Source organism: Lissotriton vulgaris, unplaced genomic scaffold, assembly GCF_964263255.1.
Source record: "Lissotriton vulgaris unplaced genomic scaffold, aLisVul1.2 SCAFFOLD_904, whole genome shotgun sequence".
Taxonomy (NCBI): domain Eukaryota; kingdom Metazoa; phylum Chordata; class Amphibia; order Caudata; family Salamandridae; genus Lissotriton; species Lissotriton vulgaris.
This window is the reverse complement of record NW_028249865.1, coordinates 358,180-502,358: the sequence shown is the minus strand read 5'-3', so window position 1 is coordinate 502,358 and position 144,179 is coordinate 358,180. Positions and strand designations below refer to the sequence as shown.

At 48.2% G+C, this 144,179-nt stretch overlaps 1 protein-coding gene across 1 annotated transcript; it reads left to right on the top strand.

Moving 5' to 3' along the window:
• The first annotated feature begins 49,053 nt into the window (after positions 1–49,053).
• LOC147663466 (membrane-spanning 4-domains subfamily A member 12-like) lies at positions 49,054–138,068 on the top strand. Its single transcript, XM_086950431.1, has 5 exons — positions 49,054–49,188; positions 101,379–101,498; positions 125,416–125,472; positions 136,439–136,576; positions 137,994–138,068. Exons 1-5 carry the CDS (start codon positions 49,054–49,056, stop codon positions 138,066–138,068), a joined length of 525 nt encoding a protein of 174 aa, XP_086806557.1.
• Positions 138,069–144,179: the final 6,111 nt, after the last annotated feature.

Here is a 144,179-nt window from a genome sequence, read left to right as displayed (position 1 = left end):
CCACCTCGCCTTCAGGAAGCAGCTCAAGACCTGGCTGTTCGAGCAGTAGCGGACCCCCTCCCCTCAGCGCCTTGAGACCCTCCGGGTGAGTAGCGCGCTATATAAATGCTATGATTGATTGATTGGTTGATTCTCCGTTGTCCAGTAGAGTTCGAATGTCGTCTGTTGCTGCGATGAGGGCGGTCTCGGTGCTGTGTTTGGCTCGGAAGCCGGACTGTGAAGGGTCGAGGGATTTGTTGGATTCGAGGAAGGCGGCGAGTTCACTGTTGACGGCTTTCTCAATGACTTTGGCAGGGAAAGGGAGGAGCGAAATCGGGCGGTAGTTTTTAAGTTCGGTGGGGTCTGCTGTAGGTTTCTTCAAGAGGGCGCTGAGTTCGGCATGTTTCCAGCTTTCCGGGAAGGTGGCGGAGTTAAGGGAGCAGTTGATGACGTCTCGGAGATGGGGTGCGATAATGGAGTCTGCTTTGTTGAAAATGTGGTGGGGACATGGGTCGGTTGGCGATCCTGAGTGAATGGTGTTCATCAGGCGGATGGTGTCTTCAGTGGTGATTGGGTTCCAGGCGTAAAGGTTGTTGGAGGGGGTTTTGGTTCAGAGGTTGGTGGGGTGGGCTGGTCTCCAAAGCTGTAATGTATGTAGGCGATTTTGTTGTGGAAGAACGAGGCAAGAGAGTCGCAGAGGTCTTGGGATGGAGTGATGTCGTTGGTGCCGGCGGAGGGGTTGTAAACTCTTTGACGATGTTGAATAGTTCTTTGCTGTTGTGGGCGTTGTTGTCGAGTCGATTCTTGAATGCTGATTTCTTGGTGGATCGGATCAGTTGGTGGTGTTTGCGGGTGGCGTTCTTGAATGTGGTCAGGTTGTCAGTGGTTGGGTTTTTACGCCAGGCTTTCTTGAGGGTGCGACAGATCTTCTTAAGGGCATCATTAAACCAGGGGGCTTTTTTGCTGCCTTGTTTGATTTGATGGTTTTTCAGGGGTGCTAATTCGTCGGCGCTGTGGGTGATCCATTGTGTGAGGTTGGTGGCTGCTTGGTTTGAGTTCGATGATTTTGCAGGAGGGTTTTGGTGAAGCGATGTGAAGAGCTGTTCGGTGGTAATTTTATTCCAGTTTCTCCGGGGAATAGGTTGTGGGTGGTTGTGGGTCGTGGTCTTTTTGTAGTTGAAGTGAACGCAGCTGTGGTCCGTCCAATGGAGAGCTGTGGTGTGATTAAAGCAGATGTGCTTGCTGGAGGTGAAGATTGGGTCGAGCGTGTGCCCGGCAAGGTGGGTGGGGATGTCGACGAGTTGTTTGAGTCCGAGATTGGCGAGGTTGTCTAGAAGGGTGGTGGTGTTGCTGTCGTTGTTCTTTTCCAGGTGGAAGTTGAGGTCTCCCAGTAAGATGTAGTCCTCGGAGGGGGGGGCGTGAGGGCTGATGAAGTCAGTGATGTCATCGCTGAATTGTGTGCGGGGTCCGGGTGGTCTATAGATGAGGGTGCCTCTGAGTGTGGTCTTAGGGTCGGTGTGAATCTGGAAGTGAAGGTGTTCGGCGGTTGTGAGGTTGTCATCGGAACTGGTCGTGATGCAGATGGTGTTCTTATGGACGATGGCGATGCCTCCTCCTGTTTGGTTGATGCGGTCCTTTCGGATGATCTTGTAACCGTCCGGGATGGCTATGGCGATGTCGGGCGCTGAGGAGGTGTTCATCCAGGTTTCTGTAAGAAAGGCGACGTCCGGCGATGTGGTGTCTAGTTGGTTCCAGAGTTCAATGGCGTGTCTGAGGACCGAGCGGGTGTTGAGTAGGATGCACTTCAGGTGGTTAGTGTTGGAGCTCTGTTTGGAGTCTTTGGGTTTGGTGTGGGTCCTGATGCAGTTGAACTTGCAGGAGTGGCAGGTGAAGGGTCCATGGGTGTGTCCTGGGGCGGCATGGTAGCAGTTTGGGAGTCGGCCGGGGTTAAGTGCTGAGAGGGTAGCGGAGTCGTACGTAAGGCGGGTGGAGAGGAGTTTGCGGGGGCCAGGGGGTCTGGCGCTGGGCGCGGTCCAGGCGCGGACGGGCGTAGACGGGCTTACCTTTGGCGCACCTTCGGCACGCATAGGGCGCGAACGCTGCGCGTGAACGCTGCGCGCAAAAGCATCTGTCATATGTGGATAGTGGAGGGGGCGGGGGCGAGGGAGGAGCAGCTGGGAGGCGGGAGCGGGGTGGAGAGGCTGGCTACGAGGCACAACAACAAATATGGCGGCGAAAGCAAAACCGAAACAGGACCAGATTGGGGGCAGAAAGTTGGATGTCGCAGTGGCACCGGCACAATCAGGCAATAATTGGTTAATTTAAAATCAGGCAATGCGAGCGCTCAATAATAATAAAATACTTTGCACAGATTAAAATGCGAGCAGCAGCAGTGAGCACTAGCAGGCAGCAATTCTTCACAAGTAAAGCAAACAAAGTGCTACGATACCCAGATCACAAGTAAAGCCAGCAAAGCGCTTCGATATCCAGGAAGGGAGCGTGGGGAGCGACCGCTTTTCAGATCTCAAAACATGGTATGTTTCCACTACCATTAACCTCTAGGTTGCTAAGACTCCTACCCCTTGTCCTCCAACCCTACCCTCCAGGTTCTACCTCTTTTTTGGATGTTTTGGGTAGTGCACAACTAACCCTTCATAATGTTTTTCCATGAAAGGTATCCATGCCAAATTGCATCCTTTTGTTCAACATCCTGTGGATTCTAAAGGTAGCCAGAGATTGAAGATACCCTTGGAGGGGGCTGAGAAAATAACTATTATATAGTTCATTTTTGTTCGGGAAAAAGTGATGGGCAAGTAGAATATGTTTTTTATTTCTAAAAAGTGCCATCAACAAAAGGTTTGTTGTTTAAGGATCACCATATGCCCAGCTTTCGGAATTTAGCAGAGTTGCAACTCCCAAAATAGTTTTTTTACCACAGACATTGCATTTTATTAAGATGTAATAAATTTTTCCTAATTTTTGTCACTTTAACCTACTGGTCATTTATGCTGGAAACAGTTTCGAAACCCATCGGTAATCCCAAAAAGATACAATTCTGAATTTAGAAAGGGACCTTTTGTGTATATCCCTCAAGGATTTCCCAAATGAACTAACTGTTAAAACAATAAATAATGAAAATGAGTAGGAAAAACAGACATTTGTGACAATGTTTTCATCTGTAGTTTTTTGTCACAATGGCTGGTTTTTACAAGTAATATACCGTTACGTTTGTGTGAGAAATTGAGTTCTTGGTTGAGGGTGTGAAACCCTACTCAAGCAACAGCCTCAAAAAGTGATCTACAAAAAGTCACTAGATTTTTATGTACTTGACCCTCTGTTAGCTTAGCACAAAAGCAGTCAGGCTTAACTTAGAGGCAATATGAAAAGTAGTTATGCAGCAAACATACAGCAATAAGGTGAAGACAGAACACAAGAAAAATACCAAACCAATTTAGGAAAATAGAGTAAAAGTTTATAAATTTGTTTGCCAACAAAACAATAAAAATGCAATCAGTAGAGCTAGAGATATGCAATATCAAAGATTTGAGGCCATTATAGTGCCTAAAATCACAAATTGCTTCTCGTGGTTATCTGGTCATGGAAGATGGGAGAAAATTACAACTTCAGGCTGACCGTGATGGAGCACGGGCCGGATTCAGTGACCGCGTTAGTCCTGCTGAAAAAGTTATCTTTTAAAGTCCAGCACAAAGAGTTCCATTAACAGTGTAGGGGACCTCAGGGCACATGGACAGCATTGTGACGGGTCATAGCTGCAGTGCAAAGAGCAGGCCGGGTGTCACAGAAGGGCATCGCTGTAGTGTGAAGATCCTGTCAGGCTTCGTAGACAGTCATTGCTGGAGCTTCACGTAGGTGGTCACGACTGGCTGTCGATGTAGCGCAAGGTGCAGATCTCGCACTGCAGGTCTTCGCTGGCCGTCACTGTAGCACAAAGAGTCGGATTCATAGGAGTGTTGCATTGGCAGTCAGCGTGGGTGGCAAGATCTTGTTGTGAACAGGCCCGTTCACAGTCACGAAGAGCTGAAAACATCAGGAGTCAGAGGAGTGCACTCTAATACCAGCCTAGGGCCTAAGAACATGGGAGGCATCTCTTGGGAATCAGGGACTCACTTTTGTAGAGGCAAGCAGCGCTCAGGCCGTTCCTGTTGCAGGTTCAGACAGCGGGTCAGATGTGCAGATGTAGTGAGGACTCTGGAGCGTTTTATGTCCCTGTAGCATAGAAACGGAGGTCAGTAGCTGAACCTTGAAGTCACTCAGCCTGGGATGATGAGAGCAGGTCCAGTCTTACTTCTCAGCAAGCAGAACATGCCTCAAGAAGGTGTGCAGCAGGGCAGCCTTCTTCTGCAGGATCCAAGAGTGCTAGAGTGTACTGAACAGAGGGTTAGAGGGTCCCCTTTTTAGGTCTCGCGCCTACGATGCATATGGCGAAGCCATATGCCATCGCGCAGGCGCGATACTATTGCTGCCGGGTCTGCTTCCCAGGAGACAGGAGATGTCACGCGCACGCTCTGGAAAGTGAGCGGCGCCGGCCGCGCGCGCGCGTTTCCCAATCTCCTGTCTCTCTGGGAAGCACACAAGCAAGCCCAGCAAGCCCCGCCAAGGTAACTTTGAAATAATCTGTCCGGCGATATTATGGAGACCAGCATCCGTCGGGGGACGCGCCGACCTCTGCCACCCTCCGGGCTGAATATCCGTGTAAGATTTGATTTGCCCGTGCGTGTAACGTCCCAGTGAGAGTAACGTGTTTGTAACTGCTACACAAACTATTTCCAGAGACAACCCCCGCCCCCATCCGCCATCTAAAGTAATCCAATACTTGAGTGCGATGTCTCGAATGGGCTCTTTCATTGCCTTCCATTGGTACCTTCAGAGGGGGGTCCTTTTGATCCCCGTCAGGCTCCTCCTCCTGTCACATAAACGCACTGACCTCGGCAGGTGGTAAATGATGGGCCCAGCTTTTCCTTCCTGTCCGGGAACCTGGATTTGCCGCCCCCGTTGTTTTAGTGATGCCTCGAAAATTCGAAGGCAGTGGTGTTTACTTGTTCGTCTCGACCCCCCCAGCCCCCCCCCGACCAGGCTTCCTGTGTTAAACAGCGCCTGAAGTGCAAATCTTTCTCCCTGCAGTGTGGCTGTTGACCCACGGGTGTTAATCCAGCTGCCACAGGAGAACTTTAATAAACCCTGGACAGCTGAAGGGATGCAGTTTACTTTTTTTACCCCGTCTTGGTTGACAGATGCGCTGTCTGCAAAACATGTTACCGATCTTTGTATATAATGTAGGGGGTTCCCTATACACGGGGATATTCTAAATCCCACTTCCTGCGCTTTATCGGCTATTGATTTAATTTGTATTCCACCTTCCAGGAAATGCTTATCTTGGATTGGGCAAGGGACAATTACTTTTTACAGTATAACCAATTATCACGTTGTTTGCCAGATTACTTTGTCTCCTACATGCATTTTTTTGCTACTCCCCCGGCCTTGGTAACGCCAATAGAACATATTTATTATGATAACCATGCAGGACTCTGCTTCCCCCTAAATATATACACTGATGGGTTGGGTATAATGAACCCCGTGCAAGAGCATTCAATGGGTACCGCTGCTTCCAGGTTGGGTAGTAAGGCAGTTCTACTTGTTGGGACCCGCCAACCCGTTCCTGCTGCACTAAAAGCTGCACCCAGCCTATAGATTGCTGCTTCTGGAGGGCGCGCTGGCTGCGGTGCGATCATAGGGACCGAGGGCCTGTTATCTGTGAAGCAGCCCGATGCGGTTCGGGGAGGAGAGTCACGCCCGCACATGCCTAGTTCACGCAGAAAGGATGCTGCTGTAACACCTGGGGAGAGCGCTGATAAATAAATAAAGCGTGCGCCTCAACAGCCTACCGGACCCTCGTGTTGGGGCGCTCTCCGTGCGTGCTGCTGACGTTGTGTGCCAACTAAGCCCTCCCTTCCCTTTTATAAAATGCTTCTAAACAGCATGCTCCTTTTTGACATTCCCCAAAGTGATAACCAAATGCCTCGTAGAAACAACGCAGTAATTTTCACCATTAATTATTTGCACATGGCCCAGTCTAGCACTGGTGTGCGGTGTACGGGCACAATATAAATGCATTTAAATTCAGGATGTGGCGTAACCAGAGCTGCCGACTTTGAAACTGAGGAACCGGGTTCGAGTCTCGGCAACGGCTCAACATCCTGTGTTTCTGTGCAAATTACTTAATCTCCCCGTAATGTAACTGGTGCTCATGTAAAGGCACTCCGATACCTTCGGGTCAAGTTTGCACTATATAAAACTGCAATTTTTTTTAAACTGTGAAGCAATATATCCTCCCATCCCCCCACTAACTCTGGAACTGGCTAACCAGGTTAGGGTCTTGGCGTCCTCTGGTTTTGGGCAAATCACTTAAAACTGTGCATTCCCCCCACCCCCAAAAGAAGAAAAGAAAGTGACCTTATTTTATGACCATTGCTCACGGAGAATGCTCCAATACCTTCGGGTCGTGTTCGAGCTATATAAAACTACACAAAACATTGGTTGAATTGGAATGTAGATCAGTTAGTTATGTGAAATCATGGGCTCTTGTGCTCCTTGAAAGGGATGCACGGTTGGCGTTAGTGCACTCCTGTAGTGGCTGCTCCGGTTTCACTCCCTCCCCCCCCCCCCCTCCCTTTTGGCTGCAGACGGTCACACCTCATGCATTCCTCAGCAGCAGGGTTTCGGTGATAGAAGCTAACTCATCACTTGCTGTGCCCACACTGTTCTTTGCCCTGTAATGAGTGCTAAACATGATCTCTTCGGGCACTCGGCGAACTATACTGCAGTTCAAATTGAGTAACATTTATTTGCATTCCAGGCATAGATTATCATTTAAGAGATGGTAACACCGGTTTACACGTTCTCATTATTAACTTACGAATCATTAATTATGAAGATTTGATTCTCGAAATCCATCTGTAACAATGTCTTTTGTGCATGTTGCACAACAGAGTGGCGTGGGATAGACAGACTAGAGTGACGTACAGCAGAATAGAGTGTAGTGGCATTTTGTTCAGTGGCTTGGAGGAGAAGCGAGGACTGAGGCGCCGGAGTGGCATGAGGGTCTGACTCTTTACTACTCACTATACTCACTACTACTCGCTCTAGTACTCTCTAAAACTCTCTACTACTCACTACTACTCACTCTACTACTCACACTCAACTAACACTCTACTTCTCCACTTCTCACTCTTTACTATTCACTCTTTACTACTCACTATTTACTACTCACTCTTTAATACTCACACTATTCACTCTACTACTCACTCTACTACTCTACTACTTACTCTACAACTCTAATACTCCCTACTCACTCTCTACTACTCACTCTACTACTCTACTCACTATAGTCACTACTACTCACTCTAGTACTCTCTACAACTCTCTACTACTCACTACTACTCTATTACTCTCTAGTACTCACTCTAGTACACACTCTCTACTACTCTACTACACACTCACTACTACTCACTCTACTACTCACTCTACTACTCACTCTGCTACTCACTCTGCTACTCTCTCTACTACTCACTTTCTACTACTCTCTCTACTACTCACTTTCTACTACTCTCTACTCTAATAACACTCTGCTAATCACTCTCTACTATCTACTTCTCACTTGCTACAACTCTAATAACTCTAAAATACTTGCTCTACTACTCTACTACTCTACTCACTACTACTCTCTACTACTCTACCACACTCTACTACTTACTCTACTCTCAAATTACTGCACTACTCACTCTCTATCTACTACTAACTCTATAACTCTTTACTACTCACTCTATACTACTCTCTACTACTCACTCATTACTATTCTCTATTACTCACTCTTTACTACTCTCTAGTACACTTTACTAACTCTTTACTACTCACTCACTACTACTACTCTCTGTTACTCACTCTACTCCTCTCTACTCACTCTCTACTCCTCTCGTACTATTCACTCTCTACTACACATTCTAACTACACTCTACTATCTACTACACACTCTACTCACAACTCTATTACTCTCTCCACTATCTACTACTCACTCTCTACTACTATCTACTACACTCTAGTACCCTCTAGTACTCACTAACTACTGCTCTCTAGTCTCTACTCAATCTATACTACTCATTCTCTACTACTCGCTCTACTAAATCTAATCTCTACTACTCATTCTACTAATACTCACTCTCTACTACCCTCTGCTACTATCTAGTACTCTTCATTAATCTCTACTACTCACACTCTGCTACTCGCTATCTTCTACACACGATCTCCTACTCACTGTATAATACTCTCTACTACTCTATACTACTCACTCTCTATTACTGCCTACAACTCACTACTACTCTACTCTCTACTACTCTACTCTCTATTAGTCTACTACTCACTCTCTACTAACTACTACTCACTACTACTATTCTACTGCTCACTCTCTACTACTCACTGTACTAATCACACTACTAACTCTCCAGTACTCATGCTCTAGTACTCTCCACTCAACTCTGTACTACTCACTCTCTACTACTCGCTCTCTAATCACTCTCTACTAATCACTCTACTACTCAATCTGCAAAAGCAGCCTGACCTTACTCCAACCCTTTACTCTTTGCCTAAAGACACTAGTGAACAAAATGCCATAGGTCTCATCTTTATTACACATAAAGCAATTCTATTTATAATCAGGTGGCTTTTTAGCTTTAGCTTTATTGGTGTTTTTCAAACTTTCATGGATATAACATGCATATATATATATATGCGCAGATATATGCGTATATATATATGTATGTTCCAGACGTTTAGGTTTGGCGGAGAAAGGCACTTCCCATCCAGGCGAGCCGGGGCTCGTGAAGCGGACGCCGCTGCTGTTACATTCCACAAAGATTTCGCCTATTTCTGGGCAGAAAAACGAGCCACACCAGGTCTGCAGGTAAGAGTTCCACTGGTTTATTCAGGCAAACAGATTACAACGCGTTGTATATATGTATGTGTATATATATATATATATATATATATATATATATGTATATATATATATATATATATATATATATATATATATATATATATATATAAACATGTAAACATCTGCATATCTATATGAATAACAATATTAATGCATGCTTACATATATATAGATGCACACATATGCATGTTATCTACATGGAACTTTAAAAAACACTAATAAAAGCAAAACTAAAAACCCACCTAATTACAAACAGAATTGCTTAAATTTACTAAAGACGAGACCTATTGTATTTTCAATATGTGTGTTTGTGGCTCTGTGTGTGTGGCTCTGTGTTTGTGTGTGTGGCTCTCTGTGTGTGCGCATTGTTATTCGCAATGTCAATAGCTCAAACTCGCGTAAATAACGCGACCTGTTGCATTGCAATAGGTCTCGCATTTGAGAGAGATTAAGCTATTGGCATTATAAATGACAATGCCATTTATTTATCTGTTTTCAAAACCAACACATAAATACAAATTTTGTTATTTACAATGCCAATAGCTCTAACTTTTGCAAAGGCGAGACCGTTGCATTGTAAATGCTTGTTAGTTTTTGCCTACACCGCGCATGCACTGTCTCTGCATGGGATGTTGTTTATATACAGTGGCCTTACAGCCCCACCATGGCTTACCATTTGTTGGCTTCAGCATTGCTTTCATCCCTGTTCGCCATGGCATGTCCTCTTCTTGTGTTTGACCCTCCCATGGAGCATGGACCAAGTACTTGTGTCCATTCAAAGCTCCAGTTTTTGGAGATACTGTTTTCTTTAAGTTCAAGCACTCCATATGAGTGTTTGTGTTATAGGCCATCTTCCATTTTCCGGTCCATGTAGCTTCTATTCCCTCCACCTATCCCCCTTCCATGTTGCTTCTCTTCCCTCCCACCACCTACTCTGTACTCTACGCCACTGCACTCTACACCACTGCACTCTACTCTATGAACTGTACTCTACACCACTGCACTCTACTCTGCTCCACGATTCTCTACACCATTGCATTCTATGCCACTTTAATCTACGCCACTCCACTTTAGGCCACTGCACTCTTCGCCACTCTGTTTTTCTCTGCGCCACTCTAAGTCACTGTCTCTATGCCATTGCACTCTAATCTGCACAAATCTACACCACTGCACTTTTTGCAACTCTACTCTATGCCACTCTTCTTGATGCCACTGCATTCTATGCCACTTTACTGTACACCACACCACTGCACTTTATGCCACTGCACTTTATGTCCCTGCACTCTAGGACACTCTACTCTGCACCACTCTACCCTACACCAGTGCAATGTACACCACTCCACTCTACTCTGCACCAGTCTACACTGAGCCACTGCATACAATTCAGCTGCACTCTATGCCAACTATACTCCACTTTTCACTACTTTACTCCATGCCACTGCAGTGTACACCACTACACTCTATGCCACTCTACTCTGCATCATTCTACTCTACACACGCTATGGGACTGCACTCTATTCAATGCCACTGCACTCTACGTCACTGCACTCTACACCACTGCACTCTATTCCACCCCACTACACTCTACGCCCCTCCACACTACTTTGCACTACTGCACTTACACCACTTCACTCTATGCCACTCAACTGTACTCTGCACCACTGCACTCTATGCCACTGAGCCTCTATGGCATAACACCCCATGCTCAATGCCACTGCCCTCTATACCACTCTACTCTGCACCACACTGCTCCATGCAAGTCAAGTCAAAAACTTTATTCGGAAACATGTAAATCATGTCCATAAAAGTACATACATACAATACATGTTAAAAGAAAAAAATACACTTAACAATCGCAATCCGCTAAAAATACAGTATGATACATATAACGAATCAGATAACACACTTTTTTAAAAAAAGTTTCCAATAAATAAATTACTTTAAAAGTTATTTGCTTAAAAATTCATGCTTTTCCTAGAGCTGATAGCCCTGAGTATATAACTAGCCGTATAAAAACAGATGTCAGGGTGATGCAAATTAAAAAGTAATTTCATTGCCGCTTTGATGGTTCTTGCTCCAAATTTAATAAATAAAGGTTTTAAAAAGAATTTACGATATTCACTATACAGGTTACATACAAGTAGAAAGTGCTCTGTGCTTTGTTCTGAAATATTGTCGCACCGACATGGACCTATAGGGCGCATCTTAATCTCAGGAAATGCAACCAATAGGTGGACCGTACCCATCCTCATCCTGGTAAGGACAAACCGATGTTGCCCTTTGGTCACCTGGGGGAGGTAGGGGTGTAGGCCCACGAATTCGTTCAGTTGGTTGTAACGTATACAGGTGGAAAGTTTGAGATCATCCGTGGCTCGTCTTTCTGCACAATGATTTAAAAAGATTGATTTCAGACTCTCTTTAGTCTTTAGTCTTTTGCTCCATGCAACTGCACTCTACATCACTGCACTTAACGCCATTGCACTCTATGTAACTGCACTCCACTCTGTACCACTCTACACCAATATCCTCTACGCCACTGCATTCTTATCTGCACCATTGTACGCCACAGCTCTCTACAACACTAATCTACTTTACACCACTGCACTCTGCACTCTACTGTGCACTACTGCACTCGATGCCACTCTCCTCTGTGACACTCTACTCTGCACCACTATACTCTATGACACTGCACTCTTATCTGTACCATTGTACGCCACAGCTCTCTACAACACTAATCTACTTTACACCACTGCACTCTGCACTTCTGCACTCTACTCTGCACTACTGCACTCTATGCCACTCTCCTCTGTGACACTCTACTCTGCACCACTATACTCTATGCCACTGCACTCTTATCTGTACCATTGTACGCCACAGCTCTCTACAACACTAATCTACTTTACACCACTGCACTCTGCACTTCTGCACTCTACTGTGCACTACTGCACTCGATGCCACTCTCCTCTGTGACACTCTACTCTGCACCACTATACTCTATGACACTGCACTCTTATCTGTACCATTGTACGCCACAGCTCTCTACAACACTAATCTACTTTACACCACTGCACTCTGCACTTCTGCACTCTACTCTGCACTACTGCACTCGATGCCACTCTCCTCTGTGACACTCTACTCTACACCAATATCCTCTACGCCACTGCATTCTTATCTGCACCATTGTACGCCACAGCTCTCTACAACACTAATCTACTTTACACCACTGCACTCTGCACTTCTGCACTCTACTGTGCACTACTGCACTCTATGCCACTCTCCTCTGTGACACTCTACTCTGCACCACTATACTCTATGCCACTGCACTCTTATCTGTACCATTGTACGCCACAGCTCTCTACAACACTAATCTACTTTACACCACTGCACTCTGCACTTCTGCACTCTACTCTGCACTACTGCACTCGATGCCACTCTCCTCTGTGACACTCTACTCTGCACCACTATACTCTATGACACTGCACTCTTATCTGTACCATTGTACGCCACAGCTCTCTACAACACTAATCTACTTTACACCACTGCACTCTGCACTTCTGCACTCTACTCTGCACTACTGCACTCTCTGCCACTCTCCTCTGTGACACTCTACTCTGCACCACTATACTCTATGCCACGGCACTCTTATCTGTACCATTGTACGCCACAGCTCTCTACAACACTAATCTACTTTACACCACTGCACTCTGCACTTCTGCACTCTACTCTGCACTACTGCACTCGATGCACTCTCCTCTGTGACACTCTACTCTGCACCACTATACTCTATGACACTGCACTCTTATCTGTACCATTGTACGCCACAGCTCTCTACAACACTAATCTACTTTACACCACTGCACTCTGCACTTCTGCACTCTACTCTGCACTACTGCACTCTCTGCCACTCTCCTCTGTGACACTCTACTCTGCACCACTATACTCTATGCCACGGCACTCTTATCTGTACCATTGTACGCCACAGCTCTCTACAACACTAATCTACTTTACACCACTGCACTCTGCACTTCTGCACTCTACTCTGCACTACTGCACTCAATGCCACTCTCCTCTGTGACACTCTACTCTGCACCACTATACTCTATGCCACTGCACTCTTATCTGTACCATTGTACGCCACAGCTCTCTATAACACTAATCTACTTTACACCACTGCACTCTGCACTTCTGCACTCTACTCTGCACTACTGCACTCGATGCCACTCTCCTCTGTGACACTCTACTCTGCTATGCTATACTCTATGCCACTGCACTCTTCTCTGTACCGTTGTACGCCACAGCTCTCTACAACACTAATCTACTTTACACCACTGCACTCTGCACTTCTGCACTCTACTCTGCACTACTGCACTCTATGCCACTCTCCTCTGTGACACTCTACTCTGCACCACTATACTCTATGCCACGGCACTCTTATCTGTACCATTGTACGCCACAGCTCTCTACAACACTAATCTACTTTACACCACTGCACTCTGCACTTCTGCACTCTACTGTGCACTACTGCACTCGATGCCACTCTCCTCTGTGACACTCTACTCTGCACCACTATACTCTATGACACTGCACTCTTATCTGTACCATTGTACGCCACAGCTCTCTACAACACTAATCTACTTTACACCACTGCACTCTGCACTTCTGCACTCTACTCTGCACTACTGCACTCAATGCCACTCTCCTCTGTGACACTCTACTCTACACCAATATCCTCTACGCCACTGCATTCTTATCTGCACCATTGTACGCCACAGCTCTCTACAACACTAATCTACTTTACACCACTGCACTCTGCACTTCTGCACTCTACTCTGCACTACTGCACTCTATGCCACTCTCCTCTGTGACACTCTACTCTGCACCACTATACTCTATGCCACTGCACTCTTATCTGTACCATTGTACGCCACAGCTCTCTACAACACTAATCTACTTTACACCACTGCACTCTGCACTTCTGCACTCTACTCTGCACTACTGCACTCTATGCCACTCTCCTCTGTGACACTCTACTCTGCACCACTATACTCTATGCCACTGCACTCTTATCTGTACCATTGTACGCCACAGCTCTCTACAACACTAATCTACTTTACACCACTGCACTCTGCACTTCTGCACTCTACTCTGCACTACTGCACTCAATGCCACTCTCCTCTGTGACACTCTACTCTGCACCACTATACTCTATGCCACGGCACTCTTATCTGTACCATTGTACGCCACAGCTCTCTACAACACTAATCTACTTTACACCACTGCACTCTGCACTTCTGCACTCTACTCTGCACTACTGCACTCTATGCCACTCTCCTCTGTGACACTCTACTCTGCACCACTATACTCTATGCCACGGCACTCTTATCTGTACCATTGTACGCCACAGCTCTCTACAACACTAATCTACTTTACACCACTGCACTCTGCACTTCTGCACTCTACTGTGCACTACTGCACTCGATGCCACTCTCCTCTGTGACACTCTACTCTGCACCACTATACTCTATGACACTGCACTCTTATCTGTACCATTGTACGCCACAGCTCTCTACAACACTAATCTACTTTACACCACTGCACTCTGCACTTCTGCACTCTACTCTGCACTACTGCACTCAATTCCACTCTCCTCTGTGACACTCTACTCTGCACCACTATACTCTATGCCACTGCACTCTTATCTGTACCATTGTACGCCACAGCTCTCTACAACACTAATCTACTTTACACCACTGCACTCTGCACTTCTGCACTCTACTCTGCACTACTGCACTCGATGCCACTCTCCTCTGTGACACTCTACTCTGCTATGCTATACTCTATGCCACTGCACTCTTATCTGTACCGTTGTACGCCACAGCTCTCTACAACACTAATCTACTTTACACCACTGCACTCTGCACTTCTGCACTCTACTCTGCACTACTGCACTCTATGCCACTCTCCTCTGTGACACTCTACTCTGCACCACTATACTCTATGCCACGGCACTCTTATCTGTACCATTGTACGCCACAGCTCTCTACAACACTAATCTACTTTACACCACTGCACTCTGCACTTCTGCACTCTACTGTGCACTACTGCACTCGATGCCACTCTCCTCTGTGACACTCTACTCTGCACCACTATACTCTATGACACTGCACTCTTATCTGTACCATTGTACGCCACAGCTCTCTACAACACTAATCTACTTTACACCACTGCACTCTGCACTTCTGCACTCTACTCTGCACTACTGCACTCAATGCCACTCTCCTCTGTGACACTCTACTCTGCACCACTATACTCTATGCCACTGCACTCTTATCTGTACCATTGTACGCCACAGCTCTCTACAACACTAATCTACTTTACACCACTGCACTCTGCACTTCTGCACTCTACTCTGCACTACTGCACTCTATGCCACTCTCCTCTGTGACACTCTACTCTGCACCACTATACTCTATGACACTGCACTCTTATCTGTACCATTGTACGCCACAGCTCTCTACAACACTAATCTACTTTACACCACTGCACTCTGCACTTCTGCACTCTACTCTGCACTACTGCACTCAATGCCACTCTCCTCTGTGACACTCTACTCTGCACCACTATACTCTATGCCACTGCACTCTTATCTGTACCATTGTACGCCACAGCTCTCTACAACACTAATCTACTTTACACCACTGCACTCTGCACTTCTGCACTCTACTCTGCACTACTGCACTCTATGCCACTCTCCTCTGTGACACTCTACTCTGCACCACTATACTCTATGCCACTGCACTCTTATCTGTACCATTGTACGCCACAGCTCTCTACAACACTAATCTACTTTACACCACTGCACTCTGCACTTCTGCACTCTACTCTGCACTACTGCACTCAATGCCACTCTCCTCTGTGACACTCTACTCTGCACCACTATACTCTATGCCACGGCACTCTTATCTGTACCATTGTACGCCACAGCTCTCTACAACACTAATCTACTTTACACCACTGCACTCTGCACTTCTGCACTCTACTCTGCACTACTGCACTCTATGCCACTCTCCTCTGTGACACTCTACTCTGCACCACTATACTCTATGCCACGGCACTCTTATCTGTACCATTGTACGCCACAGCTCTCTACAACACTAATCTACTTTACACCACTGCACTCTGCACTTCTGCACTCTACTGTGCACTACTGCACTCGATGCCACTCTCCTCTGTGACACTCTACTCTGCACCACTATACTCTATGACACTGCACTCTTATCTGTACCATTGTACGCCACAGCTCTCTACAACACTAATCTACTTTACACCACTGCACTCTGCACTTCTGCACTCTACTCTGCACTACTGCACTCAATGCCACTCTCCTCTGTGACACTCTACTCTGCACCACTATACTCTATGCCACTGCACTCTTATCTGTACCATTGTACGCCACAGCTCTCTACAACACTAATCTACTTTACACCACTGCACTCTGCACTTCTGCACTCTACTCTGCACTACTGCACTCTATGCCACTCTCCTCTGTGACACTCTACTCTGCACCACTATACTCTATGCCACTGCACTCTTATCTGTACCATTGTACGCCACAGCTCTCTACAACACTAATCTACTTTACACCACTGCACTCTGCACTTCTGCACTCTACTCTGCACTACTGCACTCAATGCCACTCTCCTCTGTGACACTCTACTCTGCACCACTATACTCTATGCCACGGCACTCTTATCTGTACCATTGTACGCCACAGCTCTCTACAACACTAATCTACTTTACACCACTGCACTCTGCACTTCTGCACTCTACTGTGCACTACTGCACTCGATGCCACTCTCCTCTGTGACACTCTACTCTGCACCACTATACTCTATGACACTGCACTCTTATCTGTACCATTGTACGCCACAGCTCTCTACAACACTAATCTACTTTACACCACTGCACTCTGCACTTCTGCACTCTACTCTGCACTACTGCACTCGATGCCACTCTCCTCTGTGACTCTCTACTCTGCACCACTATACTCTATGCCACTGCACTCTTATCTGTACCATTGTACGCCACAGCTCTCCACAACACTAATCTACTTTACACCACTGCACTCTGCACTTATGCACTCTACTCTGCACTACTGCACTCGTTGCCACTCTCCTCTGTGACACTCTACTCTGCTATGCTATACTCTATGCCACTGCACTCTACTACACTTTACTGTGCACCACTCTATGTAACTGCACTCTAGCCACTCTATGCCATTGCACTCTACTCTACACCACTTCACTCTACACCACTCTACTCTGCACCACTTTACTCTCTGCCACAGCAGTCTATACCACTGCACTCTATGCCACTGCGCTGTACACCACTCTACTCTATGCCATTGCACTCTGCTGTTCTCTCTTCTGGAGAAGTGTGGCTCAGGGTGGAGAAGTGTGGCTCAGGGGTTAGAGGCGGCAGACCTGGAGCTTGAGTTCGGCCCTGGACCAGGGTTCAATCCCCCGCCTCGGCGGATCTTGGGCTCAAAATTCCACGGACTTGTTAATTCTCGCTCCGGTGCCTTCTCGACTCACGGGTTCACACTCTGCGACTCTGGGCAATAGCTTGCTTAATCTCCACAACGGCCCCTCGCGGTGGGATGCCTGGCTTTCACCTTGTGGATTCTCTGCCAGGGTTATCTCACAGGGGAATACCAGGACGGGTTCCCTAAGCAAGCGCGGAGATGCCCCAGGGTAAGTCGTGCGCTATATAAGTTTCATTCATTTCATTTAATTTAATTTCTTCATCACCTTACGCCACTGCACTCTACCCCAGTGCACTAAACACCAATATACTCTATTGTTCACCAATCTACGGCACTTCACTCTACTCTATACCACTTCAAGCCACTCTACTCCACTGCACACCATTCTATGCCATTCCAATTCACTCCACACTACTTTACTTTACTCCACTCCACACTGCTGTACTACATGGCTAAAAGACATTAGCTAATCCAATAACGCTCACATAGGTGAAACCTATTGGCTTTGCCAGAGCATGTTATACCTTTGAAGTGGAAGACACGTCTGGAGTCTTCCCCCTACAGAGTTGTCTGGAATGCTCTGCCTCCCTGTCCTGATCCCAGTCTGTCTGCAGGCACATGAGTCTACTGTGTGAAGTCGTTTGTGCGTGAACTGAGGCAGTCTCTTTGAAGGGCAAGCATGGCAGGTGACAGCCCTGCTCCCCTCATCATGTCAGGATGGCCCATCATGCTAACACCCAGACCCTCTGTGTATTCCTCCCAGACAGCCACACAATAAAGACCAACTGCCAACCACACCTGGTAATGTGATGCAGGATACAAGCTGCAGGCATCAAGTGGTTAGGACAGGAAAATGCCAACTTTCTAAAAGTGACTTTTTCAGAATTGTGCCTTAAAAATCGACTTTCCCATTAGAGAGGGTTTTAAATTACAATGCCTCTGACACCAAACAAGACATTTCTGCCTGCTCCCAAACAAAATGTATCACTTATTAAATGTAATATAGTAATCCAATATCATGCTATGGGACAGGTAGGCCTTGCAATAGTGAAACACTAACTGGAGATATTTTTTACTACCAGGACATGTAAAACCTAAAAGCACATGTCCAACCCTTTAAATACTACACACCCTGCCCTTTGGGGTGATTAGGGCCTACTCTAGGAGTTACTTTTATGTATTTAAAAGGAAGGTTTAGGTCGGGCGAAGGTTTATTTTGCAAGGTCAAAACAGCAGTTTAAAACTGCACATACAGGCTGCAATGGCTGGCCTGACACAGATTTTAAAGGGCTTCTTAAGTAGGTGTGTCAATAATTGCTGCAGACCTACTAGTAGCATTGAATTTACAGGCCTGCGTACCTGTAAAACCACTTTATTAGGGACCTATAAGTAAATTTAAGGTGCCAATTGTGTGTAATCCAATGTTACCATATTTAAAGGAGATAGTACAAGCACTTTAGCACTGGTTAGCAGTGGTAATTTGTACAAAGTCCTAAAAACTGACAAAAATGTGTGCAGAAAACAGGAGGGGTGAAGGCAGAAAGGTTATTTATTTTTTTTATTTTTTTTGAAGGATTTATATAGCGCGAACAAGACTCTTGCGAGTAACAGAGCGCTTTACAAGTCATATGTGGAAAACACAAAATAACATACCACGATCTAAGTGAAAAAGTTATACACAGCTAATAATCGTAGAGACAACGCTAACAGAAGGTCAACTATGGAGCGTAAAAAACATCACACGTAAAACAATACCATAAGCAGTTATAGAGTTCACGTGAATTTAGCCATGAGGATCGCTTTCACTTCTTTTTTGAATGCGGTTCATTCTTGTTTCACTGGGCAAAGCATTTCAGATATCCTTGGAGCATTCCCAGAAAAGGATCTGTTATAGGTTTTTTTCTTGGCAAATCGTTGTGGTTTTAGAAGAAAAGGTTGACGGTATCCATGCATCGAGGGCCATGTCCAACAGCCTGCTAGACCCTTCTAGTCGCAGGGATTTAGAGTGTTTGTAGGTTCTTCAAACATAAGTGCTGCCGAGGGCCAATAACTGACTGCATCTTACACAGATTTTCTCAGTGCACTGACTATACAGCAATTCATCTGGTAAAATATAATGAATGAAAAAAGGGTATGAATGAAACTATGTATTTTTGGAATACAAACAAGCTACAGATGTTTGGAACAGTGGTTATTCTTACACATCTGTATTTGTGGTTACCCACACTATCACGTGTTTCAGAGGGTATTTTGAGAAAACCTTTCTTGCTAACACAATGGCTTACATTTGGAAGCCACAAATTCAGAGAAATCCAATCGGTAATAACAAATGTTCTACTATTCAGTATTCCCACAGGCCGTCTGATAACAACACTGCCTCACTCGTATGCGGGTCCTTTCACCTGTAACACAAAATACCCCAAAATACAAACTAGAGACATCACACTTCACCCAGCAAAATCTGCGCTTTTTAAAAAATATGGCTAGCTGCGGAAGCTGGGCCCTAGCTCGGCTGCCACTCAAAGACACTTACCAAAACTAGACATTTTTGAAAAGTAGACACCACACACAGGGGAACCAGTTTGGATCTCACAAGGTTTTTCTTTTACCCTAAAGCGCTTGCAAACCTCAAACCTTGGCAGAAAACACAAATTGTCATCATATTTTTTAGGGAAAGCTCGACGTTCTGTAGGGGGGGGGGGGCACTAGTTTACTACCACCCAGCATTCCCACATGTCTCTCGATAAAAATTGCACCCCACTTGTGTGGGTATCCTTGGGTCTTCGACAGGAAAAGTCCCAAAACGCATTGGGAAGACATCAGCATTTTCTGTAAAAAAAAATGACCTGATTTGGCAATTGGGGTAGCTGTGGTGTTTGCACCCAGGATGCCAACCATGGGAAACCTTTCAAACCCAGACATTTGTGAAAACTAGACCAGGGAAATGCAGGGTGGTCTGCCTTGCATCAATCCCACAAGGTATTCTTGCCCACAAAGCCATGCAAACCTCACACTTTGCCATTCTCTTGTCTACAGTGTATGTGGAGCATGCTACATCTGTTGCTTGTTCTTTTCCCTTTGCCTTGTCTCCCTTTCCTTTCTCTCCCTGTCCTGCCTTTTGCTTGCTCTGTACCACCCTTTCCTTGCTCTTGTTCCCTCATAACTCTCTTTATCACCCTTTGTCTCTTTCTTGTTTTCTTCAACTCTTACCCTCTTCTCATTCACTCTAATCTTCCTCTCCTATTGCCTTTCTTCTATTTCACATTTCCCCTTTGTGTCCTTTTCCTTACTGTCTATTCCTGTCTCCCCTTCACCCCTTTTTTTATCTCCACTCTTTTATAGCTCTCTTTATCCATCATTCTTTTTCTTCTTCTCTGCATCTTTCCCCATCTCCTACTTTCTCCCTACCCTGCCTGTTCTCTTTGCATTTATTTTCCTTTCCCCATGTTCTTCTTTTATTAGCATACATTTTTTCCAGCCTTGGCCAAATGTTTTCTCATATGTGCATGGCTGTAAGTATTGTATAGGAAGGAAGCGGCAGAATTTCACATGTCTGCCTGTGAGGACGTTCTGCTTCCTTTCCATGTCCCCCTTCCCTACTCGTCTCATTCAGAGTGCAGGAGCTCCAGCTATGGCAGGGTTCTTCTTCCTCAGATAGCGCTTCGATGATCTGAACCCGCGACAGGCTCACATCATGCAGGCCTTTAAATTGTGTGGGCTAAGCATGGTGGGCACAGGCTGATGGAGAACCCACTCCCAAAGGCTTTTCTTCATTAAAATGTTTTTATATTGTAAGAAATTGAGTTAGTAGTTGAGGGGATGAGTACCCCCCTCAAGTAATAATCACAGTTCTAATCAGAGTGAACAAATAAAGTCACCAATTAAACCTAAGCTCACTCCCCTGGCATCTAAGGCACAGAGCAAACAGGTGTTACTTCGAGGCAATGTGTAAAGTATTTATGCCTTAATAAAACAGTTATAAAGCCGAAATTCAAAACAATAAAAGCCCCCTAACGGATTTAGAAACATAGAGGAAAATGGAATAAACAAAATTACACCAAAATACAAAACGCCAATAAGAGGAACTGTAGATATGAATTTAAAATGTTTTAAGAAGCACAAAGTTGTCAATGGTTGCTGTATCCCTGGACCTAGGCACAATTTGGCACTGACCGCAATGGATCGTGGATTGGATATACCAACTAGGTTTGTCCTGGTCAAAGAATTTACCTTCTAAATTTAGTCATTTGGTCCCAGTCCACCACAGGAGTATACTTCTGAAGCCCCCAGAACCTCAGGGAAAGCACTGATTACGACTTTGGGGCTGTGGAAACTCGCCACACTCATAATGCAGCAGTCAAACAGCCAATGAGGCAATTCCTGCCAAGCCACCATGAGTCTTGAGGTCCAATGGACTGCTAAACTTGTAATCAACCCCTTTGGGACACAGTAAATGGCAGACAAGAGTCCAGTCCAGGTCCAGTTGTCACTAATCATCTAGGCAGTTGATGAAAAGGCCTCTTGTAGCTTGTTGTATCTCTGTAGCATGAACAGGAGGCCAGACTTATGTCCCTTGGGTCCACTTCTTTTTCATCGGTACAAGAGAGATTGCAGGTCCAGTCCTGCAGGGCTCTCCTCAGATCTCAGCCAGCAGGTTCACTCTTCTTCTGATCTTCCACAGGGCCAGGAGTGTTCTGAAGTGGATGCCTGGAGTTGTCACATTTTTGCCTGGCACAAGCTAGTGGGTGGGAATGACCCCTGACGATGCACTAACCATTGGGGTAAAAATTCCCAGGGCTAACCCTACACACTTTGGGCATTTTCAAGATGGTTAAATCTTCGACCTCACTTAGGGCCCGATTCACAGAATGAACTTAAGACTCAATCCTAAACTTACTACTATTTTGGTATTCACAGAATGCACTTACTACTTTTGGTATTCACAGAAGTTAGGATTTTGTCTTAAGTCTGTCTTAAGTCTGTTTTAAGACTAACTTAAGACAAAAACCTACCTTCTGTGAATACCAAAAGTAGAAAGTTCATTCTGTGAATGCCAAAAGTAGTAAGCGCATTCTGTGAATACCAAAATAGTAGTAAGTTTAGGATTGAGTCTTAAGTTTATTCTGTGAATCGGGCCGTATATTTGGACTCTGAGAGCTGTGTGTGTGTGTATGTGAGAGAGAGAGAGAGAGAGAGAGAGAGAGAGAGAGAGAGAGCAGTGCACTATGTTAATCCTAGTATTCTCCCAGATCTAACACTAAACTCCAGTTTGAGGCAGGTCCTGTACCCATAACAAATTCAGAGGCAGACACCTGGTAGGATGAAGCTGATCTTTCAGCACCAGACAGTGGTCACACACAAATTCAAGCATTCTTTCCCCCTTCTTTGAAGTCCCCAGTGGCATATGAAAAACCCCAGCAGACCTGTCAAGCATGTCTTGACACTGTAGTAGGATCGGACACAGTGATGTCAACACGAGGCCCACTGTTATGGAAGTCAGTCTGGCTGGGGTGAAAACAGAAGGGTGCTGGCATAGGTGTTAGCCATATCTGCTTGTGAGAGGGTAGGCCTCTTTGAAGTTAATCAAGTTCTTGGGCTCAGCCCACAAGATCCTGAACTAACTGATCAGCCGCACAGCCAAGATGGCAACCGCTGGGCGACCTCGGGCCTGACGGCTCCAGCAAGCTGGAATTGGTCTCCAGGATTTTCCTCCTCCTCTGCTGGGCTTGAAGTGAGCGGCCCACCTCACATCGTTGCTGTCGCTTCCCGGGGACTCACCTTTACGGCCTAATGCTGGCGCTGACCTGTAGCGGCCTCCCTTGGTTTGGCTCAGTTTGTTGCTGGTTATCATGCACCGCCCTCGGGGCTCAGGCCAGTAGAGGACCAGTGCGGGTCCCTGCCTCAGCATCCGGAATTCTGCTCTCCCCCAGGAGGGGCGAATGCCCAGCTGGCCTTAGAGTGGCTGTGCCTGGGCCCATGGGCCGAGAGGTATGTGCCAGACCTCCTGCGTGCTAGTATCTTTTCATTCGGCATTCGAGAGCTTAATAAGCTCTATATCATCATCATCATCATCATCATCATCATCATCATCATCATGTGACCCAATCCACCAGCGACGCATTCAAATTGGGGCATTGCCTGCTTCCCTCTGCTGTGCGTCCCCCTCCTGGGACTCCTGTCTATCCCGGCTGGTTCTCCACAGGAGGCAGGGCCTCCATAGACTTATACTGTAACCTCACTGCTTAGAGTGGAGCCCTGGGGTATGGAGGTGTGACGGATCGCACTGGAGACCATGCTTTAGGCCAAAGTGCCTTTACCAGATTTCCCCCTTCCTACCTGCTTGCCATTGAGGTGGACTGAATTGGAGTACCTGGGAGACCCTGCTGTCTTGCCACTGCCAACAGTGCCCTCTCCGTTGCTCAACAGTAGGTGCATGGACTTTCAGTGTGCTACCTCCCCACGACCCTGCCGGCTTCCCCTTTATTTGTAACCAGGCCTTACAAGGAGGCACAGCAGTTGTTCCTACAGGGCCATTTTACACTGGTGGCCTCCCTCCCTGCTATGGCAACGCCCCCCTCTGACCCACCGCTGCTGGTTTTGAGCCCTGCTCTTTTTAACTTTGGTTTGGACATGAATCCTTGAGCGGCCTGATTGCATGGGACTGGTGGCGGTAGAGTGGATTTTGATGCACACTTCCCTCACTGGACTCATAGCTCACTCACAGCACAGCCATGACCTCACAACATAGCTTCATGGGCTAGTATCTATCCAGATCCGGATTTCCTTCACAAATGTGCAACTTTGCAACCCCCGAAGATTCCAGGACAAAGGTAGGTTTTCAAAAACGAACACTCCAAAATATACCTTACAAATCTGACTTAACCAGTGAATTAGGCTTGTAATAAATATTTCAAAAAGTCTGAACATTTAATTTGTAAGTGTTTCCTAGGCAGAGTTTACAGTTAATAAATTCTATATTGTCTCCAAATGCTTTCCTATGAAACAGCCAACCCTCCTAGAGTGAAGATAGCTTGGAGGTGGTGGTCAACGTAAGGACATATTTTACATTAGTCTTTGCATGTCCTACTTTCAAATACCATGCACCCTATCCCACTGAGCAGTAAGGCTTACATAGGGGTGACTTATAAATATTTTAAAGAAGGGTTTTAGGCCAGTTAAGTTTTGACAGGTCGAATTTGCAGTTTTAACCTGCACAGTCATGCTACCGGTGTGTGCCTGCAGTCATGTTTGCATTGTCACTGCAGCGGGTGGCACAAGGAGTGCTGCAGCCACGGGTGACGTTTAACTTATCAGCCCTGGGTACACTTTGTTTGTAAAGGAACAGGGGGTCCCTTAATATGAATTCACACTGAACAACGATCATTAAAGATAAATAGGTTCTATGGCAAGAACATCTAAATGGAAATCAAATCAAGTCAAATCAGGTGTTTGTTAAGCGCGACTACTCACCCGTAAGGGTCTCAAGGCGCTGGGGGTGTGGGGGGGTGGAGGGGGTTCGCAGGTTCCAGTCCATCAAGGAGGGGGTCTCTTGAAGAGCCAGGTTTTGAGGTTTCTTGCGAAGATGGGGAGCGATGTTGTCTGTCTGAGGTGGAGCGGAAGGTCGTTCCAGGCTCTGGCCACGCGGAAGGAGAAGGAGCGGCCTCCCGATCTGGTCTTTCTGGTGCGGGGGACCATGGCGTAGGAGAGCTGTGCTGATCGTAGGGTCTGCTAGGGTGCGTGGAATTTGAGTCGGCTGTTCAGGTATGCAGGTCCGCTGTCGTGGAGGGCCTTGTGAGAGTGGGTTAGCATCTTGAAGGTGACTCTAGCTTTGATGGGGAGCCAGTGGAGTGTGCGAGGGTGCTGGGCGATGTGGCAGTGGCTTGGCAGGTTGAGGACCAGTCTTGCGGCGGCAATTTGGATGTCCTGTAGCTTGCGGGTAAGGTTTTTGTTTATTCCGTCATAGAGTGCGTTGCCGTAGTCGAGCCAGCGGGTGACCAGGGCGTGAGTGACTGTCTTTCTGTGTTTGAGGGGAATCCATTTGAAGGTCTTACGTAGGAGGTGGAGGGTGTGGAAGCAGGAGGACGAGACGGAGTTGATCTGGTTGTCCATTTTGAGGTCTGAGTCCAGGATGATTCCCAGGTTGCGTGCGTGATCCGCGGGGGTGGGCGGGCTTCCGAGGGCGTGGGGCCAGGCATCTGTGCTTGGGCCCATGATTTTTTTTTTTTAAATATATCTTTATTGTTTTCACAAAAACACGAACTGTGCATCATTCAGTAACTCACATTATAACAGTGTATGGTATCTCCACAGGGTTGTTCATGAAATACAGCGTTACATCACATTTGGTGTATCATCAGGTTCATATCACATGCAATCGGACTGTAATGGTACTCACGTAGTCCCAATATTTGTGCAACGTGTGAGGCATTGTTGTCCCTGCTCCCTGAGTGCGCCACCAGTTCGCGGTTACTGGGGGGGGGACTATCTGGTATCGTATGCCTCGATGTTAGTGTTGCAGTTGGTTCGACATTGCTGTGGCAGTTGCGGGGCCAGGATATGGGACTAACGCGCCATTCTCATGTGTCGGGGCGAGCAGGAGAGCCTGCCGCCACCGCGGCTTGGTCCTAAACCTGGTTGCCAGCTGCGATCAACGCCATGTCAGATGTGATGGTGTGTAACTCCCCCGCTCAGGTGATTCGGTGCATTTCCATCTCCGTGTGGGAGCAGTCTGGAGTGTCAGCCGCCTCATAAACACTTGTAGCCCAAGATAGTCTGTCAGTGCGGTCAGGAGATCGGCTAGGAAATGAGGGGGAAATTCGTGACCGTGGCAGGAGTAGTGGAGAAGGCGGGAGAATCGAGGAGAAGGGTACTTAGGGATGCAGTTGGGAAAGGAAGAGGAAACTGGGGGGGATATGGAGGGGGGGAGGGGGTAGTCAACTAGGAGGTGTGCATCGTGTGTAATGGTGAGAGCGTATCAGGGTGGTAGGAGCTAGGAGGTATCGTCTCATGTTATTCATAACTGCTTGTCCGTTCCTGGGAGGGCAGTATGCCGGTCAGTGGGGGGGCCATGGTGTGGTTGAGGGACGCTTCCTCGCAGGCCAGGCATAATTGCTGCCAATAGGTCAAGGGGTGCCCCAATTTGGAAATTCGTGTATGCTTTCGATGGGGCCATTGGGGCTGTGGCTGGCGGTGTCTACCCTGTCAGTTATGTCGTGTTTGTGTCAGGGGGGTTAGTGTTCGAGGGGATTCCCTGAGTTTGGCATTCTCGATGGAAGGAGCTCAACGTCTCGTCCCGTAGAGTCGCAATGGGGAATTTCCGCAGTCCTGCGGTCTCTTCATTATAAAGGGTTATGCTCTCCGCTCTCGCCCAGTTGTCCAGGGAGGCGCGCCAGTGTTCAGCCAGTGGTGGTTCTGTGCGCTTCCAATGTTTAGTGAGGAGCCTCTTGGCTGTGAGCAGGCCTAGGTCCCAGAAGCGGGAGGGGACTTTGTTAAGTTTAGTTCTTTTGTAGAGGCCCAGCAGACATGCCTCCCAATTGTGTGGTATTGGCATGGCCGTGCTCCGCTCAAGGAACGGCAGTACCGTCTGCCAGTACGTCTGGATTCTCGGACAGTGCCACAACATGTGCAGCAGGTCCGCCCCTGTCAACATGCATCTCGGGCATTTCGCTAAGGTACCCGGGAAGTACTGGTTAATTTTGTCTGGTGAGAGGTACGCTCTGTGCAATATGTAAAATTGTATTAGCTTAAAGCGTGCTTCTGGGGCTCGGTATTACCATCGCCCATTTCTTATCCGTCCATTCTTTCCCCCTATCTACTGCCCACTTGTCACGTAATGGCTGCAGAGTGAGTTGCGTGTGTGATAACAGTGCCTGCGTTAACCAGTGTACCACATGCGTGCCCTTTCCCATGACATGTAGGTATTGTATTAGTTGGTGTGTGGGTGGTTCTTCTGCAATGTTTCCCCACCGCTGTGTGTATGCCCGGATTATGGAAGCATGCTGTAGGAACTGTCCAGCCGGCAGTCCCGTATCGTCCGCGAGGGTCGCGAAAGGTATCAAGGCGCCATCGGCGTACAGGTCCGCCATGGTATCCACTCCTGATCGGGTCCAGTGCTTCATCGTTGCTTCGGTTACCACGCCTGTGGTCTTGGGGGTGCCTAGGAGCGGGAGTGCTGGGGCGTATGGCTTAATCGCTTGCGTAAGCCGAAGGCTCCTGCTATAGCATTTTGCGGCTACTGTTCCGTGTAGCTGTACCTGTCTCTTCATTTTTGTCAGTGGGTGGAACAACGTGTGGATCTGTAGAGGGGACATTGTGTCTGCGTTGGTGGCCGCATCTTCCAGATTTCTGCCATCGAGCCAGGCCGCTTCCCATTGTAGCTGTGCCGCCAGATAATAAAGCTCCAGATTCGGCACTGCGAGACCCCCATCGTTGACAGGCGTATATAATTTTCTCAGTTTGTAACACTAGAACAAGGGTATAGGGTGAGACACTTAACTGCACTCAATCTAATGAATCTTGGTCTCGTTATATCTGGGGGTGCCAAGAACCTGAAGCCATATACCCCTAGGCCTCCAGAATCAGTGCCAAGGCACTGTACACAATTCAAAAAATAGTTCGGCACACCATATAATGTACAATGAGTAATATCAAAGAGGTCAAAAAATATATCAGTAAGCCATTATGTATTCTTTTCTTTCTTTATTTTCAATCTTCACAAAGTAGCCAACGCGTTTCGTCCGAAGGACTTCTTCAGGGCTACAAACAACAAATATACAAAAATATACATATTTAGAAAGTGCTATATACAATTAAAACCTACTTTATTTGACAACCTATTAAAAAATGCAAGTCTAAAATACGTTTACATACAAAGGGGTGGCTTACTGACAACAGTTAATTTACATTTCATTGAAAAAGAAGAGAAGCACAACATGACCTGTTTAACACGATGCAAAGACAGGGTCTGAATGTGTTTTCCTTTGAACATTTAGTTGGGAAAAACCATAGTACAGGACAGGAGTTCTGACATATGTTCTTTAACCAAACATGCATATTTTGAATCTGAACATTAGTTTCTCAAGATGGTGAACCGAGTATATTTATATAATTGAAACAAGTATATGGCTAATCCATGTTGAACTTGTGCTACACCAGAATGAGGATTCTTTTGACGTTTGTTATGCTAAGGGAGGATGAGGATTAAACATAGAAAGATTATGTTTTACCGAATGGATAAGATGTTGTTTAATATTCTGGACTTTATCAGTGGGAACAAATTTCTCCAGCTACTGTGTTGGCACTAGTCTCCAGATGCTGGGATGGCAACTATCCTATTTATAAGCAAGGAAAGGGTGTGAAACTCTCCTGCTCAGTATGTAAAGTATCCATGTATTCACAATTATAAGGGCAGACATAAAACATACCTTTGTTATGTGGTAGATTGATCGAGTTTTTGAGAGATGAATGTATTCCAGCGAAAAAGAATGTCAAATACACATCCGCACATGTGATGTAAGTGTTCACCCTGGTGAAGATAAGTGATAATGACAATTGAGTAAAACCCAGAAGGGAAATATTATCAAATCTCTTGTAACAACGAGGAAGGGATATTTTATTCACTTCCCAGAAAGAGTCTGGTGGTGGAGGGTCCATAGATTTACTATTAAACATGTGTATCTAATGGGGTAAATATGCACACACAAAGAAAAGATGATGCCAATAATGTGGATCAGTACCCCAAGGAAGAAAAAACAACCTTATATATCTATCCCTGCAAAGTACAAAGAATATGATATATATAACCAAACCTCTGTGTTCGAGGCAAATATTACTGTAGTTATTAAGAAAATGGTCCCTTGTACTGGGCATATACCTATATCATACAAGCCTGTCCCTTGTTTGTGTAAACTATAGGTATTAGTTAACAAATAAATAAATAGAGTGCTGCAGTGAAAGGGAATATAGTTTAGAACCCAAAAATATCTAATGGAGTATTGGGTGGCAGAAACGAAAGAGCCCCACAATTACAACTAATTTAAAACTGGAATACAAGTGCCCTCCCCAGGATTCACTTACTTCGCCAGATTTGTCTTTCGTGTGGTCTCCTCGGGTGTCGTCTCGGAAAGTAGTTCGAGATAGACACCGTGCCACACCAGTTTAAATAGCCCGCTAGATTAGTATCACCTGCTGTCAATATCCGCCCTGGTCGCGTTTTACCAGAGTGTGTGCTGCCGCCATATTGGAATGTGCAAGTAATATATAAAACCGTGCACAAATACAGTAAAATGGGCGAACCGACCCCTAATAGTGACCGGCAGTGTTATTTTATAAACTAAATTAGATTCAGACGTATTATACGGAATCTGTTATAATTAACCGTTGCTAATCGAACTATTTACGGTTTGCATGAAAATTTCCTGCGAAACGGACTCTGATGCGGTACCTGTGTTTTAAAAAATTAATAAACCAAAGGATGTTAACTTTACTGGGTATTATGCGCCTTGTAAGAGGAGCTAAATAGTGAGCAACTTACATACAACATTATTCAGTGAAGCTAAACCGGGGCTGCAAGGTAAATAATCGGTGTTTACTTGCGCGCCATTTTGGGTTGGGAAGTGAGTTAATCAGTGTACTGAACATGATATACAAAGTGATTAATTCTGTATATCATTTCAAAATAAATGAAGTGCATTATACTCCGGTTAGATTTAATAACATTTAGTATTGGCGAATTTTAATCTGTCTCGACACTATATGCTAGGAAGTAAATATTTTGTATAATAATTATGTACAATATGGGAAGGCATGGCATAAAACCTCTTTCGAGCTGAGTCATTTATATAGTATTTCTATTCCATGAGGGATGGCATATTATTAGAGCATATCAGGGCTCAATCATTAGGGTAATACTAGAAACATGGTGTTAGCTCATTGTTTAAATTAGTCAAGTTCAAGATGATGTAGGCAGCAGCCAATGTTAAAAACTAAAGGAAGGCCAATTGTTGAAACTCCCCATGGCTCATTAAATCTGGTTACAATATTAGCTGGAGCAATGTTTAAACCATTTCCTTTTTGAAACTCCAATAACAAGTTTGAGTTGACAAACAAGCTGGTTTTATCATACACAAAGAGCACTTGATGTGAAGGAATACACAGCTATAAAAATACAACCAAAAGGATTGTTTACAGGTGAAAAAAGGATAACGATGGTAAATGTATTAATACAATTTCTAAGAATCGTGCATTTGTCTGAAAACATGTAAGAGGACTGAAACAAGCTAGCCGAGTATATACTCGAGGACAGATGTTATTACAGAAAATGGTATAACTCATTGTTGATATTCAGTCCCTTTGAGATGCTACGAAGTCGACAAATCCATGCCGCTTCCCTTTGTCTGAGCATCTTAATTCTGTCTCCCCCTCTTGTGGGGGGTTGAACATGATATATCCCAAAAAAACAGATGTTAGGTTGATGTGGGTGGTTTTCCTGAATGTGCATGGACACAGGATATCTAACGTCTTTGTTTCGTATGGCCCTCACGTGCTCCTGAATACGGATTTTGAGATTTCTAATACTACTGCCCACATATATTTTGTTGCATGCGCATACAATAATATACACAGTGTGGGTAGTGTTGCAATTGATGAACGAGTTAATGGAAAACTCCCTATGTTTAATCCTCATCCTCCCTTAGCATAACAAACGTCAAAAGAATCCTCATTCTGGTGTAGCACGAGTTCAACATGGATTAGCCATATACTTGTTTCAATTATATAAATTAACTCGGTTCACCATCTTCAGAAACTAATGTTCAGATTCAAAATATGCATGTTTGGTTAAAGAACATATGTCAGAACTCCTGTCCTGTACTATGGTTTTTCCCAACTAAATGTTCAAAGGAAAACACATTCAGACCCTGTCTTTGCATCGTGTTAAACAGGTCATGTTGTGCTTCTCTTCTTTTTCAATGAAATGTAAATTAACTGTTGTCAGTAAGCCACCCCTTTGTATGTAAACGTATTTTAGACTTGCATTTTTTAATAGGTTGTACAAATAAAGTAGGAAGATTGAAAATAAAGAAAGAAAAGAATACATAATGGCTTACTGATATATTTTTTGACCTCTTTGATATTACTCATTGTACATTATATGGTGTGCCGAACTATTTTTTGAATAATTTTCTCAGTGCCACTCTTGGCCTTCCAGCGTTCCAAACCAGTTCTCTGACCATGGTTTCCAGCTCCCTGAACGTGCGGGCTGGGACGTACACCGGAATGTTGGCATAGTAGTATAGCAGTCTAGGTAGCACAATCATTTTCGCCAGCGTCACTCTGCTTGGCACATTGAGTGGGAGGGTTTTCCAAAAGGTGACTTGCGATCGTATGGACGTGATGGCTCGCGTCAGGTTGCCATCTAATATGTCTGGGGAGGTCCTATATATATATATTCCTAAATATTTGAACGTGGTGGTGTACCATGGTAATCTTTCGCCACCGATCCTGATTTCTGGCTCTGGGGTGTCAGGGTCGAATGAGTACACCCCTGATTTGGCCCAATTTACCTTTAGGCCCGACATAGCCTCGAAGCTGCGGAAGATGTCCGACAGCTCCGGTGGAATCTGAGTTAGGTCTCTAACGTACAGGAGCAGGTCGTCTGCGTACAGCGAGACTGCGTGCGTGCCATCCGCTAACAGGATACCCCAGTTTGCGCCTCTACTTCGCAGTATCTCTGCGAGGGGCTCGATCGCCAGCGAGAAAAGTAAAGGGGAGAGCGAGCATCCCTGTCTGGTGCCTCGTCTGACTTTAATGGCCTCAGATAGCAATTTGCCCGTGCGGACTCGCACTTCGGGGCTTTTGTAAAGCAGACCGACCATCTCGATGAAGTCATCCCCCAGGTCGAATTTACGCAGTACTGTCAGCAGATAGGGCCATTCAACCGAGTCGAAGGCCTTTTCAAGGTCTAAAACCAAGCATCCCGATCGTGGCCATTGTCGCACTGCATATTCCTGTACTCGGACCAACCTCCTGATATTGTGGGAGGTGCACCTGGTGGGCACAAAGCCGTTCTGATCCCTGTGTACTAAGGTGGGCACCAAGGTCGCCAGTCGTTGGGCTAGGGTCGACGCTAGGATCTTATAGTCCGTATTTAAGAGTGCCAGGGGCCTGAGGGAGAGAGGCATCGCCTATTCCTGGGGGCACCCTTTCAGGATCATTTTCAGGTGGCAGAATCGTCTTGCTCAAATCCGCACGCTTCAAGCAGCAAAAGAGCTTCTAGGCCTTGAGGATGTGCCGTCTTCGCAGGCCGCGACTGCTTCTCCGTCTAGGAGGCGCCGCCGTTCATCTTCATGGCAAAGGGTGGGTGATTCGCCTATCCGACAGCGGCCGGATCTCTCTGCCAGTTTGCAAGAACGGGGCGAAGCAGTGGCATCGGTGGCGTCGGCCACGTTGGCCGACACGCAGCACAGCTCCGGAGCGGCGTGACCTCGAGGGATTGATGGATCGGCGCCGGAGGGGCCCTGGCCTTCTGGTTGGGGGGTATGAATGTACTCTTGGAGGAGACACCCTCGACTGTGGCCATGGGGGATAGTGTGTTAGTCCCCCCGGCCTGCTTCCGGTACGGGAGGCTTCCTACGGACTTCGGCCTTCTGGACATGATGAGTACTGTTTTTGCACTTTTTTTTCTGTTTCTGCCCCGGTTTTTGATTGCATATCATTTGGGGCGGGGTTGGGAGTTGGGGTGTTCGGGATGTTGGGGGGGGACCCGTGACGGTGGGCCAAGGGGGTTGTTTGCTGTGTGTCTGCTGCTGTGTGTGTACTTCACTGTTGGGGATGTCATTCCGCGGATGTTCTGGAGATTACTGGTCATCTATTGCATATGGGCTAGGCTGGATTTGGAGTTGGGGGCGCTTGGCGTACTGAGAGCAGTTTCTGGGATTTATACTCGCTATGCCACTTAGCGTAGGAACGTGGAACGTTAAGGGCATGAATTCGCCACAGTAGCGGCAGAGGGTTCTGAAATATGTAACGGATCACCACCTTGATGTAGTTGGATTGCAGGAAACACACTTGGCACGGAAGGATGAGTTGAGGCTCCGCCATAGGGCATACCCCATTGTTTACAGGTCCTCTGCTGTCACGAAACACAGGGGGTGGCACTCCTCTTCAGGGCTGCGTTGCACTTTCAACCGGTGGAAGTTCGCCACGACAGGGAGGGCCGCTGGCTGATGGCTAAAGGGCATATACAGGGTCGATTGTGCACATTTGTGGTGGTGTATTTGCCCAATGCGGGCCAGAACAAGTATTTGCAGGACCTGTTGGTAAAGGTGGGGGACTTTGCGGAAGGGCTCTTGTTCCTGTTGGGGGACTTCAATTTGGTGTGGGACAGGGATTTGGACAGCTCGGGGGGCGCAGGGCGGACACAGGGGTTTTTTCTGGTTCCACACAGCAAGGGGTGGGGGAGCTGGGTCTAGTAGATGGCTGGCGATTTTTTCACCCTACCACGAAGGATTACACATTCTTCTCACACGTGCATCACTCCTACTCTCGCTTGGATCACATCTTCCTTAGTCAGTCCCTCAGAGGGAACATACTGGATGCCGCCATTCTTCCGATCTCGGTGTCGGACCACAGTCTCTTGGTGCTTACTCTCCGTTGGTCGCCACCTGACACCGCAAATCGAAAATGGTACTTTCCGGCGTCGGTGGTTAGGGACGAGGTTTCCAACCAAGCCTTGCGCCTGGCCATCCGGGAATTCTTTGACCTCAACCCCCCGTCGGATACTTCTTTGACGAACACGTGGGATGCATTTAAGGCTACGATAAGGGGGACGTGCCTGGGCCTCAATTCGCAGCTTAACACCCTGCGTAGGAGGGAACGTGAAGCCCTGGAGGCTGAGGTGCTCGAGCTCGAGAGGGCTCACAAGCTTAACCCCTCGAGAGTGACCCTCCGCCCGTTGACGGCGGTCAGGGGTAAGCTGAAGGCATACTATGCCAACAGAGCCGAGCTTACTCTCCTGAGGCTGGGGCGGCATTCATACTCTAGTGGCAATAAGATTGGCAGACACTTGGCCCGACAGTTGCGGGACAAGAGGGAATGAGAATACATAGGGGGGATCAGGGATCCCGCGGGAGTGCTCCACCATCGCGACGGGGCGAAAGCAGACATCTTTGGCCGCTTCTACGCCGATCTGTACACGGGCGACACGCTGGATGCTGCGTCGCAGCGGGCGTTCCTGCAGCGTTTGTCGCTCCCGCGGGTCTCTAGCGCGTGGAACACCCTGTTGGAAGCGCCGATCTCGAGGGAGGAAGTTCTCTCCGCCATCAAAAATTTGAAATTACATAAAGCCCCCGGCCCGGACGGGTACACTGCGGTCTTCTACAAGACATATGCGAATGAGGTGTGCGACTTTTTGGTTGCTCTCTTTAATGACATGGCGACGTCCGGTGTGAACGCAGGGACCCTGGGGGAGGCGGTGATTACGGTCCTGCCGAAACCGGGGAAGGACCCGGAGCAATGTGCTTCATTCCGTCCCATAGCCTTACTTAACATTGATGCGAAGCTGTATTCGGCGATTCTGGCAAGCCGTCTCCAGGACCTGCTTCCGGCGATTATACATCCGGATCAGTCCGGTTTTATTAAAGGCCGCCAGACACACGACAATACCCGTAGGGTGGTTCATCTTATTGAGAAGGCAGACAGGTTCCACATTCCAGCTGTGCTGGTGGGCCTAGACGCTGAGAAGGCCTTCGACCGTGTGGACTGGGGCTTTCTCTTTCACACATTGCAAGCATTCGGTTTCTCCGATAGGTTCATCACCATGGTGAAGGCAAACTTCTGTAGCCCGCGCTCGAGAGTGGTGGTGAACGGCCACCTGTCGGCCTTTTTTCAACACTCGCGAGGCACCAGACAAGGGTGCCCCCTCTCCCCCTTGCTATTCGCGCTCAGCATTGAGCCCTTGGCAATGGCAGTGAGGGAACATGAAGGGGTGAAGGGGATACCGTTCACGGGGGAGCAACACAAAATCTCTCTCTTTGCGGACGACGTCCTGCTTTCGGTGGCTGATCCCGCTAGCTCTCTTCCTTGTGTTCGGGATATTCTGCTAGAATTCGAGGGGGTGGATGGCTTCAAGGTTAATTATGGCAAGTCTTATGTTCTGAACTTAACCTTATCACAGGCCGAAGTTGCTCAGGCGAGGGCATCGACACCATTGGCTTGGGCCTCGGGCTCGATTCTTTATCTAGGAGTCCACCTGACCCCTGCTGGCTAAGACGCGGGCTGAATTGGAGAAGTGGAAGCCCAAATTCCTGTCCTGGCTCGGTAGGGTGCACGCCATTAAGATGATCCTTCTCCACAAATACTTGTATCTCTTCCAGGCCCTACCCATTCCACTGGGTACTTCATTCTTTCGACAGCTCAAAACGTTGATCCTGAACTATGTCTGGCAGGGTGGTCTGGCGCGTCTCTCGTTTGCACTCCTGCGACGGCTGCGATCTGACGGGGGGGTCGGCCTCCCGGACCTACACCTCTATTATAAGGCTGCCCAACTCAGAGTCCTGGTGGAATGGTCGCAGCAACTATCCGAGAAACACTGGCTGCATATGGACCGAAGCGTGGCAGGTCGGTCCATCTGGGATTTGGCCTGGAAGCCGAAGCGAGATCGCCCAGTGAATGCGTACATCAGTACGCCCACGGGGACTACGCTGAAAGTGTGGGACACTTTGGTAGGTGATGAGCGGTGGACGACCTTCCCATCTCCGTTCACCACATTGCATTTCAACCCGGCGTTCCCGCCGGCTCTCGCCGAGGGCCCCTTTGACGCTTGGAGAGAGGGTGGATGCCGGGCGCTGCTCCATCTGTTTCACGGCCCTGATCCCCTGACCTTCGAGAATTGCATGCAGGACTACCAGGTGCCGCAAACTGATAAATACAGGCATTTACAACTGCTTCATTGGGCCACATCGCCGGGGATACGGGAGGCGGCCACGAGGCCTCCCTCCAAATTCGAGGCTTTCCTGCTGAAAACGTCCACCATGAAGGGAGCCATCTCCTTCTTATACCAACTGCTGCTTCAATCCGCCTTATCCCCTAGACCGCGTTACATGGAGCAGTGGGAGGAGATGGTGGGGAGGGATATCACCGATGGTGAATGGTCGGCACTATGGAGGGATCTGACTCAATTTAACCACTCGATCCTCCTGAGGGAGGCGCATTTGAAAACTCTCACACAGTGGTATATGGTACCGGCCCGGCTTCATCGTATATACCCGGCTGTCTCGGATAAGTGTTGGAGGGGCTGTGGCCTTCTGGGGGACTTCCGCCACATCTGGTGGGACTGCCCAATCATCAAACCATTCTGGGATGAGATTCTCTCACATATTAAAGATATTTTGCGGTATCCTATTGACAACTCTTTGGCATTCGTACTCCTGGGCCTGCGGGACCCCGGCCTTGAGCACCAAACACGCGCGGACAAGAAGATTCTATGGCTTTGCTTGGGCGCTGCCAAGCTCACGCTGGCTGCAGCCTGGAAGCGGAAGGAGGCACCGGCGATTTCACTCTGGCACGCGAGACTGTGGAGGCTCCTGAGTCTAGAGAGAATGGCGGACATCTTCCTCGGCAATTACAAAAACTTTAGGCACATATGGGGTCCCTTGGTGTCCTTTCTCTCTACTGGTTTGCCCTCGGCAGTATGCCCAGCATCATTGAGGACCTTACATCTCTTTCAGCTTTAAGTATGCGTGATGGATGAATGGGGAGTGAGTGTGGCGCCGTCACGGGGGGTAGGGGGTGGGACGTGGGAAGTTATGTTTTGTTCTCTTCGGGCTGCAATCGGGATACCTATGCTTAACGGACGAGGCCCCTTTTTCATTTTTGTGCCTCTTGGCCTATTCCCAGCTTGATTTGCAGAAACTACCAGCTATGGAGCTACATATAAGACTGCCCCTATCCTGCGACTGTTTGGGCCCATTGCCTGCTCTTTCTTTTAGCATTGTATCACTGCCTCATCCTGATCTACTGTTTTTCCCACTGTGTGGGATCATCTGTGCGCCCGATGTGGTATAATTTGTTTATTGTTCTTTTTGTGCACTGCAAAATAAAAATTTTACAAAAAAAAAAAAAAGAGTGCCAGGGGCCGGTATGAGCCGAGGAGTGTGCCATCCCTACCTGGCTTGAGAAGAGACACTAAGGTCGCTTCGTTCATCGACTGGGGTAAGGACGAGTCCTCCAGCGCCACAGAATATAGCTGGAGGAGCTCCGGGATCAGTATGTCAGAACAGGCTTTGTAGTATTCGGCTGGTAGCCCGTCCGGGCCAGGAGCTTTGCCATTCGAGAGGGCAAAAATGGCTTCGCGTAGCTCGTCTGATGCAAGCGGCAGCCCCAAGTCATCTCGTTGGTCGTCAGTCAGTGCAGGCAGTGTGACCTCATCGAGGTATGCGGCAATGTCCGGTTGGGGCGTCTGGAGTCTCGACTCGTATAACGCGCGGTAGTGTGTGACGAAGGCCTCATGTATCCTCTCCTGTGTGTACACCACTGGGCCGCCAGCGGGGCGTATCGCCGTCACAGGTGACGATTGATCCTCACGGCTTATCAGCCAGGCTAACAATTTGCCAGGTTTATCCCCTGCGTGATGTGTGCGGGCTGAGTGTGCTATGTAGTTAACGTGTCGCAGCCTATCCAGTAATTTGTCATGTTCCGCTCGCGCTGCCAGTAGCCCAGTGTTAGTGCCCTCGGTCGCCTCCTGTTCAGCCTGTAGCAGGCCCGATTCCAGACGTTTCAGATCTTTTTCTATCTGACGCCGGGAGTGTACCTGTGTGCCCAGACATTGTCTCCTGAGTACCACTTTAAATGCGTCCCATTCCAGTTGTGGAGTGGACGCCGTGCCCGTGTTGTCATCAAAGTATTGCGCTGTTTGTGCGCATATGGAGTTTCTGAATGGACCGTCCAGAAGGAGATCTGGTTGTAGTCTCCAGGTAGGCACCGGGGGTCGTGGCTGGTCCCACGCCAGGTCCATGAAGTGTGGGTTGTGGTCCGAGTGCGTGCGGCCCTTGTAATAGGTGTCTGTCACATGTGGGAGCAGTTCGCTGGTGATCATGCACCTGTCCAGACGTACGTGTAAGGCGTGTGCTCCTGAAAAGAATTAATGTACCCTGGTGTGGGGGTTGCGACTTCGCCATGCATCTTGCAAGTCCCATTGCGTGGACCAGGCCTGTAAGGTTTTCGCAGCGTTCTGCGTTTGCGTGCCTGGTGGCGGGGGATGAGACCGGTCGAGCGTCAGGTCTAGTGTACAGTTGTAGTCCCCACCCAGTACCCACGAGATTCCATGCCAGGGCGCTAACGTGTCTGTTAGTTGTGCTAGGAAATCCGCCTGTCCTGTGTTAGGTGCATATATCGAGGCCAAGACCACTGGCTTCCCGTCCAGTCTATCATTTACCACTACGTACCTTCCGCCGGGGTCTATATGTGTGTCCAGTACTGTCAGAGGGGTGCCCGGTTTCACCCATACCAACGTCCCTCTGGCATAGGAGGAGTAGTGCGTGGCATATAGTTGCCCGCGCCACCTACGTCGTAAGACACGAGTCTCCGTCTCGCTGAGGTGTGTCTCTTGAAAGAGGGCTATTTGGATGTGGTGGCGTTTGAGGTATGCGTAGATCTGATAGCGTCTGGACGGTGTGTGCATGCCCCTCACATTCCATGTACAGATCTTAACAGTAGACATTGCAAATTATCAACAAATCTCCCTCTCCGGCCCTCCCACCGCCTCCCAGCGGACCGCAGAATACCCAACGAGAAAAACATTCCCACCAGTGCATCTCGAAATCATGTCCATATCCACACACCGCATCATTGGGATAAGAGGGAATGGGGGGGGGGGGGGGGGGGGAAATGACTAGCAAAACGAGAAGCCATGGAATGTAATGTACATGTAAAATACCAAAAGGTCGGTTGCCAAACGTGCCCCCGTCCATACTCCCGAGGAGAGTAACAAAGTCTAAAGCTAAGGGGGTTGCTGTGCAAGTAGCACTATAACTGTTTTTTAATTAGCAAAGTCTGTTGTGTGAGGGCCCCACACCCTCCCGGGACATGTATAGCAGTCTAGGCCATACTTTTATAGGCAGGAAACTTGTTGCACATGCATTGGACATCATACTTTACGTGTCCCAATCAAGTCGCGTCCAGGCAGGTCACCGCAGGCCCCATGCGCCGGTCACTCACGGGCTTCTGTCCTGTCCTCATGCCGCGAGTCCACCGGGAGGACATCCGGTGCACTCCTGCCCTGTTTATTTGTGGTTGGGCTCGGGGGCGTCACTGGTCGCCACGAGTGTCGCTCATGGTCGGAACATCACGGTTCCATCAGCCCCTTGCTTTGTGCCCTCATCGGTACTCCTCAGCAGGCGTCCCAGGGGCAGCATGGCCCGGTGCTCAGTCAGTTTATGAAATCTGCCGTCTGTGGTGTGACGTCTGGTCGTTCCTCCGAGGCCTGAGAGTCCGGTACTCCATATATGGCTTCGTCGTCGCTAGGGAGATCCCGCGGGCTACCGCCCGTCGCTTCACTCTGCGCAGGGGATCGACTGAGTTCCATCACCAGGCGAAGGGCGTCTTGTTTCTCCTGCTGTGCGGCGTCCGCCGGGGGATGGGCTCCTGCCGCGTCTCGCGTACCGCTCTGCGGTCTCTGTCTGGGTCTGCGTCTCCGCCGGCCTCCCCTGGTGGGACGCCGAGCAGCCATGTCAGTGGCTCCCCTAGGGGTCGTGTCCGTGCCGCTGTCGAGCCATGCCTCCACTTCGTCTGGGTCGGTAAAGAAGTGTGTTTTCTCACTAGCCACCACTCTCAACTTCGCAGGAAACTGAAGAGAGTATTGCAGGCCTAGCTGCCTCAAGCACCTTTTCACCGCCAGGAAGGAGTGTCTTTGTCTTTGTACCTGCACTGTGTAATCCGGAAAGAACATCACTGTCATGTTCTCGATCCGTACGTCCTGAAGTTTGTGTGTTTCGCGAAGGATGGAGTCCCTGTCTCTGTAGTTCAGTATGCGGAGCAGCATAGGTCGTGGGTTGGAGCCCGTTGACAATGGCCTCGTCGGGACTCGGTGTGCACGTTCCACGACAAAGTGGTAGGAGAGTGACCCCTCTGGTAGTATGTCTCTCAACCACTGTTCCACTTGTTCCTCCGGGCCCATTTTTCCGGCACTCCCACTAGTCGCACGTTATTTCTTCGTGCCCTACCTTCCGCATCTTCAGCTCTTTCTTCTAGGAATTCCACCCTATTCAAGAGGTCCTGCATCTGCTTATTCGATTGGCTGACTTGGGGCTGGAGGTCTTTCATGTCGCCTTCCGGGGACGCGGTGCGGTCAGCCAGTTTTTTGTGGTCGGCCCTCAGGTGCGTGAGGTCAATCACAACGCTATCAATTTTAGTAGCCAAGGAAGTGCGAGTTAGTTGTATGGACTCTTCCAGTCACTCCATAGCGGCCAGCATGGTGTCGAGCTTGGCGCCGTTTGATCCGGGTCGGTGCTCTTCCCAGTCTTGTCCATTTTGCCCTTAGTGTTCGTGCCCCCGGTTCCAGTCGGGCTCTGGTCCCACCAGACATCAGCGCTCTGTTGCGCTCTCGGTTGCTTCAGCGGGAGCAGCGATGGCGTATCTACCGGATGGTGGGCCGGGGTGTAGAGTTGTTGAACTGTGAGTCCCGGGGCAGCTACAGCCCGCCTGTACTCTGCTAGCGCTCCGGGGTACCTTCAGTCTACCCCCCGATTACCGCATGAACGTCCGGTAAATCCCAGTGTTGGCCAGGTCGTAGTGTCGTCGTTCGTGTACCAGGTCGCTTCAGAGCCTCCTTCCCGGGGGGAATGCGATCTCGCCTTCCGGTCCGGTAGCTTCTCTCGTGCCCCACGAGTGAATCCTCCTCAAGCGGGTCAGGCAGTAATGGGGGCACTATATGCCTCACTCCCCCGCTCTTGTCTCCACGTGCGTGGGGCTTGTCAATGGCCCGGTGTTCCCCCTGTCGCAGGCCACCGCCTGCTCGGTTTTCACTGTAGCGGTGGTTGGCTGTGTCGTCCTTGGCCTCCCTCACTTGTGCGTTCCCGCCGCCCGTGCCCCAGGCTGCAGCCGCCCGCGTCTCCTCAGCTACCGCTGCTTACCCCCGCTGTCCACAAGCGCCCTGGTGCCGGCCTCGCGGCCGGGGGCCCGGTTCAGGGCCTCGGCAGTTGCTGGTTCCGGGTCTCTGGCTTGATCGCTCCACTCGGTCACTCCTCACTTCTACCCTCGGCGCTCAGGCCGACGCGCCGTACCTTCCCGCTGCCGCTTCGCTACTTCTTACCCCTCGTGAGCGAGCGTCAAGGTGGACTGCGCGTAGAAATCGGTGCTCTCTGGTCCTCTGGATTATGACCCTGGCACGTCCCATGTGTGCCCTGTCGGTTTCCCCAGCACCGTCAGCGCCGGTCGCAGGCCACACCTCTGGGCCTACCTCACCCGCCTGAGCCTCGGACTTTCCTGTGCCCGCGCCGGGTCCAGCGCCGATCCACCCGGCCACTGCCCCGGATATGCCTCGGTGCCGTTCCTCGCCTCCGATTTCCTCCAAAATCGTCCGGGTGCACGTTCTCGATGTCCTGTGGCGGCGCCTGCTATTTTCGGCCAGCTGTGAGTGGTGCTTTATCGGATAAATTCGCCGGGAAGGGGAGCTCAGAGCGGAACTCTACCCAAAGGCGGCCATTACAGTTGCGTGCTTAGCCACGCCCCCTGGGCCCATGATGAGTAGTTCTGTTTTGTTAGTGTTTAGTTGTAGGCAGCTGTTTTTCATTCATTTGGCGACCGCTTCCATGCCTTCTCCAAAGTTGTATCTGGCGGTGTTGGATTCGTTGGATAGGGAGAGGATGAGTTGGGTGTCGTCTGCGTATGACACAATGTTGTGTTCGTAGGTTCTGACAAAAGGGGGCGAGCGGAGCCATGTAGACGTTGAAGAGCGTAGGGCTGAGGGGGGTCCCCTGGGGGACTCTGCAGGTGGTAGATGTAGGGTCTGAGAGGAAAGGGGGAGTCTGACCCGCTGCTTTCTGCCAGAGAGGAAGGAGTGGATCCAGTTGAGGGCCTTGTCTTGGATTCTTGCGTCGTGGAGTCTGTGTATTAGGGTGCAGTGAGAGACTGTATTGAATGTCGCCGAGATGTCGAGAAGGATGAGGGCTGCTGTTTTTCCTTTGTCCAGTAAGGTATGGATGTCGTCTATTGCGGCAAGGAGGCCGGTTTCGGTACTGTGTTTTTTCTGAAGCCGAATTGGGAGGAGTCGAGGATGTTGTGCTCTTCGAAGAATGTGGCGAGTTGGCTGTTGATGGCTTGCTCGATGACTTTCGCTGGGAATGGGAGCAGGAAGATGGGTCTGTAGTGTTTGAGGTCGGTGGGGTCCGCCGAGGGTTTCTTCAGGAGGGGGTTGATCTCAGCGTGTTTCCTGTCGTCAGGGAATGAGGAGGTTGCCAGGGAGCGGTTGATAGTGGGGCAGAGCATGGGTGCGATGGTGTCGGCGGCTCTGTTGAAAATGTGGTGGGGGTAGGGGTCGGTGGGGGCCCCGGATTGGATTGACTTCATCGTCTTCAGTGTGTCTTCGGTGGTGATGGCTGTCCAGTTGTCGTTCGCTGGCTTATGGGTGTCGGGGTGGTTGGTGAGGGTTCAGTGTGTTGATTGTCTCCATCGAAGTTGTCGTAGATGCTCTTGATTTTGTGGTGGAAAAAGGTGCTGAGTTTGTAGCAGAGGTCTTGTGAGGGAGGTATGTCGGTGGACTCGCTGGTGGGTTGGGCGAACTCCTTGATGATGTTGGAGAGTTCTTTGCTGTTGTTTGTATGAGTGGAGGTTCTGTCTTCAATCGCTTTTTTCCTAGTTTTTCTGATGAGTTGGTGGTGGGCGTTGGTGGCGGCTCTGAAGTTGCTGTGGGCTTCTGTGGATTTGGTGTTCCTCCGGGCCTTTTCACCGCTGCGGCAAGTGCGTCTGGACTCTCGAAGTTAGTGGTGAACCATCTAGCTTTCTTGGCATGGGTGTTGTTGCTTTTCTTGAGGGGGGCTATGGTGTTGGCGCTGTCGGAGATCCATCTGTGCAGGGTTAGGGCTGCGGTGTTGGCGTTGTTGTTTTCCACGATGGTTGGGGTGGAGTTGATGCGTGATGAGGTTAGGTGGTCGTCGGTGATTCTGGTCCAGTTTCTTTGTGGGAGCAGGTGCTGGTGTTTGTGAATGGTGGGTGTTCTGAAGGTGAAGTGGACGCATCATTGGTTAGTCAATGGGAGTTCGGTGGTGTGGCTGAAGGTGATCCTGTTGTGAAGAGGGGGTCGAGGGTGTGTCCTGCTGAGTGTGTGGGTTTGGTGACGATCTGGTGGAGTCCAATGTTGTGGAGGTTGTCCAGGAGGGATGTGGTGCTGGGGTCTAGTTGGTAGTCAAGGTGGAAGTTGAGGTCTCCCAGTAGGGTGTAGTTGGTGGACACGATGGCATGCGGGGAGATGATGTCCATCATGGAGTTGGAGAAAAGTCTGCGGGATCCAGGGGGTCGGTAGATGAGGGTTCCTCGGAGGGTGAAGGTAGGGCTGGCCAGTAGTTTTGAAGTGAAGGTGTTCCATCAGGTCGAGGGCTCGTAGACAAAGGTGCTCAGGTGGAGGGTGGATTTGTGGACGATGGCGATTCCTCCTCCATGGCGGGTGTGATGGTCCTTCCTGGAGATCTTGTATCCTTGGGGGATAGCGATGGCGATGTCTGGTCCCGAGGTTGTGTTGGTCAAGGTTTCGGTAAAGAATGCTATGTCCGGGGAAGTGCTGTCGAGGAGGTCCCAGATTTCGGTGGCGTGTTTGTAGAGGGATCGGACGTTGAGGAGGATGCATTGCAGGGTCTTCGGTTCGGTTGTGTTCTTGCGGGCGGATTGCGCTGGGTTAGTGGTCTTGGCGGTGCTGCAGGTGTGCCAGGAGCGGTGACAGATGAAGGGTTCATGGGTGTCGGCTGGTGATGCTAGCTTGCAGTTGTTGTTGCGGCCTGGGTAGAGAGCGTGGAGTGCTGCTGGGTCGTAGCATTGGCGGTGCAGAGATCCAGGTTTCCGGGCACTGGTCGCAGTCGGGTCGCGGATGAGCGCAGACGGGCTTGTCTTTGATGCCCCGGCGGCACGGCCGCGCAGTGGCCACCATTAAGCAGAGGCGGGAGCGGGGAGGGGAGCTGAATTGGGCCAGTCACACTGGTCGTACTGGGGGGGAGGGGCCGCAGGGCAGCAGTGGCGGGGAAAAACGGGCTAAAAAAGGCAAAAGGAAAAAGGCAAAAAGAGAGAGAAAAGTGCAGGTATTTATTCAGTCACATAACACACAGAGACGTAATAAAAGTTGGAAACTGAAAAGATGTTTTACAGCTCAGACATTTTTATGGTGACTGTAAAAAATAATGAACAAATTCTGTCACAATTTCTTCGAAGTACTATGCTATAAAAAAAATTAGTCAACATGTCATGAGAGATGTAATATGTTAGGTCATTAGCAGTGCATGGTGGGGGCACAAGTTATAGTAAGCTCTGTTGACTATAACTGGGGAATTTCTGTGTTTTTCTTGTTCAAAACGTTAGTGTTGTCACTGACATATTCATCTAACTATAATGTAAATGTAACCTTTGTTTTTTCAGTGAATATATATATATATATTACCTACTGGTGGTCACCAGTAGGTAGTTATAGTTAGAACCTACTTACCATAGGAAAAGTTATTTTAGTTTTGCTAATAACTTTGGTGTTGTTTGACAAATCTTGAACACATTTTCCAAACTAGTTTGCCACTCACTTCAGCTGCTGTTTAAAATGTTTCAGGGTCATTTGTCAAGCAGGGGCCAAGAAAAAGAGGGGGTGCCAAAAAGCTATTTTCCACTGCAGTTTCCCATAGGGAATTTAAACATGACTGCAGCCCAAACCACTGAATGGAATTACACCACATTTGGCAGAAAGGTAGATCTTGGTCAAGAAAGAACCCTTTATATATTTTGGTGTAAATCTATTCAGTAGTTTTGGTTATATAAAAGAAAAACGATTTATACATATCTAGAGAAACAAATCCTCTGTGGATCTGACAGATCTCCTGGTGAAACCTGATTGGCTGCCAACACTTAAACCAGCAAGTGTTGGCAGCCATCTTGGGATTCAGACTCCGCTGAGCCTCAAGAAAGAAACAAGAAAAATAAACAGAAGGGGGCAGGGTAGGAAAACCTCGACCCCCAGGCCTGGTGGTGGGGTCTCATAGGTACAACGCCAGGGGGCAAAAAACGTGTTTGTTTGGTTTTTTTGCTTCAATTTTGCAGAGGCTGCAATGCCAGAAACCGGTCCTAGGAAGCTTGTTTCCAGTCCAGGGAAGGCATGGCTTGGCAGTTCGGGCTGGACTGTTCCCATGAGGCACAGGGTCAGACTGATTTGCATATGGCCATGTCTGAACTGGGATGGCAGAGTGGGCTAAAGAACGGTGATGGATTAAACCCAGATCTGTTGACTGGGTGTGAGTGTTTGATTTGTTCAGATGCTTTGTCCATCACCACCCCCTTTTGTACCGCTCAATTTTGCAGAGGATCTGTAAATGTGTGGCAAAAATAAAAAACAAGCACAGTCTCCTGCGCTTGTTTTTTAATTGGCCCCCCATATGAGCCAGGTCTCGGGAGGACTATTTTTAATAAACTTGGAATGGAAGGGGTGCAAGTGGTCCCTATGGGGCGCTTTCAGCACTGGAGAGCGCCACTTCCCAGGAGATGGTTGTCACTCAATATATTGGGAGAGGGCCGTCTCCTGGGGAGTGGTGATCGCTTGGACACTGCTATGCAGCTAATGGTGAGGGGGGCCACATGGCCCTCTTCCTGGAGCCATTAACAGCCATGGGGACCCCCGGGACATAGCGTATCTACCAAACGAGAGGAAACACTTGGGGGTCTATTACCCGCCCGCCACCGCAACGGCTAAAGGGACCGCCCGACATGGATGCGGCGGACCCACCGTACCCATTTGGATGCCCCCGGCACACTGGCAGGCACATCCCGCATTTCTAACATTGCGGCGGGCGATGCTGTCAGCAGCACCCGCCGCAATGTCAGAAAAGCATGTCATGCATTTGCATGCACAAAGTGACAGGCACCGAGCTGTGCCTGCCACCTTGTGCTTGCAAATGCAGGGGGGTACCACAGGTACCCCCCATGTCCATCCCCTACCATCCCAACACCCTGGGGACCCACAACAGGCCCCCAATGCCAAAGACGGCATGCCTTTCCATGGCGGCAATGCCATGATGGAAAGGCTGATCTCTGCCTGAATCCTAATATTGATGGCGGTCTCTTGCAGACATCGCCACCATATTACAGATGTTTTCTGCCCAGTCGACGAGTCGACTGGCGGAAAAGTGGCGGACGGTCTTTCCATCCGCCGCTGACCCCCAGCCATCCTAATCTGGCGGGGATCTTTCTGGTGTGTATGGCGGGCGGTTCGCCCCCGCCATCCTAATGGGGCCCTTAGTCTGTTCCCAAAGGGTGGGAGCATCAAAAATGCTCCCGCCCGCTTCTTCAGGAGGGGGTCCTTAATCTGTTTTCCTGCCCACTGGGAAGCGGGCAGGGAAACAGATGTAAGAATTGCTCCTAGCCATAGGGAGCAGCATTTTTAGCTGCTCCCTGAGGCGGGAACAATGCCAGCTCATGCTGCAGGCGGGAAGCTTTCTGGGTACATTGGGGCTCCCCCCACGGCCCCTAACAATGGTGAAGTGGTTGCCCTGGTTGGGCTTCAGGGCACCAACTCTTTATTGGCTGGGGATTGGGTCCACTGGACTGAAATCGGCCCAGGAGGGGTCGGCGCGTCACTCGTACTTGTCCAGAATAAGATATACAAGAGACACAGTAGACGTTTAAAATATTTATTTAAACTAACGTGCTCTAAGATGCAGTATTTGCGGCATGGTTAACAAACCATATACCATGAAAAGAACTGTCATTTTATAGGAATGAGTTATGAAAACCCCCTCCCCTGCTACTAAACCTAAATAATTACATATGAAAGATCTCTGGGATTACTGGCAGACCCAGTACCTCAGAATACACATGCAGTGCTGTTGTCTCAGAACTCTCGTTCCATGTGTCGGTTTGTTGCTCATGTGCTCATCTATGTGATAGGACATGTGTGAACATGAACAACAGCTGCATTCTTGTGTTATGCCTAGGTGCTAGTGTCTGACCAGAGAGAATAAATGTAAATGTAAATGTATGTGTCTTGTAAAGCGCACTGCTGCCCTGAGGCGTCGTGGCGCTGTAGACCGCTGGGGAACCCGTCCTGGTTTTCCCTGTGAAATGGTCCCTACTGGGTATCTCCAAGGTGAAACCAGGCATCCCTGGCGAATGTGGGGGGCCGTTGTAGAGATGAGGCAAGCTAATGCCCAGAGTTGCCGAGTGTGATCCCTGGTTAGAGTAGGCACCGAGGCGAGAATTATCGAGTCCGCTGATCCTGGTCCACGACCCTGCCGCGTCGGGAATTGAACCCTGGTCCTGGGCCGTTCTCTGCTTCCGGGTCTGCCGCCTCTAACCAGTGAGCCACACCACTCCACTGAATAACAAGGCACATTGTTGTTTGACCTTGTCGTTGGTGCCCAGACTCAATTGCAGGAACCAAACAGAATGTGAAAACATATGCAGGTTCCGTGTGAAAGTACCATGTGTCACAAAACCAAGCGTGTTGATATAGTAACATCTGCAAATGAAAATAAAGGCCTACAACATGCACAGTTAGGCTAACAAAGGGAAAACTACAATGGGCCAATGCAGAAAGCACACAACAAGAGGGAGAAGACAATATGGGTTGAGATGTGTGCAGCGGGGGATGGCTGCACCACGGGGGCGTAACTAAACAGAAAAAAGCATCCATATATTTTTTTTTACTTTATTCATGCTGCAGCGTGGATGAAATCCATTGGCTAACCCAGTAAGTCACAAAGGCAAGACTAACCCAGTAAGCACAGATTCAAGACCTATTGGCTTTGACAATGCTTGTTTATCCATTGGCGCTACTCTTAGTAGGGTTGAGGCACAACCCTGTAGACCTCTCCTTCTCATCCCCCTCCCCTTTCCCCTTCGATTGAATAGCAGTGACGTGTTCTTAAGTGTCTCAATGCTTGGCCTACAAGTGGCTTTTTCACCTGAGACTTTTCTGGGATACATTATTTTTGCTAAAGAAGGCCCTGCAAATTTGTATAGCTATTTTTTTAATTAAGCTGTTTTATAATTTTTTTTGTTCTTTTATGGTTGGTTATGGTCTAGAGATTTCGCCAGCCACGTCATTTGCCTTTGAAGTGGTTGTGTTCAGATCAAGCCTTGCCACCAGTTGCTTAAGCAAATGTGAGTGTGTTACGAGCCGAGATAGCATCTAGGCGCTTGAATGATTACCCTGTGTGCCATTAAATATATTCCACCGATGTTTCGTGCTTTCTTCAGTTTCCGATAGTGCTGGGTTAAAGGTGGCTGTCCTCACCCTCTGTGCCCATCTCACAGGATGTCCCTTTCTTACTTCCAGGGACCCCACAATATGTCGGCACCTGCGGTCAACGGCGGCTACGCAGTCACTCAATACGCGCCTTCCGGTAACTATGGTGCCATGAAGCGGAATCAGTCTCCAGAGAAGCGTAAGTGGCCGACGTATGGGCACCCCAAGGCCCTGGGGGTAAGTAATGCCTCACACAACTCGGGTGAATAGCCACACCCAGGGGGAATCCGCCACACCCAGGGGGCACCCGTTGCGAAAGGCTCACCCTGGATTTCAGCATTTTCCCTGCTCGCCTGGGAGTGCAGAATGCCAGTTTAGCCTCAGAAAGATGACACTAAAGCAGATATGATCAGCTGTCCCTCATAAAAACCACACATCTCCCTGCATGACCAGCACAGGACAGTGGCGAAGGGAAAAGACCCAAACGCCTTCTAAAAAGTAGAACGCAAGCGCTGACTTGCTAAAGCCACATAAAGTTTGTGAGATGAATCCGAGCGGGCACGCGCCTTTATCCAGTTCTCGCGACGCCATCTGGGAAATAGTTTGGTGATACCCTGAGGGTCTAAGGAGAGCGGACACCAGGAAAAACAAATGTCATTGCAACACATTTTTGATAGATATTTTAGAGAGTGGAAGGAATGCACTAGTTCACTTTTGAGTCAGAGGTAACCCTGGCAGGGGCAATGCAGCTAGCAGCAAGGCTGGAATTGTAAGAAATGTACTCTGTGAACCCATAAATTGGGGGTCAAGGTGTGGCAGAGGAAAGGGGTGGAGTCACGAGGGGCAGAGTTTAAAACCAGAGTCAGACAGTCACAGTTGCTTTTTTAAACCTGCTGCAAAGAAGTTGGCAACAAGCACATATGTGATAGTAAATCTGTTCTACATGACTTCATTGGTCACAAAGAGGCTGCATTTTAACATATCTTACAGAGTTAAGACACCTGCTACAGAGATCTTTGTGTGCCCACCAATTTTGAAGGATTTGTAATAGTGGTGAGATAACTCCAGGGGTTAACACAGTTCTGGGAGAGTTCTGCGTTTTGTCATAAAGTAGCTTAGAGGGTTCATGCGCCTGCTGCAGAGCGCGTTGTGTAACATGCAGACCACAGATTTGCTTTTTATTTAGATAGACAAGTTGGCTACTGCCTTTGACACTGAGATCATTTTGTTACTTTCAGTTCATACGCTGCAATACTTTTAATATAGCGCAGTGATCTATTTATCCGCGTCACGGAGCTGCACGCAAACTGTAAGTCATGGGTTTAGATCTTTATTGTTTTTTCTCAATCTGCTATTATTCTAAGATTGTAAACAATGGTTCCTCTGAGAAGTAATAAAGTCCTGTTAGTACAGACAACTACAATAACTGAGTTACATCTTATATCCTGACGTTGTGTTGTTCCTGACCGTTCACTCTTAGCATGTAGTGTCTACAAGTATGGCTGATATGGGATTCCTACACCTTATAAGTTATAACCCTCATCGTCTTATGTAACATTTCCTGTACATTGATTTACACACATGGATGATTTATTGTGCCTCTATGTGTGATGTAAATCACTCCGACAACATACACTGGGGTGAGTAGAAGTGTAAAAAAATTAAAATTAGTAGGTGCAATTTAAATGAATGTTTGTGTAATTACTCATACAGACAGATACATCTTGCAGTTTTTAAGTGCAAGTACATCTTCGACATAGGGAGCTAAAACAAAGTTATAAACCTGCCTCAAATTATAGATTCTCTTAAGCACTTGTGAAGTGATAACATGTTGTGTAACTTTTTTTTTCTCTAATGCTTTTTCGTCTAGGGGTTAGGCTTCAGATAGCCCCATCCAGCATTACACTCATTACACTCAAACAAAGGGAAGGCTGATAGCCCTTTGAATCAGGCCTTTGTTTTGACCCGAGCTGGAAGTGTAAATTAACCCCTTGGGCGCGGCCGCGATTCTGCGCCTGTGCGGCACATTCCGATCGCGGGTGCGGTCATGACGGCCGGGAGCCGTCATCAGCACACGAGCACTGTGTGCCATGACGGCTCCCGGCCGTCATCAGCATGGAAGGGGTTAAAAAGCCCCCTCGCTGCCTGCACGTTGACAGACAGTGTGCGGGCTCTGCTGAAATCTGTCCTGGTGTCCGAAAATAACAAGAGGACAAATTGTGCATGTTTCCTTGGATCGGCTGGATCTGAGATCCAGTCAGAAATATCTCCCGGGACCGGCATCCGGCATAACCCCCCTGAATTCCAGTATTGTACCAGGGATTCTGGAAGGGATGCTGAGTAGGAAAAAGGGAAGAGACACATTCCAGGGGTTGCAACTGGTGACCATAAGTACTAAAACAAGCATTAGAAATGCAATAGGTCTCGGATTTATTTGAGTTAGAGGTAATGGCATTGTAAATGGCAATGTCTTTTATCCATGTGTAATGGAGTGTATGCATGTGGTGTGTAGTGGAAATATGTGGGTTGGATTGGAATTGTATCAATGGTGGCATGCTGCCCTTTAGATGAATATGTTTAAAAGTGAAGTGCACCATACTGCGATTGCTACAATAGTTTATTGTGGATGCGTTAACAATTGATGTGTGCACTGATGGCTGTTGGTGTGTGTGCCCCTAGAAATTGTTCACTGATGGCTGGTGGTGTGTGTGCTTGGTGGAAGTGTGCACTGCTAGCTGGAGGTGTGTGTGCCTGGTGGAAGTGTGCACTGACGGCTGGTGGTGTGTGTGCCTGGTAAAAGCGTGCACTGACGGCTGGTGGTGAGTGCGCCTGGTAAAAGCGTGCACTGACGGCTGGTGTTTGTGTGCCTGGTGAAAGTGTGCACTGATGGCTGGTGGTGTGTGTGATTGGTGAAAGCGTGCACTGACGTTTGGTGTTGTGTGCCTGGTGGAAGCCTGCACTGACGCCTGGTGGTGTTTGTGCCCGGTGAAAGCATGCACTGATGGCTGGTGGTGTTTGTGTCTGGTGAAAGCGTGCACTGATGTCTGGTGGTGTGTGGTTGTGTGTGTGGTTGTGTGTGTGGTGGTGAGTGTGTGGTGGTGAGTGTGTGGTGGTGAGTGTGTGGTGGTGAGTGTGTGGTGGTGAGTGGTGGTGAGTGTGTGGTGTGTGTGTGTGTGTGTGGTGTGTGTGTGTCGTGTGTGTGTGTGCTGTGTGTGTGTGGTGTGTGTGTGGTGTGTGTGGTGTGTGTGTGGTCTTATGTGTGTGGTCTTATGTATGTGTGTGTGGTGGACTTAGTTCGAGTGTTCGTATCCTGCACACTCACACACTGCTTGTAGAAAAAGGTAGGGCTATGACCTTTCTCAAGATTTGCCCGGCGCTAACCGCCTTTGTACCATTCAAATTACCAAGCAATGAGGCAGGCGCCGGAGACCAGAAGGCAGGAAACAGAAGTTTTATTCCGACGGAGCAGAACACATCAGATCAGACAACAAGGTATCGTCTCGAGGTGCTCTAACAGCCTCTCTGAGGCCTGGCCTCTTATACACTGGTTTATGGCATGTGACCTTTCTTTATTACAATCATAACATTGTGAAGCAAGGAAAAGACATCCCCATAATCCTCGTGTCAATCCCACCCCCATATACCTTCACAATAGAGGTCCTTAACCTGCTGATAAGAGGAGGGGGTCATCACGCAGCTGAGTGTTCCACCAAGTCTTAGGATGTGTGCGCCTGATCATACCTCAGGGGGTGGGGAGGCCCTGGTCAACAGTGTGTCTTTTGAAGAGGGACGACTCCATACAATGAGGGGCAGTAAATGGTATCTCCTGGCTTAGGCGATGGCCTCGGACCTGTGTGGACAGTCGGACACGGGGTAAGGGGTCATCAAAGGAGTGGTATTCATGCCGCGTGGACAATTGAGCGCGGAGGGAAGGTTTATCAACAGAGGGGCATTCATGGGAGGAGAGGAGGTGCTGGTCAGGCGCTGGCGTGACTCCCAAGGACAGGGTCATGCAGAAGGGTTAGGCTCATGAGAGGGAGGGAGGGGGAGCCAGGATGCGCGGAGGATGCTTGCTGGGTCAGAGGGGCGCGCTGACGATAGATCGCGGACAGGGAGACCATGATACCTAAAATGGCCGTTGTGCGCGCTGTACGTGGGTGACAAGCTGGCGCAGATGATGTTCAGCCCGTAAACTAAAATTCCACAGTCCTCCCTTTTAACATGTCTCGCCAACTTGTCAGTTCGGATTTATCCCCATAAGGCCACGTATTTCTACTTCATAGAGGGGACTCATGTGCTCATTTCGGAAGTCCAAAGTCTTTGGGCACATACAGTTAGAAACAAGGCCGCACAAAGATGGCAGACATTGGATACCTAAGCAACACCCACATAATATCACAACAGGTATCAGCACGAAGGAAAACAACCTCCAACCCCAGTTCTTCAAAGTGTCCCAAAACCAGCTCCCAAACGACCATCCTTCTTGTTCTTGGTGAACCTCCGAGGAAAGTCTGTGGAGGTGCTCAATTGCTTTGAAGACGGAAGGCGAGTTATCTGGCACGTAGGTGCAGCAGCTAGATCCGATGATGCGGCAGGCTCCTCCTCGGTCGGCTAGGACCGTGTCTAGGACAAGACGGTTTTGAAGGGTCACAAGACGGACCGCCTGAAGCTCCGCCGTGTTGTTGGCGAGGATGCCAGCCGTGATGTTGATCGTTGTTTCTACTGCCTGGGTCAGGTGTCGGATAGCGCATCTGTTTGCCATTGGGCCCCACAGAGGAACAAGTCCCTTTGCTGCATCTAGGAACTGGGCTCCAGTGGAGTCGGCTTGTCCGATGTCATCTGCACGCCTCTGCCGGTGATGGTTGGCAGGGGCTACATATGTGGGTGGAAGAACGAAGGCAATGTAACAGATACCCTTCCAACCTTTCGGGAGCCAGGTGTAAGCTTTGGTGCCACACACAAAGTACATATTTGGAGAGGCGACAAAAGAAGGGGGGTCAACTGAGTCCAGTGTTCTGGTGATTCGGCAGGAACTGTGACCCACCAGCTGCGTTCCCTGGCCTTCGAGGCACACAAGGCCAGTGACATTGATAACAGACAGAGCCACAGTCAGGGTGGCGGTAGTTTGTTTTTGCAGATGAGAGAAGGTGGTTCTGGCTGGATTGTGGAGCACCTGTACTTCGACTCGTTCTTTGGCTGGAATGTCTTTAAGGAAGGTGGCGCCTGTGAGCGCAGGACACAGGGCAGCAGAGGTCTTTCCGGTTTTGTTCAGCCAGAACCCAGAGTAGAAGTGCGACACTGTCTGGCTGGAAGTGGCGTTGTCCTTGTGGCTCTCTTGCATGAGGATCAACCAGGCGAGGCAGGAGCCGTGAACTGAGAAAGGAGAAGGGATGAAGGGGATGGAGTGTCCTGTGGCATGCGGGAGCAACCCGCAGATCCAGCAGTTCGTAGCATTTGCAGCAAGGTTGTGTTGGTGCAACAGTTGCACGAAGGAATTGTTCCAGAATTCCCTGCGCCTTTCTCGGAGCTGAGGCGACAGAGAGATTAGGTGATGCTCTTTCAGGGGTGTTGGCTGTGCAGTAGGTAGCAATGCCTCATGAGCCGGTGTGCTTTCCTCCAGAATCCAGAAGGAGGTCATGAGGAGGAGGCAGAAGAGGAAGACAATAAAGAGGGCGATTGTCTTTGATTTGTGCAAATTGTCAGTCTTTGGGTTTCTATAGTGGGTATTTCCTGTTTCTTCCATCATCTTCTTATCTGGCGCTTCCATCATCTTCTTATCTGGCGCTTCCATCACCTTCAAGGGGCTCGGTAGCGGGCAGAACCACAGACTTCGTTTAGCTTCTCTCCCGGCAACCCTTGGTTGTGCTTAGGTCGCCGTTCTGAGATTCAACTTAGTCCGCGGCCTACTTAGCCGAAGCTCCCTCCTTTCGACGCAGGAAATACCCTTCTCTGGATGGCAGAGTGGGATCAGAGAATTTTGCAAGTTCAAGTGCCTCAGTATCGGGATAACAGTTCAATGTCGGTCGGTCTTTGTTCAGGAGCTCTTCTTGGGTGTTGACGTTTTGGGTCGTGGCCAGGTTCGCAGAGACCTTTCGGCAGTGATGTGCGTGCAGCCAGTGCCTCTTCCCCTCCACTCGAAGCGCCGTCCGTGTGGTAATCAGCACTTGCCAGGGGCCCGTCCACCGGGGTTCCAGACTCTTGGTCCGCTGGAAATTTCGTATTAGAACGAAATCTCCCGGTTGGATGTCGTGGCCGGGGCCCCTGGAAGCATCGGGGATGGCCTGCTGCACCTGTTGATGAATGACAGACAACGTCTTAGTTAATTTGCACAAATAATCAGACAGTAGGACGTCCGGGACGTCATGAATGGAGGTCGGCTTGGGAGCGGTCCAGAGGTTCATCGGTCGCCCGAATACGACCTCGTAGGGGGTCAAATGGTGTTTAGTGGGAGTGGAGCGCATTGATAGTAAGGCCAGTGGGAGGGTGTCTGGCCACTTAAGTCCGGTGGTGGCCACTATTTTTGACAATTTCAACTTCAGTGTGGCATTATGGCGTTCCACCAGACCGGCGGATTGGGGGTGGAAGACCGCATGAAACCTTTGCTTCACCCCCAACCCCTTTAAGATTAATTGGATAACCTCAGCTATGAAGTGGGGGCCATTGTCGCTCCATAAAATTCGACAAAGGCCATAGCGAGGGAAAAATTCTTTCAGTAGTACTTTGGCAGTAGTCATGGCAGTGTTGTCACGGGTTGGATAGGCTTCTACCCATTTGCTGAAGGCACATACAATGACTAGTACATACTTCAAGCCCTGGCATCTCTCTAGTTGGATGTAGTCCATCTGAAGGACCTCAAAGGGGTGATTGGGGGTCCCAAACCCTCCCCGGGGTACCACAGTTCCTTTCCCGGGGTTGTGTTGCAAACAGATAAGGCACTGTTGGACTAGACGTCTAGCTGAGTCGGGGATTTTGTCGTTGTGCCAGACTTTGGAAATGAGTTCGATCATGGGTGCAGATCCTATGTGTGCGGGGGAATGTGCCATAGTCAGTATGGGGATCAGGTATGAGTCAGGCAGCAACCATCTGTTTGCATCTTTTGTTCGCCAGCAGCCCTCATCATCCTTCAAACCCACCCCTGCCCATTCAGTCAGTTCGTGAGGGGTGCTGGCCGACTGGATGTCTCTGATCATTTCCCTTGCGTCAGTCCATTTCTCTGCTTGTGACCTGGTCACATACATGCGTGTTACCGTCCTATTCTCAGCTGTGGTTCGTGCAGTGATGTCGGCCAGTGCATTCCCTTGTCCAACTAAGTCTGTCACCCTTTTGTGTGCCTGACATTTGATCACCGCTAATCGTTTGGGGAGGAGAACTGCTTCAATCAGGGCGGAGACTAGATCTCCGTGGAGGATAGGGGTGCCGTGGGACGTCAGGAATCCCCTCTCCCTCCACAGGAGCCCAAAATGGTGGACCACCCCGAAGGCATACTGGCTGTCTGTATATACGTTCGCGGTGGTTCCTGTGGCTATGATGCAGGCTCGGGTGAGGGCTATCAGCTCTGCTGCCTGGGCAGATCGTTGTGTGATGCAGGCTGTTTCAACTACTGTTCGGGCTGTCGTTACTGCATAGGCAGCTGAAGTGGTGCCATCTGGGAGTTTGATGCATGAGCCGTCTACCCATAGCTCTCCATCGGGGTCAGTGAAAGCAGTGTCTCGGAGGTCAACTCTACTCCTAGTTTGTTCGTCCGTGAGGGTCACAGTCGTGTATGGGAGGGACGTCGGGGTCATTTTCAGGCAGGGGCAACAATGTGGCAGGATTCAAAGTCGTGCATCTCTTTAGTGTGATGTGGGGTGCAAGTAGCGTCCGTTCGTACCCTGTCAGTCGTGCGCTAGTCAGGTGTTGGGTCTTTGTCTGGTTCAAAAGGGTGTCGACTGCATGGGGTACTATCACAGTGAGAGGGTTTGAAAGTACGATTCCTTCGCTCTGACGGATAGAGACAGCAGCGGCAGCTACTGCTCGAAGGCAGGCAGGCAAAGCTCTAGCTACAGGATCAAGAGTGGCGGAGAAGTAGGCACAAGGGCGCTGCTTAGGACCAATCGATTGAGTTAGGACAGACAATGCGCATCCCTCCCTTTCGTGGGTGAAGAGGGAGAAGGGTTTGGAGTAATCCGGGGTTCCGAGGACGGGTGCTGAGCAGAGTGCATCCCGTAATTCCTTAAAGGAGGCTTGACACTCAGTGGTCCAAGGTAAGCATGGGCGGAAAATCCGTTACGCTCGCGGATTTTGCGGATTTTCGGGAAATCCGCAATCCGCGAGATTTGCGGATTTCCCGCAAAAACCGCAAATTCGCACGCAGCGGATTTTTTTGGCGGCGCGCGGCATTGGTGATACAATTTTTGCGGCGCGCGGCGTTTATCATCGTTTGCCGAGTTGTTTTTTTCGATAGTTTGCGAGTGCTGCGCCATTTTGGATCTTGCTGTGTGATCCCGCGGGAATTGGCGAGCGCGATTACGTCATCGCGGCTTGCCAGCGATAGTTTGTCAACGCGAGTACGGCGAGATCACGTCTCGCGGTACTTCGCAATTGCGAGATTTGAGATGCGGCGAGCGAAAATATAAATTTGCAATTCTGCACAAGAAATCCACCAGCAAGCAGCATAAACCTTCTAGAAATGATGATTTTTATGTGAATAACTCCTTAGTTTGACATTTGCCTGCACTTTTTTAGCGAGGAGTCCATTTTGGGGAGGGGTGCAGGGGGGTGGGAGGAAGGAAGTGCCCCATAGTCTTCAACTTCCTGTTCCTGTTCAGCAGGCTCCTCCCAGTGCTTTGTCCATCTCCTGGTCACTTTTCATTTGGATGTGCAGCTGGAAGGATTACTTTTTGTGGATGCTGCTGGATCTTTGGATTTGAGGCCTTTTTGACTTTCTTTGGATCACTGTTGGATTAGAAATTTTACAAGTAAGTTTGTTTGGGGCAATACAGTTGCTGCAATTAAAATTTTGGAATTTTCGATTTTTGGGCTGTTTTGGGGCCTTTTTCCCAGGGGTACTCAGTGGTGGGTGGACTGAGTCTTTCTGTGGGGTGTCTTGAATTTAAACATCATGGAGGGGCTGGATGGCTTGGGATTGTGCTTATTTTTCAGTGATTTTCGTTTTTTTGGGCTGTACTTGTGGCCTTTTCACCAGGGGTAGTGAGTGTTGCATGGGCCTAGTCTTTCTGTGGGGTGTCTTGAATTTAAACATCATGGAGGGCATGGATGGAATGGGATTGTGCTGATTTTTCTGTGTTTTTCGATTTTTGACCTGTTGTTGGGGCCTTGACCAGGGGTAGTGAGTGGTGCATGGGCCTAGTCTTTCTGTGGGCTGTCTTGAATTTAAACATCATGTAGGCCATGGATGGAATGGGATTGTGCTGATTTTGCAGTGTTTTTCGATTTTTGGGGGTGTTCATGGGGAGGGACATGCCATGTGGCTGGTGGCCATTTTGAGTGCAGCTACAGGCACTGGCCATGTGCTGGCAGGCAAGTGGCCATTTTGAATGCAGGCTTTGTTGTTAGACCTCCAACCATTTTGCCTACTTTTCAACCTTTATTTATGCCCAGGGGTAGTGAGTCTTGCATGGGCCTAGTCTTTCTGTGGGTTGTCTTGAATTTAAACATCATGGAGGCCATGGATGGAATGGGATTGTGCAGATTTTTCAGTGATTTTCGTTTTTTGGGCCTGTACTTGTGGCCTTTTCACCAGGGGTATTTGAGTCTAGCATGGGCCTAGTCTTTCTGTGGGCTGTCTTCAACTTAAACATCATGGAGGGCATGGATTGAATGGGATTGTGCTGATTTTTCTGTGTTTTTCGATTTTTGACCTGTTGTTGGGGCCTTGACCAGGGGTAGTGAGTGGTGCATGGGCCTAGTCTTTCTGTGGGGTGTCTTGAATTTAAACATCATGGAGGGCATGGATGGAATGGGATTGTGCTGATTTTGCAGTGTTTTTCGATTTTTGGGGGTGTTCATGGGGAGGGACATGCCATGTGGCTGGTGGCCATTTTGAGTGCAGCTACAGGCACTGGCCATGTGCTGGCAGGCAAGTGGCCATTTTGAATGCAGGCTTTGTTGTTAGGCCTCCAACCATTTTGCCTACTTTTCAACCTTCATTTATGCCCAGGGGTAGTGAGTCTTGCATGGGCCTAGTCTTTCTGTGGGTTGTCTTGAATTTAAACATCATGGAGGCCATGGATGGAAGGGATTGTGCTGATTTTGCAGTGTTTTTCGATTTTTGGGGGTGTTCATGGGGAGGGACATGCCATGTGGCTGGTGGCCATTTTGAGTGCAGCTACAGGCACTGGCCATGTGCTGGCAGGCAAGTGGCCATTTTGAATGCAGGCTTTGTTGTTAGGCCTCCAGCCATTTTGCCTACTTTTCAACCTTTATTTATGCCCAGGGGTAGTGAGTCTTGCATGGGCCTAGTCTTTCTGTGGGTTGTCTTGAATTTAAACATCATGGAGGCCATGGATGGAATGGGATTGTGCAGATTTTTCAGTGATTTTCGTTTTTTGGGCCTGTACTTGTGGCCTTTTCACCAGGGGTATTTGAGTCTAGCATGGGCCTAGTCTTTCTGTGGGCTGTCTTCAACTTAAACATCATGGAGGGCATGGATTGAATGGGATTGTGCAGATTTTTCAGTGATTTTCGTTTTTTGGGCCTGTACTTGTGGCCTTTTCACCAGGGGTATTTGAGTCTAGCATGGGCCTAGTCTTTCTGTGGGCTGTCTTCAACTTAAACATCATGGAGGGCATGGATTGAATGGGATTGTGCTGATTTTTTCTGTGTTTTTCGATTTTTGACCTGTTGTTGGGGCCTTGACCAGGGGTAGTGAGTGGTGCATGGGCCTAGTCTTTCTTTGGGGTGTCTTGAATTTAAACATCATGGAGGGCATGGATGGAATGGGATTGTGCTGATTTTGCAGTGTTTTTCGATTTTTGGGGGTGTTCATGGGGAGGGACATGCCATGTGGCTGGTGGCCATTTTGAGTGCAGCTACAGGCACTGGCCATGTGCTGGCAGGCAAGTGGCCATTTTGAATGCAGGCTTTGTTGTTAGGCCTCCAACCATTTTGCCTACTTTCAACCTTTATTTATGCCCAGGGGTAGTGAGTCTTGCATGGGCCTAGTCTTTCTGTGGGTTGTCTTGAATTTAAACATCATGGAGGCCATGGATGGAATGGGATTGTGCTGATTTTGCAGTGTTTTTCGATTTTTGGGGGTGTTCATGGGGAGGGACATGCCATGTGGCTGGTGGCCATTTTGAGTGCAGCTACAGGCACTGGCCATGTCCTGGCAGGCAAGTGGCCATTTTGAATGCAGGCTTTGTTGTTAGGCCTCCAACCATTTTGCCTACTTTTCAACCTTTATTTATGCCCAGGGGTACTAGTGAGTCTTGCATGGGCCTAGTCTTTCTGTGGGTTGTCTTGAATTTAAACATTATGGAGGGCATGGATGGATTGGGATTGTGCTGATTTTGCAGTGTTTTTCGATTTTTTTTGTGCTCAATAACTGAACTGATGTTCCTCTGTCTTCCATTTTTTTTAGGTGCACAAGACTCAAGAGAACCACCAGTGCCAGGAAGAAGTCCTGCAGCGGTGTGTGTGTGCAGCATAACGTCACGCGACGTCACGTCTGGCCTCAGACAACTCTACAATTTGTGCAACTGCGGCCTGCTGTCTGACCTGCTCTGAAGAAGATGGCCCCGCCCCCAAAGAAAGTTCTCCGTAGCTCCTCTAGCAAGAAAGTTGCTAGTAAGGAGCAGAAGAAGCAAGGTACCAAGGAGGCTGGTGTGCCACCCGCCACGTTTTTTGGGAGCAAAAAAAAAAGTACGCCTGCTGCAGCAGGTTCTGCTGGGGACCAAGCTGGGAGCAGCACCCCTGCTCCATTGGGTTCAGTGCCTCCACCACCACGCCAACTTAAGTCAAAGCCCTTGAGTGCTTCAGAGGCAGTCAGTGTACTTCTCCAATCACCATCGACCAGTGATGTTGGCTCATCGCAAGAAAGTAGCAGCAATGTCCCTGAATCAACACAGCCGCAACAACAACACCATGTGCAAGTACACGCCCAAGTACATGTGGAAGGAGAGGCAGCAAAAGGAGATGCGCAAGCAAAGGTGCATGGAGGTTCACAAGTGCCCACAATAGTTGTTCCTCCCGAAGTAGGGGCACATCAGGAAATCGACAATGAAGCCGAGGTATCATTGGAAGCCACTCTTCCTGATGATCATTCATTGTCTTCCACATCCCTAGCAAGGAAAAGATCAAGGGGGGTGTCTACATCTTCTTCAAGCCCACCGCCTTCTGATGATCTGGATGACGAATGGGTACCACCACGGCAGCCTGAGAGTGAGGCACACCATGATCTGACACCGGTACCTAAGCGTAAAAGGAAGGTCGTCCAAAAACTCAAACCTATGGAGTGTGATGAGGCTCAACAAGAAGTGACAGATACTGCTGGTGATGAAGCCTCTCACGATGACGACGAGCCAGTCATCACAAAGGTCACTGCAGCCCCACCGGGCATGCAGCAAAGAGACATTTTGACCCTATCCCGAGAAGCTGCTGAGCGTGATGATGATGTCGGCGAGGAGGCAATGGAAATGGAATCATTAGATTTGGAGTTAAGTAGTACACCAAAACCTACCGCTTCCATATTTCTTCGCAAGAAGGTACCCACCTCGTCCTCGACCTCAATTCGTGGTGGTGAAAGTGCAAAACGTACTGAAGTTCGGCAATCCACATCCTCCACTTCATCTGGCATTAGCAGCAGGACCACCACCACCAGTATCGCCGCCTCCTCCGGCCCCCGAAGACATTTCAAGTCTCCAGTTTGGGACTTCTTTAGTGTTTGCCCAAAAAATGAAAACATAGCCATTTGTAGCATTTGTAAGCTTCGAGTTAGTCGTGGTAAGTTGGGTTCCAACTATGGTACCGGAGGCCAGAGAGGTCATCTTAGGAGAACGCACGATGTCCAATGGTTTGCGCACCTACACACGATCAAGGAAGCCGCAATTGCACGCAATGAAAACGTTGTTTTTTCATCTGGTGATGACGAGGAGGTAGAAGACGATTCAAACACTTCACTTACACCCAGTTCCCCTGTCAGCAGCACACCCCATGGGAGCCACACTAAGAGTGTGGGAGAGAGTGAGACATCAATGCGGAAAAGTTCATCAGCGAGCGTAACTGGGTCGAAGAGATCATCATCATCCCGTAAATCCTTGGTCCAGGGCAACATTAAAAAGATGTTGTTTACAGAAGCGCAATATGAACGCAACCACCCAATGACCCGTCTGTATAACACTAAGCTGGCTAAAATGCTAGCTCTGGACCTTCTCCCTTTTTCTTTTGTAGAAGGGGTTGGTTTTCTAGAATTAGTGACAGCGCTCTGCCCTAAATGGAAGGTTCCTAGCCGGTTCTATTTTGCACGAGTTGCGGTTCCAGCACTACATGAAGATGTTCTGAAGGTGATTGGGGCAGCTTTGCAGAAGAGTGCTGTTCACACTATACATCTGACAACAGACATGTGGACCAGTGGCGCAGGCGCTGATTACATGTGCATCACTGCACACTGGGTCTCTTTTTCAGGGGCTAAAGCAAAGCTAAACTCAGGTGTTGACACTAACATTGTTTTTAAAGGTGCTCGGAAACATGCAACACTAGCCATGTTTGGTTTGGAGAAACGTCACACAGCAGAAAACATTTTGGATGTCTTTAACACAAAGGTCCTTAACTGTCAGTCCCCACTAAAACGCAAGGTTGGTTATGTTTCCACGGACAATGGCTCCAATATAGTTAAGGCCATGAGGGACGGTTACTATTTCAGAGTGCCGTGTTTGGCGCACTGTATAAACCTGGTTGTCCAAAAATTCTTGGGTAATAAAGGCAGTGCAGCGTACGGTGTATTGGACACCTGCCGAAAAATGTGCAAGCATTTCAGCCATTCTTTTAAGGCCCGGAAGCAGCTGAGGAGCCTGCTATATCAACATCAAATGCCAGTGAAAGCACTCATCCAGGAGGTGGTAACACGTTGGAACTCAACCTTCTACATGCTTGAGCGTCTGTATGAGCAGTATACGGAACTCGATCAATATTTCCTTAAAGAGGGTGCAGAGGAGCTGAGGATGGGTGGGCCGCAATGGAACATAGTTGAAAGCCTGACACGCATGCTTCGTCCTTTTGAGTTCTTCACGCGTGCAGTCAGCAAGGAGGACTCTAATTTGGGAAAAGCTATCCCATTGTTGTACATGCTGGAGGACCAACTGAAGGAGGTGTGTTCTGTGTTTAGAAAAGATAAAAACCAAGACTCTTTGCTTCTGGCCGAGCAATTATTAGAGCTCCTACAAGGTGATGAACGTCTTAAAAAGATCCACTCAGAACAGCATTACATTTGTGCTACTATTCTGGATCCACGCTACAAAAAGGCGCTGGCAGGCCAAGCATTCTTTCCTTTTGATGATGAACATGTTCTAAAGTACAAACGTTGGCTAGCCTTGTCAGCCAAGAAGTTTGAAACAGAACGGCTGGAAATTGAAGGAAATGGCAGTACATCAGCAGGCCATCCCCAGTCAAAACAATCCACTTCTGCACCTGTGGCTGTGGCACAAGTGACCTCTCAGCCGTTAAAGACACCGGCAACCGGATCATCTGCACGAAAGACAACAGAAACATTGGAGGCTGAAGAGGATTGGCTAGCTCTGCGTGGGTTTGGTTCTCAAAAGGTCAGAGGCACAGCAAGAGCTAAGCAAAGTGGAGGAACCTTGGATGAGGACCTTGAGTCGATGGTGAAGGACTATCTGAATGACTCAACAGAGGTCTATGTTAATTCTGACCCATTGGCGTATTGGCATGGGAAAAAAGAATTGTGGCCACAGCTCACCAACCTGGCTTTAAACTACTTGTCTTGCCCACTCGCAAGCGTGTCTTCTGAACGGGTTTTCAGTGCGGCTGGTGGGATTGTAACTCCCAAACGGAGCCGCCTCTCGCCCAAAAATGTGGAGAGGTTAACAATGATCAAGATGAATCAGCACCTCATACCACCAGATTTCAGAGTACGAGAGAGCGTGCCGGATGAAGAGGAGGTGGACAGCAACATAGATGAGGGAATTTCTACTCTGTCAGGTGACACTGAGCTCACCCTGCCTGAATTTGCAGAGTATGATGACGAAGCCTTATTCTTATTCCTGGACCGTGATACCGACTTCGAGCCCTGAAAATGAGACAACGAATCAATAACTTTCTTTTTCATCCTTATTCACTTTTATTCCTGTGTGTCTGTCTTTCTTTGTTGTGCACAGTTAATATAATTCAAACTTTAATCAGATAATCACAAAAACAAGCCCATCAGCAGAACTGTCTTCACTTGTTTGCTAATTTATTTGAAGGTGCCGCAGTCTGCATTCCTCAGGTTCACAAGTTCAGAAGAACATGCTCCTCTATCCTCCTCCTCCAGACTCCTATTTCCATCAAAGCAGAGGGCTGGTTTACGCCCAATGAAGAAAGACTCAGCACTTGTGGGGGTGTTGTTCTACCTCTTTGCAGGTGAGTTGACGGGTCTGGGGCCATTGCTGGGAAGCACTAAAAGTGGTTTGGACCAAATCCGAGGCGGAACATTTTTTGTGTTTTTGATGACTTGCTTGCCTTTGAGGTGCTCTTAGGGGGGGTTCCGTCTGTTTGCGGGTGAGTTTCGTGGTCTGGGAGCACTGCTGGGACACTATAATCTTGATTGCATTTGCTTTTCAGGAAATCCGTCGTGCCAACCCCGACTTATGGCCTAGCTACGCAGCGCGTTTGGACCGAAGGCCCAGAAATATTGCAAGTATGAGATTTTGCTTTTGGCCTGTTTGGGGGTGTTATGCTTCTTGGCGGGTGGGTTGACGGGTCTTGGGGCATTCCTGGGAAGGTCTAATACCGGGTAGAAGTGGTTGGGACAAAATCCAGGCCGATTTTTTTTGGCTATTTCTGACATTTTGCTCTATGTAGCGTTTTCGGGGGCCTGTTTGGGGGGCTTCCTGGTGTTTGTGGGTGAGTTTCGTGGTCTGGGAGCACTGCTGGGACACTCTAATCTTGATTGCATTTGCTTTTCAGGAAATCCGTCGTGCCAACCCCGACTTATGGCCTAGCTACGCAGTGCGTTTGGACCGAAGGCCCAGAAATATTGCAAGTATGAGATTTTGCTTTTGGCCTGTTTGGGGGTGTTATGCTTCTTGGCGGGTGGGTTGACGGGTCTTGGGGCATTCCTGGGAAGGTCTAATACCGGGTAGAAGTGGTTGGGACAAAATCCAGGCCGATTTTTTTTTGGCTATTTCTGACATTTTGCTCTATGTAGCGTTTTCGGGAGCCTGTTTGGGGGCTTCCTGGTGTTTGTGGGTGAGTTTCGTGGTCTGGGAGCACTGCTGGGACACTCTAATCTTGATTGCATTTGCTTTTCAGGAAATCCGTCGTGCCAACCCCGACTTATGGCCTAGCTACGCAGCGCGTTTGGACCGAAGGCCCAGAAATATTGCAAGTATGAGATTTTGCTTTTGGCCTGTTTGGGGGTGTTATGCTTCTTGGCGGGTGGGTTGACGGGTCTTGGGGCATTCCTGGGAAGGTCTAATACCGGGTAGAAGTGGTTGGGACAAAATCCAGGCCGATTTTTTTTTGGCTATTTCTGACATTTTGCTCTATGTAGCGTTTTCGGGGGCCTGTTTGGGGGGCTTCCTGGTGTTTGTGGGTGAGTTTCGTGGTCTGGGAGCACTGCTGGGACACTCTAATCTTGATTGCATTTGCTTTTCAGGAAATCCGTCGTGCCAACCCCGACTTATGGCCTAGCTACGCAGCGCGTTTGGACCGAAGGCCCAGAAATATTGCAAGTATGAGATTTTGCTTTTGGCCTGTTTGGGGGTGTTATGCTTCTTGGCGGGTGGGTTGACGGGTCTTGGGGCATTCCTGGGAAGGTCTAATACCGGGTAGAAGTGGTTGGGACAAAATCCAGGCCGATTTTTTTTGGCTATTTCTGACATTTTGCTCTATGTAGCGTTTTCGGGGGCCTGTTTGGGGGGCTTCCTGGTGTTTGTGGGTGAGTTTCGTGGTCTGGGAGCACTGCTGGCTATATATACTTTACTTTGCAAGAGGTTTGAAGCAAATCCATGGTGGCAGAGGGGACTTAGGGCCTAGCTGCAGAGCGCGCGCGGAGTGATTTGGGAAATTTGTGAAAAATTGACTAAGTCCCCATTTTTGTACTTTTGCTCTTTGGCTGTTTGGGGGTCTTCTACTCGTTTTCTCCTGGGTTGACGGCTCTGGGGCCATTGCTGGGAAGCTCTAATACCGGATAAAAGTGTTTTGGACCAAATCCCAGGCGGAATTTTTTTTGTGTTTTTGATGACTTGCTTGCCTTTGAGGTGCTCTTAGGGGGGGTTCCGTCTGTTTGCGGGTGAGTTTCGTGGTCTGGGAGCACTGCTGGGACACTCTAATCTTGATTGCATTTGCTTTTCAGGAAATCCGTCGTGCCAACCCCGACTTATGGCCTAGCTACGCAGCGCGTTTGGACCGAAGGCCCAGAAATATTGCAAGTATGAGATTTTGCTTTTGGCCTGTTTGGGGGTGTTACGCTTCTTGGCGGGTGGGTTGCCGGGTCTTGGGGCATTCCTGGGAAGGTCTAATACCGGGTAGAAGTGGTTGGGACAAAATCCGCGCGGAAAAGCCTTTAGTTTTGGCACTTTTTGTAACTTAGGGTTCGTTAGGGTTAGCCCTAGCAGCAGGATTGCATGTGTTTCGGGGTGTTCTAGATTTTTCAAACTGAGTTCTGGGGTCTTAGAGCACTCGTGAGAATGTGTAATTTTGGTTGCAAGTCATTTGAAGAAAATCCATGGTGGGAAAGGGGGGATTTGGCATAGTTAAAGAAAGCCTTTGCCACTATTCTTAACTTAGGGTTCGTTAGGGTTAGCAGTATTTCTATTGCATGTGTTTGAGTGGGGGGGATTTCGAGTCTTGGAGCGATGCTGGCTATGGCTACTTTTGCTTGGTTGCTTGCAAGTGGTTTGAATGCAATCCACGGTGGGTAATGGGTAATTAGGGTACTTCGGCCTACTTTTACTTTCAAAGTAAGTTTTGTCACCAGTTTTCTGCTAGGCCTCGTTTTTTGAGATTTGATTGGGGGTCTTCTACATTTTTGCGACTGGCTTTAGTAAGGGTCTGGGTGGGAGCACTGCTAGGAAGATCTAATTTTGTTCTAAAACACAGTTTACAGTACACCTAGCTTGAGGGGCAAGATCCGCTACATTAATTTGCCCATACTTATTTATCCTTCAAAAGGTGACTCAGAGTACGCACTTTCAAAAACATTGTACTGTCTACTAGGAAAAACAAATTGTGACTTTTTGCACTCCACAGCCTACATACCTTATATTTATTTATCAGTGGTGTTGTAATATTATATCACTTCCTGTTTTTCGTTGAATAATTACAGGCCGGGTTTCAGTCTCTGCAATGGGGAAAAAAGGATGGAGTCAGGCTTCACAGTAGCGAGCCACAATTCAGCATCAGGCAGGCAGTGGACAGGGTGTCTTCTGGTGACCAACATCGATGGACGAAGCGTCGGCTGCAATGGAGGAGTGCCGCTAATAGGAGGATTTTTTTTCTGCAGGCAACTTACTTACCACTTCCAACAGGACCACTACAACCACATAGATACAGTATCCCTTGCCTTTTTCTCTGACTGTGACTGCATTTCTTGGCTCTCTCTCGGCTTCTACATTGATCCCTTAACACATCACTTAGTCCACTCCACTATCACATCTGCACCACACATAGTCATTTGTAAGTGCTCCTACGTAATTCGCAAGTCGCAGCACACCCCAGGCCGTAGAGGACTGGGATGGCCCCAATGATGAAGCATGTCACCAAGGGGCAACCCTGGTGAGTGAGGGGACACCTAGAAAAAAAGCAATTTCTCCTTTTCTATCTACTATACCTTCCAGACCAACCCCACTGAGTGTTGTTGTGAATGGATTTATAGTGACCAGCAAGGCTCTCGGGTATCTGGCTACAGAGACCTTATGTTGAATATCGTTATCAATAATTTACACATAGGCCCTTTACTGTTGCATTCTTTCTTCCACAGTTGTCGAATGTACTACTTACTTTTCACTGACATGCATGCAGTAGTGCATGCACTTTCAAAGATTGATGGATAGGTTTGTACCCAAAGAATTGTTTATGTTCAATTGTTTGTCTATGCTGTGCTTTTTTTTACAGGGTGTCTTCTGGTGACCAACATCGATGGACGAAGCGTCGGCTGCAATGGAGGAGTGCCGCTAATAGGAGGATTTTTTTTCTGCAGGCAACTTACTTACCACTTCCAACAGGACCACTACAACCACATAGATACAGTATCCCTTGCCTTTTTCTCTGACTGTGACTGCATTTCTTGGCTCTCTCTAGGCTTCTAAATTGATCCCTTAACACATCACTTAGTCCACTCCACTATCACATCTGCACCACACATAGTCATTTGTAAGTGCTCCTACATAATTCGCAAGTCGCAGCACGCCCCAGGCCGTAGAGGACTGGGATGGCCCCAATGATGAAGCATGTCACCAAGGGGCAACCCTGGTGAGTGAGGGGACACCTAGAAAAAAAGCAATTTCTTCTTTTCTATCTACTATACCTTCTGTCAGGTTACGCAGCCCCTAAGCGCCTACCGTACTATGAAACTACATTTCCCATGAGTAGGCGGGAGACTTGCAGACTATTTAGTGAGACTATATGAGAGTACCCTTGTATGTTAGGACAGCACTTCACTGATGCCTGTCTTGTCTTCTGTTACAGGTATCCTTTCCCTGCTGACCCTACCTTTACCCATCCCACATTTTTTATTTTAGTTTGTTATTTTTCTCCCCCGCCTAATGCCTCGAACACCCTGTGTTTACACTTCTGGGTGTTGGTGACATTTGGAGGTGGAACCATATTTGCATCGACTGGATCACGGGGAGTAAACCTGACACCTTCCAGACCAACCCCATTGAGTGTTGTTGTGAATGGATTTATAGTGACCAGCAAGGCTCTCGGGTATCTGGCTACAGAGACCTTATGTTGAATATCGTTATCAATAATTCCACACAGGCCCTGTACTGTCGCATTCTTTCTTTCCACAGTTGTCGATGATATATTCTTACTCTGCTTGACAAAGAACCATTGCTAATGTGAAAGAACTTCAACCGAATTAGTAGTTATACTTTACCATTTGTTAGGCTACAATGTGGCACTGCTCTACTGTACTTCTGTCACCTGCTATATTCTCAGTTGTACCGTTGAATTGCTCAGGAGGACAAACCAGATTTCATTTTCTTTTTTTTCATAGGCATGCAACTGCCACTGTGTCACACCACTAGTACCACCGCTATGAGGAAATTTTATCCGACCAAGATTGCCAACGTTATTCGGTGTTTCCCGTGGAGCCAGCCCTGGGTCTAGCCCTACTTTCAAACACAAATTACAGGTAAGATAAGCGTTTGGTGGTTTGGGGGTATAATGGAGTATTAGTACGAGAGACGAGAGACTGAAGGTAGTACTACTAAAGTCCTAGGACTCTTGGATTCACTTCACTTAGTCTGTGAGAGGCACTTAGTGTTGAAAACATTTGGGCATTTACACTTAAAGGAAGAAAATGGAACTAAACTTTCAGGAAAACAGTCAACGTTAAACCCCCACCCACCAGGCAAGCAGTAAAAAACAGGTATGCTCAGATAAAGTTTGAAAAAGTATATTTATATCCCTAACAAAATAATCTCCCGCAAGACCCTCCCTAACCCCAACGACTGTCCTTCAAAAGTCCCCAAAAACCCAACTCCCAATTCCCACCCCCCAAAAGTCTCTAAAAAAGGGGCAAGGGACACTATGGGTGGATGCTGTTAACTTTTTGGGCCAGGGCATCATGCTCCTCGCGGAGCAAGGCGAGCTCCTGCTGAAGGCGGGACACCATCAGGGTAGTGCGGCGCAGGCGTGCCTTCACTGCCTTGCAGGTGCAATGCCTGTGAGAGGCAGCTGTTGGCCTTGCTGCTCGGCGGTGGCGTTTGCCTTTGGCAGCCCGGCTCAGTCTGGGTGGACCACTGTGCTGGGTGGCAGCCCGTGGGGCCACGGAGGCCGATGCAGACGACGTTGTTGTAGTTGTCGACTGCACACTTTCCACGTCCTCCAGGGCCACCAGCCGCCGATATTCCGCAACAGTGGCCTCGATCCTCCGTTGCCGGGCCGCTCTAGCCAGCTCCTTCCTCCTTGTTCGTTTGGAAGGAGAACCTATATGAAGAAAGAAAGACATAGTCTGTAACCAATGCTATTTAAGATTAACTCAATCATTCAGCAGAAATTTGTGTTGCAGTACAACTAGCAACTTGCAAGCGCATTACATAACTATTGAGGCCAGTATCTATCTAACCTCACACTTCTTCATCCTTGCTCTAACATTAGTGGGAGTTTAAGGAACAAATTCTACGAGCACTGTGGACTTCCATTGGAGTCGACTATGAAAGTACACCAGTCTTATTCTTCTTCTTATCTCTTGTTTTGGAAAATTGGTACGTTATTTTCTGCAAGCCGGCATAATGCCAGCGCAGTAAACTTGCACCCGAGAAAAAGAGACGCACGCCATGAGGAGTGACCTAGACTTGCGTTGCCGTTGCGTTACTGTACCCGTCCAGTACATGCAGGTGGTGAAGCTCTTACTTTTCTATTACGGGTGGCACTGAGAATACTCTGTTACAACTCAAGGGCTACTGCTTAATTAATTTAACTTTCACCCTACAGTGGAAATGAGTACTAGAAATGGAAAATTGAAGAAGATAAATAATCTGATTATCTATCACTTCACATGGGATGTTTTTGCTTATATATGGGATGACTTTAGGTGCTTTGCTTTTTATTGAGTGACCAGTGATACATCCACACATGAATGACTGAGTACTACTAAACTTATTAAGAGAGGTAGGGAGTGGCCACCATAATAACCGGATCTATGCAGTGCTTGCAATACAAACTACTGCTACTATTTATGGTAGTATTTGGACAAAATTAAAAGTTCTTTTCCTTGCCTTTCCTACACTGGAACGGACGTGCGGGTGCAGTGTTACATGCTCTTCAAAGTTACACTTAGTTCATCCACTGACCGCCTACTCTCTCTAGATCATGGGTACTCACAAACTTTCTCTCAGGGGCTACATTTACAGTGTAGTTTGGGGCCGAGGGCCGCACTGGTGGGGGCGGAGTCAGAGGGGGCGGGGCTAAAGCAAAACGATAACTTGTGACCATGAGGTTGCACACAGGTCCCTGCAGCAGATGCCCTTATCCACTGAGCCACCAGACCCAGCATTTACATACATCTCTCTCCCTCCTGCTCTCCCTCCTGCCCTCCCTCCATCTCTCTCTCCCTCCTGCCCTCCCTCTCCCTCCCCCTCTGTCATCTCACTGTGTGTGTGTCTATCTGTGTCAGCCTTCAGCCCGGGTTGAGACCGCTTCCTCAACGCGCACACACAGACAACAACACCAAAGTACTTAACAGGTCTTTAAAAGACCATTAACATATTATTGAGGCTTTGTTTGTTTTAGCGCCCCTGCTTCTCCACCCTGACAATCACTGCTTGCCCGGCCCCACAGAGCAGAGGCTTTGTTCTATTTCACCTCTTTGTGGCCTTGCATCTCCACTCTGCTCTGTGGGGGCCGGGGGAGCAGTGATTGTCAGAGTGGAGATGCAGGGGCGCTAACAGGTGAAATACAAAAAAGCCTCTGCTCTGTGGGGGCCGGGGGAGCAGTGATTGTCTGCAAGGTCTGCGCACCGCCAAGGAAGGCTTGCCGGGCCACCACCGGCCCGCGGGCCGTACTAGGAGTACCCCTGCTCTAGATACACATATGCTATCTAAGAGTCAGATAGTAGCATGATCCAGGTATATGGACACATACAGTTTCTGTGTCACCCACCCAGGCTGTTGTCCTTCCACCCATCATTGCTTCATCATTCACCCAGCCATGCATCTCATATTCTTGCCTTCCCAGCTAGTCTTCAATCTCAATAAGTAAGGAATATATAAGAGCTTACCTCTGGCCGCCACCACCACCGTCTCAACTCTCACAGCCGCCGCCGCCGCCGCCTCCTCCCCTGAACAATCGGCCTCCGCCTCCGTGTCGAGCACCACCACCTCCACACTGGCCCCGCCACCAGATGTTCCACCTACAAAGTACATTTAACAATGTTAGAATAAAGCACTCACTAGTCACTAGTATTTGGTCTAGGAATGAAGACATGTGAAAACAATGTAATTTGTGACTGTCTACGTTAAAGTTAAAAAAAATGTCCCTTTTTCCAGGGAAGGTTGTCTTGCTGCACTTTTTGGCACAACTGATGAAGGCTGTTTTTTTAACACGCACCATTTTTCTCCACATAGACAGAAGATGGACTTCTAACAACAAGATCAAGTTGAAACCAGGTGAGAGCTCGGCTCGACCACAAGAAATGTCTTCAATTAATCGTCAGCACTAACCACTTTTCCATTATCAGTTAAACGTTTAGTTTTATTATGACTTCATTTTAATAAATGTGTTTACTTTTAATAAAGCTTTTAAACTTAAATACAATCTGTGTTTTTTGGTCCAGACTAGAGTGACTGAGCGAAAGGTTTTGCAATTTTTGCAAGCATGAGTCCAGATAGAACAATTCAAAAGACATTATGGACAATCCCAGAGGACTGCACTAAGTTGATAGAGCTATTGCTGACTAGAATCATGGGAGTTTCGCCAACCGTGCAATCTTAGTTAGCTACACAGACAGACTAATAAGAATAATCTAGTAATACCACAGGGAGTCATAGTAGAGGCAGGATAAGAATTTAGATACAGTCTACAAGAAGAGCAAAGACAATTTTGAAAAAAGTCAAATGAGGAACGCTAGGAAAAATAGGTACTAGTCTAAAATGAAAACTTACTGGGGCCAGCAGAGGAGCCCTCGCCTGCCCGATCCTGGCCCTGTTGAACAGCATCCGCCGCCTGCTGCTCCTGTGTCCTCCTCTCGCCCCTGGGGGGAGCTGACATACAACATGAAAGAAAGAACAGAAAACATGGATGATTGTTGCTTGTCAATGTCAACCAAATCAAACATTTCAAAAGAACAATAACAAAATATTTCCGCAAAATTATATTGATTATGGTTACTTTTCATTTATTTGCGGACCTGTGACTTCGAAAGTCACGTAACTCACTAAACAAAGTACTGAAACGTTCACCTAGGACTGGCAGTCCACAGTCCGCAGGCAAGACGCAAAGTGACAGACAAACTCCATTGTGATTTCAGTCAGATCAGTGACAACACTAACAGTTGCCTGCTACATTACCAGTCATTTAAATAGTCAAACTATCAATCCACCGCCACTATTTTTCTTATTGTCAGGGTTACAAAGGAAGGGGCAGATTTAAGCCCTTGCGGCTCTTTTGCGCCGTTCTTGCGTGACTTTTGTGACGCAGCAGCTAAACAAAAAAGGGCGCCATGGTGCGGCGTATAATATTATAACAACGTGACGCATTTGGGAGATGCATCCCGTTATAAAGCCCTGTGCCATCAGGGGGCGTTCCGGCGCAAGGGAGGGCATTCCTGCGCTGGAACACATCCTAATAGTGGCTGAGGGAAATCTACAAAATATCAATCAGTCACCTTTAGGACAATGATGCGTCACACAAACCCTGCACCTGCTTGAAGCAGACGTACGGCTTGACCCAGCATTGGGGAGATAGGGTACCCCAGAGCATTGATGGAGCTGCGCCATCGTTGCGACGCAACTCCAGCAGTAAAGCTTCGGTGACGTTTTGGGCCCATGGTGCGCCGCATTGCAAATACGGCGCACCATGTTTGGTGGTGGTAGCGGGCCGCACAATTAATGGCGCATCCCTGCTACTTTGCAGGGATGCGACGGTAATTGCAATTCTGCCCCTTAGGGGCATACTTACTTACGCGTTCTGGCGCATCTCCAGAGATGCGCCAGATCAAATGCGTCACGCAAAACTACCCTTGCGACACGGCAGATGTGCCTCATTTACAATGCGGCGCGCCCTGGCGCAAGGGTAGGCACTTGCGTGACGCATCTCGTCACGTAAGAGCGGCGCATCGCTGGAGTCACGTCGCCAATGCAATGCAACTCCAGTAATGCTCAGGGCCACCCAATACTTAACATGCTGTGTCAGTCCTTTCGCCTGCTTCGAGCAGACATAAGGAATTGAATTGACGTAGCAGCGTCGCAGAAGTGCCTGCGTTAAATCTTGTACATTTCACGCAGGCAATTTTGCGAGGCGCACAGCCGCTGGACCGCCCACCCTGCGTACTAGGAACGCACCCATTGTGGTGCAGGCCCATGGCTTTATAACGTGACGCATCTCCCTAGATGCGTCATGCTGTAAATGACTCGCAGGGATGCGGCACGTTTACGCCGCTGTTGCGTCACGCAAGGCAACGTAAACGTGGCGCAAGGGGCTTGTAAATGTAATCTGCCCCCTAGTGTCTAGCATTACGCAGTTCTGTAAAGTACACTCATACATAATAGTTACTCAGGCCAATGAGACCACGAAATAGAAAACAAATAAGCATAGTAGCAACGCCACTGAGAAGGAGAGCAGTGCACCTGAAATGCACAGAAGATTTTGAAATATAATTTAACTACAATGTAATCGTCATCAGCGGCATTATTGGCTTGCTCCATGTAAAAAACAAATATTTGCAATACAACAACACAGAGCAGGAGAAAACATCATAGTAGTGAGTGATTAAATGGCTACTACTACTCACCAAGCCCGGGGATCTCCAAGCCGAGCTGGTCCAGCAGGTCGCGCTCGCGGTCCAGGAGGTCCGTCCAGCGATGGGTGACCTGGCTGTAGGTGCGCTGGACCCCGTAGAGGTGGGATATGGCCCAGCACACCTTCTCCCACCGCTTCCGGCGCTCCCGCATGTTGTAGCCGCCGGCCGCGATCCTGCCGCCTCCCGCGATGGTCCTGGGCAGGCGGCGCTGGACGAAGTAGACCAGCGCGCCCACTTCCTCCGGGCTGAATATCTCCCGTCGCGTCACCTGCTCCCCCCTCAATCTCCCGCATGCTGTCCTGCCACTGGGTCCAGCACTACTCCCCGCCGCCGCTGCGGCCCTCAAGTGCCTGGGCAGCTTCACAGCGCCTGGCTTGACCATGGTCTGGGCAGGTAAGGTAGGAAGAAGTAGAAAATTAAGAAAGAATAGGATAGGGAAGAAGAAAAGAAAAGAGTTTAAAAAAGTAGTTTAAAAGTAAAGAAAAATAGCAGAAAAGACAAAAATATACAGCTAGGAAAAGAGAGGGATAGATAAGAAGCAAAATCGTAAAAAAAAAACTGAAAACAAGCAAAGGATGGCAAAGATACCAAGAGGATTAAACACCATGCCCAGACACAGGAAATGAATGAAAAACAAGATGGCCGGCGCCCGTTCACGAGCGCGAAAGTAAGTTCGCGCGAGATTTTCCTCGCGATCTCGTGCGAACCTCTAGATTTCCCGCGCGTTCTCGTGCGAACCTCTACTCGCAATGCGCTTACTGCGCGAGATTATACATAGCGGGCGGAAACGGAAATACGTCACGCAAACAAAATGGCCGCGCCCGTACTCGACCTTGGGGTAAATTCGCGTGTTGCGCTGCAAGCGGCTCGCGAATACTGCAAAAAAACTCGCGAAACAACAAGCCGCAAAAAAATAAAATGCTCATTCGCACGAATTGGCGGCTTCCGCGGTCGGTTTCGCACGACGCCGCGCCCCGCGAATAGCGCGAAAAAAACCGAAAAACGATTTCAGCAAAAGCAAAAGCAATGAGCAGGTGCAAAAGGTCAACCTCATGATTTGTAACGATTCTTTGTAGTGCTTCCTGAGGGGGCCCTCCAGAATTCGGTTGCCTGCTTGCAACTATTGTGTGACCCTGCTCTGACCTTAACTGTATGCCACAAAGGTCCTGATTTACAGCTAAAGGAGCAGACAAGCAGGTGCCAGGCTGGAACTTTAAATTCTTTCAGTGACACATTAATTAGCCCCTAATTCATTATTGTCAGTTGGGGCAGGGCAGGTGTTGTAACTAATTTTGCAACAATGAAAGCACTTAGCAAGTGCAAAAGATCACTAATCAGGGCGCACTAAGGAAGCAGGTGCCAGCTAAAAAAATATTCTGTGACACATTAATCAGCCCCAAATTAATTCAGGTCACTTGAGGCAGGGAAGGTGTGCTTTGCTTTGCCGAAAATAATGTACACTGGACAACCAGAGGGTGTGGTGATGAAACAGAGGGTGGCATGGGTGGGCCAGAGGGTGGCATGAGTAGTCAGAGAGTGGCAGTGGTGACAGAGAGTGGCAGTGATGAAGAAGAGTGTCCCAAACAGGCTGGACATGTAGAAACAACAAGTTCGCAAAACTTGCGACCCGACAGGTAAGTTCGCAAATTGCGAAATTGTAAAAACCCTCGCGAACTGGCAGAAACACGGGCGAACACAAAAAAAAAAATCCGCAAATTCGCGGGAATTCGCGGATTTTGCGGATTGCGAATCCGCAAATCCGCAAAATTCGCGAACGCGAGATCCGCAAAATTCGCCCATGCTTAGTCCAAGGAAGCGGGGAGGGGACATATTTGGTCAACAGGGCAAGTAGTGGTTTCACAATGAGGCTGTAATTAGGTAACCACTGTCTGCAGAAAGAAGTTAGGCCAACCAAAGAGCGGACTTGCTTTTGTGTTTTTGGGACAGGGGTGTCTAGGATGGTTTGGATTCGGTCGGGTGTGAGTTTCCTCCCTTCTTTGGACAGGAGATGGCCTAGGTATGTCACTTGTGGCTGGCAGAACTGTAATTTCTTTTTGGAAACTTTGTGGCCATTGTCTGCAAGAAAGTGTAGGAGTTGGACAGTGGCTGTGGTTGCAAGTGGGGTGGTGTCGGCCGCCAAAAGGATATCATCGACATATTGGATCAACACCACTCCATCTGGTAGCTGGAAGGCATCCAGCTGTCTTTTGAGGGCCTGGCTGTAAATGCTCGGGCTTTCAGTGTACCCCTGGGGAGCTCTACAAAATCGGTACGAGCGGGATTTTAAGGTGAAGCCGAAGAGATAACGGCTGTCTGGATGGATGGGGATAGAGAAAAATGCATTCTTGAGGTCGATAACAGTGAAGGTGGTGGCAGTGGACGGGATGAGGGTCAGAATGGTGGTGATGTCTGAGACCACGGGGTATTGGGGTACAACCACTTTGTTAATCTCTCGTAGGTCGATGATGAAGCGGTACGCTTTCTCATCTCCTTCACCTTGTTTCTTAACAATAGGTAGGATTGGGCTGTTACAGACGTTGCTAACCACCTCTTCAACCACTCCTGCATCCACCAGAGATTGAATGATCGCTACCAGTGCCTTCTCGCCCTCGGGGGATATCCGATATTGTGGGAGTTTCGGGAGCATAGCGTCCTGTCTTACAGTTATATGAATGGGGTCAATCATCATTCGTCCCAAATCAGAGTCATTTTTGGCCCATAGGTACGGAGGCAGGGTATCAAGCAAGGACAGGTCAGCATCAGTTATGGAGCACATGTGTTGTGTCGGGCAAGATTTGGGTATATCTGGGTTGTCGTACAGGATGACTCGGATTCCATCTGGGGAACACCTAATGGTAGCTCGAAAATGTTTCAGTAAGTCGATGCCCATGATGGCGTCAGGGGAGTTGGAGGAGAGCAGAAATGTTGTGTCAGTGGTGTTGCTTTCTAGGTCAAAGGTGATAGGTACGGACAGGGGGTTAGTGGAGGGCGTCCCATCGAAGCCTATCGATGTAATGTGTGAGCCAGACAAGGGTGCCCTTGGAATCAGTCGTTTCGATAACACACTACGTGTCGCCCCAGTGTCTACCAAAAATGGAGACTCTGTACCCAGGACCTTAGCGGTGACATAAGGACCTTGCTGGTCAACACAGAGCTCGACTGGATCCCTCCCTTGCCCCTGGCAGTCCTATGCAAAATCAGGGGTATTCTCACCGTCAGATACTTGATACTGGTTCTGTCGGGGACGGTCAAATGTGTTCGGTCTCCCTGATCTGTCATTGTTGGTGTCGTTTGTGTGCCCTCGTCCTTGTTCCCTATTTCTTGGTCCACCCGCTACATCCTTGGGGTCCCTATTTCTGTTCATCTCTAGCAGGACCGGACACTGTGATTTCCAATGGCCGAATCCTTTGCAAAAGGCACACTGGTCATTGCTAATGTCTCTACGTCCAGTGTGGGGTGTTGGGGTGTAGTCTTTAGGAGGTATATTTCTAGAGGTGGGCGATTGGTAGTTCCCCCTTTGGTGTTCTCGTCCTACCGCTAGACCTTGTATCTGGGCTATCATCACCCTTTCCTTTAAATCTTTTTTCTTTTTCTCGGACGCCCTATCATTCTCATTCTTTTGGTGCTCGTAATACTGGGCCATCTGAAGGATAGCTGCGGGTTTGGAGGCCCCCCAACTACTCTCACTCGTCTGCAGCTTTTGGGAGACCTCTTGTGATAGGCCCTTTACATAATTTTGTACAAACAGGTGCTGTCCGGTTGCGGTGGTCATGTCTTGGCCACTGTAGTCGGAGAACACTGTCTCGAATCGGGAGAAGTACTCTGACACATCTTCCTGGGGTTTCTGACGACAGGCCGTTACTACCGACCAATCTACCTTTTTCTCTGGGATCAGTGTCTTTAATTTCTGAACTAATTTGTCTGGAAGTTCTAATATGTCTTTTACTGGTTTCCTTCCAGGCTCTCGCTGTCTATCTAGTTCACTGAGTTGGTTCCAGGTATGTCCAAACAGATCCGTGTGGTCAGCCTTCCGGATTTGCTTCCACACGTCAGCTGGCAGGCATAACCCGAAGAACAAGTCAATGTCCGCTAAAGTCATTATCGTCGAACCCAAGGCTGTGCCTAATTCGGTATAGAATGCTGTCGGGTTCTTTCTTAAATCGGGCACAGTTTGTTTAAAGGTTAGGATATCTTGCCGGTCCCATGGTTGGTAAACCCAATTGTACACAACCCTCCCTTTTGCATCTGCATTATTAATATCATCGCTTGTTCCCTGACCACGTGGCGGGATCCAGTAAGGGGCCGCTTCTCTGATAGGCATCATAGTATTGGCTACTTCTACCGAGGTCGTTTCAGGGACTGTAACCTTGGCTTCTGGTTTTTGTTCCGTGAGGTGGCGGAGGACCTCAAGTATCTGCATGAAGAGTTCCGTCGCCTCACATTCAGTCCCATCTCCAACATCAATCTTCCTATACAGCGTTGTTAGTTTAGCGGGACCCTTACTTTGATACCTATCTTCATATGCGTTCAGGGTGTGGTAGCTGAATCGCAAGATGAAATGCCGTCTGTGGCTGTCGGCATGTGAATTATATACGCTCATTGTGTATTCTTCGCTCTCCCTTCGTTCTACTAATGTCTTTGCTATTTTGTCGATCCCATCCCGCTCATCTTTGCTCAACCTATTTGGTCTGGCTGGTGGTTGTTTGCTAGCCTCGGGGTCGTCTGACGATGTTGTTAATGTGGCTGGTGCAGAGGCCGTGAGGGCTGGTGCACTAGCGCTAAGGTCACTTTCGCTCGCACTCGGGGCTTGCAAGCTTTGTTGGCAGGGGGCATATGGAGGGGGCATGTAGATGATTGGGGGACCTAGCAGTAACTCATCGTTCGCCCGTTGTTTGGAGGGCAATTCAGGGTAGAGTGCAGAGGGGGTCCTCACAGGACATTGACCTGTCGACCCTGATTCTTGGTTTTGTGCAGCTTCTTTTCTTTCTTTTATTTCTTCTTCTAGTTGCTTAGCGGCTAGGTGGGCTGCCTTTCGTAATTCTTTCCCTATTTTTGCTTCTTCCCTTTTTTTTCGTTGTTCCGTTTCTTTGCGCCACATGCCTATACTATCGAGCATAGTGGGCGTGGTCTTATTCTTCTGGAGCGCTATTTCCAATGTTTTTATTTTATTTTCATTAAAGGAACCTATCAGTGGCCACTGACTTTCAGGATTCTTCTTGGTATATTTATGCCATAGCTTAGTATAAGCTATAGCGACTAGTCCATGCTTAGTGAACATGTCCTTATTAGGGGTGCCTTCCAGTGGGGCTGGATGGTTCATCTCTAATAAGCGGTCCGGGCTGTACAGGCTACCAATCAGTGGGGAGAAGATAGGCATGACGGATTACAACGGGGACAAAAGTCTGCACTACCTATCTTATCACGGCGGGCAAAGACTAGGCAGAATATTTCTATTCTCCGTTGTTTGCCGGCGGTGAATACCTCAAAAGAACCAATACCGAACAATCAATGTTCGGTCAATCAAACAATCAGTGGGGCGAATAAGTGGGTGCGAAAAAGGTTTGCGTTACCCACTCTTTCTCTACCTGCAAAGAGAGACCTTGTTCTTCCCTGTTTGCGGACAAAGAATCTCCAGACAATAATCCACGAACGATAGTTCGGGAAAACAGTGGGGGAGGAAGATAGGCACGACGGATTACAATGGGGACAAAAGTCTGCGTTACCTATCCTTCACTGCTTGCAAAGAGAGAGCCTGTTGTTTTCTCCGTTTGCAGACGGTGAATCTCCAGAGGTTTCAACAAAGCGTAATACTAGTATTATCCAAACCAAACAATCATTCCTTAATTTGTCGTGTTTTACACGACCTTACTCGGACCGCATGGACGGTTTCCTGTCTTCCGAATCCAGCGCCCGATCGTCCTCTCCTCTTTGTGATGTTCGTGGCACTCCTGATGGTTCCCAGTCAGGACCGTAGATCACTCGAGAGAGGTCTGTTCGGAACTAGTGAAGGTCGGATGATCGGCTGTCAGACGATGGTCTATCGGACACGAGCTCTTCCCGATCGTTGCAGTCGTTCACTCTGTCGTCGGGACCTCTCCCACTGGATCCACGTGTCGCTGATGGGCCCCACGCTTTGGGACGCCAATTGTAGAAAAAGGTAGGGCTATGACCTTTCTCAAGATTTGCCCGGCGCTAACCGCCTTTGTACCATTCAAATTACCAAGCAATGAGGCAGGCGCCGGAGACCAGAAGGCAGGAAACAGAAGTTTTATTCCGACGGAGCAGAACACATCAGATCAGACAACAAGGTATCGTCTCGAGGTGCTCTAACAGCCTCTCTGAGGCCTGGCCTCTTATACACTGGTTTATGGCATGTGACTTTTCTTTATTACAATCATAACATTGTGAAGCAAGGAAAAGACATCCCCATAATCCTCGTGTCAATCCCACCCCCGTATACCTTCACAATAGAGGTCCTTAACCTGCTGATAAGAGGAGGGGGTCATCACGCAGCTGAGTGTTCCACCAAGTCTTAGGATGTGTGCGCCTGATCATACCCCAGGGGGTGGGGAGGCCCTGGTCAACAGTGTGTCTTTTGAAGAGGGACGACTCCATACAATGAGGGGCAGTAAATGGTATCTCCTGGCTTAGGCGATGGCCTCGGACCTGTGTGGACAGTCGGACACGGGGTAAGGGGTCATCAAAGGGGTGGTATTCATGCCGCGTGGACAATTGAGCGCGGAGGGAAGGTTTATCAACAGAGGGGCATTCATGGGAGGAGAGGAGGTGCTGGTCAGGCGCTGGCGTGACTCCCAAGGACAGGGTCATGCAGAAGGGTTAGGCTCATGAGAGGGAGGGGGGGGAGCCAGGATGCGCGGAGGATGCTTGCTGGGTCAGAGGGGCGCGCTGACGATAGATCGCGGACAGGGAGTCCATGATACCTAAAATGGCCGTTGTGCGCGCTGTACGTGGGTGACAAGCTGGCGCAGATGATGTTCAGCCCGTAAACTAAAATTCCACATGCTCACCCTGCACACTTACACACTGTTCACCCTGCACACTCACACACTGTTCACCCTGCACACTCACACACTGTTCACCCTGCACACTCACACACTGTTCACCCTGCACACTCACACACTGTTCACCCTACACACTCATGCACTGTTCACTCTGCAGTCACACTCACTCTGCAGTCACTCTGCAGTCACTGTCACTCTGCAGTCACTCAAGTCACTCTGCAGTCACACTCACTCTGCAGTCACTCTGCAGTCACACTCACTCTGCAGTCACTCTCCAGTCACACTCACTCTGCAGTCACACTCACTCTGCAGTCACTCTGCAGTCACTGTCACTCTGCAGTCACTCTGCAGTCACACTCATTCTGCAGTCACTTTGCAGTCACACTCACTCTGCAGTCACTCTCCAGCCACACTCACTCTGCATTCACTCTGCAGTCACACTCACTCTGCAGTCACTCTGCAGTCACACTAACTCTGCAGTCACTCTGCAGTCACACTCACTCTGCGGTCACTCTGCAGTCACACTCACGCTGCAGTCACTCTGCACTCGCACTCACTCTGCAGTCACTCTGCACTCGCACTCACTCTGCAGTCACTCTGCACTCGCACTCACTCTGCAGTCACTCTGCACTCGCACTCACTCTGCACTCACTCTGCACCTGCACTCACTCTGCACTCACTCTACACTCACACTCACTTTGCACTCACTCTGCACTCACTCTGCACCTGCACGCACTCTCTCTGCACTCACTCTGCACCTGCACTCACTCTGCACTGACTCTGTACTCTCCACTCACTCTCTCTGCACTCACTCTGCACTCACTCTGCACTCTCCACTCACTCTCTCTGCACTCACTCTGCACTCACTCTGTACCCTGCACTCACTCTCTCTGCACTCACTCTGTACTCTGCACTCACTCTCTCTGCACTCACTCTGTACTCTGCACTCACTCTCTCTGCACTCTGCACCTGCACTCACTCTGCACTCACTCACTGTGCACCTGCACTCACTCTGCACTCACTCTGCACTCACTCACTGTGCACCTGCACTCGACAGCACTCTGCACTCTGCCCTCAACAGCACTCTGCCCTCAACAGCACACAGCACTCTGCCCTCAACAGCACACAGCACTCTGCACTCAACGGCACACAGCACTCTGCACTCAACAGCACTCTGCACTCAACAGCACTCTGCACTCAACAGCACTCTGCCCTCAACAGCACTCTGCCCTCAACAGCACTCTGCACTCTGCCCTCAACAGCACTCTGCCCTCAACAGCACTCTGCACTCTGCCCTCAACAGCACTCTGCCCTCAACAGCACACAGCACTCTGCCCTCAACAGCACACAGCACTCTGCACTCAGCAGCACACAGCACTCTGCACTCAACAGCACACATCAATCTGCCCTCAACAGCACTTTGCACTCTGCCCTCAACAGCACTCTGCACTCTGCCCTCAACAGCACTCTGCCCTCAACAGCACACAGCACTCAACAGCACACAACACTCTGCACTCAACAGCACTCTGCCCTCAACAGCACTCTGCCCTCAACAGCACTCTGCACTCAACATCCCTCTGCACTCAACAGCACACAGCACTCTGCACTCAACAGCACACAGCACTCTGCACTAAACAGCACACATCACTCTGCACTCAACAGCACACAGCACTCTGCACTCAACAGCACACAGCACTCTGCACTCAACAGCACACAGCACTTTGCCCTCAACAGCACACAGCACTCTGCACTCAACAGCACACCGCACTCTGCACTCAACAGCACACAGCACTCTGCACTAAACAGCACACATCACTCTGCACTCAACAGCACACAGCACTCTGCACTCAACAGCACACAGCACTTTGCCCTCAACAGCACACAGCACTCTGCACTCAACAGCACACAGCACTCTACACTCAACAGCACACAGCACTCTGCACTCAACAGCACACATCACTCTGCTCTCAACAGCACTCTGCACTCTGCTCTCAACAGCACTCTGCACTCACTCTGCACGCACTCTGCACGCACTCTGCATGCACTCTGCACGCACTCACTCACACTCTGCAGTGTAAATCTTCCGGGCTTTTGAGGGTTGGCAAAGTGAGTGCCATAACACTGGATAATAAATACAATAACTGTGGTTAGAAGCAGCATGTGTGTGGAACGAGGCGCTACACCAAAATAAACTATTTTTTGCTAATATATAAACAATATATAAACAATAACATTTTGCCTGTCAGTGTAAGTCTCTTGCTGGAACTACAGTCCCAACAAAAAATAAACCTTTCAGCAGTTAAAAGTCTCATCTACGTCTAGCTTGCTTTCTTTGACCAGACACACGTTTTTCAGACACACGTTTTTTGGATCTTATTGAGTTATCCCCTCTGCTCGTGAACATTGTAAATTGTACCCTCTCTTCTCTGGGTGCTACTATGTCCTGTATTTTTCTTCTTCATAAATGTCTTTATGGATTCTTTGGGCCTCAAAGTTAACATCAAAAAGACCTTTGTGATGCACTTTGGTCCGAGATTAAAAAACCCGAAAACCATCTTTGTCAATAATACCAAGTTGGAACAAACAAGTGTTTACCCCTACCTTGGAATTCTGGTGGATGAATCCTTGAACTGGCGGCAGTCGGTGACAAGCAAGAAACTGCTTTTCCAGAGGACTACATCAGCCCTAATCTCCTTCTCAAGAAAACTGGGAAAACCAGCCCCACCGGAATTACTTAAGATATACTACGCTAAATGCCACAGTGTGGCCACGTATGGTGCAAGTGTTTGGGGCTATGGACCAATAAACCCTCTACAAACGGTAGAGAATGGCTTTGCCAAATATCTGTTGTCTTTGCCATCTAGCGCCCCAACTTATGCTACATTAGCCGAACTAGGTATGGACTATATCACAGACACCATTCGCTGTCATCCCATGCTCCTGTGGCACCGCATATGGACCAAGGAAGAGTGCCATCTAAAACGATCTTTGATCATGGATTGTCTTGCTCTTGACCACTGGGAAAAAATATCTTGGCTAGCATATATAAGGAACTTTAGTCGTGATATTGACCATATCAATTTCTTTTTAGATCCCCCATCAATGGGTGACGTTTCAAGAAAAGAGCTAAAAAAACTGTGTCTGAGTCATCTTAGAGCTCTCCGAACTGTAATAGAATTGGCAAAACCTACAAATTCTCAAATAACTGAAATCCAGACCCATCTAGGGATACAACCATATTTGACTTTTTATTTAAATAATTATGAAAAGTATCTCCTTACTAGGTTTCGTTTTAATCTTTTTTTCAGGATAGTTACTTTTCCAAATACTCAAGATTGGTCTCATACACTTATCCCCTGTCCCTGTGACGATCTCTCATCACAATCGACATTGCATGTTGTGTTCTTTTGTAAATTTTATTGTCTCCCCAGAAGAGTCTGGATTCAGCCTATTCTTAAACTGTTAGGTCTTAGATCACATAAAGTAGCATATCTGTCCCTGCAGTCTCTGGAGTCAAGTTTTACAGCAAAGTATATTGCAAACTTCCCAAAATCCTGTATCACCTATCGTCGTAATCTCGAGTAAATCAATGGTTATCTTTTTATAAATTATGATAGTTTTTTACTTATGTAAATATCTTTTTTTTTAAATGTATAAAAATGTTTTTTAGCTGTTTCTGTACTTTTTATGGTTGCAAAAACAAATGGCAATCGATAAAAGATTTTGAAACAAAAAAAATGTCTTTATTGTTATCACTGTGCTGCTCTCTGCAAATTTATAAAGCGCTCTGATACCCGTCAAGTTTGCGCTATAAAAACGATCAAATAAATAAATACTTGCATGAAGCCGTGTTTTAAATCTAGTTACGAGTCATTGCCTGTGGGAGTTCTTTTAATCTTGCAGAAGCAAAGCTGCACCGCGCCACATCTTGAGAGACGGGAGTGACATGCAGCATACAAACGATATACTGTGGTTTAACTAAGCAAGGGACGGGTGCTGGGGGTGAAACGTGCTGAGAGATTTTTATTATGTCGAAAAGAAAGGACAAGACATTAGGAAACATCTGGACAATTTATCTTGCAAATCTAGGCCGATACACTAATGGTCTGTAATGTTACTCAAGGCTCCAGTACAAACAAGAATGTTCCACTCATAAGCCAGCTCTTCAAAGGCCAACACTTACACATGAAAGGATGCAGACGAACGCGCGCCCACCAAACTCACTGCAGACTGGTGAAACGCGCCCCGACCATCTGGATTCTATTACCGCGGCACCCTGACAGCTCGTAATTGAAAATGTATTACACTCCCCTGCGCATAACCGCACAGAATATGCAGGAAGTGCCGAACCTGAAATCCATATGGCCTATTGCGTGAAGGCTACTACAATCACAGCACCGCGAGGACCAATTACCATGCAGATGGCAAAAAAAACTACCGAAAAATCTCGCGCACTGAGGAATTTTTGCTACACTATTCTGAGCCCCATAACAAAACGGCTCGGAGCTCCGCCCCACTTCTGACGAAGTGGTGACGTAGGCCGAGCCCTAATAATGGAAACCTCTCCCTTATGTGATCTTAATGGAGACCTACTCAGGGGACAATGTATGTGGATAAGAAAGTGGAACAAAGAAAGCGCCATGTTGGAATGGGAAGAGAAAGCAGGAGATTAAAGAAGGGAAACACCCGTTAAAGAAGCACTGAAACAGGGTGTAAAAAGAGCAAGACTAAAATTCTGAACGTGGAATTAATTAAATAGAGACCCAAACTCAATACTGCAACTGCAATAGTAAAACACCTGCACAGAATTGCCCAAAATGCACTGGGACAACATATGCCCTTTTGACAAATGGAAACTGGAGCGACAACTCAGAGACACACAAGGAACTAAAAGGAACCAAGCCTCAAGTTAATAGGATGTCGCCACCAAATCAACATCGGCTCAGTCCATGGCCCAGAAGAAACTAAGGTTCACGGTGAGCTGGATGACGACGAATCTGCTAAAAATTAATCCAGATAAAACGGAGGTCCTAGTAGTTCCAACTGCCACCTCACCTTGGAATGATTTGTTCTGGCCCCAAGAGCTTGGACCGACTCCAAAGCCATGTTCCAGCGTAAAGAGCCTTGGTATTAAGATCGACCAGGAGCTCTCAATGACCAGCCAAGTATCCGCCGTCGTTGGAACTTGCACCAACTTGATTAGGCAGTTGCGAAAGTTAGTTCCCTTACTTTCCATAAACATGCTCCGAACCATTGTCTCGGCAACAATAGTCTCCAGGATCGACTATGGGAATGCATTATATCTAGGTCTGCCAAAAAATCTGATTAACCGCCTGCAGGTCACCTTAAATGACGCAGCACGGTTAATTTTTAGACTACCTAGACAGACCCATGCTTCCCCATTATTGCACAGGCTACACTGGCTCCCCATAAAGCAAAGGGTGGAATTTAAAAGCCTGTGCATTGCCCATAAGGCAATCTATGGGCAGGCACCTGCCTATATAAAAGAAAGGCTTGAAGTCTACAATCCCAAGCGAGCCTTAAGATCGTCCAACTCCCAATTGCTGTCATGTCCGCGTTTTAAAATGGCAACCAAAGGCGGGAGATCCTTTTCAGTCCAAGCCCCTACAATATGGAATAAGCTACCTGAGGCCCTTCGTAAAGAAACTAACCTCCTTCTTTTTATGAAATCTTTGAAGACACTTCTATTCAGAGATGCCTTTGGATCTCTGTGAGCTAGGCCGATAATCCGAATCCCTGCTCACTTATCTTCTCCCTGTTGCTGTATCTGTCAGAAGCGCCTATAGACCTGACGGTGATTCGGCGCTATACAAAATCCAGATAACAATAACAATAACGAATCAGCAAATATACTAAAATGCCGGAAAGCACAGGGCAGAGAGGAACAAGACACGAAACTGTTTGAATGATAGTGAAAGAAAGTGTGAAAATGAAGCCCAGTAGGAAAGGGGCATATGGAAAGGATGAAAACAGACAGTAGCAGAGAGATAACAGGATGCAAGAGAACTCAGGACATTTCAATGACAACTTCCATCACAAAGAGGTCTGGAGAAGGTTAGGCTGCATCAGTGCATCCTCCCAATTTAGGTAATCACCAGCCGTGGCCATTCCTTAGGGCAGAAGGCCACACCGCCGAACCTTCTTGCAGACATGAAGGGACATATTTACAAGGAGATATCGCCACCAGAACGTCACTTTTAGTGACACTCTGCAGATATGGAGAAGGGCATATCACCACCAAAGCGAGGGGAAGCCACTTTTTGTGGCTTAACACCCCCTTGTAAATAAGGCCCATTGTTAGACGGAGACCCGGAGGGTCGGCCGAGTACAGGGGGAGAGGCCTCCGGTGAGGGCCGTCTCCGGCGATCGTACAGACAAGTAACTTCCCCCCCACAGATGGACACCACACAAGGATGAGATCTACACACTTTATATAAGGTTCTTGAGGCAAAGTTATCAACGATACAGTGGGGGTAGGACACGAGGATCCTCCCAATTCTAGTCTCTGTAGGGAAAGGGGTAGCGGGACAGTCTTGGTACCGGTCTGGTACAGGGGCGGCAAGAAGGAGCTCACAATCCTCGAGCTTAGGGATCTGCAAGGTCGGGCCGCGGCAGCGCCAGCAGGCTAGGATGATAGTTCTTGGCAAGGAGGGCCGCGGCAGCGCCAGCAGGCTAGGATGATAGTTCTCGGCAAGGAGGGCCGCGGCAGCGCCAGCAGGCCAGGATGAATGCTTTACAACGAGGAGGGCCGCGGCAGCGCCAGCAGGCTAGGATGATGGTTCAAGTTGCAGAGGGGCCGCGGCAGCGCCAGCAGGCCAAGACGAAGGTGCACGTTGCAGAGGGCCGCGGCAGCGCCAGCAGGCTTCAGAGATGGGTTCACAAGGCAGGGCTGCGGCAGCGCCAGCAGTCCGTCAAGGATGAGTTCTTCTCGGTGTCTCTCGACTCCAGGATACAACTGCCTTCCTGCTCTGGAGCTGCCCCAGTTATAGGTCTGGCCTCCTTTGATGTCCGGACCCTCGCGCTCGGGGGCCAGGAGGTCCGGGATGAGGGAGTCCAGACACCCAGCAGGGGGGTGGAGCCAGCGCCCGGGGAGGCCGGGGGCAATCGACACCTGGCGGAGGAGAGCCATTGACACTCCTTCTCCCATTGACCTGCCAAGTGGTCTCTTCACCTCCTGGGTGGATGGTGGTGCCTCGATGTCGGGGTCTGGCCAGGCCCAGGGTTGGGGTCGAGCCGAGGCCACGCGGCCTCGTGATGCAGTGTCCAAAGATGGCGGCTGGGCCGGGGCAATGGTGCTGACGGAGGCCCGGGCCAGCCGATACGGGGGCGTGCGGGATCTGGAGTCCTGTTGGGGACGGGTCGCGGGTTGCCTCGGTGGGTTGTCGGGATGGTTCTTTCTGGAGATACAGGGAGAGCCGGTGTCCTGGCCTTATCATGCGGGGAGGGAGCGGGCCTTCCGCGAGGCCTGTCCAACATGCGTCCCCCCCAGCTGAAGGCAGGGAGAGTCACCCATCCTCTTGGGTACTCTCCTCGCCGAGGCGGAAAAAGCGTGACAGGCCGTCCGCGTTGGCGTGGTCCTGGCCAGGACGATGCTCCACAGTGAAGTCCATCCCCTGCAAGGAGATGGGCCATCGCAACAGTTTTGGGTTCTCCCCCCGCATTTGCATCAGCCATTGCAGGGGTCGGTGGTCTGTCTGTACCCGGAAATGGGTACCGAAGAGGTAGGGCCGGAGTTTCTTGAGGGCCCATACTACGGCGAAGGCTTCCCGTTCGATGGTGCTCCAGCGCTGTTCTCGGGCCACAGGCGTCGGCTGATGAAGGCCACTGGCTGATCGACTCCCTCGGCGTTGAGTTGAGAGAGGACTGCCCCAACGCCATGATCTGAGGCGTCCGTCTGTACTATGAACTCCCGGCTGTAGTCGGGGGCCTGGAGCACGGGGGCGGTGCACATGGCGGTCTTCAACTTCTGGAAGGCCGCTTGACAGTCTGGAGTCCAGCGGATTGTTTTGGGGTTTTTCTTGGATGTGAGTTCTGTGAGGGGCCCCACAATGCCGCCATAGTCCTTCACAAACCACCGGTAGTACCCAGTGAGCCCCAGGAAGGCCCGGACTTCAGTTTGGGTGGTAGGGGGTTGCCAGGCCTGGATGGCAGCGATCTTGAGTTGAAAGGGGGCCACCAGACCGCTCCCTACTTGGTGTCCGAGGTAGGTCACAGACCCCTGGCCAATCTGGCACTTGCTGGCTTTGATGGTGAGGCCGGCCTGCCGGAGGGCGTGCAGGACTTCCCGGAGGTGGTGGAGGTGGTCTGCCCAGTGGCGACTGTACACAGCAATATCGTCCAGGTAGGCGGCGCTGAATTCTTCGAGGCCCGCCAGTACCTGGTTCACGAGTCGTTGGAAGGTAGCTGGAGCATTTTTCATGCTGAATGGCATCACTTTGAAGTGGTAGTGGCCCTCTGGGGTAGAGAAGGCGGATCGTTCTTGGGCCCCGGGGGTGAGGCCGATTTGCCAGTAGCCCGCTGTTAGATCGAAGATGCTCAGGTAGCGGGCGGCTCCCATGCGGTCAACTAGCTCATCCGCCCGGGGGATAGGGTGAGCGTCGGTTCTGGTAACGGCGTTCAGGCCCCGATAGTCCACACAGAACCGGAGCTCGGGGGCAACGCCCGGGGCGGCAGCCTTGGGGACCAGTACGACTGAGCTGGCCCAGGGGCTGTCAGATGGCTCGATCACTCCCAGAGCCAGCATTTTGGTGACTTCGTTCTGGATGCAGGCGCGCACCCGATCTGGCACCCGGTACGCCCTGTGTCGAATAGGTGGACTATCACCGGTGTCCACGTCGTGAAGGCACCAGGGGGTGACCGCGGGGGTGAGGGAGAACAGGTTTGCGAATTGTAGCAGGAGAGCTCGACAATCTTGGCGTTGCTCCGGGGACAAAGCCTCGGAGAGTCTGACCCCTTCCACTGAGCCATCCTGTTCACGGGTCCTCAGTAGGTCAGGGAGGGGCTCGGAGTCTTCCTCTGTCCCACTATCGGTAGCCATCAGGAGGCTGAGTTCCGAGCGTACGAAGTGGGGTTTGAGTCTGTTGGCGTGGAGGACCCGTAGGGGGTTCCGGGAGGACTCCATGTCGATTAGGTAGGTGACGGGACCCTTGCGCTCTATCACCTTGAAGGGTCCTGTCCATTTGTCCTGTAGGGCACAGGGTTCAACCGGGGACATCACCCAGACTTGTCCCGGCTCGAACTCGATGGAGGAGGCATGCTGATCATACCATTTCTTCATGTCCTCCTGACTGGCTTCAAGGTTGGCCTTGGCGAGTTCCCTGAATCGCCGGGTCTGGTTGCGGAGGGTCAGGAGGTACTTGTATACATCCGGAGGAGTCTTCTGGGGGGCCATCTCCCATCCTTCCTTGACCAGGCTGAGGGGACCTCGGACGGGGTGTCCGTACAGGAGCTCAAATGGGCTGAAGCCCAGGGATTTCTGGGGGACTTCTCGATAGGCGAACAGGAGGCACGGGAGCAGTACGTCCCATTGGCGACGTAGGGGTTCTTCTAGGCCCATGATCATTCCCTTGAGAGTGCGGTTAAACCGCTCGACCAGTCCATTTCCTTGCGGGTGATAGGGGGTCGTGAATTTGTAGGTGACCCCGCACTGTTGCCAGAGAGACCTCATGTACTTCGAGATAAAGTTTGTGCCCCTGTCGCTGACGACTTCCCGGGGGAAGCCCACCCGAGAGAAGATCCCCATCAGGGCTCGGCCTACCACGGGTGCTGTCACGGTCCGAAGAGGGATGGCCTCGGGATAGCGGGTGGCGTGGTCCACCAGGACCAGGATGAACCGGTGCCCTTGTGCCGTTCGGGGGTCTAGGGGCCCCACAATGTCTATTCCCACCCGTTCGAACGGGGTGGTGACGACGGGAAAGGGTTGCAAGGGTGCTTTGGTCTTTCGGCCGCTCTTCCCGCTGGCCTTGCAGGTGGGGCAGGTCCGGCAGTGGTTGGAGACATCATTTCGCATTTTGGGCCAGTAGAAGTGGGTCACCAGGCGGCTGTACGTTTTGTCTTGCCCCAGGTGCCCGGCGAGGGGTACATCGTGTGCCAAGTTCAAGAGGAAGTCTCTGAAGCGGAGGGGTACCACCAGCACCCTACTGGCCCCCAGCTCAGCAATCCTTTGCTCACTGTAGAGCAGGTCATTGTCCCAATAAATCCAGTGGGCCCCCGAGGTGTCTCCTGCGCTCTGGGCGAGGGCTTGCTGCCGGAGTCCCTCGAGGGAGGGACATGTCCTCTGCTCTTGTCGGAATTGTTCCTGGGTGGGGCCACCCTCTTGACGCCACTGGGCCAGTTCAGGAAGGTCCCGAAGCCGATCGAGTCCTTCTTTGTTTTGTTCTGGAGGACTGGCTTTTAGGGTGGCTCCCTCTGGGACGATCGGGGGAGGAGGCTCTGGCCATCTGGGTTCTTCTGGACTGGGGATGGCGCGGGCGGCCATGGACCGGGTCGTTACGCAGGCCCATTCAGGGAGGCCCAACATCCCCAGGTGCTCTCTTCTTTCGACGGCTGCCCAGGGGGAACTTTCGAGGTCGTTCCCCAGGAGGCAGTCCACGGGTGCATCATCGCGGACAGTTACTTTCAGCATTCCGGACACTCCTCCCCATTCGAAGGGGACGCAGGCCATCCGACACAGGCTTTCTGAGTTGTCGGCCGACCGTACGGGGCAAAGGATGTTCGGCAAGATCTGGTCCGGGGTCACCAGATGACAGCGGACTGCGGTCACACTGACCCCGGTGTCGCGGAGGGCTTCAGCCCGGTGCCCATTAATGTTGACCCACTGGCTGTATTTCTGCGTGTTGGCGGGTAGGGGGGCCCGCGGGATCATGTCTCTTTCCCCTAGGCAGACCAGGGACATGGCGGCTGGTTCCCACTCGGGCTGGTCGGGCTCGTACTCCTCAGAGTCTTCTGGGGTTTGCTCTTCCCCCAGGGCGGCGGCAGCGACCTGGCGGGGCATAGGGTTCTGGTTCTTCGGGCAGTTGGGATCATTGGCATAGTGGCCGGGTCGCTGGCACCGGTGGCAGGTAACGTTGGCCCGGAACCCTGGACGCATCGGGAGGCTTCCCCTGCCGGCCGGGGGCGGGGCGTTGCTGGCGGGAGCCACCGGGGCGGCGTCTCTGCCCCGACCCTGGCCTCCTCCTCCCCCTCGGGGGCGATGGGGTCCTTGGGCGGCTCTGTTCTGTTCGCTGGCCCCGTTTCGGGCAACTCGGGTGCTTTCCCATCGGTCAGCCTCGACGGCGAGTTGCCGAGGTTCAGTCAGTTTACTGTCGAGGAGGTGCTGCCTGAGCTCGACGAAGCAGTTGTTAGAAAGGTACTCCCACACAATAAGGTCGAAGAGTTGCTCGTAAGTGGTCACTTTGCTGCCCTTGATCCACCCCTCGAAGGCTCTGCTAAAGAAGTTCACGTACTCCACCCAGGTTGTACCCAGGATCCGCTTGCAGTCGCTGAACCGCTGGCGGTACATCTCGGGCGTGAGTTCGTATCGAGTGAGGAGGGCGGCTTTCATGTGGTCGTAGGATGTCATCTGATGGTCCGGGAGTTTTCAGCAGGGCGTCTCGCCCTTCGTTGACAAACCTCCCCCATAACCCGGCTCCCCAGTCGCTCCGGGGAATCCGGTGGGAGGTCATGGCTACCTCGTAGGCTTTGAACCATTGCTGGATATCATCGTTCCGGTAATACCCTCTGATGACATCCTTGGGATTTGGACCTTGGGGTCTGTAGTGGCAGGAGTGTTCGGGCGCTCGGGGACCCCGAGGTCTTTGTTCTGTTTTCGAATCTCTAGTTCTTTTAGGTTGCGCTCATGTTCGTAGGCTAGCTTTTTCTCTTCTAACTCTCTCTGTCTTTGTTTCTCTTCTCGCTCCTCTCGGAGCCGCAAGTGTTCCAACGTTATTTTTTGTTCCGCCAATTTGAGCTCTCCATCTAAACGAAGTCGAGCCAGTTCCAATTCATGGAGCCTGCTTTTTTCCCGTTCTCGGACCTCCTCTGGGGAGAGACCCGATCTTCTTTCTTCCGTTGGTGTGGTGCTTGTTTCGGGTGCCTCGAGGCTTTGGTTTTGGGGTACGGCCGTACCCGTCTCCGCCCAAGATTCCAGGGCGTTTTTGAAGTCCTCTTTCGTGCTCAGTCCTGTGGTAGCGATGCCTAGTTCTATGCAGAATTGTTTTAGTTCTCTGTGGTTGTATTCTTCTAGTTTTTCCATCTGGAATTTTTCCGTGGTTCCGCTCTCTTTTGTTGACATTGTGGTTGTGTCGTGGGGTGAGTTACTCTCTGTACGATTATGCGTTGGTTCGGATCGCGAGGCCTGTCCAACACCCATGTACATGCACTTAGTGTGAAAGGGACGTGCAATGGGTGTTGCTGTGGGAGTTCCACCGCAACGCCTTTTGCTTTTGACTCTGCCCCAGATCTACAAGGAGGTGAAAATCTGAGGCAGTGTCAAAAACTAACAACTATCTGACCTACTAACACATTGCTCTCTGTCTAACTCTGACAACATAATCCAAGGTGACTTCATCCTCCACTGGAATAGCGAGAAGGACACATTAATACAGCCACTAAATGAACTCAGCAAAGATCTTATCCAACACTGCAAACGGCAAACCCACAACAAAGGATTTACCGTATATGCGATCGTAGTCGAAAGTGAATTAATAAGCATAAACAACAATCTCCCAATCCACTGGTCAGACCACCACAGCATTCTGTTTGACAACAACTAAGCTACAGTGCCTCCTAACCGACCTCAGATTACCCGCCAATGGCCCAGAAACCTCAATCCTATCCCTCTTTCTGACCTGGAAGAAAAAATGTCACCCCCAACTCCCACCTGCCACAGACAACCTCAAGACAGATGAGCTCACTACCCTTTACAACTCGACAATCAAAACTGCCATTGACCAACTAGCCCCCCTGAAACTAAAAAGGGTCAAAGACACCCCCTCAAGATCTTGGTTCAAGCAAGACTTCAACTCTGAAAGAAGGCAAGTATGAGCTGCTGAAAGACTCCGGAGAGCAAACCCGTCCACAACAACCCTTTACCAGCTCGGATTGAACGCAAGAATCACAAAAAACACATCCTCGAAGAGAAAGACACCTTCCTCCGGAATGCCCTAGACCATGGGTACGCACAAACTTTCTATCAGGGGCCAAATTTACAGTGTGGTTTGTGGCCGAGGGCCGTACCGGAGGGGGCGGGGTCAGTGGGGGAAGGAGGCGCAGCTACACAGGCCCCTGCAGCGGACGCCTTCATCTACTGAGCCACCAGACCCGGCATACACACATGTCTCTGACTCTTTGTCTCTCTGTCTCCCTCCCTCGCTCTCTCTCTGTCTCTCTGTCTCCCTCCCTCTCTCTCTGTCTCTCTGTCTCCCTCCCTCCCTCGCTCTCTTTCTATCTCCCTCCTCTCTCTCTCTGTCTCCCTCCCTCTGTCTCCCTCCCTCCTTCTATCTCCCTCTGTCTGTCTCCCTCAGTCTCCCTCTCTCTCTGTCTCCCTCTGTTTCCTTCTCTCTCTGTCTCCCTCTGTCTCCCTCTCCCTCTCCCTCCATCCGTCTGTCTGTTTGTCTCTCTCCCTCCTCTGTCTCTCTCCCTCCTCTGTCTCTCTCCCTCCGTCTGTCTCTCTCCTTCCCTCCGTCTGTCTCTCTCCTTCCCTCCGTCTCTCTCCCTCCTTCTGTCTCCCTCCTTCTGTCTCTCTCCTTCTGTCCCTCTCCTTCTGTCTCTCTCCTTCCTTCTGTCTCCCTCCTTCTGTCTCCCTCCTTTGGCCTCCTTCTGTCTCCCTCCTTCTGTCTCCCTCCTTCTGTCTCCCTCTCTCTGTCTCCCTACCTCTGTCTCCCTCCCTGTCTGTCCCCCTCCCTGTCTGTCTCCCTCCCTGTCTATCTCCCTCCCTGTCTGTCTTCCTCCCTGTCTGTCTGCCTCCCTGTCTCTATCTCTCTCTCTGTTGCTCTCTACCTCTATCTGTCTCTGCATCGGTCTCTCTCTCTGTCTCTGTCTCTATCGCTCTCTACCTCTATATGTCTCTGCCTCTGTCAGTCTGTCCCTGTATCTGCCTCTATCTAGCTCTGTCTGCCCCTGTCTCTGTCTTTATCTGTCTCTGTCTCTATTTCTGCAAGGCCCGTGGGCCGCAAAGAAATGCTTACCGGGCCGCTGGTGGCCCGCGGGCCATACTATGAGTACTCGTGCCCTAGACAAAGCAAAAACAGCCCCAGAGAATTTTGTTGCATCATCCGACAACAAACCTCTAAACCTACCAAAGAAAATTCCCCAGTCTCAAAACTACAGTTTGACAACTTGGCCAAATTCTCCAATGAGAAAATCCTCAAGATCGAGCTCTCCCTGGATTATCACCCACAGACTCAACCCAGCAACTCTTCGCCCACAACTGAGTCAAACCCAATCCTGGACCACTCCTCGATCCCCAAAACTGAGACCCGTTCTCCAATGACAACCAATATAAACCAATATCCAAGGCCCTCTTCAACATCCAAGAGTTGGAAGGTTACCAAATCTCTCACAGAGGAGGACATCTCCCTGGTGATTGCCAAATCGGAACCCTTCCCCCAGTAGGCAGACCCACTCCCTGCTTTCCTGACTAAAAGCCTCACCCTCACCTTAACCCCTCTATGCGCCAGGATGATAAACAGCTCCTTGAACAACTGTTCTGAAATGGTCCATCTAGTTTCTGCATAACGAATCCCAACTAATAAAAATTAACAACTCGATATCCAAAATTTCACCCATCACCGTAGGTGTCCCGCAAGGCTCAGTTCTCTCTCCCACACTTCAACATTTACATGTAACCCCTCACTACTATTTTTAAATAAGCAAATATCCCCTATCACCTCTATGCCAACAACACCCAGCTCTACCTAGAAATATCCTCTCTGAACGATATTCACTGACTTAACTCCACACTCTTAAAATTACAAAACTGGCTATCACACAACCACCTCAAACGCAACCAAGAAAAATAGAAATTATTGTCTTCTCCAAATACGACAACACCCATCAGATCCAAGAATGGATAAATAACCTAGACTCCCTGAACTGAAAGATTACTCTAGCTGACTCAGGCAAATCTCTGGGGATCTCTCTGGGCTCTGGACTAAACATGAGCTTTCAGATAAGGTCCACTGCAAAGGGGACTTGATACAGTTTGAATTTCCAAAACAAAATCAACCTCCTCCTACCTCCAAGTGACCTAGAAAACGCAATGCAAGCACTAGTTCTGTCCAGACTAGACTATGGAAATGCAACACTCACCAGGGCAGCCAAAGCACACATAGCCCCCATGAGAGCCACCCTAAATGCAGCAGCAAGAAGGGTCACAGGAGCAAAGAAACACAATCACATCTCCCCCACACTGCAAAACCTAAAGTGGCTACAAATCAAAGTCCACTGCTGCTTCAAAACAGCCCGTCTCACCTGTAAAGCCCTGCACACTGGAAACCAGATTACTTGCAGTCAAACTCGCAAAAGCAGGACAATCGAGAAACCTAAGAAGCTCCAACATGCTCCTTCTTGTCCTCCCAAAAGATATAAACATAAGCCCTTTCCCGCTCTCTCGGGTCATGCCACCAAAATCTGGAATTCTCTCCCAATAGATATCAGAACCAACGGGAAACATCGTTTACAACGCGATGTTAACACCGCACTACCTTTACAACTATGCCATTACAACGCAAGTCGTTACTACGACTTGCACTGGATGGCGCTGTTGGATAAAGAATATTGTAATTTTATATTCCAACACCTTCCCTACTGTTACGTGGGCTGGTGTTGGAATATAAAATTATAATAATCCTCAATCCGAGCACACCAACGCAAGTCGTTGTAACGACTTGCGTTGTAATGGCAGCGTTGTAAAGTACCTCGATGTAAAAGATCGCGTTGTACTGACATACATCGGAAACAACCCCTCCTTCACAAGCTTCAGGAGATAACTAAAATAATTTCTTCTCAACCTGCATCTCAATCCCTCAGGAAAATAGCTGCTCAGTCCCACCTTAAAATCCCCACCTGGTTACATTTACCCTGCCACAAAGTTTGCTCAACGATCCGATGTTCATCTCCACAATCAAAATTCTTGATTCTGACTGTGAATGATTAGCCCTCAAGACTGTACTTTTACTACCTGAAATTGACTGATAACTATCTAGAATCTGTGTTACTATTGCACTGTGACTGTTTCTGATATCTGTCATTTATGTTGCTGTAAAGCACTCTGATACCCCTCGGTTCATGTCAGTGTTAAATAAAACTCCTAAAAAAATGTTAAAAAAATATTTGCCTTTTTTCTCCTTGTTTTTGTTTAGAAAGAGCAAAATGCAATTTTTGATTGTTTATGTGCAGGAAGGAGTCACACAAAAACTGAAGTAAGAACAGACCCATACCACGACTGAACTATGAATGGATCCATACCAGGACTGACGTATAAATGGATCCATACCAGGACTGACGTATGAATGGAGCCATACAAGGACTGACTTATGAATGGAGGCATTCAAGGACTGAACTATGAATGAAGCCATACCAGGACTGACGTATGAATGGATCCATACCAGGACTGACGTATGAATGGATCCATACCAGGACTGACGTATGAATGGATCCATACCAGGACTGACGTATGAATGGAGCCATACCAGGACTGACGTATGAATGGATCCATACCAGGACTGAAGTATGAACGGATCCACACCAGGACTGAAGTATGTACAGAACCATACCAGGACTGCAGTATGAATGGAGCCATACCAGTCGCTGAAGTATGAATGGAGCCATACTAGGACTGAAGTATGAATGGAGCCATACCGGGACTGACGTATGAATGGAGCCATACCAGGACTGAAGTATGAATGGAGCCATACCGGGACTGAAGTATGAATGGAGCCATACCGGGACTGACGTATGAATGGGGCCATACCAGGACTGAAGTATGAATGGAGCCATACCGGGAATGAAGTATGAATGGAGGCATACCGGGACTGAAGCATGAATGGAGCCATACCAGGACTGAAGTATGAATGGAGCCATAGCAGTACTGAAGTATGAACTGAGCCATACCAGGACTGAAGTATGAATGGAGCCATACCGGGACTGAAGTATGAATGGAGGCATACCGGGACTGAAGCCTGAACTGAACCACACCAGGACTGAAGTATCAATGAAGCCATACCAGAACTGAAGTATGAACTGAACCACACCAGGACTGAAGTATTAATGAAGCCATACCAGGACTGAAGTATGAACTGAGCCATACCAGGACTGAAGTATGAACTGAGCCATACCGGGACTGAAGTATGAACTTAACCATACCAGGACTGAAGTATGAACTGAACCATACCAGGACTGAAGTATTAATGAAGCCATACAGAACTGAAGAAGGAATGGAACCATACCAGGACTGAAGTATTAATGAAGCCATACCAGGACTGAAGAAGGAATGGAACCATACCAGGACTGAAGTATTAATGAAGCCATACCAGGACTGAAGAAGGAATGGAACCATACCAGGACTGAAGTATGAACTGAACCATACCAGGACTGAAGTATTAATGAAGCCATACAGGACTGAAGAAGGAATGGAACCATACCAGGACTGGAGTATTAATGAAGCCATACCAGGACTGAAGAAGGAATGGAACCATACCGGGACTGAAGCATGAACTGAGCAACACCAGGACTGAAGTATTAACCACATGGCTGCTGCGGGGATTTTTGCCCTGTGCTGCAAATTGCCATTTTGCTGTTTCCATGACGAGCTCAGCTCGTCATCAGCACACGACACCCGTGGGTGATAACGAGCTGAGCTCGTCATCAGCAGCGAAAGGGTTAATGAAGCCATACCAGGACTGAAGAAGGAATGGAACCATACCAGTACTTAAGTATGAACTGAGCCATACCAGGACTGAAGTATGAATGGAGCCATACCGGGACTGAAGTATGAATGGAGGCATACCGGGACTGAAGTATGAATGGAGGCATACCGGGACTGACATATGAATGGAGGCATACCGGGACTGAAGCATGAACTGAACCATACCAGGACTGAAGTATGAATGGAGCCATACCAGGACTGAAGTATGAATGGAGACATAGCAGGACTGAAGTATGAACTGAACCATACCTGACTGAAGTATGACGTGTGCCAAACCGGGACTGAAGTATGAATGGAAGCATACAGGACTGAAGTTTGAACGGAACCATAAAGGACTGAAGTATGAATGCAGCCATACCAGGACTGACGTATTAATGGAGCCGTACCAGGACTGACATATGAACGGAATCATACCAGTACTGAAGTATGAATGGAGCCGTACCAGTACTGAAGTATGAATGTAGCCGTACCAGGACTGACGCATGAACGGAGCCATACCAGGACTAAAGTATGTACGGAATCATACCAGTACTGAAGTATGAATGGAGCCATACCAGTACTGAAGTATGAATGTAGCCGTACCAGGACTGACGCATGAACGGAGCCATACCAGGACTAAAGTATGTACGGAGCCACACCAGGACTGAAGTATGAATGAAACCATACTAGGACTAAAGCATGAATGGAACCACTCAAGGACTGAAGTATGAATGGAGCCATACCAGGACTGAAGTATGAATGGAGCCATACCGGGACTGAAGTATGAATGGAGGCATACCGGGACTGAAGCATGAACTGAACCATACCAGGACGGAAGTATGAATGGAGCCATACCAGGACTGAAGTATGAATGGAGACATAGCAGGACTGAAGTATGAACTGAACCATACCTGACTGAAGTATGAAGTGTGCCAAACCGGGACTGAAGTATGAATGTAGCCATACCCAGACTGAAGTATGAATGGAAGCATACAGGACTGAAGTTTGAATGGAACCATAAAGGACTGAAGTATGAATGCAGACATACCAGGACTGAAGTATTAATGGTGCCGTACCAGGACTGACATATGAACGGAATCATACCAGTACTGAAGTATGAATGGAGCCGTACCAGTACTGAAGTATGAATGTAGCCGTACTAGGACTGACGCATAAACAGAGCCATACCAGGACTGAAGTATGAACGAAACCATACCAGGACTGAAGTATGAATGGAGCCATAGCAGTACTGAAGTATGAATAGAGCCATACCAGGACTGAGGTGTGAATGGAGTCACACCAGGACTGAAGTGTGAAGGAGTCGAGAGGCGAGGTGAGGAGAGGAGAAGCGAGGCAAGGAGAGGAAAGGAGAGGAAAGGAAAGGAAAAACAAGGAAAGGAAAGGAAAGGAAAGGAAAGGAAAGGAAACTTGAGCAGGTGACTGTATTTTCCATGCGTTTGTAATATCTATGAATGCTTGTAACTTCACTTACAGCAGTAGTATCCCCTTTTTAAGTTGTCTGTTCAATTGAAACCAATGTCCATTTTGAAATGGGTGAGAGAAGTGGGCAGTATATTGATAGGACATATCTCTACCTATTTTTGTTTGGGAAATGTGGCTCAGCAGCTTGGCTATGAATATCACTTTCTGCTCTCAGTTCACACAGATCTTCATCGGCGGAGCCCAAATCTGTCTGGGGATCGTCCTGTGCGCTGCTTTTCGACTTTCACATGGGTTTTCCATTCTGGGCGGAGTACCTTTCTGGCCTCCAGTGTTTGTAAGTAAAGTACACCAAATAAAAACTAGAATGACAGTGAACCCTGCAGCGGAACCAGCACCTAATCTATTTATCCCTAATAATTCATTAATGCGGTGAAAGTCGTCCACCAATGGTGTGCACACTATTAATGCACCCACTGTCCCGGTGCCATCCAATAAAGGATAGTAACAGCTTAAAAACCAAACACATAGGTGCACCACTCAACAATACAGAAAAAGGACACTTAACAAAGAAATAAGTCTGTGTCCAAAATATCCATTCTTATTCTTTTATTCAATTTTTGATAAAAAAATTGAGGAAACAGCTGACGCGTTTCGTCCAGAGGAGGGACTTCTTCAGGGCGAATAATCAAAGTTGACACCCCCTAAGTCCAAGCTGTCATTGGAATAATCGTCACATGTGTACGTTTTCAGAATCGGTAATCAAGATAATATCACCAAAGTCGAATATTCAAAGTTGACATTCCCAAATCCGAAATGTCATGGAAAGGACCGTCAATTGCGTACGTTTCCAGAGGCAATACTATAGATAATCACTGAAATAAGGCAAGCTGTGAATATCATATGGATATCAGCATCCTGTACCTATAGTGCAGTCAAGAGGTGCCCCGGCAGTCCCGGACGACAAAGAAACGACGCAACGTTTCTTTGTCCGGGACTGCCGGGGTGATTTCCATATGATATTCACAGCTTGCCTTATTTCGGTGATACTGTTGGCCTAGCCGTATTCGGTTTACCACATCGCTTGATTGCCCCAGAAACATTTTGGGAATTTTTCTTCCTCATTCGTAAAACTTTGATCAGATTATCTATTTTATTGCCTGGGCTTGTTGGGCTTGTCACAAGAAACGTTGCTGTCTGAATAAATCAAATACGATTTCACCCGTGAGTGCATGTGGAACTTTCCTTGGGGAATACTTGTTGTAATATATATATATAAATATATATATATATATATATATATATATATATATATATATATATATATATATATATATATATATATATATATATATATATATATATATATATATATATATATATATATATATATATATATATATATATATATATATATAGCACATCAACCCAATGATACAAGTGATTTTAACATATAATAAACAACATCAAATCATTCGTAAAATATTTAATAAAAACTGGGGCTTGATACGTAATGACCCAATACTGGGGGAACATACATCTAGAACTCTCGATCTTGCATTCAGGAAAGCACGTTCCATGAATGACGTTGGTAAAGAGCAATTCTGAAGTTACCATCACCAAAAACTGGTTGTCCTCCCGGAAGGGATTTGTGAAGTGTTCTACAAGCAAAGCATGTAAACATGCTAGCAGTAAAACAACATATACTAGCCCATTTAGAGCTGAGGCAGTCCATATCAACAAACTGTTAACATGTAAAACAGAACATGCAATATATGTGCTGGAGTGTCCCTGTGGCCTGCGATATATTGATAGCACCAACTTGCAGGTCCCCAAGAGGATACTCCAGCACCGTAGGGCCATTAACAATTGTGACCCAGCATATCCTGTCGCGAGACACTTCAACGACACACATGGTAGTAATTCTGTCCATCTACAATACTTTGTGATAGACACAATCCCACCCCCACGGAGAGAGGGCAACCGAGAAGCACGATTGCGCCAACTGGAAACCAGGTATATACTGGAGTTAGTCACTACGTTCCTGTCAGGCCTGAACTCCAGTGAGGATTTTTATACTTGTTTGCAATGAATGTCAGCTCCATCTCCATTATTTTCTGATTAGCTCCACACTTGCATAACATTTGAGTCAAACGTTTTTATGCCTATGTTCAGCCAGTTTTAAATATATATGTCTCCTTAAAGAAACCCCCCTTTTTGAATTATTAGTCCCAACACTTAGCACTTTTTGAGCTGTGACTGGTTTGATTGGGTGGCACATCGAGCACCACCACTTTAGTTTATAATCAAGGAAATGATTTCATTCAAGGCCCACTTTGGGCATTATCAGACAAACAGGCATTCAACCAGTGTAGGACACACAGTGTTGCAGCTCTAATTCTTCAATCTCGTGCATACCAGCATGTGTAGGGCTATCATAAAAGTGTTTTCAGTAGACATGTTTACTTTAAAACTATGAAATTATTTCCATTTATGGTTTTTATCATGTACGCAATAATTTTATGTTTTTATAAATTTATATAGAAATAAACTTCATACAAACTAATTGATACAAAGAGTAATGAATTGGCTTAATATTCTTTAAACAATTATGGTTTTAAAGGTTTCTATTGTGGCATGCCATATTTTACTGTAAATACGTGTATGTGTCCTAATCACAAAGAATTTTAGAATTGTTTTATCTATGCCTGTGAACCAACTCTTTTATGTTTATTAACTTTGTGATTGGTCACGAGACAATGCACGAGCACTTTACATTTTTGGGACACTTCGCATGCGCGTTATGTGAAAAAGACCTCTTGAAGGTCGAAACGCGTCGTGGCAGAGGTCCGTGGCAACAAAAAAGATTTACGCACTGCAAATTGGGTCCGTTTTCGTCCTTATCTTCTGAAGTGGATGTTGTGTGGCGAAGTCCTGGGAGATATATATATATAGAGAGAGAGAGGGAGATATAGATAGATAGATAGATATACACATATATGTATATATTTATATAGATACATATTTATGTGTATAACATATTTATATATTATAGAGAGAGAGGGAAAAGAGAATTTAGAACGGGTAGCTGCAATATATGGGCATCAAGGGAATCAGGTGACATTTGTAAACCATGAAGCCAAACCCCAAGATGGCAATGTAGGACCATATTACACATATTGTGTGTTATATATTGTTTATTTGTGGTTTATTTATTAATTATAGTATGGTTTATGACTTTTTGGTGCATTTGAAACTGAATCTTGTAGTATTTATTGCTTGGCTGAGACTGCAGACTGTCAGTGTTTTTAGAAATGCATGCAATTTGCTAATATTTAAAATTTGTTTTATGCAATAATTCGTATCATTATTAGTCAAATGCTAAATACAAAGCAACTTGCAGGGAAGTTAAAATCTTGTACTCTTGAAGTCCATTGACACGATAGACCGGGTTTAACAAAAGATATATAAACAAAGACATAGAGTAGAATGTGGGACAGAGTAACTTTTTGTTGATGGGATTCTGTGGTCCTAATGTTTATTTTTACACACTGGTGAGGATTCATTGGTGGATGCTTGCATTGAGAAAGCGCCTGGAAGCGTGAACTTGTCAGGTGTGCTAGATAATGTCCCAGCACGGGTGTCCCCAGACTCTGAGGTGCAAATTTACAAGGCCCTTGCGCCACTTTTGCGTTATTTTTAACATGGGAAAAGTGACACAAAAGTGGCGCAAGGGCCTTGTAAATATCCAACCAGATTCTAAAGAGACTAAGTGAAGTCCTGCACTGGAGGAAAGGAACAGGTAAGAACACCATTAACGAACACATCCCCAACCAAAACAAAGAGCCAGCTGCCAGGGTCCGGTGGACACAGCGGGAAATGTGCAAAATACCGTCAGATGCCCTGTTTGCCCTCTTCCTCTCCAGCTGCCCAATGGAGATGGGGCAGGAGGTACTGTTGCCTATGGCGGCGCCAGCTCCAAGTGAGCTCCAAGTGAGCATTTATCGGCCTTCTCCAAAGTGACCACGCGATGGCGCTGCAGCTCCGTATAATACATGCTTGCCTGACTTCAGCCCTGTTTGAGGCAGCCCCTCTCCTGTGCTCGCCCTGTCGCTTGCAAACGTCCTATCCTTGAATGCTTTACAATATCACGCGAGGCTGCACAATTGTCAGTATTTTCATTTTTTCATCTTAATATTTCCAAGTTAATAAGTTCTGATAAAGCCATTGATGACGTGACATCATGCACGAAACAAAGTTCGTATAATTGAGATGGCCCACACAGACTTCAGCCAATGTTGATGGCTGTTCAGAGTGCAGCCTCTGTACAGTGCAGAGTGCACATCTGGCAGGAAATGACGGTAATTAGGGAAGAACAGACTGTAATGTGCTTGTACATAGAGAACCGATCCGCCCACGATGGCACCAAGGCCAGTTGGTGTGAGTTCAAACTGCTAATGATGCGTGTAAACAAAGAGTCAGCACTTTATAGCCAGGGACGTGAAAGAAACAAACATCGGTCCATAGTGAGGGCTTCTTGCCTTCACGATAGTCCTGGGTTTGTGTTTCTGTGGAATAAAGGTCTGGTGCCAAGAGAACCTTCACTATAGTTAGGGAGACTGGAATTATGCGGCAGGGGAGCACCAAATTATGCGGCAAGAAATGGCAAATGATGCAGCCTCGCACGGCAAATCTTTGAGCAGCATCACCTATTTTGTCATTTTTATACATATTAACATTGAATTTGCATAGAGTTTTTGTAACATTTGATCTCTTTGAGCTGGAAACATTTTTTTTTGGTAAAATCTGCAAATAACGCAGAAGGTGCCAACTCCATAATTATGCGGAAATCACTGCAGCAGCAGAATCACATAGTTCCAGTGCCCCAATTATAGTCTTTCCATTGTTTCTATTACATAGAAGGAAATGAAGGGCTATAATAAAGGCTTCTATGCCACCCCAGTTTATTTAACAGAGAAACAAAAAAGAGGTGTGAAGTAGTAATTCAAGCAGGATAGAAACGAGATGCTTTATCCCAGCTGAAACACCAATAGTTCAGGCGCAGTTCAAGAGGCTTCCGGTCTTCGACGCCTCCTCAGGTTCCAAGAGCCGCGGGATACTAAGAGGAGCACGGGCGTGGAAGGTCGAAGAGCTAATGCAAGTATAAACACATTACCATTACAATGGATATAACTGAATGCAAGAGAAATAAAACATAACATATCTTCCCCTCTGACACAATGCAAACATTTCTAAATAAAGATAAAATTACAAAGAAAACCATACAGTAAAATAAAACTCTACCAAATGTGAAAGTAAATTATCAATTCGCTTTACACACAAAATCTGACATCCACTTAGGTCTAGTGCAAGGTCTGACCGTCACACACCACGTCACTCTTAATTCATCCTCTATTTCAGCCATATTGTCGCTGTCCAGTCCATCATCTGCTTCCAACTCAACACCATCTCTTTCCCTTTGTAAACCTTGACATTAGACATTTCCTTCCACCACAATCATTCCCTCTGTTTGGAACACAGCTACTATCTTGGTCTTCCATGACAGGCTCAAATTTCCTTTATATAAAGTGCTGTTCGCCTTCAGAACAGCAATTCTTCTGAGACCCAAACTTTGTAATCGCTCACAAAGACTGCGCTTCGCAATAATTTACTCACTTGCAATGGTTCAGAAGATTGACGTTCACATTTTGTTTACCTTCCATGGTCATTCTACCTTCACCCACATGCCCGTGTTGATGTGTACACCTTCTGAACCCTTTTTGCGATCAAATATTCCTTTATACTTTGAATGCCGGTTAATAATCTTTTTTCTCACTTCTCTCACAAAAACATCAAGATCAGATGCTTGTAGTAACCTGTCAGGATTACACTTAGTTCTTAACCACTTCCCCTCATAACTTCAAAGGGAGACACTTCCCACGCCTCATGAGTGGTGGTCCTGTACACCCACACCGTTTTTTAGACATGAATTTCCCAATCCTCACCACTCTTCAAAGCCAACTGTGTGGCATTCTTCAATACTCTATTAAGCCTCTCGGTCAGGCCATTTCCAATGGGAGTATATAATGAAGAGGTCTAATGCTTCACCCCAATTTTCTAAAAAATATCCTTTAGCCATATTGGATGTAAATTGTACCCCAATGTCCCTAATGTTTTGAACGGGTAGGCCTTCATCCACAAATACTTTATCAATGAAGTTCAGAACTTCTGCTGAATCAATTTTTTCCACCACCTGGATCACAGGCCACCTCGAGAATACATCAACTATGACAAGATTATATTTACCAATTGGACCCATGACATTAATGGCTACCGTGTACCAAGGTCTTTCAGGGATAAGTGGCTCGCACATATTGGGCCTCAACATTCTTAAAGCTTTATCAGAATTAGCACATAACATACCATTTCTCACCGATCTTTCTGCACAGATATCCATACCAGGACACCAGTACCATTTCTTTACTCTCTGTTTGGTTTTTATAATGCCACAATGGCCATCATGACACAATTCCATTATCTCACCCCTTGTATTGGATGGAGGAATGGCCCTACCACCTCTTAGAACAGAGCTGCGAATCATGGATAGTTCATTACTGATTTTCCAAAATGTTTACATTCGCAGGGAACCAATGCTTTCTTTGGCCATCTTTGTTCCACCACTTTAATGATTTATTGTAGTGCCACGTCTTTGATAATGCTGTGTTTCCCTTTCCTTTTAACCTGGTCTGGTGACTTAGTGGACTAATGTGTCCACTGCAGGTGACTATGTTTGACCTCATGGTCACAAGTTTTAATCCCAGGGGGTCCACTCAGCCTTTCATCCATCTGAGGTCGATAAAATGAGTACCATTGAGTTGGGTAACAATAAACATCTGTTATTCAGCGCCATGATACCCAAGGGTGAAGGTGCGCTTTACAAATACACACGTTATGTTATGTTACTCCTCTTCTTTCATCCATGGTGCTCCCTGATCATGAATCAAGGCAACTTTCAAGTCATCCCATTCTTGTATGTTCACTGGCAAGCGTGATAAAAAGTCAGCCAATACATTGCTCTTCCCTGGAACATACTCCACTGTGTATATGAAATCTTGTTACCTCATAGAGGAGAAGTGTGGCTCACTGGTTAGAGGCGGCAAACCCGTAAGCAGAGGAGGGCCCGGGACCAGGGTTCGATTCCCGACGCGGCAGGGTCGTGGACCAGGGTCAGCGGACTCGATAATTCTCGCCTCGGTGCCTACTCTAGTCAGAAACCACACTCGGCAACTCTGGGCATCAGCTTGCCTCATCTTCACAACGGCCCCCCCAGACCGCCGGGGATGCTTGGTCGCACCTTAGAGATACCCATCAGGGACCATCTCTCAGGGTGAGCTAGGACGGGTTCCCCAGCGGTCGAAGCGTGGAAATACTCCTCCGGGAGTCGATTCCTAGCGCTATATAAACCCGCAATTAATTAATAGACATGCGTGCTATACAGGAAGAAGCATTAAATGGCCCTTCTGTTGTCGGATGTTTAACCAGGGGTTTGTGGTCATTACGTACTCTGCATGTTTTCCCCAAACAAAATATCAGAAGTGTTCCAGGGGGCGTGGCTTGCTGCCGACTAAAATGGCCGCAGCCTAGAGGAGCTCCGTGGGAAGAGTAGATTCCCCAATCAATCCGTATATTAATCCGGGCACTAATCCTACCTTGAAGGCGACTATCAGAAAGTGGAACCTGTGGTGAATCCAGCGACCTCCTTCGTAAGCGTGTGAGAACACAGGAGAGATCGCGGGTAGCAGCTCGGCCTATTCCTGAAGCTGGAGCCGGGGACTGTCCTGCAGTCGGCCCCTGGCGGGAAGTGATCAGCGGCTGGCGCTGGGCTCGGAGCTGGCGAAGCGGCACTGTCGAGTGTGGAGCGCGAATGAGTGAGGGCTATCTCCCCACCCCTCTGTGAATCAGCAGCGGGCACCGGGCAGCAGAGGGACGCCCGTGAAGCGGGCCTGCACAACGTCATCGGCTCGGCCGCTCCGAGGTGCCTAGGAGGAGGAGCGGTCGGACTGCCGGCTACTGCTGGAGCTCAAGAGACGTCGGCGCCCAGCGGGAGGTGATCGGGGCCCGGCATCGGATTCGGCCTGCAGGCGGGGGAGGTGAAAGTGAGCAGGAAGGACGAGCACCTAACAAACATCAGCCTCACTCCTAAATATTTGAGGGGCATATTTCCTGACATTCAATGCAACAAATAACAGTATGTGCCCCACCTCCTGTGTTGCAGAAATCTTCGGAGTCCTTAGGAGCTATGGAAATGCAAACTGGTCAGATGAGTTTAGGTGCTTGCTTAGCAGGGGAGTAACTTCTTTATTCCAAGGGAGATTCTTCAGTCGTCCAGCATAGTGCAGATCGTCGAAGTACTTAGATTCTGTAGCAGAGTTTGTCCAAATCTAAAGTCCTGTAGTCAGGGGTTCCTACTTTATACCCAAGGAAGGGGTGGGACTAACTCTGGGGGCCCACCTATGGGAGGGTCAGGACAGAGGGGTGGCTACACCCATGTGGTTTGTCCAGTTTTGTGCCAGAGCAGGAGCAAATGGCTCCTGCAACTGGTTTGAGCTGGACTATGCACAGGGACACCAAATGTGCCCCCAGTACAGACATCAAAGCACTCTCAGAGGGCACCCACCCAGCCCCAATACACTGGGAGGTGGTTACAGCTCCCTATCACAGGAAGCCTATTGTCATGCCTTCTCCTGCTCGAGCTTGGCTCAGCAGGAGAAGGGCAGACACGTGTCTGTGGCTGGCAGCATCCATTTTGTGATGCCAGGTTCTGTTAAGCTGCTATCGGGTGTATCGGTGTAGTCATATTTCTCCCTCTAGGAGGGTGGAATGATACCTCACACACCAGTTACTGTGTGGAGGTGTGATTCCAAGGTGTTTGACACCAAACACAACAGGTTTCTGTGCAGCCGTTTTAAAATTAGCATTTACCATGAGGTTATAATGCACTTAAGAGTATATGGTTGGCTGCATCACAGAACAACCCCGGAGAATAGATTCCGAAGGCTGCAGAGGGGCTCTGCTCATGCATGGGCACCCTCTCACATAAAACCCAGCACCCTACCTTCAGGATTGATAAGGCCTGCCATAGGGGTGACTGATAGGTTTACATGTGTAGTGATATAAGGTAGATATAGTGAACCTATATCTAAGTAAGGGGTGCATGTACCACCTTACACAGGTTGCAGTAGCAGACTTGTGGTGTCAATTTGAGTGGTCTCTCAGGGGTGGCACAATACATGCTGCAGCCCCTGGGAAGCCGCTGGGGTACCTATGTCCTAGGTACATAGTATACCATATACTAGGGACTTATAAGGGTACCCCAGAATCCAATCTTGAGTGTACCTAAAGTACTTGCAATCAATTTAGAGGAGAAAGCAGCTAGGTGGGGGTCCTGAAAAGCAGGATCCCAGCCAGACTAAGTCGAAAACTGTTAAACATCAGCAAAAAGTTGGGGTACCTATAAGAAGCAGATCCTACTCTCCTACAGTCTCAACCAGTTTGCATCTCTTAGTCAGGAGGACAGTAGTCATTTAATTGCCTCTCGCCACATGCTTCACCAATAGTGACCCATGCCTGGTGAAATTGGCCCAGGACGTTGTCTCAATTATATCCTCTGGCCAATGATGACCGGTCAAGTGTTGTTTTACCAGTAATTGTTCCTGATGCTCTTAATAGGGCTGAACCTGATGAAGTAGGACCAGTTATTGTCTCCTAGCAAGAATCATCCACTAAGCGGCTGCATTAATCTGCTAAACCATGCAGTCCAGTGGCATTCTGGGACTTTGATCATCAAGCACCGTGAAGACTACCAGCTTAGAGCTTGCGCTAGGAAGGAAACCTTTCTACAATCAATCAAACATTTATATAGAAAGGCAAATCACCCATGAGGGTCTCGGTGATCTGAGAGAGGAGAGGGGTATCGATTTGTCAGCTGTGTTCAACATCATACGCCTGCCCTACCCCTTCGACCGCCTGGCTCTATTGTGCAGCCAGGGTCTAGCGCTGAACCTAATAAGTCTTTATCCTCTAACCAAACCCTATTATGAGCCTTCACACCCTTTGATTCCTCTCCTACTGTCACACGGCTTGCCTTATTTCCGATCCTCCTCAAAACACTGCATGCTCTCTATCATTTATACATAGTTTACAATGTGTATTGTTGCTTAGAATTTCATTTCGATGTATCTACATTAAACGTGCATTTACCTTATAGGATGATAGTGTAGCAGTAGCTTATATGACATGTATTTATGCAACGTGATGTGTAGAGGGATACCCAGGAGCTTTGGATGGAAGTGCAAGGGAATTCACACTTTCCTTTTCACAGCCTTTGTCACAGATCACAAGTTTAGTTTTTGTCATTGTAATGCTGAGAAATATTACATAAGGCCTGTGCTCACGTCTCTCATGGACAATCTAGCTTCAGACATTCCAGCAGGAGCTTCTACGTGACAAACAGTCTGTGCCAAGGTTGCACCAGTAAGGAACTTTCAAAAGAGAAGGGTATGAAGTTCCTCTGGTAGAGTGAGATGAATGCAAATAGTGGTGTGATCGCGAAGGATCCACAGGGTGTGAAATAAGGAGAAGGAGTTCTCCTTGTTGGAACTAGGGCTCTCACACACCCAGCAAGCTAGGTGTCATGCTTCATCATTTGAGCCTGCCCCTCGTCAGGTCGGCGCTGCAATACCTGACGGGTACCCAGAACCGGGGCTCTTTCTCTGGGACCTTTTGTTCCTGCCGGTGGGTGCAGTGGGGGTGAGAGGCCAAGTGTGTGTAGTAGAAGGAGAGGTAGTGAAAATTAAAATAGGTCAGTTAGTCCTCATTGAACTTTATTATGAAGGTAAACTGCCTAGTTAAAATAATAACAAAGAGAGGACCCTAACCTAGTCAACAAGGTGTCTAATGGTAGGGGTTCTACTCTCTGGTGATCAACATGTTTCGTGTCGTCGTTGTCGTTAAATATCAGGACACTTCATCAGGATCAGAGTAAAGCTATCTACACTAGGTAGTATGTGTATGACTACATACCCTTACTTGTCTTGATAGACCTAAACTCACTGCTCAGCCTGTGTGCTGCAGTGGTCGGCGGGTTATTTCGGACACAATTGGGTCCTGCGTGCAATGCACGTCTCTCCGCTGCACCTACCCCGCCGCCGACCCCAGCAAGGAACTATCAGACCCTTTGATGAACATTGACAAAATAGGGACAAAGAGGCACCTTGCCCACTTGCCAACAGCAGACTAAAAAAACACAAACACGATAAGGAGGTATGTGTGTGCGCCATTTAGGAAGTTCCTAATCTGGCAAAATTCCAGTGCTTATCTAGACATTAGCTAGGATTAGGGATAAAGGGAACTGAATGAACTGATTCCATCTCAGAAGACCCCATTAACACCAAAAATTACTTCAAATGCTGCATGACATAAGTTGCCACCTGGATGGGAACCAACTGCCTGAAACTCAATGCCGAGAAACTGAAGTCCTGATTTTCGGACCCAACAACTCCTACTGGGACACCACCTAGGTCGCACCAGAGTCGCACTAACAGGATTGAAACCTGGGCTCATCCTGGACACCGAACACTCCATGAAACCCCAAATCAACATTGTTACAGTCACCTGCTTCAACATCCTCTGCATGCTCATAAAGATCTTCAAATGGCTCCCCCGGACACCAGATTAGACTACAGTAATGCACTCAACTACAGAATACCCAGACACCAGAAAGACCATTCCCAAAACTTTGATAATAAGCTGGTTAGATGGCAATGCACTCAACTACAGAATACCCACTAACCTCACACACAAGCTGCAAACCATCCAAAACGCTACTGCCAGATTGGTACTCAACCTACCCCGCTGCACCCACATCACGCCTCACCTCCAGGAACTGCACTGGCTCCCCGCCCAGAAATGCTGTCAATTCAAGATGCTCACCTACAAAGCACTGCATCAGAATGGACCCGCCTACCTCAACCACCGTCTGCACTTCCATCAGCCAACCCGCAACCTCGATCCTCCTCGCTCTCGCTCACGCACTTTCCCCGCATTCGCAGAAGCATGGCAGGAGGCCGCTCATTCACCTATATAGTAGCAAAGACCTGGAACGCCCTCCCTCAAAAGATCAGCCACCACACTCACAACTTTCCGCAAGAAACTGAAGACCTGGCTCTTCGACTGATGCTCCGCCCCATACGCACCTACTCAGTGCCTAGATACCCTCACGGATGTTTTGACCGTGCTCTACAAATCTTCTTACATTAGATTACATTACAGATTGCATCATGCATTGTCTTCAATCGTGAACTAATTTTCATATCATTTACATGTATGGCCTTCATTCTACTCACCTTAGTGCTTATATTTGCAAATACACTCTTTCGTATATCCTGCATTAACATGAGGCATTAATCATAATTAAAGCCTTTTAAATGTATAGGGTAGACCTCTGTGCATGCTTTGTTGAAAGGTTCCATTAAGCCCTATTTGAATAAAGTGTATTCCTGATGGTCTCTGTCAGGATCTGATTATCACCCAATATGCATTATCGCCAGGTGAGTAGTGGGTCTTGCATGGGTCTGAGTCTGTCTATTTCTCTCACCCGAGCTGGTAATTTGGCTCAAACTTGTGCTTGCCTAAGAGCCAAGGAGAATCTACTGTAGTTTCAAGGAGACTTGTAAAAATATATCACCACAACTGGCAACTCCTGCTACTGCCCCATTAATAGGATTCCCTCAGTCATGCAGTGCTTGTTGTTTCTTGTACTCTGAAGATACTCAAAATTTGAACAGGAGGACCACAGCCACTAGAGGTTCTGCAACCTCCTTTCTTTGATGCTCTCATCTGGGCATGATTGAATAATAGAAAATGTCATCATAAATCTCATTCCAGATAATATTTTGCTGACACACACACCCACATTCTCTCCCCAAAACCTCAGTTTGGTGGGCTGACCCTGCAGCCAGAAATCTTGCTGTCCTGTGTGATTCTAGTCTCCTTAAATGCCAAAATATTTGGGCTCTAACTGAAAATTGTAACTAGCATCTTAGGGGCTGGTTTAGACCTCAGTGGAGGGGGTACTCCTTCTCAGAAGCGATAAAGTGCATTCTCCTCCAGTGGCAGCCTGTAATGTGGCTGGGCAGTGGGACAGGCCACAACGCACGCATACTCCCACTCACTTACACTCATCCATGCGCACGCACATACACTCACCATTCACAAGCACATACACATGTACGTATCCGTTCACAGCACACACTCGCAAATACACATACATTGCACACACCCCAACATTAAAACAAGCATTTGGAATGCCATAGGTCTTGCATTATTAAAGTTTGAGCTATTGGCGTTGCATTATTATTAGCAATGCTAATAGCACAAAGTTTCAGTAAAGCGAGACCTATTGCATTGCAAATGCTTTTAAGACTGTTGCTTTGTCTTGCGGAGAGGGTGAGGGAGAGAGAGGAAGCATGAGAGGGAGGTGGAGAGAGAAAGCAATTGATAGTGTGTGCTGTATTGCTGCGTTCTAGCCATTAGATATAAGTGTCAGACAGCCCTATCTTTGTATCCCGTGGCTCTTTGTATGCTGGAAGGTGTAGGACCATACTTAAAGGGAAACGTCAGGTCCCAGAGAACCCACAGAGCTGTTTGCTAAAAGCCAGGATGAGCCTTTATGTGACTTTCATGACCAAGGGCCAGTTGGCAACCAATCAGTCAATCAATCAATCAAAGCATTTGTATAGCGCGCTACTCACCCGGAGGGTCTCAAGGCGCTTAGGGGGGTGGGGGGGGGGGGGTGCTGCTACTGCTCGAACAGCCAGGTCTTGAGCTGCTTCCTGAAGGAGAGGTGGTCCTGGGTCAGGCGGAGGTGGGTCGGGAGGGAGTTCCATGTCTTGGCGGCGAGGTAGGAGAAGGACAGTCCCCCTGTGGTGGCTCTTCGGATGCGGGGGACGGCGGCGAGGGCGTGTCCGGTCGATCGAAGCTGGCGTTTGGGAGCGTAGCAGTTGAGGCGGCTGTTGAGGTATCCTGGGCCTTGGTTGTGTAGGGCTTTGTGTGCGTGGGTGAGGAGTCGGAAGGTGATTCTCTTGTTGACCGGGAGCCAGTGCAGGTCTCTCAGGTGTCCGAAGATGTGGTTGCGACGGGGGATGTCCAGGATGAGTCTTGCTGAGGCGTTCTGGATCCGCTGGAGTCTCTTCTGGAGTTTGGCGGTGGTTCCGGCGTAGAGGGAGTTGCCGTAGTCCAGTCGGCTGGTGACGAGGGCCTGGGTGACCGTCTTCCTGGTCTCGGTGGGGATCCACCGGAAGATCTTGCGTAACATGCGTAGGATGTTGAAGCACGACGAGGAGACGGGGTTGACTTGTCTGGTCATGGAGAGGGAGGAGTCCAGGATGAAGCCCAGGTTGCGTGCGTGGTCTGTTGGTTTGGGTGCGCTGCCTAGGGCGGGGGGCCACCAGGAGTCGTCCCAGGTGGAGGGTGACGATCCCAGGATGAGGACTTCCGTCTTGTCCGAGTTCAGTTTCAGGCGGCTGTTCTTCATCCATTCGGCTACCTCTTTCATCCCTTCGTGTAGGTTGGCTCTGGCGGTGGCGGGGTCGTTGGTGAGGGAGAGGATCAGCTGGGTGTCGTCGGCTTAGGAGATGATGTTGAGGTTGTGCTGGCGTGCGATGGCTGCGAGGGGACTCATGTAGACGTTGAAGAGTGTTGGGCTGAACGAGGAGCCTTGAGGAACGCCGCAGATGACTTCGGTGGCTTCTGATCTGAACGGGGGGAGGCGGACTCTCTGTGTCCTTCCGGAGAGGAAGGAGATGGTCCACTCCAGTGCCTTCTCCTGGATTCCGACGTTGCTGAGGCGCTGTACTAGGGTACGGTGGCAGACAGTGTCGAAGGCCGCGGAGAGGTCTAGGAGGATGAGGGCCGCTGTTTCTCCGTTGTCGAGCAGAGCTCGGATGTCATCGATGGCTGCGATCAGGGCGGTCTCGGTGCTGTGGTTGGCCCGGAAGCCAGACTGCGAGAGGTCGAGGGATCCGTTCGTCTCGAGGAAGGCAGCCAGCTGCTTGTTGACGGTCTTCTCGATGACTTTAGCGGGGAACAGGAGCAGCGAGATGGGTCGGTAGTTCTTGAGGTCGGAGGGGTCGGCTGATGGCTTCTTTAGTAGGGCGCTGAGTTCGGCGTGCTTCCAGTTCTCCGGGAAGGTGGCGGTGTTGAAGGAGGTGTTGATAATGTCCCGCAGGTGGGGTGCGATGACAGCGTCGGCCTTGTTGAAGACGTGGTGAGGGCAAGGGTCCGTCGGAGATCTGGAGTGGATGGAGTTCATCGTGCAGACGGTGTTTTCGGTGCTGATCGGGGTCCAGGCGCGGAGGGTGGTGGTGGGGGGCGGTGGTTCGGTCGTGGCGTGCGTCGGTTGAGTGCTGAAGCTGTTGTGTATGTCCGCGATCTTGTTGTGGAAGTAGGAGGCGAGGGAGTTGCAGAGGTCTTGCTACGGCGAGGGAGTTGCAGATGCTAAGTAACGTCTAGGTGCTGCTTCCTGCTTGGACATAATCTGCGAAGGACTGGAGACACTTCATGAAGACTTCAGTCCTAGTTATCCATTTCATAGTTAGGACTTGTAGTCCTGTACAGGAAAATGTGGAACTACACGCCCCATCTTGCTTAGTATGGTTGGCTGGAAATCATGGAACCAGCTGATTGTTATGCCGCAGGAACTGGTGGTATGGCTTCTATTACAGTTATAACAGGCCTTGCTCTCAATTCTTTGCCATATAAATATTTCTCAGCACCCTCGCTATTTCCATCCAGTCTTAAAAAAAAAAAAACAAGATGGTGGCTACAGATTCCCGTGCCGGGTGTGCGACCTAGACGTGCTCCTTTCGAAGCTGATAGAAAAGTAATCCCTTCACCTGAGGGCGACCTCGTTTCACCTTGGAAGCCATATCGCCTTTCCCTCAAGGTGACCTCATCCCCTGAGCGTGTGGAACAGGGGTGTGGGTTGTGAGGTATGGGCCTGGGCAGGCACAGGGGTTGGAGGCTTGAGGTAGGCCCCGCCTGCTTCCCTTGCTACAGGCTCCTGTTATGTCTTATGCTCGGGGTGAGATCAGTAGAGGGCAAACATCTTGCACCTTCAAAGACTCCTTCGTACGCATCCCACCTCGTCAAGTCCTGTGATGAATTGTGCGTGGGCCTAATTCGTTTCCGTATAGTTCAATCAGGAAAGCGGGTGGGAGATTTGGTGCAGGGAGGCGCTGTTGCTCCTACCGACCTGTAGCTCCCACCTCTAGAGAAGCAGAGGCGGGCATGTTAGTTTCACTGATTTAATGATATATTTTTGTATTGCACTTCATAGCATTTATTGTCTTTAGGAGGGCTTTAAATATACGCAATTTTAGCCAAACGGTGCCTAAGGTCTCGATCTGAGAAAGATGAACGCCTGAGCAGGCCCTGCCACAGTTCGAACTCGCGATCTTTTGGTCAGAGCAGATGTTTCTATGTTTCAACCGTTTGCTTGGCTTGCGAAGAGTGAAGCCCCACAGATGAATGAGGACAGGAGCTTTTTTGGGGGTGGGGAGATTAATTCAGAAAGCAGTGCCATGCTCTTGGGCACACTAGGGATGCTAGATTGCCCCATGATGCTTTTTATCATGCATCATTAAAATTGAGTTTTTACATCTGCTTGTAGCTTCAGTGAAAGAAAAGTATGACTACCACTCCCAGCATACACTCATTTGTCTCAGCAATCACAGATGGAGGAATGGACACCAATCACCTGTTGCCTGTAGCGCTGCGAAGTCTCTGCTCACATGCCAGCACTATTAAAAATACTGAACTATTTTTTCACTAGTGGCCCCACCAGTTTTACCAGCGGTACTTTCTGTGCCCACTAGCAATAACTTCCTTGGCCGCTGCTGCCTGACCTCGTCGGAGAGGGCGCAGGTCTGGAGGTGTGTTCATCAAAACCCCCAGTGAGTCACGGGCACGCGCTGTGTTTACTCTCTCGGCTCATGTCATGTGCAATTGCTAAGAACTAATTTTAACCTCCCCTGAATTCCTGAAGTCGGGCGATTGAGTCACTGCGCTTCACAGGCCATTGTGCCCGCGCCAGCACGAGGAGCAATCTTTGGAAACATGAACAAGCCGGGTGAAAGTGGCGCTGAACAAAATACAGCTTCTTTCATTTACTTGCTTCCCTGTGAAATGGATCCCCCCCCAAAAAAGCCCCTAAGTGGTGCAAGCGCGCCACAGCGAGCCATGGTTTTAATTATCACGCCCGTGTCTGGGCACGATAATTGAAACCACATGGCCTATTGGTGTCTATTACGCGCACCAAGTGCCTAATAGACACCAATAGGCCGTGGGCGGAGCAACGCGCCCGCCTTTGGCCAATTGCGTGCAGTCTTTTCTAAAAAGACACACGCATAGGCCAATGGGGTAGCACAAAAGGAATCGCACATGCATGAGCATGGGCGATTCCTAGGTCAGTGCTAAAACCCCATTTTTCCCCACTAAAGGTCTCGCGCTGCGAGCACTGCTGTGCAGTTCAACGCAGGCGCGAGACCTAAAAAGGTACTTAGTGATGGCAGATTCAGCGTGAGGGGGATCAGAAGGGCACCAGAAAGAGCAAGACACTTCAGGCAAGGAAAACAAGAACATCACACCACCTTCTTTCATTGGCTGACCTTGCCATGGGTCAGCCAATGAGAGGAGAACCTTCCCTCAATCGTCACCAAGTGGGATAGAGTCAGTGAGAGTTGCTGACTCCACCCCACTCTGTGAGAAGGTGCCACTGATTGGCATATGCCGACGATACACAGCTTTTATTCACATGGAAAGGCTCTGAATTGGGCACCAGGGATGTGCAGAGGTGCTTATCTGCTATGTTTACCTGGCTGGCCAAGGCGCATCTTAAGTGCAATGAAGAAAAATCAGAGATACTGCTGTACGGCAACTTTCCCCCGCAGTTCAGAGAGGCCTTGTGGCCTTCGGACTTCCCATGCCCACGGTCGGTGGGCAGCCCGGCGAAGAACTTGGGGATATGGTTTGGGGAAGATCTCCGGTTTGCCGAGCATATTAAAAAACTGACTGGCATCTGCTTCGGCACTCTTAAGATCTTTAGGAAGTTCTTCCCCCTTACCCCCTACTACCACAGCAGGCAAAGGAAATGGTAGCTCGGGCACTTATCCTCTCCAGGCTTGACTACGCTAATGCCCTATTTATCGGCATCCCTGGCTACCTCATGAATAAACTCCAACTGATTCAAAATGCGGTGGCCAGACTCCTATTCAACATCGCCAAACGATCCAGTGTGAGGCTACTGCTACGTGACCTTCATTGGTTACCTGTGGCCCAGTGGGTCTAATTTAAGATCTTGACCATGGCTCATAAAGCCTTGCATGACTCAGGACCTTTGTATATTAGGAAGCGTGTGGCCTTTTACAAACCTGGCCGCTCGCTCCGCTCCTCCTCTCGCCGCCTATTGGCCATTCCGCGATTTCGCCGCTCTAGGATGGGCGGCCAATCGTGGTCAGTAAAAGTGGCCGTTTTATGGAACAAGCTTCCGGGTCTGCTGCGACATACGCAGGACCTCGGTATCTTCAAGAAACTTCTCAAAACTCATCTTTTCAATCCCCTTAGTTAATTTCATCGGTGCCCCTTCTGCCTATGTCCATTCGCGCCAGGATACTCTTGAGTAGTTGCGCGCGTTATAAATCATATATAACATAACATATCATAACAGTCAGCCTTGAGCAGTTCAGGACTTACATCTGAAGTACCCAGGTCAGGGTCTATCAGTGATTCACCCCCTCATCATAACGGGGAGGACCTTACAGGTCTTTGCCAGGCTGAGCAGGCCCCGCCTATCAGCTGTGAAATCTTCAGCCCTGCAAAGTTTCTCTCAGTCTGCCAGGTGCCTGCACATTTAGCGCATGTTGAGAGCCTCGGCTGCCTGACCAGAAACGAATGAGTGTCTGGCAGGCTGACTTTTGCCCGGCATGAAAGACACTATATGTGAGAAGTTGGCCTGGTATATGATGCTCACTAGTTCTAGTGATCACCTTGTACCATGCCAAGCAACCCTTATGATGATTGGTTATAAGTCAACCTTATAGACCAGTTATCCTAGTGGTAACGTGGACAAAGCAGTCTTAGGGTAAACTCTGGAAGGCATATAAAGCAAGCTGTTTTACCATACACAATCCCCTTGAATACCAAATGAAAGGACACCACACAGATATATATTGAAAATATATATATATTTATTAACTACAAATATCCCCTGGACTCTTTATGAGCACAGAAGCACAAGCGTTAAACAAAACACAGTTTAAAATACACAAAAGTTGCACAATATGGATGCGCCCTATGGGCCACCTAAACCATATACTAAGAAAGTGGTATAAGAGATACCAATCGAAAAGGAAATAGGCCTAGGGCCTTGGGAATCACTGGAGCTGATCGGGACTAGCAGTGACTAAGTCGGGAAAGGCCCGCAGGACTCGGGTGCAGTGTTTAAAGTGCACGCACTCACCAATGCAATGTCTATGGTGCGTAAAAGTTATAAAGTTAGTTAAAAAGGAACCTTCCGAGTGACCTAGAGGAATGAAACTTTAGGCACAGACACTAGAGGTGTGTACCAGTGTGGGAACACCGGCGTTGCTGAGTTACCTCACCCACAGGACACGGGTGCATAGGGTCGAAGTAGTGTCGGGTTTCGTCACGCTGGTCGATGGTGCTTGGAGCTGAAGATGCTGCAGGCGGCTCGATGTGAAGAGTTCCGGTGGATCCAAGTGTGGATCTGAAGTTGTGAAGACCTGAAAGCAGAGGGGACAATGTTCAAAGTCACTAGCTAGTGACTACCGTGGAACCAGGTTGGAACCAGGCGATGTCGGGTGCAAACATGCGTTGAGGTGTAGATTCTCTCTGCAGCCATCAGACACGAAGAGGTCAAGGACATCCAGGAGTCAATCACGAGCTGTCCCACGCAGGCCTCTCGCTGATGGCGGTGTCGGCAACTTGATTGGAGAAAACAGGCCTTGGCTAATGCAAGCCACGCAGGAATCAAAAAAGGCTTGTTACTCGGACCAGCAAGGTCAGAGCGGGTGCTCCCTTTTTCAGGAGCGAGGGCAAGTCTGGAACAACCAGACCCGCAGTGTAGATTGTAGGTTTTGTCGCCAAGATGGCCGCTGACCACGTGGCAAGTGGCCGGGATGGCGCGTCAAGTGGCACAATGCAAAAGGGCCCCACGCAGATCGTGGAGATGCCGGAGGGCTGATCTTCGGTGCAAGGGCTGCTCGGTTGTGGGGCTTCTCAAACCCCAAAGCACAGCATCAAGGGTGCCTCGGGTGCTGCGCAGTCAGCATCTCGGGGGTCTTCCAAGAGATCAGGTCCCACGTCTCTCGGTGCCTCCACGGGTCCCTTCTTTGCAGGGACTGTGGATCGGGCTGTTGAAAGTCTGGGAGTCTGGGTCTTGTCAGGCTCTGGGCCCGGGCTCCGGTGGGAGGCGGCGGCAAAGCAGACGTCGAGTTGCTGGATGGTACCTGTGTTCACAGGGTGGCCACTCCTAGGCCACAAGGGAGATTCTCTTCAGTCTTCTGAGCAGCAGAATGTCGAAGTCCAGTCGTCTTCTTAGTTTCAAGTTGATTCAGGATGATCTGAGGTGCTACTGGCACTGCTCCCACTCTTATTCCAATCTGAGGGGTGGATCACCTGCTAGGTCCCTCCTCTGGGTGGGACCAGGAAGGGGGGCGGTTACACCCCCTTTCCTTTGACCAGCTCCTCGCCAGGCCTGGGTCTGGAAAGTCCCAGGACCGGTTTGGACTGGCTTATGCACGAGGACACCTTGTGTGCCCCGGGCATGTATCATTCTATTCAGCCCTGTCCTACCCAATACACAAAATCCTGTCTGGGGTGGTGCTCGCACCTCCCAAGGCAGGAAACCCTTTGTCCAAGCCTCCCTCGCTGGAAGGACTCCCAGCTGCAGGAGGTCAGACTTGTGTCTGTGGTGGCAGCATCCATTTTGTGATGCTGAGGCTCTGGTTAACTTTAACCGGGGTTAAGGCTAGGTACATGTCGTGTCCCTCTAGAAGGGTGGAAACACCTATGCCCTGGGTACCTAGGGTACACTGTTCCAGGGGCCAATAAGGTGAACCAATTCCAATTGTGTATGCACCTAAGGTACATGGAGTCCATTTTAGGGAGAGAGCAATTAGCCTGGGGCCCTGAATAGCAGGATCCCAGGCCAACTATGTAAAAAACCAGCTAAACACCAGGCAAAAAGTTTGGGGGTAACCATAGTCAGATATCCACCTTCCTACACTATAGATGATTTTTTAAAAGGGCCCATTCACCCTTAGAGACGGGCGACACCAGCTGTCCACCGAACTCACAGTTTGCCTGGCCGATTTAGGGATGGGCTGGCCATAAGTATGTCAACAACGAAACCCACTCTGGCTTCAGCTCCGTCACCAACATACTCCTCCAACCTTATGGATTATGGGCCGTCGTAGATTAGCCATCCACTGCCTGCCTACTTTAGAGTGGGAGGTTGGATGGCTTTGTTTTTTGCTGTCCTTCCCTGCCAGGTAAAACCTGGTGGAAAGGCACGGTGAAAAAAATAACAATGACCCACACAGCAGGGGAGAAAACTCCCATAGTGTGAGGGTAATTTCGTTTTTCATTTTTCAAAAACAAATTCCAGCTTTGGGAGTTTGGTATTGAAAAATGGAAAGCTGTGTAAAAGATTGTAGGGTTGGCGTCCTGCTTCACGAAGCTGTCCGTCAAACCTTTCCAACATTGATATGAACCATTGTGATGCCCAATCCTGCCAATGTTAAGAGATGTCCACGAGGCCGACAGATATCTCTAGATGTGGCGGCCGGGATGTTCACCAGGGCAACGGCGTGATTTACTCCCTCGCCCTGATGGACATTAATCCTCCCTCCAAACTTAACATCAGGCACTTAGATTTTTGAAACACATCTCACTCATTCAACAAGCATCTATGTTGCATATTAGCCACAGCGTCAACATGGACTCCTATCCAGACTTCACTACATCAGAAGGCCACTTTGCTCCCCTTTCTTGGATTCCGCAAATTTGACCATGTCACCCCAACCTATCATCATGTTTTCAAAGTGTATAAAGGAACAAGCAGCTGAAGTAACCATTTAAGGTTGAAGAAACCCTTCTTCCTGTGGCGTGGGAAAGTGGGCGGACTGGCCTTGCTTGGAACCACCTCTTCTCACAGCCCCTAACCCTAGCAAACCTGAAACCCTAGCATGGGTCTTGCCATTTTCCTTGATCCTAGCTCCACCCCCTGCTCACTTATGCCAGCCCAGCTAGGTTCCCCTATATATGACCGGCTGTTCTACCATCCTTAGGGCTCCGTTCCTGCTCTGACACCCAAATACTTCCACCCGTGCTGTCCCTGTCATATCTTGCAAAATGTTTGTGATTGCAGAATGTCCTGCTCTTGATAGGTAGGGTTTTGGTGGCAGGTAAACAGGCGAGTTGCATGGTCCTTGGGCAGGTGAAACTTCACACAAACAAAATCGTTCAAAGTTGAGAAACTCACCCATGACCGATGAGATGAAATTTGCAGACTTTGAGTAACTTTGCAGAAGAAATATAAATCTTTGAGCCCCCCACTCCTGAGATAATGGAGTGACATTACATTTGTAATCTGCAAGTTAGTCCTATCCAATGAGCATGTAGAGATAGCAGAACAGTGTCAGAATATCCTCCGACACAGAGCCTGATTTAGATCTCGGCAGACAGGTTACTTCCTCACAATGGTGACGGATATCCCATCCTCTGAAATATAAATGCTATTGCATCCTAGAGCCTGACTTAGATCTCGGCGGACGGGTTACCCCATCACATTGGTGACGGATATCCCATCCTCTGAAATATAAATGCTATTGTATCCCAGGGCCTGATTTAGATCTCGGCGAACAGGTTACTCCGTCGCAACGGTGACGGATATACCGTCTGCTGAAATATAAATGCTATTGTATCCTAGGGCCTGATTTAGATCTCGGCGGACAGGTTACTTCGTCACAATGGTGACGGATATCCTGTCCTCTGAAATATAAATGCTATTGTATCCTAGAGCCTGATTTAGATCTCGGCGGACAGGTTACTTCGTCACAATGGTGACGGATATCCCGTCCTCTGAAATATAAATGCTATTGTATCCCAGGGCCTGATTTAGATCTCAGTGGAAGGGTTACTCCATCACAACGGTGACGGATATCCCGTCCTCTGAAATATAAATGCTTTTGTATCCCAGGGCCTGATTTAGATCTCAGTGGACGGGTTACTTCATCACAACGGTGACGGATATCCTGTCCTCTGAAATTTAAATGCTATTGTATCCTAGGGCCTGATTTAGATCTCAGTGGAAGGGTTACTCCATCACAACGGTGACGGATACCCCGTCCTCTGAAATATAAATGCTATTGTATCCCAGGGCCTGATTTAGATCTTGGCAGACGGGTTACTGACGGATATCCCGTCCTCTGACATTTAAATGCTATTGTATCCTAGGGCCTGATTTAGATCTCGTGGATGGGTTACTCGGTCACAACGGTGAGGGATATCCCATCCTCTGAAATATAAATGCTATTGTATCCACGGGCCTGATTTAGATCTCGTGGATGGGTTACTCGGTCACAACAGTGACGGATAGCCCATCCGCCAAATTATAAATCCCATAGTATATAATGGGATTTATATCTTGGCGGATGAGCTATCTGTCACCGCTGTGACGGAGTAACCCATCTACCGAGATCCTAATCATGCCCGTGGTATTGTGTCCTAAATATTGGAATTAGTCTCATTGGAGTTTGTTTTAAAAAAATCTACGTCCCATGGGACAACATTTTATAAAAAATATTTAGAGCGGAATGCCTGTATCAGATGCTATTTCTATCTTCAATATCCTGACATTAAAGCCCTGCTACTGAGGCACTATCTATTGAACACCAGAATAGATCTGCACTGTATGAAATTCATGAAATTGCTGGGAACCTTCTGCTATGAACTGCTGTAATCCAGCATTAGTTTGTGTAGGGTCATGAACGTTCATGGTGTGTGCAGTTTGCAAATCATTTTAACATAACACAACAGTAATGCTATAAAATCGAGTGCGCTCTCACACATGAATGAATGAATAACGTGCTGTTCATCTCCTCTTCCATGTACAGTTCCTCATCTCTGGAGTGCTGTCCATTTCAGTGCAGAATAAAATGAATCCCCAACTGGTGAGTATGAATCCTGGCCTTTCACCCCAATGGCAGATCAACAATATAAGTCATATCTCAATTCTTATCAAATGCATTCCTTCCTTCTGGAAGTAGCTACTATAAGCAAATTGTGTCCCACAGCAGTCTGCTACCAGACACTGTATCGTTTCCCATTCTAACTCTTCCTCCAGGTGAGAAACACTGCATCCTTTCCAATTCTAACTCTACCTCCGGATGAGAAACACTGCATCACTTCCCATTTTAACTCTTCCTTCAGGGGAGAAACACTGCATCCTTTCCCATTCTAACTCTACCTATGGATAAGAAACACTGCACCACTTCCCATTCTAACTCTTCCTCCAGGGGAGAAACACTGCATCTTTTCCCATTCTAACCACCTCTGGATGAGAAACACTGCATCCTTTCCCATTCTAACTCTACCTCCGGATGAGAAACACTGCATCACTTCCCATTCTAACTCTTCCTCCAGGTGAGAAACATTGTATCACTTCCCATTCTAACTCTACCTCTAGCTTCGAAATACCGCACCACTTCCCATTCTAACTATACCTCTGGGTGAAAAACACTGCATCACTTGCCATTCCAACTCTACCTTCTGCCGAGAAACACTGCATCACTTCCCATTTGCACTCTACCTCCGGATGAGAAACGTTGCATCAATTCCCCTTCTAACCCTGCCTCCAGCTGAGAAACACTGCTTGAATTCTCTATCCAACTCAGCCTTAGGCTGAGAAACACTGCATCAATCACTTACCATTCCAAATCTACCTCCCGATGAGAAATGCTGCATTACATCCCATTCCCACTCTACCTCCAGTTGAGAAACACTACACCCTTTCCCATTCTAATTGTAACTCTACCTCCAGCTCACAAACACTGCATCACTTCCCATTCTACTCTACCTCAAGTTGACCAACACTGCATCCCTTCCCATTCCAACTCTACCTCCCGGTAAGAAACGCTGCATCACATCCCATTCCCAATCTACCTCCAACTGAGAAACACTGCTTCAATTTCCATTTCAACTTTGCCTCCAGCTGAGAAACACTGCATCCCATTCTAACCCTGTCTCTGGGTGGAAAACACTGCACCACTTCCTATTTTAACTCTTCCTTCAGGGGAGAAACACTGCATCCTTTCCCATTCTAACCACCTCTGGATGAGAAACACTGCATCCTTTCCCATTCTAACTCTACCTCCAGATGAGAAACACTGCATCACTTCCCATTCTAACTCTTCCTCCAGGGGAGAAACACTGCATCTTTTCCCATTCTAACCACCTCTGGATGAGAAACACTGCATCCTTTCCCATTCTAACTCTACCTCCGGATGAGAAACACTGCATCACTTCCCATTCTAACTCTTCCTCCAGGTGAGAAACATTGTATCACTTCCCATTCTAACTCTACCTCTAGCTTCGAAATACTGCACCACTTCCCATTCTAACTATACCTCTGGGTGAAAAACACTGCATCACTTGCCATTCCAACTCTACCTTCTGCCGAGAAACACTGCATCACTTCCCATTTGCACTCTACCTCCGGATGAGAAACGTTGCATCAATTCCCCTTCTAACCCTGCCTCCAGCTGAGAAACACTGCTTGAATTCTCTATCCAACTCAGCCTTAGGCTGAGAAACACTGCATCAATCACTTACCATTCCAAATCTACCTCCCGATGAGAAATGCTGCATCAACTGCCATTCCAACTCTGCCTCCAGCTGAGAAACACTACACCCTTTCCCATTCTAATTGTAACTCTACCTCCAGCTCACAAACACTGCATCCCTTCCCATTCCAACTCTACCTCCCGGTAAGAAACGCTGCATCACATCCCATTCCCAATCTACCTCCAACTGAGAAACACTGCTTCAATTTCCATTTCAACTTTGCCTCCAGCTGAGAAACACTGCATCCCATTCTAACCCTGTCTCTGGGTGGAAAACACTGCACCACTTCCTATTTTAACTCCACCTCTAGTTGAGAAACATTGCATCAATTTCCATTCCAACTCTGCCTCCAGCTGAGAAACACTACACCCTTTCCCATTCTAATTGTAACTCTACCTCCAGTTCACAAACACTGCATACTTCCCATTCCAACTCTACCTCCCGGTAAGAAACGCTGCATCAATTCCCATTCCAACTCTGCCTCCAGCTGCGAAACACTGCTTCAATTTCCATTTCAACTTTGCCTCCAGCTGAGAAACACTGCATCCCATTCTAACCCTGTCTCTGGGTGGAAAAGACTGCACCACTTCCTATTTTAACTCCACCTCCAGCTGAGAAACATTGCATCAAGTTTTATTCCAACTCTGCCTCCAGCTGAGAAATACTGGATTAATTCCTATATTAACTCTACCTCCAGCTGAGAAACACTGCGTCAATTCCCATTCCAACTCTGTCTCCGGGTGGAAAACACTGTACCACTTCCTATTTTAACTCTACCTCGAGCTGAGGAAACACTGCATCAATTCCCATTCCAACTCTACCTCTGGATGGATGAAAAGCAGTGCATCACTTCCTATTACAGCTCTACCTCCAGCCGAGAGACACTACCTCTAACTGCAACACTATCTTCAACTGCTGTACATATTAAACTTCGAGTATAAGATTAACTCAACAGGAAGTCTACAGCAGGCTGCTACGGATTATAGTCCTCCTATTTGCAATAGGACGCAGTCGTTGGAGAGCTTTCTCCCACTGAATCGTGAGGACGTGGAAGTCTTACTATGTACAGTGTAATCAGGCTCTCCCCTTGACATCATTCCAGCCAAAATTTCTTCTTCACTTTCTAAACAACTTGCTGCACCCCTCTGTTCACTTCTTACTCTTTCTATGAGGGAGGGGCGTCTCCTCTTGGAATGGAAGGCGGCACAGGTCATCTCTAGTCGCATGAACACTAAGGTCTATATGGAAGACCTCTCCAGTTTATGAACCATTTCCTCACTGCCCCTCCTGAGGAAGCTTCTGGAAAACAAATCAATAAACATCTGTCGGACTTTGTCGAATCCTCCGGTAGCCTTGATTCTTCGCAATCAGGGTTTAGGCCTAAACACAGCATGTAGTCAGCCCTGGTGGCCATCACGGACAACATCAGGCTGGCCTTGGACAGCTGCCAATCCACACTTCTCGTGCTGCATTCGACGCGGTTGCCCACCAGATCTTGCTCAGGAGCTTGGAGGAAATTGGAATTTGAGGAATAGCCCTTCAATGGATGGCGAGCTTCCTTTCCACTCACTCACAGATTGTTAACCTAGGCCCTTATCGGTCAAAAACTATGGAGCTGACCAAGGGAGTGCCTCAGGGCTCATGCCTGTGCCCTACCCTGTTCAATATATATGCCGCTCCTCTGGCCGACCTTCCTAGGTCTTTTGGTTTTACCCCTATTTTATATGCTGACGACACTCAGCTCCGCTTCTCATTTAACAAATAAACTCTGTCAGCCCAGTCCACTTTATCCTTAGGCATGATAGCAATATCCAATTGGATGAGGGGCAACCTCCTCCAACTCAACATAGGGAAGACTGAGATCATGCTCTTTGGAGAGGCTCCGTTGCTGTTGTAACTAGATTGGTGGCCAGTGGATCTCAGTGTCCCTCCTGCACCAAAGACTGTTGTCAAGAATCTGGGTGTACGCATAGATCAGGCACTGACCTTGAAGGAACATGTGGTCTATGCTGCCGGCTCCTGCTTCCAAGTACTCGGTCTGTTGTGGCGAGTCTTCCCTTTTCTTCCAGATTCCACACGAAAAACCCTTGTTGAGACACTGGTACTGAGCAGACTAGATTATTGCAAAGCTCTGCTGGTCTCAGCAAATGAGTCCTCGCTGAGCCGTCTGCAGGTAGTCCAGAACAGTGCGGCACACCTGGTCTCAAATTCCTCTCCCAGATCAGCCTCTCTCCCTCTTCTTCAAGAGCTCCACTGGCTCCCGGTGCACAGGTGTTCCAAGTTTAAAATCTGTTGCACCCTCCATAAGGCCATGTATGGCATGGGCCCTGTGTATCTCGCCGAGAAACTCAAACATTAAACCCCCACCAGGGAGCTATGCTCAGGAACTAAGCTCTAACTCTAGATGAGAAGCACTGCATCACTTCTAACTCCAGCTCTGACTCTAGATGAGAAGCACTGCATCACTCCTAACTCCAGCTCTAACTCTAGATGAGAAGCACTGCATCACTCCTAACTCCAGCTCTAACTCTGGATGAGAGACACTGTGTCACTTCTAACTCCAGCTCTAACTCTAGATGAGAAGCACTGTATCACTCCTCGCTCCAGCTCTAACTCTAGATGAGATCACTGCATCACTCCTCACTCCAGCTCTAACTCTGGATGAGAAGCACTGCATCACTCCTCACTCCAGATCTAACTCTGGATGAGAGACACTGCATCACTCCTCGCTCCAGCTCTAACTCTGGATGAGAGACACTGCATCACTCCTCACTCCAGCTCTCACTCTGGATGAGAAGCACTGCATCACTCCTCACTCCAGCTCTAACTCTGGACGAGAAGCACTGCATCACTTCTAACTCTAGCTCTAACTCTGGATGAGAAGCACTGCATCACTCCTCGCTCCAGCTCTAACTCTAGATGAGAAGCACTGCATCACTTCTAACTCCAGCTCGAACTCTGGATGAGAAGCACTGCATCACTTCTAACTCCAGCTCTAACTCTAGATGACAGACACTGCATCACTTCTAACTCCAGCTCTAACTCTAGATGAGATCACTGCATCACTCCTCGCTCCAGCTCTAACTCTGGATGAGAGACACTGCATCACTCCTCGCTCCAGCTCTAACTCTGGATGAGAAGCACTGCATCACTTCTAACTCCAGCTCTAACTCTGGATGAGAAGCACTGCATCACTCCTCACTCCAGCTCTAACTCTGGATGAGAAGCACTGCATCACTTCTAACTCCAGCTCTAACTCTGGATGAGAAGCACTGCATCACTCCTCGCTCCAGCTCTAACTCTGGATGAGAAGCACTGCATCACTTCTAACTCTAGCTCTAACTCTGGATGAGAGACACTGTGTCATTTCTAACTCCAGCTCTAACTCTAGATGAGAAGCACTGCATCACTTTTAACTCCAGCTCAAACTCTGGATGAGAAGCACTGCATCACTTCTAACTCCAGCTCTAACTCTGGATGAGAAGCCCGGCATCACTTTTAACTCCAGCTCTAACTCTAGATGAGAAGCACTGCATCACTTTTAACTCCAGCTCTAACTCTGGATGAGAAGCACTGCATCACTTCTAACTCCAGCTCTAACTCTGGATGAGAAGCCCGGCATCACTTTTAACTCCAGCTCAAACTCTGGATGAGAAGCACTCCATCACCTCTAACTCCATCACTTCTAACTCTGGACGAGAAGCACTGCATCGCTTCTAACTCCAGCTCTAACTCTGGAAGAGAAGCACTGCATGACTTCTAACTCCAGCTCTAACTATGGATGAGAAGCACTGCATGACTTCTAACTCCAGCTCTAACTCTGGATGAGAGACACTGTGTCACTTCTAACTCCAGCTCTAACTCTGGATGAGAATCACTGCATCACTCCTCACTCCAGCTCTAACTGTGGATGAGAAGCACTGCATCACTCCTCACTCCAGCTCTAACTCTGGATGAGAATCACTGCATCACTTCTAACTCCATCACTTCTAACTCTGGACGAGAAGCACTGCATCACTTCTAACTCCAGCTCTAACTCTGGATAAGAAGCACTGCATGACTTCTAACTCCAGCTCTAACTCTGGATGAGAGACACTGTGTCACTTCCAACTCCAGCTCTAACTCTGGATGAGAATCACTGCATCACTTCTAACTCCATCACTTCTAACTCTGGACGAGAAGCACTGCATCACTTCTAACTCTAGCTCTAACTCTGGATGAGAAGCACTGCATGACTTCTAACTCCAGCTCTAACTCTGGATGAGAGACACTGTGTCACTTCTAACTCCAGCTCTAACTCTGGATGAGAAGCACTGCATCACTCCTAGCTCCAGCTCTAACTCTGGATGAGAAGCACTGCATCACTTCTAACTCCGGCTCTAACTCTGGATGAGAGACACTGTGTCCTTTCTATCTCCAGCTCTAACTCTAGATGAGAAGCACTGCATCACTCCTAACTCCAGCTCTAACTCTGGATGAGAGACACTGTGTCACTTCTAACTCCAGCTCTAACTCTGGATGAGAAGCACTGCATCACTCCTCGCTCCAGCTCTAACTCTAGATGAGAAGCACTGCATCACTTCTAACTCCAGCTCGAACTCTGGATGAGAAGCACTGCATCACTTCTAACTCCAGCTCTAACTCTAGATGACAGACACTGCATCACTTCTAACTCCAGCTCTAACTCTAGATGAGAAGCACTGTATCACTCCTCGCTCCAGCTCTAACTCTAGATGAGATCACTGCATCACTCCTCACTCCAGCTCTAACTCTGGATGAGAAGCACTGCATCACTCCTCACTCCAGCTCTAACTCTGGATGAGAAGCACTGCATCACTCCTCACTCCAGCTCTAACTCTGGATGAGAAGCACTGCATCACTCCTCACTCCAGCTCTAACTCTGGACGAGAAGCACTGCATCACTTCTAACTCTAGCTCTAACTCTGGATGAGAAGCACTGCATGACTTCTAACTCCAGCTCTAACTCTGGATGAGAGACACTGTGTCACTTCTAACTCCAGCTCTAACTCTGGATGAGAATCACTGCATCACTTCTAACTCCATCACTTCTAACTCTGGACGAGAAGCACTGCATCACTTCTAACTCTAGCTCTAACTCTGGATGAGAAGCACTGCATCACTCCTCGCTCCAGCTCTAACTCTAGATGAGAAGCACTGCATCACTTCTAACTACAGCTCGAACTCTGGATGAGAAGCACTGCATCACTTCTAACTCCAGCTCTAACTCTAGATGACAGACACTGCATCACTTCTAACTCCAGCTCTAACTCTAGATGAGAAGCACTGTATCACTCCTCGCTCCAGCTCTAACTCTAGATGAGATCACTGCATCACTCCTCGCTCCAGCTCTAACTCTGGATGAGAGACACTGCATCACTCCTCGCTCCAGCTCTAACTCTGGATGAGAAGCACTGCATCACTTCTAACTCCAGCTCTAACTCTGGATGAGAGACACTGCATCACTCCTCGCTCCAGCTCTAACTCTGGATGAGAAGCACTGCATCACTTCTAACTCTAGCTCTAACTCTGGATGAGAGACACTGTGTCATTTCTAACTCCAGCTCTAACTCTAGATGAGAAGCACTGCATCACTTTTAACTCCAGCTCAAACTCTGGATGAGAAGCACTGCATCACTTCTAACTCCAGCTCTAACTCTGGATGAGAAGCCCGGCATCACTTTTAACTCCAGCTCTAACTCTAGATGAGAAGCACTGCATCACTTTTAACTCCAGCTCTAACTCTGGATGAGAAGCACTGCATCACTTCTAACTCCAGCTCTAACTCTGGATGAGAAGCCCGGCATCACTTTTAACTCCAGCTCAAACTCTGGATGAGAAGCACTCCATCACCTCTAACTCCATCACTTCTAACTCTGGACGAGAAGCACTGCATCACTTCTAACTCCAGCTCTAACTCTGGATGAGAAGCACTGCATGACTTCTAACTCCAGCTCTAACTATGGATGAGAAGCACTGCATGACTTCTAACTCCAGCTCTAACTCTGGATGAGAGACACCGTGTCACTTCTAACTCCAGCTCTAACTCTGGATGAGAAGCACTGCATCACTCCTCACTCCAGCTCTAACTCTGGATGAGAAGCACTGCATCACTTCTAACTCCATCACTTCTAACTCTGGACGAGAAGCACTGCATCACTTCTAACTCCAGCTCTAACTCTGGATGAGAAGCACTGCATGACTTCTAACTCCAGCTCTAACTCTGGATGAGAGACACTGTGTCACTTCTAACTCCAGCTCTAACTCTGGATGAGAATCACTGCATCACTTCTAACTCCATCACTTCTAACTCTGGACGAGAAGCACTGCATCACTTCTAACTCTAGCTCTAACTCTGGATGAGAAGCACTGCATGACTTCTAACTCCAGCTCTAACTCTGGATGAGAGACACTGTGTCACTTCTAACTCCAGCTCTAACTCTGGATGAGAAGCACTGTATCACTCCTCGCTCCAGCTCTAACTCTAGATGAGATCACTGCATCACTCCTCACTCCAGCTCTAACTCTGGATGAGAAGCACTGCATCACTCCTCACTCCAGATCTAACTCTGGATGAGAAGCACTGCATCACTCCTAGCTCCAGCTCTAACTCTGGATGAGAAGCACTGCATCACTTCTAACTCCGGCTCTAACTCTGGATGAGAGACACTGTGTCCTTTCTATCTCCAGCTCTAACTCTAGATGAGAAGCACTGCATCACTCCTAACTCCAGCTCTAACTCTGGATGAGAGACACTGTGTCACTTCTAACTCCAGCTCTAACTCTGGATGAGAAGCACTGCATCACTCCTCGCTCCAGCTCTAACTCTAGATGAGAAGCACTGCATCACTTCTAACTCCAGCTCGAACTCTGGATGAGAAGCACTGCATCACTTCTAACTCCAGCTCTAACTCTAGATGACAGACACTGCATCACTTCTAACTCCAGCTCTAACTCTAGATGAGAAGCACTGTATCACTCCTCGCTCCAGCTCTAACTCTAGATGAGATCACTGCATCACTCCTCACTCCAGCTCTAACTCTGGATGAGAAGCACTGCATCACTCCTCACTCCAGCTCTAACTCTGGATGAGAAGCACTGCATCACTCCTCACTCCAGCTCTAACTCTGGATGAGAGACACTGCATCACTTCTAACTCTAGCTCTATCTCTGGATGAGAAGCACTGCATGACTTCTAACTCCAGCTCTAACTCTGGATGAGAGACACTGTGTCACTTCTAACTCCAGCTCTAACTCTGGATGAGAATCACTGCATCACTTCTAACTCCATCACTTCTAACTCTGGACGAGAAGCACTGCATCACTTCTAACTCCAGCTCTAACTCTAGATGACAGACACTGCATCACTTCTAACTCCAGCTCTAACTCTAGATGAGAAGCACTGTATCACTCCTCGCTCCAGCTCTAACTCTAGATGAGATCACTGCATCACTCCTCACTCCAGCTCTAACTCTGGATGAGAAGCACTGCATCACTCCTCACTCCAGCTCTAACTCTGGATGAGAAGCACTGCATCACTCCTCACTCCAGCTCTAACTCTGGATGAGAGACACTGCATCACTTCTAACTCTAGCTCTATCTCTGGATGAGAAGCACTGCATGACTTCTAACTCCAGCTCTAACTCTGGATGAGAGACACTGTGTCACTTCTAACTCCAGCTCTAACTCTGGATGAGAATCACTGCATCACTTCTAACTCCATCACTTCTAACTCTGGACGAGAAGCACTGCATCACTTCTAACTCTAGCTCTAACTCTGGATGAGAAGCACTGCATGACTTCTAACTCCGGCTCTAACTCTGGATGAGAAGCACTGCATCACTTCTAACTCCAGCTCTAACTCTAGATGAGAAGCACTGCATCACTCCTAGCTCCAGCTCTAACTCTGGATGAGAAGCACTGCATCACTTCTAACTCCGGCTCTAACTCTGGATGAGAGACACTGCATCACTTCTAACTCCAGCTCTAACTCTGGATGAGAAGCACTGCATCACTTCTAACTCCAGCTCTAACTCTGGATGAGAAGCACTGCATCCCTTCTAACTCCAGCTCTAACTCTGGATGAGAAGCACTGCATCACTTCTAACTCCAGCTCTAACTCTGGATGAGAAGCACTGCATCACTCCTCGCTCCAGCTCTAACTCTGGATGAGAAGCACTGCATCACTTCTAACTCCAGCTCTAACTCTGGATGAGAAGCACTGCATCACTCCTCACTCCAGCTCTAACTCTGGATGAGAAGCACTGCATCACTCCTCGCTCCAGCTCTAACTCTGGATGAGAGACACTGCATCACTTCTAACTCCAGCTCTAACTCTGGATGAGAAGCACTGCATCACTTCTAACTCCAGCTCTAACTCTGGATGAGAAGCACTGCATCACTCCTCGCTCCAGCTCTAACTCTGGACGAGAGGCACTGCGTCACTTCTAACTCCAGATCTAACTCTGGATGAGAAGCACTGCATCACTCCTCGCTCCAGCTCTAACTCTGGAGGAGAAGCACTGCGTCACTTCTAACTCCAGCTCTAACTCTGGATGAGAAGCACTGCATCATTTTTGTACTCCAGTTATCATAACTAAACGGGCATTGCGGGCACAAAACTCCAATATATATATCAAAGTATTTTTTTCAATCAAGGATAAGTCTAGGCTATTGATTCCAAATTATATTGGGTAATACATGTAAATCACCAATTTGATCATTACGCTGTAAATTGTGAAAACTGCAGGTAAGATGCTCGGCATTGCATCTATCTCCAGCCCTAACTCCAGGTAAGATGCCCTTCTTATGTTTAGCTGTAGCCCTAACTCCTTGTGAGGTGCCCTCCATCACATCTAGCCTCAGCCCTAACTCCAGGTAAGATGCCCTGCATTGCGTCTAGATCAAGCCCTTACTCCAGGTAAGATACACCGCATCGCATCTAGCTCCAGCCCTAACTCAGGTAAGATGCCCTACTTCATGTCTAGCTCCAGCCCTAACTCCTGGTGAGGTGCCCTTCATCACATCTAGCTCCAGCCCAAACTCCAGGCAAGATGCCTTGCATCGCGTCCATCTCCAGCCCTAACTCCTAGTGAGACGCCCTGCATCACGTCTATCGCCAAACCCGACTCCAACCCTAACTCTCGGTGCGATGCCCAGTATGACTGGGTATCCCAAATTTGTCTCCAAGTGGCAGATGTTCATCACCCTGTTCTTCTCCTCTCTCCAGCTGAAGAGGACCATTTCCTGTTCACATGTTCTCCACTTCCCCTCCAGATCGGTGCTACCCTGGCCATGAACATCATCAGCTCCATCTTTGCTGGCATTGGGATTATCACCTACTCTCTGGACCTGCAGTACTATTTCTGGAGCGCGCCCTGCCACTTCCATCCCTTAATGTGTCAATCAGATATGGTGAGTTGAAGTCTTTCTGCACTCAATGCTGAAGCAGCCATCAGGTGTGGTCTATTGGGACTGCCTGCAGCCTGAAGACTCCATCTTGTCTTTATGTGTTAGAGGTTGTGTCCATTTTGTCTATAGTCACTGTGTGGAGTTGGCACACAGATACTGCATGTGGATGCCTTTCTGTCCATTCAGTGTAATTGTCAAACACTCTGGAAAGGCAGAGAGTACCACTTTTCCACCAAAAGGGACAGGGTATCTAAACCAGTAAACAACAAACTTCCCTTTTGAGCTCACATGTAACTACTATTCCTCATTTGGTCAATCAGAATGCACTGAGTAAAATTCCATATTAAACCACAAAGACTACAACACCAGAAAATAACATCTAAAAATGGTTTTAAAGAATATTGAAAAATACCTATCTCCGTTATTGTATAAAAATGTATATATTTATTACAATTATTCATGCAGATATCATTCCATACAATCAATGTATGTCCGATACATTAAAATCACCATTCAATTTCAAATTTAAAAAACATTCAGGCTCATAGTCAGTATATAAAAAATATGCAGAAAGTATAATAATATCCAAATCACCTGTTTAGTGATTTCAGTACTCAGTGCTTATTGGGACAAGTTCTCTCTATATCTTTTACATATCACCCATTTTCGTTTTTTTAGTATCAATTGCACATTCAAAGTAAAAATAAATTATTAATGTGGATTATGTCGACGCAGCGTTTTGGCAGTTTTCAAAGTCAAATCCCCTCCTTCTTCAGGACAACACACATAAACAAATCTGTTCATATAAAAGCGGCTGTTTTCTCCACTGTTCCCTGCTACAACATTGCCGAGTGAACTCTGGATCATATATGACCAGGGATTGAAAAGAACTCACTTTGGAAATTTCTAAATCACGTAAAAACCCTGATTACCCTCCAAGGGAAGATTATGGGCATCTGAGAAAGGGAATATAGAGAATTAGTGGATCTGAAAGAATATATCAAGTTCAAGAAATACTTTATTCGGTTCAATTTCCAAAACCACAAAAGTACAAAAACACACAAAATGGTCCACAAGACACCACGCAGCATAATGACATAAAAATACAATATAAAAAGAGTGGGGGTACCCAATTTTTTTTTTTTTTAAATGCTAACACATGATGTAATGATTTAAAAACAGCAATATTTACATCCTAGTTTCATTAAAAAAAGGGCATGAGAAAATATTATTTAAAACTTGATTCAAGTTGCAGGAATTAATGTTTACAATAGTTCATCTAAGACCAGGTAATCTTTTTACTGAGTATCACGGCTATGGTTAGAAATCTGGCTACATTATAAATTTCCCATACATTTGATAATAATTGGAGATATAGTAAAGCTGGCTTAACTTGCCTGAACCCTTTCCCCTTTAACAGGGGTATGATGAACTTCTTCCTAATACCTCCAAAATGATCACAGAAGAACAGGAAGTGTGCAGTATCCATAATTGAACAGCCATCACATTTACACAACTCTAAATCAAGTGGCTTAGTCCAACCAGGACGACCAGAAATTAGCAGGTGAATTTTGTCTAATCGGAACTTGGTTAAAAGGAATCTATGATTTGAATTATTAACAACCTTTAGGTAAAGTTCCAGATCATGTCCAGAGGATGCAATCAGTTGATGGGACCTGACAGATGGCTTTAACAACTCCACACCTTCTCTGTCCATCCCTCGGTTCAACAAAAAAGTGTTTTTGACCCACTTCAGGTCACCTTTCACTAAGTTAGATGGTTCATTAAACAATTCCGGCCGACCTAACTTTACACATAATTGTTGTACATATTTCAGCCAAGGGATCTTGTCCCAGTGATCTAACCCTAGGCAGTCCTTAAAAATGTCATGATTCACTTCCAGTTCCAGATTAAGCCAGACTGAAATCCATTTTAATAGAGGGGCCATGGCGATTCGATCTTCCAGATAATCCACGCCGCATTCCTGGTGTACTATAAAGCCGGCCGTGGATCGTGGCAGGGAGAGAATCGTTTTAAGGAAGTTATCTTCCGTTACCTGAAGCATTTTAACTGGCCTAAAACCCCATAGGTCTGCGCCATACATGGCAATGGCAATACACTTAGCAGCATATACCTTTAAAACTGCCTCCAGGGGTTTCACCCCTAATTTACGTGAAAAACCCAGCACTGCAGAAATAGAGCGTGCCAGGGCATTTTTTTTCTCCAGCAATTGGGGGTGCCACGTCGAACAGTCATCAAATACAACCCCCAAATAGGGAAATCTGGAGACTCTAGACAGCTTATGCTCATTGCATTGCAGTGTCAATACATTTTTCCTGGCCTTCCCTTTCTGGGCCACCACCATAACATGGGATTTGCCGTAGTTAACATTTAAATCAAGTTTTATCATAAAATCATAAAATGAATTCGGCATTGAAGACCCACTGCGGTTCTAGCTAAGAGAGCGGCGTTGTCCGCATATAATAATGCGGGCAACAGGTACTTCCCTGCCCTCGGGATGTCCTTATTCACTGCTCCCAAAACACCACCCAGATCATTTATGTGTAGTGTAAAAAGCAGGGCAGCTAAAATGCATCCCTGCCTTACACCATTGGTGATGCTGATTTTACCCGTGCAGTTACCTTTTCTATCATATCGTACCATGGCTGTTAGATCCCTATGAAGGTCCGCTAAGAAGTGCACAATATTAGGATCTATTCCAATTTTAAGTAACTGGCCCCATAACTTGGATCTGTTTACTCGATCAAATGCCGAGGACAGATCCATAAAGGCAATATACAGGGATCCTGGCTTCGCTATTGTGTATTTCCCTATAAGCAATTGCAGATTCAGGCTTTGGTCTATGGTACTACGCCCCTTTCTAAAACCATACTGTAAAGGAGATAGGGTATTGGTATCCTCTAGCCAATCAGTAAGTTTACATAGCACCACCCTCCCTAGAACCTTTACCGCGGAATCAATAAGGGATATAGGGCGGTAATTACCAGGGTCACCCCTATCCCCTTTTTTATAAATAGGGACAATCACCGACTAGGACCATGTCTCTGGAATGCCTGTTTTTGAAATTCTATTAAAAACATTTGCTAAAACTTTGGACCAAAACAAAATGTTGACTATAAAAAGGTCGGAGGGAACACCATCCGGCCCTGGAGCCTTGTTACTAGTTATTTTGCCAATAGCCACGGCCACCTCGCCCTCATCTACAGTTAGGGTGTAAGGCAGTCTGGAAAGGGTGGTCGAGGCCTCTGCCCCCAAAATCTCCTGTTCATAAACTGACTTAAAGTGCAAGTGCCATTTGTCTTCTTGTATTCCACAATCCAGTTCATTATTACTAGAGTTAGAAAAATAGGGTTGGTTGACCACAGCCCAGAACTTGCCGCTGCTTTTCAGCACATCAATTGATGTCAGCTCAGCCCAGGCGTCCTCTCTAATCTCACGCTGCCTTCTATCAACGGCTGTCTTATATTCTTTCCTAAGAGTAGCCACAAGCAATCTATCCACTGGTTTGGATTTAAGGGCCATTTTGAGTTTATGGTTGGCTGCAGAACAGTGCTTGTCAAACCAGCCTTCCTTCCCTTGCACTTTACCTTTGCCCTGACGTGTCAGGTTGGAGACTATGTCGAGGCAAACCTTTTGGTACGCCTCCACCACCTCATTGTCCCCCGCCTGGTCATCCATGCAAAGCTTTAGTTCCTCCTGACTACTACTACAAAGATTACAGAAAAACTCTTCTGGAACTATCTTGCACCACTTGATTCTACAGGCTTGATCAATCAGCCGCCGGTCGCGTTTGTCTACCAAATTCGACCTACTTTCCGTAATTACAATTACATTTTTGACCCTTAATACAACTGGGTTGTGGTCACTAAAATGAGACCGCACAACTGAATAACTAGTAATATGGCTTCCACAACTGCTACTTAAAAAAATATAATCAATTACAGACCCGCTACCATGTCCTGTAAATGTAGGAATATCCTCATCGCACCCATAAGGTAGCATTAGCCCATTTTCGGCCAGCAGAGTTTCCAAGAAAATGCCCTGGTCTGAGTGCTCAAAATGAATATTCTCCTCATCCGGAGGGCCAAATAAAACATTAGAAGGACATTTGTCCTGACAACTATGAACATTAAAATCCCCCATTAACACAATAGTACATTCAGACTCCGATGACTCTTTAAATTTAAGAAGAAAAGAGTTTAACATCATCAGATTACTAATCGGATGAGCCCTATCAAAAGAATTATAAAAATTCACTACCAGGACATTATGAAAGCCCTTACGAATAATTTGGACTGCGAGACAGTAGGAACAACCAGTAACTATTTCCTTGTAAGTACCCGGAATTTTAGCAGATACCAGAGTGACCAAGCCGCCTCGTGCTCGCCCCCGGGTAGAGGTGACAGCTGGGAGAAAGAAAGTAGTAAAGCCATCAACTGTGAGCGTATTATGTGTGTCCCAGGTTTCCTGTAAGGCCATGATATCCATGGTGCCTATATAGTCCCTCCATATGGGGTCATCAACTTTACTCCTGAGACCCGCGATGTTCCATGTTGCCACAATCATTTCCCCCTTCCCTAATGCTTTATCCTTTTTTACGGGCGGCGAGTCGCCTCCTTCAGCACCCCCATTTGTAAGTGGAGTTAAATCAATATTTGACTCCTGCACAACCTGAATGCTATTTTCATTTAATAATGGGGTTGGGGGGATATTTTGCCTCAAGCTAAACAATGAGCCCTGTCTTTGTCAATCAACCCAATCCAAGTTTGACAAACACTCATAGCGATTGGCCATGGGGATGTTGGGGTAGTTTTCATACCCATTCACGGTCTGAGGATAATTATAAGGGTGGCCATTTTGTAACCCTCCACCAAACCCCCCTTGAATAGGTCTGCCTCTTCTTCTATTAACCTGGTTCCAGTTGTCATCTCCACCCTCATCCCAACCATAGGATTGCACCTCCCATGGGGAATTAAACCTCCGCCTACTTTTTTGGTCATTTGGACCCCTTAACCAACTCCATCTTTTATCCACTTGGTTCTCAGGCAAATAAAAATAAGAGAGTGGCCTAGGAGTGACAGTGCTGGCTTGGTAGCGAGACGACCCTCTGCAAATATGTTCAACCACCTGTGGATTCTCAAAGGTTACCACAATACAGTTCCCTTGTAGGTTTTTTCTGTTCCCACCTACCCAAGGGGTTCTCTCCACCATTAGGATGTTACTGGGGATATTCGGTGGTAGGGGATGATTATTTGATAACCAGTGGCACACTTTATTTTTCAATGCCTGAAAGGATTCCACATAAGAGGGTGATATTTCCGTTACCCCAGTCAAAATCACTACATAGGGGCAGGCATCTGGGGGGAGGTGGATATTTCTTTGAGCCTCCACCTTCTCTCTTAAGACCGAGTCTATATTAGGGGTCGAGGGTATAAGATCTTTAAATTTAACTTGAGGAGTTGTCTTAGGCTTAGCAGGATTGGATATTTGTTTAGGGTCGGGGGTCTTAGCTTTTGCACCTCCTGAATTTGGGGGGTTTGTCGGGTTCTATGGCACAATGTTTTTACCCAGGGTGACATTTTTTTCGGTCAAGGGTTGCTTATTTACTGTAGTCACCGCATGGGAAGCCATATTATTTAGACTATAACTAGGGGCACTTATATCCTTATGGATATTTTTCAACACTGTCTCTAAACAGCGTAGCCTTACCTCTATAGGTTCAAGAAGGGACTTTAACATTTCAAAAATATTATTATTATTCGTCATATTTATCCCACTTCCATCTTGCTGAATTTCAGCCAGGTTGTTCTCTTCACCACTTACTTCCAAGATCTCTTCCAAGCTACTGTCTACAATAGTATCATCTGGGAGGCTTAATGGTAAGCCAACAGTAGCCCGGTGAGCCCCCTCTTTGTCTTCGACACCTACTGTCGAGTCCCTACTCACAGGCACAGGATCTAAGGTGGTTGTATCCTGATTATGGGTGTTTTTAACTTTCCTGGCTTTGCGAGTGGTCGATTTATTAAACTTATTTTTGGGAATTGCCCCCTCTTTCAGCCCTCTTTGATTGATATCAGAGGCCGTCGGTCGGCCATTCACCCTCGCTGTAGCCAAATCACTATCAGGACCGCCCTCTGATAACAAGATGGGGTTAGGGGGTGCTTCAAGGCCCTGTTGGGAACTTGGTACATGGTGATCCCCATCATTATCTAAGCTGGTCGGGGTGTTTGGACAAGTCACGGTATTAGGCGTACGTGCCTGAGCAATGAGGCCTAAGGAAGACCTTTTAGCCATGGCCAAATCTTGAGACACCCTTCTGTCCATTAAGATAATCCCTTCGTCAATTAAGGCATAAGTACGAACAATAAATTCTTCAAGGGTGCCAGTCAACTTTTTTACTCCCCCTGCAGCCATACTTCTAGTCTCTCGACAATCCATGACAAAACTTGCTCCTAGTATAGCAGTAAAAAATGACAAAACAATATTAACATTAACAATCCCTGGGCATTTAGGAGTAAACCACTATGACAGGGACAACCAGAATACGAACCCCCTATTAATATGACGCTTAAAAAATATACTGCTATATACTGCACCTATGCTTACAGTTCATGTGTCCGATAGTCAGTAAGGTGATATAGTTCGAGCAGGGTGTGTGGCCCAGTCCAGGCTCCTCAGGCCTCTGAGGGCCACAGAGGGCCCGCCCTTTGCCCACACTTGGTCCCGCTCACGTCCTGCTTCGCGGAGGGGTTGTTGGTATTTTATGCGCCTCCGGGCGTCTCTGTGCGCGCCCCCGCAAAGGCTCCTGGGGGTTGGAGTCCCCCCGCTCTGCGGCCGCGTTGATGGTGGAAAGCGGCGGCGGGGGGGACTCGGCTCCTGCTCTGCTGCCTAGACGGGATTGCTTCCAGGCTCGGTATCTCCTTTCTCCAGGTAGCGTTTCCTTTAGCGTTCGTTTGGGAATATATCAAACAGGATCTGCCTGCCATTTGAAAGAAAAATAATACCAATTTGGAGGTAAACACATCCCCAACTTTGGAACATCTCCCAGGATAAAAAAACAGGAAACAGTGGAGAATGAGAGAAAGCAACCGTTTTTATATGAACAGATTTGTTTATGTGAATTTGTCCTGAAGAAGGTGGGGATTTGACTTTGAAAGCTACCGAAATGCCGCTTTGACATAATCAACATAATGAAAAATGTGTTTTACTTTGAATGTGCAATTGATACAATGCATGTAAAAACTGAGAAAGGATGATCTGTAAAAGATGCACATCATATATAGAGAACTTGTCACAATGAGCTTTGAGTGTTGAAATCTCTACGCAGGTGGTTTGGAAACTTTTATACTTTCTGCATATTTTTGATATATTGACTATGAGAGTGGAGAAGTGTGGCTCAATGGTTAGAGCAGCAGACCCTGATGTACAGGTCTAGCCCGGGACCAGGGTTCAATTCCCCGCCTCGGTGGGTCTCGGGCTCAATTTCCTCGGACCTGATAATTCTCACCTCAGTGCCTATTCCAATCATGGGTCCCACTCTGCAACTTTAGGCAATAGCTTGCTTAATCTCCACAACGGCCTCCAC

Excerpts from the sequence above, each read along its gene's own strand:
- LOC147663466 (XM_086950431.1), top strand. The coding sequence starts at position 49,054 with ATGTCGGCACCTGCGGTCAACGGCGGCTACGCAGTCACTCAATACGCG. Across the intron at positions 101,499-125,415 it reads CTTTCTGGCCTCCAGTGTTT|TTCCTCATCTCTGGAGTGCT; the intron begins GTAAGTAAAGTA and ends TTCCATGTACAG. Across the intron at positions 136,577-137,993 it reads TAATGTGTCAATCAGATATG|GGGTATGATGAACTTCTTCC; the intron begins GTGAGTTGAAGT and ends CCCCTTTAACAG.